This window comes from Notolepis coatsorum, assembly GCF_963971535.1.
Source record: "Notolepis coatsorum genome assembly, chromosome: 16".
In the NCBI taxonomy this organism is placed as follows: Eukaryota; Metazoa; Chordata; class Actinopteri; order Aulopiformes; family Paralepididae; genus Notolepis; species Notolepis coatsorum.
Genome location: NC_140180.1, coordinates 66,962,239 through 67,106,417, shown reverse-complemented (window position 1 = coordinate 67,106,417; position 144,179 = coordinate 66,962,239). Strand labels below are relative to the sequence as shown.

The 144,179-nt window shown below is 45.3% G+C and overlaps 2 protein-coding genes and 1 long non-coding RNA gene across 3 annotated transcripts in view; 2 read left to right on the top strand and 1 right to left on the bottom strand.

Moving 5' to 3' along the window:
* Positions 1–5,482, top strand: part of LOC311242298 (uncharacterized protein) — a 21,378-nt gene extending 15,896 nt beyond the window's left edge. The window contains exons 5-6 of the mRNA XM_084331238.1: positions 838–969; positions 2,134–5,482. Coding sequence (XP_084187364.1) covers positions 838–956 — 119 coding nt within the window. The 3' untranslated portion in view covers positions 957–969; positions 2,134–5,482. The remainder of the gene's footprint in view (positions 1–837; positions 970–2,133) is intronic.
* Positions 5,483–65,878: 60,396 nt separating this feature from the next.
* kcnk4a (potassium channel, subfamily K, member 4a) lies at positions 65,879–116,780 on the top strand (the record flags this gene model as incomplete). The annotated part of the gene is made up of 7 exons (XM_084332060.1): positions 65,879–66,067; positions 67,210–67,327; positions 94,363–94,523; positions 113,139–113,325; positions 114,517–114,650; positions 115,119–115,780; positions 116,456–116,780. The coding sequence occupies 7 exons, from the start codon at positions 65,879–65,881 to the stop codon at positions 116,778–116,780; spliced, it is 1,776 nt and encodes a 591-aa protein (XP_084188186.1).
* Positions 76,964–78,685, bottom strand: LOC311243163. Its single transcript, XR_014620646.1, has 3 exons — positions 78,594–78,685; positions 78,118–78,255; positions 76,964–77,500 (listed from the first exon to the last, which is right to left on the bottom strand). It is a non-coding gene; the product is annotated as an uncharacterized lncRNA (long non-coding RNA).
* Positions 116,781–144,179: the final 27,399 nt, after the last annotated feature.

Sequence of the window (144,179 nt, the reverse complement as noted above, 5' to 3'; positions counted from 1 at the left end):
TCCCTGGAGACCTCATCCAGAGACCATCCCTGTAGACTTCATCCAGAGACCGTCCCTGGAGACCTCATCCAGAGACCATCCCTCTAGACTTCATCTAGACACCGTCCCTGTAGACTTCATCCAGAGACCGTCCCTGGAGACTTCATCTAGAGACCGTCCCTGGAGACTTCATCCAGAGATCGCCCCTGGAGACTTCATCTAGAGACCGTCCCTGGAGACTTCATCTAGAGACCGTCCCTGGAGACTTCATCGAGAGACCGTCCCTGTAGACTTCATCCAGAGATCGTCCCTGGAGACTTCATCTAGAGACCGTCCCTGTAGACTTCATCTAGAGACCGTCCCTGGAGACTTCATCTAGAGACCGCCCCTGGAGACTTCATCTAGAGACCATCCCTGTAGACTTCATCCAGAGACCGTCCCTGTAGACTTCATCCAGAGACCGCCCCTGGAGACTTCATCTAGAGACCGTCCCTGGAGACTTCATCTAGAGACCGTCCCTGGAGACCTCATCTAGAGACCGTCCCTGGAGACTTCATCTAGAGACCGTCCCTGGAGACTTCATCCAGAGACCGTCCCTGGAGACTTCATCTAGAGACCGTCCCTGGAGACTTCATCTAGAGACCGTCCCTGGAGACCTCATCTAGAGACCGTCCCTGGAGACTTCATCTAGAGACCGTCCCTGTAGACTTCATCTAGAGACCGTCCCTGGAGACTTCATCTAGAGACCGTCCCTGGAGACTTTGCATCCCAAAACGTCATCATAGTTAACAAACAGTGAGAGAGTCTATAGTTAATGTATTTAGTTGATTGTTTAACCCCATGCTGTTTTCTCTGTAGGTTTTGCAGATATCCCCAGTGTTGAGGCCTGCCCCTACATCGTGAGGAGGGGTCTTCTAGGGACGGCTGCCGTGCCCCTCCCCCAGAAGGAGACCAACTTGAGTGAGGAGACGGATTAGAATACAGCTACAGGTAAACTAGCTTAAACTGAATTCATACCTCCAAAAAAGATGTTGGTGGTCAGAAGGAAAAGGACACCGTTTGCTCTCATTCAACTTTTTATACTTTTTCCCCCTCTGTTGCATCTCTTTGAGAAATAGGACATTTGTTCAATCACTGGGTAAATGCGTGTAGATCAGAAATAGAATATGTAATAGAACCATCAATAAATGATCAGATACAGATGTCAACGATGATGTTTTTGTGAATTCCTTTAAAAAGTGGACTTTTGAGATTATACATTCCCAGGACAGAACTTCAGTTCTTAATGGAATATTTTAAAGGACATAATGTGTTACGAACTAGAGTAGCATAGGGGTATGAAGTTTGACAATCCAAGATCTAGCCCTAACATTGAAGTGTAGTATTTATTGAGGATGAGACGAGGAATCGTAACAAAGGGTCTCGTTTTCAATGACCGCATGAAGGAATTATTTTACCAGAATTATCTGGGATGAATGGATTATTTTACCAGAATTATCTTGGATGAATGGATTATTTTACCAGAATTATCTTGGATGAATGGATTATTTCACCAGATTCTGCCCACATGGTCTCCGGCCTGGACCAGCGCTGTCAAGGCCCTCCTGGGCAATGCAGCGGTGGTCAGTAGGATAGGGAGGTCAGGTTTTTTAATAGTTTGGTTGGTCTGGTCACGAAACAAAAAGATTGGTTTCCTAAACAAACAGTTCCATGGGTCGCTCACAACGAGTAGCGTCAGGGTCGTGACTCGTGGGCGAACTCTGTTTGCTCTGTCTGTGTGTCACAACAAGCTCGCTCACAACGAGTAGCGTCAGGGTCGTGGGCGAACTCTGTTTGCTCCGGCTGTGTGTCACAAGCTTGCTCACAACGAGTAGCGTCAGGGTCGTGGGCGAACTCTGTTTGCTCCGTCTGTGCGTCACAAGCTTCAACCACCGTCTGAAACACCAGCTGACCTTTTTATTTGTGATCAGTTCCGGCTTCCAGCCAACACATTTGCACTCAGTTATCAAGCAATGCTTAACCTGTTTTATTTCTCTCAGTGAAAACCAGTTTAGACAATAAGTGACTCAAAGGAAGGAAACTGGAAAGGAAAGTCCTCTCACTCCTAACTGTATCCAGAGACTTTATCCCCGTCCCTTGTGTGTATTTCAACAGATCCAGTGGGAGAGTTGGGACTCCTCTGGTCCTATGTGGAGCCTTACTGCATCGACACCAAAGGGACACTCCAATCACCAGCAACAATGACTCGTCTCCAGCCCTGGTCCAGGCGCCACATCTAGCTCTAGACTAAACACTACAGTGCTGACCTGGCCTGTTGCAATGAGCTGGGAGTAACTACTGTACTGCCAGCCAGCAGCCAACTACTGCTAGATGTTTATCAATCTACTATACCAGCCATTATGGTAGCAACACAGAATCATTCAGATGAATTAATATTATAGAAATCCATTACATTTTTATTAATATTATATATACTGTATTTATTTTTAAGATCCAAAAGCTTTTCAAACGTAATTGTCTAAAGATGGTACGTTGGAATGTTGTGTACTCTTATAGACAATAGAGGTTGGGCTGTCCAAATGACGATGTCGGAATGGACTTTAATATGATTCTTCATCTGAAGGATTCGCTCCTATTCAAAATAAATAGTTTGATTGGTAACTTAGTGAAAGTGGCTGGTGACTTTTGGATGCCACTTTTATCAGTGGACACGTTTTATTTTCTATTAAGTTTTAAAACTTTAAAGAAAAATAAATGTCTGCCTTGTGACACTATGTGTCTAGTGTGTGTGTGAGTGAGAGTGTGATCAGGTAACCAGTATGGAGTAGACTACTTAAAGGGGAACACTACTCAAATGAAAGATTCTAATGTGTTATTTCCATGGCCTAAGACAGTTCAATCAATACTTGAGCTACTTTCTGGCAAATCCAGAAACCAGAAAAGTAATAATAAGATGTGTAATATCATCAAGTATAAAGTCTGGAGCTGCTCCATTGACGATGAACGGGGGAGATGCAGAACGTTGTTTTATTTTTTATATCCAAATGACCTGTATTGCAGTGTTCTCAGTTCTGAAACGGAACATATACAAACTCAGAACATTCCCCTGGATCAAATCTTTCCTAATTCAATGTCTATGGAGCAGCTTCAGACTTTATACTTGATGACATCACAAGTTTGAGTTTTAACACTCTGGTTTATGGATTTTGGCGGGAGTTGCTCATGTTCACTAATATTTCTCTCTTAGACCAGAGGAATAACATGTATGAACTCTGACATTGGGAGCAGTTCCCCTTTAAAACCATTTCTGTCTTGGCTGGATCAACTGTTTGAAGCATGGCTGATTCAGATCTTAAATAACCGTTTAGGGGCCAGTTGTATGGTTGTTTATCTTCTAGCCAGGGGGAGACTTTTCAGTCCATCACAATATCATTATTATACACTCTCACACATGCACATTTAGAGGCAGAGTAGTGGTTAGGAGATTAACAGATTAGGAGATTATTATTAACACTTCTCCAAAGGGACTTTTTACCACCTCCTATAATAGTGCCACAGATTTGACCTACTAAAGTTCTAGCTTCAGTGTTACACATGCTGCCTAGTTATTTGTTTTTTGTTTTTAAGTGTGATTTGTTTTCCAAAGGGTTTGAGGTCAGGAGAAGCCAGTTGTGAAAACTTTACATTTTGTTGTTGTTATTTTTGTGTGGAAACGGCTTATTTATGGACACTTGAATGTGTTTGAATGCAGGACAGGTGTTTGTGTTTACCAGTATAATTTCATCACCGTTGTCTATATTTGAACCTGTGTTTATGTGCGTTTCCGCACAACTACATAATTCAGATGTCTTTGAACATGTTACTGTTTGTGTGTCTAAGAGACTGATGGAGAAAGAGAGGGAGTGTGTGAGGGAGAGAGAGAGAGAGAGAGGGAGAGGGAAAGCATGTGTATGACTCAACCTAACCTGTGTTGCTTTCCGCTCCATGTATGGTGAAACAGTCTGTCCACTGTTTCTATCACTCTTTCTCTCTCCATCTCTATCTTTTCCCTCTTTGTTAGTCTTTCTCTCAATCTCTCCTTTGACTAACGAGCACTCATACTCAGCTTTTCTCTGAATCTGTTGACAATTAAATGTGTGAAGCTTTATTTTTAAATTGAGTACAAATTATTATAGTATGAGATGTTTTATTTTCTCCCTAGATTTGATCAGATATAATTTATTTGATATAACAATAATTTTTTTGTATTTTCTTTTCTTGTATTGGTGCCGTGTATATATGTACTAAAGTAGCCTTACATGTACAGTGCTTTTGTAGAATGATGATCACTTCATATACTAGTTCATTTGTGTTGTGAATTATTCACAACCACACTTTCTACCGTTTAACCTGCCTTATGGTTCGGAACAGTCTACAACATTTTTACCAGATTTAGTACCAAGTAGCCACGTCCCAAACACATTAGAGTTGGGGTGAAAATGGCATTTCTTAGTTCAAAGAGATGCCAGTAAAAAGGTTTCTGAAGCAAAATAAAAACAGCATTTAGTGTGAAATCCGGTTTATAGTTACTGAAATGTACTTAACCAGCATGCATTTTCATCCATATTATTGTGAAAGAAGCATTTTTTATGATTTAGGTTGAAACTTAACAAGCCATTTAAGTTTGTCTAAAGTGTGGGGTGAATATTAATTTCTCACATTTTATTTGTATTTAGAGCTACCCCCAACATGCCTGCTTACAACACTGAGGACTGTTAACTGGATTGACTTAATGCCATGCCGTTCACTTGTCCAACCAACCCACCCCTTAATTGCCTTTTAAATCTCTGGAACCTGTAGTCTTTTGGCAGCCAGGCTGTTTGAAGGACTCAAACCAGAAGAGCACTGTGAATTCCTTGCTGATAATGGCACCTTTATGTAAATGAACTGTGGTTGACTTGTTTGTGTGTTTTGCAGGTAGAATAAAAGGCTTGATCTTAAATATTAATACATTTTTACTGTTCGTCTCTTCAGCCTCTTGGGTCTGAGTATTCGTATATTGGTGTGTTTTCCATCTCATGGAGATGTTAGCTCTATTTGACTTTGGTTTCAAATAGATAATGTCCACCATTGGAAATAGTTGCACTACACAGTTTCTGTGGAGGCGGATTTGTTTACATTTGCAGGGCCAATTAGTTTACGGTAAACATCTTTTACTATACATATACAGTCATTCTTAGAATTATTCCATTTTATAATTCCCTTATTATCCCAGCTAAATCAACTTTAATGAAAATGAAAGTAAATTTGCACAGATGACCGCTCTGCTGTGAGAACTGTTTTGAGCCTGCTTAGTAGGCTACGTTAGCTAGTTTATTATATAATTTTTTACCTCTGCTTGGGCTATAGGGATTCAGGATGAAGACACCTTGGATCTTTTGGCAGTCAGTTGAGTTTATGTATTAATATGATAGTATGTAACTGCTTAACTGTTCCACAAGAGGGCGCTATAGGCGTAAGGAGACGCGGCTGTTGTGTGGTTGACGTCAGGTAAGAGGGTATAAAAGGGATTGTTCCCTCCCCCTCGATCTCTTCCTCATCTACCTCTCACAGAGAGAGGTCTCATGGTGCATATACTATGTGAAATAAACCACGCCGATTAAAGGCTAAAGAAGGACCTTGTCGTCATGAACCTATTATTGTTGCTCCCCAGGTGACTGTCAACAGGTTATGGGCCCAGATCACGGAAGAGCAAAATAATAAGGGTAGCTAGTTTAGCTGAAAGTATAGTCTAGGTTAGCAGCGGGAGCACCGCGTGGCTAAGGCTAGGCTAACGGGAGCTAAAGCTACGCTACCATCAAAAAGAGGATGGCGACAAGAGGAAGGAGCAAGTGGCCCTCGTTTAACGGAAGGGCAGAAGACTACGAGCTCTGGGAAGAGCGAATGTTGTGCTGCATGCACGGAGTGGGACTGAAGACAACGATCTTGGCGGCCCCCACGGGAGAAGTAGTGGCGGAAGCGCAAGCCCAGTATATCAAGCAAAATCCAGACGCATACTGCGAGTTAGCACCACTCCTAGACGACACAAGCTTGGGGCTGATATTCCGTGACACAAAGGACAAAGGCAGAGCGAGCCTAAAAGTGTTGAGAGAACACTACATCGGCAGGGGTAGACCCCGGATCGTATCCCTCTATATAACACTGACCGTGCTGAAGAAAGCGAACACAGAGACTGTGACTGAATACATCATCAGGGCTGAACAAATCATCACGGCAGTGCAGGAGAAGCACCGAGCAATGGATTCATGATGGCAATGGTTATGAGAGGACTACCGGAGATGTATAAACCATTCACACTGTTGGTGACACACGGTTCAGCGGACATGTCGCTGGGGGAGTTCAAGGCCAAGCTGCGGAACTTCGAGGCCTCAGAAGACACACACCCGGTCGCGTGTTGCTTTTTAACAGCGGAGCAGTGCAAGAATGTGACAATTTGACCATGTGACCGCGGGAGAGCGGCAGTGCGGAAATAGGCTGTCTCTAAGACAAACTCTAACCTTAACCAGCTCCTTAACACTTTGACTGCCAGGGGGCGTCTTTAGACGTCTTTGCTGGCCATGCTAAAGTTGCCGGGGGACGCTGTACGTCGTCTTTATATCAATATTTCAAAAATCTGCGATCGGATTCATAATGTCCCTCCGCTGGCCTGAGATTCACCAGCAGGACCCACTGAGCTCTCTGGCGGTTCAGGAGCGCCATCTGGTGGCCGATCGGCGCAAGCGCTTAACAGGAAGCGCACTAGAGGTTTTGCTAGACGTCCGTATTGCTTCCGGCCACTCGGTACATGTCCCGTGACTCTAGCTCGTCACTCTACATAGCGATCGATTGCCAATAACTCGATAAACGACATGATTTGGACGTATATACCATTATACAAGCTGGAGATGGACCGGGTAATAATATATCCCATAATGATAAAATTTCTACTCGACGATGATCGCCCAACGGCGCGCGGAGACTGGGGTGAGTTTCAGCGTGTAACGTTACCGTCTTCGATAATAACTGATATGATCAACATTTGACCCACATTAGATGATTGGTATAACGCTGCCCACGGAATTATAAACGCCCCCTCGCCCATCCGGTCAACATCAGATGACGTGTAGTAACTTCTAGAAGTACGTCTAGTTGGAATTTTTTATATCGCGCTGATTGCCATCAAACTGTATTTCATCATCAATATAATGCATTTGGGGCTATATATCACGTTCTGGAGAAAGCTGCAGAAAGAGATGAAAACATACTTATACATTAGACCATACTTTACTATGAATATGTGAATGAAAAAGTTTAACGTTGCTACACAATGAACAATACATATAGGACTTTGAATGGGCCCTAATAATGGCAATGTAGCAATAGAATTTAAAAAGTTATAGCCCTGCAAAGAAGGGGACTTTCTCCATAGACAAATAGCGCTGGCAATCTATGGTATATCATTAATTTAACCTTAGGCAACCAAAGTGTTAACAGCGCCTAAACTTAACCGTTCTAACCTTAACCAACTCCGAAACAATGCCTAACCTTAACCTTAACCTTAACCATGCCTAACCTTAACCGGCGAAAGAATACACGTTAAAAAAAAATCACGTTAAAAAAATAAATTTGATGGGATTCTTACTCGTCAACAACGGACCGCAGGACCGCTGCTCTGCCAGGTGAGCTGAAGTGCCGAATGAAAATCATGGCGGATTAGGGCGGTTACATAATTCCGCAAGCTCTGCCGCTCCGCTCTGCGGTTGCCGCGCCTGCCGCGGGGCGTGTGGCAGCCAATCAGGGAAAACGCGGAAGCAAAAGCAGCACTGCTCCGCTGTTATTAAGCAATAGGCCACCCGGTCGCCGAGGAGGCGGGAGAAAGGGTGATGAAGGCCAGAGCAGCACCAAGGATAAAGACCGGACCCCAGACGGAGATGGCGTGTTGGCCATGCGGAGAAAAGGGTCACCGAAAAGACAAATGCACAAAAACAGTCTGGTGCTGTTTCTGTGGAACTTCGGGACACGCGGACAAAGTGTGTAGAAAGAAACGCGACCAGAGCACTCGGTACGCGCACGTGCAAGATGGCGGCAACGGTGGACGTGAGGCGAGTCGAGACGATGCCTGCAGAACAGCGGGAAGAGAGCACTTCATCTTCGGGGCGCAGACAACATACGTCACCCAGTCAACGCGGCAGCAGCAGGTCCAAAGGAAGGGACTGATCGTGGACACAGGTGCGTCGTCCCACATCATCAACGACAGGAACCGATTCAAGAACTTTGACAGCACCTTCGAGCCGGAGAGACACAGCATGGAGCTGGCAGACGGGAAGCGCACATTCGGGTTGGCGCAGGGGAGAGGAGACGCACAGCACAGGTATGCCTCATAAACAGTGAGGGGCGCCGGTGTACAGTGACGTTAAAGAGCGCTCTCTACATACCCTTGTTCCCACAAGAACTATTCTCTGTAAAATCTGCTACTGCAAACGGTGCCAAAGTGTTCTTCAATGAAGGTAAAGATGTCCTTGTAGAACCTAACGGTACGAGATTTAACATTGAGGTGTACAAGAGAATGTATTATCTACAAACAGAATGTAACGAAACTGATATGTGTAATGTCAGTCATGATATTCAGACATGGCATGAGATCATGGGTCATTGTTTTATTTAATTTTTTTTAATCTTTTTCCCCCTCCTTTTTCCTCCGATTTTCTCCCATCCCAATGTTAGTCGTTATGCCAATTCCCAATCCCCTTCCTGGTCGCTGCGCACTTACCCCCCACAGTCGGTCTGGGAGAGTGGAGGCTATCACGTGCTTCCTCCGACACACGTCTAGCCAATCAACCGATTCTTTTCACCTGGCAGCGCGGACTCTCACTGAGAGGGTGTAACGTGTGGAAGGATCACACTACCCCACTTAGATCCTATCCGCGCTGAGCAGGCGCCCTGACCGAACTGTAGGAGTCGCTGTTTACGACGACCCGGACCCACCCCGCCAGCTTTCCCACCCTCTAATACAGCCAATTGTATTAGTGTTAACGGCCAGCCAAGCTGGTAACGAACAGGCGAATCCAGCGTCTCCGGTGTTGGTGACGAACGCAATCTCCGCTACGCGACCTGACCGCTCTGATCATGGGTCATTGTAATTACGAGGATATACTGAAGCTGCAAGCGGTGACAGTAGGCATGCACATTAACGGTGAAAAGCATAGACCTAACAAGGAATGTGATGTGTGTATAAAGGGAAAGTTCACTCAAACGAGGAACAGAGGTCCCACGGAAAAAGTGAAGATACCACTTGAGCTAGTTAACACAGATCTAGCCGGTCCAGTAAGCAATGAGTCCATAGGTGGCTTTAAATATGTACAGTCTTTTACAGATGTGTGTACAGGGGCAGTGTTTGTTTACTTTCTCAAAGCAAAGAGTGACACACTCCAGACCACGGAGAAATTCCTTGCAGATGTAGCCCCTTATGGCAACATAAGATGCTTGAGGTCCGATAACGGAACAGAGTTCACAAATAGAGAGTTCCAATCACTGTTGAGAAGGAATAAGATCAGACACGAGACGTCCTGTCCTTACTCCCCGCACCAGAACGGGATAGCAGAGAGGGAAGGACACACTCTTTTCGAAATGGCTAGCGGCATTATGCGGTACAAGAAGCCGATTACACCAGAAATCAGTGTTTTAATAAGCACACGGGCACCACCTTGTATACAGCACTGACAGGAAAAAGGTGTGATCTAGCCAGAATGCACAAGTTTTGGTCAGTGTGTTATGCTTACCAGAAGGACAGAGGAAAGCTCGAGTCCAGGTGTGAAAAAGGACTCTTTGTAGGGCACGACAAGGGTAGCCCCGCTTTTCTAGTCTACTATCCCGGTAAAGGGAAAGTTCAAAAACACAGGCTAGTAAAATTTGTCACAAAGACAACATGTGAGAACGAGACACAGACACAGGAGCCAGAGCTGGACTCCAGAGTAGGGTGTGAAGAAAGAGTGACACCACAGCCTAGTGTATTGAGCACAGACGTGCAGACAGACAGTCAACAACCCCCAGAGGATGATGACGGGAAGCACCCAAGGGTGACGTCACGTGCCTCATGCAGTGGGAGATATCCCTCCCGGGAACATAAACCCCCAAAGTATCTGAAAGACTATGCCCAGAGAGAAAGTGACGAGGATGACTGTACACTTACCAGCATAGATTACTGCTACAGAGTAGTGAGCGGTGTACCTCAGACCTTTAAAGAGGCCATGGTGTCCCCTGAGTCAAGAAAATGGGAGAGAGCAATGGATGAGGAGATGAGGTCCCTAGAGGACAACCATACCTTTACTCTAACCAAGTTACCAGAGGGTAGACAGACAGTGGGAGGAAAATGGGTGTACTCAATCAAGGAGGGTATTGAAGGCCACGACAAGTACAAGGCCAGGTTTGTTGCTACAGTCAGAGGGAAGGTATAGACTACGGTGAGACGTTCTCACCCACAGCCAATCTGACCAGTGTACGGGTAGTGATGCAGAAAGCAGCTGAGGACAGTTTGATTTTACACCAGATGGATGTGAAGACAGCCTACCTGCACGCACCCATTGATAGGGAGATATATATGGAACAACCTGAAGGTTACGAGAAGAAAGGTAGTGTGTAAGTTAAAAAAATCCATTTACGGCCTGAAACAGTCTGGGCGAAATTGGAACAAGATGCTTCATACCTGTCTAATTGAAGATCACTTCATACAGAACCCAGTAGACCCCTGTGTTTACTCAAAGGAGTCAAAAGAGTCAGGAAAAGTGATAATTGTGATTTTGGTGGATGATTTAATCATCGCAGCAGACAACACTAGAAACCTAGAGCAGGTGAAAAGTATGCTCTCCACCAGATTCAAAATGAAAGACCTGGGTAGGTAAAAACATTTTCTAGGCATGGACTTCGAACAGTCTGCCCGTTGTGTAAAAATATCCCAGAAGAGATATGTGGAAAAGATCCTGAAACGTTTTGACATGCAAGAATGTAGAACAAGGGAAACACCATGTGATCAAAAGCTAGACTACCAAGAGGATGCTCAGAAATTGACAATGTAAAAATGTACAGAGAAGCTGTAGGTAGCCTCATTTATTTGACAACATGTACTCGCCCTGACCTATGTTTTGTAGTGAGTAAATTATCACAGCATTTTGCTGATCCCACAGAGGAGCACTGGATTACAGCAAACCATGTTTTTCGCTATCTCAAAGGCACAGCAGATAAACAGCTTTGTTTCAGAATGAGCAGCGAGGGCTTAGGGCTTCAAGCCTATAGTGATGCAGATTGGGCGGCAGATGCCACATACAGAAGAAGTACCACAGGGTATTGTGAGTTTGGGTACAGACAGCTCACTGGTTTCATGGAAAACAAAGAAACAGCCCACAGTGGCACTATCAACTTGTGAAGCCGAATACATGGCTCTAGCTATGACAATACAGGAATGTATTTATCTAGAACAACTGTGCGAAGGAATGGATACCTAATGTATATAAGAAAACTGTTGTTTATGAAGACAACCAGGGAACCATTGCACTCGCTAGAAACCCTGTGTGCCGACAGGTGTAAACATGTGGATATAAAATATCACTTCATCAAGTCAAGAGTTTTATTTGTCACGGCATACAAGTATACAATGAAATGCGGGTGGTCTTGCCCGCAACGATGTGCAATACAGGGGTACAACATATAATAGAATCCAATAAAAACAACATTGTGCAATAAACAGGTAACAGATCTGTCATCAGAGAAGAAAGGATGACACTTGTTTACTGTCCTACAGATGACATGGTAGCAGACGCTATGACCAAGCCTGTCTCCAAACTGAAATTGAGAAGATTTGCAGAGATCATGTTTGGTGTGTAAAATATTGCCTGTTATACAACGGCATGCAAATTTCTCGATTCTGATTGGCCATTTACACGTCTTTATTGGCAACAATCCACGGTCCTGGGCTCAGGACCCGCCCACAACCGAATCACATATCACTCCCCGGCTCACTCCGGGAGAAAACAAGATCGCGGACAACAAATGGATATGTTGATAGCACCATGACGACTAAATATGAAGCGATTCTGTCAAGGGGAATGTGTTAGTCCTTTAAACAATGTTGGATGATGTAATTGATGGGTCTTGAGTCAATCTAGAACAAAAGAAAAATCGCGGATTGATTGATTGATTAATTGATTGATTTAAATGTCTACTTCCTTCCCACTGACTGCAGCGTTCACTCTCACACTGTCCGACGCTGGCGTACCCACAAACACACACACACACATACACACACACACACACACACATACACCCACACACACGCACACACACTGTGACACACACACACACACACACGCACACACACACACACACACACACACACACACTCCTGTCTGCAACAGCGGGGGAGTCAGACTGAGAGAGAAGCAGCGCTGTTTTAAGTGAGCATGGTCTATTGAATTGATTGATTGGTTGATTGCTAATTTTATTACTGTACCCCTGGTTTCCAACTGGTTAAGTTTAGGCTAAAAGAAATAAATAAAAAAATAGGGCGAAGAAAACGTTTTTTTCCTATAGGGCAAAGAAAACGTTTTAATTTGTTTTACCTACTTTATATAGAAGCATCTAAGAATGAAGTTCTATGGAAAGTAGGTCTGCATTCCCTTAACAATTGTGTGTATTGAGCCGTACTGTATTGTACCCATTCTGCATCTGGTAATAAAATTTTCAATCAATCATTCCAATAATACACAGTTGGATGTGTTAGTTGGTTGGATGCACTTCAAGCTGCTTCCACATGAGGCAACTTCTCTCAATCATTCCAATAATACACAGTTGGATGTGTTAGTTTGGTTGGATGCACTTCAAGCTGCTTCCACATGGAGGCAACTTGTCTTTTTTGTAGTTGTGGGAACTACTTTTTCTGGCGGATGGTTTTTTCAATAAATCTTCGATTAATGTGTGTTTATTGTATAGAAATAAGGTTGGATGAATCTGGCAGTTGTATAAAAGCTTTACATCACGCGCAGGAGTGGTTTGTGACCAATAAACCATGCCTAGGGGGGTCTAACGACCCTCGGCTGCGCCTCGGGCCTAACGACCACCCCTAGGCATGGTTTATTGGTCACAAACCACTCCTGCGCGTGATGTAATGCTTAATTATGTAATATTGACTGCCATATTCTTTTTGGTGTTTTGAACTGTATTATTTTCTTTGAAAAGTTGTTTTTGGAAAAGTTGTACAGTATACACGTCATCCATAAGTGGGAGTGTTGAGTTTATGTGTTAATATGATAGTATGTAACTGCTTAACTGTTCCACAAGAGGGCACTATAGGCGTAAGGAGACACGGCTGTTTTGGTTGACGTTAGGTAAGAGGGTATAAAAGGGATTGTTCCCTCCCCCTCGATCTCTTCCTCATCTACCTCTCACAGAGAGAGAAGGTCTCATGGTGCATATGCAATGTGAAATAAACCATGTCGATTAAAGGCTAAAGAAGCATGAACCTATTATTGTTGCTCCCCAGGTGACTCTGTCAACAGTCATTATTCGTCTGCATGTTTTGCAAATTGGACATCTGTAATTATTTAGATATCCAAATATATATAAAATATACGCATATTTTCACCACACACAGTGCTCAATGGCATTTGACTCATCAACTCATATGCCTCACAGCTCAATCTTTGTCAAGACTGAACCCAGCATAAATCATAATGTTATATTGAGTCACTGAGACAAACCAGTATAAATCATATATTATGTTATATTGAGACAACCCAGTATAAATCATATATTATGTTGAATGAATGAAAGTTTATTTATTGTATTTACATGTATTCTCCACATTCCTCCAAACAAATCACAATATAAATCTCTGTCAAACAACAATCATAATTAAAAAGAAATTATAAAGTCGAGAGCAATGTAGTTAGTTAGTTGTCATGTTCAAAAAAGGAGTAGAGGGAAGCTAAGCTTATTGATCCCTACCCCATTACTATTGATCCCTGCCCCCTTATATTATGTTATATTGAGTCACTGAGACAACCCAGTATAAATCATATTATGTTGTATTGAGAGAACCAAGTATAAATCATATATTATATTATGTTATATTGAGTCACTGAAACTGAACCCAGTATAAATCATATATTATATTATGTTATATTGAGTCACTGAAACTGAACCCAGTTTGAATCACATTACTATAGTATGTCACTGAAACCGAACCCAGCATAATTCATATATTATATTATGTTATATTGAGTCACTGAAACTGAACCCAGTATAAATCATATTCTATTATGTTATCTTATACCCAGTATAAATACAAATGTGTGAGTTGAGTCAGTTCTTTAGCATATAAAGTTGTAGTTTGTGTGTCTTACCTCTTGTCCTGTTGAGGTAAATGGAGACCAGTAAGCCAGTAGAGATGCAGTAAGGACTGAAGACCACTAGATGGCAGAGACGGAATAGAGGAGGCAGGCTTATAGAATAGAATAGAAATACTTTAATCATACCGAGGAAAATTTGGCACTACAAACACAGTAAACATTTAGCTAGACAAAACAAATCACGAATACGAATAACAAAAAATTGCCTAAGAATAAGGAATAAAATAAGCCTAAGAATAACATAATAATAATAAAATACGGTCCGGGATTCACATTCAAGTTTCAAGTTGCTTTATTAGTTGTCATACAAAAATACAGAATACTTTTATATGAAATGCTTTTTTCTGTTTTGCTCCTGAGAGTGTGCTAGATAAAAATAGATAAAGTATAAAATGGAAAGTCAAAAGTATGTAAACAAAGTGTAAACACAAGTGTTGAATTGAATTGATTGATTGATTGATTGATTGATTGATTGAAAAGTTTATTAACAGATTGCAGAATGGGTACAGTACAGTACAGCTCAATACATACAATTGTTAAGAGGATGCAGACCTGAGAAAGACTTTCGTCTTGTTTCCATCAGGGTCCCCCATTTTCAATTCATCATATGACACACACGACATACAGATAGACAGTACTGCTACATCTATACATTTATGACATACCAGATTTTCAAATACAGTACTGTTTGTGATACTAAAAAAATCCAAAAAAAGAGTGTATATACATTTGACATAGAAACTGCATTGGAGGAGGTTGGGTAGGTGGGGTGGGGCTGTACATTGGAGGTGGGGGGGGGGGGACACACTGTACATTGGAATACTGACATACATTTGACATAGAAACTGTACATTGGAGGAGGTTGGGTAGGTGGGTTGGGTGGGGCTGTACATTGGAGGTGGGGGGGGGGGGGGGGGGGGGTTGGGTACGTTGGAATACTGACAAAGCCATGCTTGGTCTTTATTGTACAACTGGGTTAGGACATTTGTAGGGGCAGTTTTGAATTGCAGTCTCCCGTAGGTGTTCTTTGAGAGTGTTTTTGAAGGTGGGTAGTGATTCACATTCCTTTACAGCTTTGGGTAGGGCGTTCCACATTGTTGTGGCATAATTGCGAAACGTGTTTAGTCCCTTGTTTGAGCCGAATCTGGGTTTTACATGATTTGTTCATCAATATAAATACAGTAGAAAAAATTAGTAACTGAGTTACAATACAGTATACAGTACAAAATGGGATGAGGTGCAACTTAGCGTAAGGTGCAATGAGGTATGGATTGTAGTGCAAATCTCTTCACCAATAAATATAAAGTGTGTTAAAGTGAGTTGTTTATTTAAAGTGAGTGTATTTGATGGTTTGTTACATAGTGTTATTGTCATTGAGCATCCTGATGGCCTGGGGATAGAAGCTCCTTCTGAGTCTCTGTACTGGCCATGAGACTCCGGTATCGCTTGCCTGACTGCAGCAGTTAAAAAAGGCAGTTGTTTGGATGACTAGAGTCTTTGATTATTCTCTTAGCCTTACCCCTGCAACACTTGTTGTAAATGTCTTGGAGAGTGGGAAGCCCACCTCCAATTGTGTGTTCGGCTGAACGGGCCACTCTCTGTAGTCTGCTACAGTCTTGTGCGGTGCTATTCCCAAACCAGGAGGTGATGTTACCAGTCAGGATGCTCTCTATTGTGCATGAGTAGAAGTTCTTAAGGATCTTCTGACTCACTTTGAACTTCCTTAGGCGCCTAAGGACGTAGAGGCGTTGCCGTGCCTTCTTGACTACACTGTCAATGTGTGTGGTCCATGTCAAGTCCTCGGATATGTGAACTCAATTTTGGAGTGTTAGTCTAGCACTGAACATGCTCCTCCTGTCAGCCAAGTCTGTTTGGAGGGGTTTTCCCTGATGGCATGGAGCTTAGCAAGGCTCCTCCTCTCCGCCACCACCGCTAGAGAGTCCAGCTCCACCCCTACCACGTTACTGGCCTTCCTGACCAGCTTATCCAGCCTGTTTGCGTCCCCTGCTCTCAGTCCGCTGCCCCAGCAGTGTACAAGAAGGCGCCCGCGACCACCGACTTGTAGAACATCCTCAACATCCTTGTACAGACGTTGAAGGATCTCAGCCTTCTGAGGAAGTAGAGTCGGCCCTGGCCCTTCTTGTAGAGTGCCTCTGCGTGTTTTGACCCGTTCAGTTTGTTGTCGATGTGAACTCCGAGGTATTTGTAGTCCTCATCCATGTCCACATCGACTCCCCTGATGGAAATGGGGGTCACAGATGTATTCCTAGTCTCCTCCTCCTCCCCAGATCCACAACCAGTTCCCTGGTCTTCGTCACATTTACCTGCAGGTGGTTTTTATCGCACCATGTGACGAAGTCCACTACCAGTGCCCGGTATTCCCTCTCATCGCCGTCCTTAATGCATCCCACTATCGCAGAGTCATCAGAAAACTTCTGAAGGTGGCATGACACATACTGTGGTCTGCCCCGTCAGATCGTCAACAACCCAGGACACCAGGGGGGCCTCCACCTGCATCGCCTCCAAATTCTCACCCAGCAGCCCAGGCCGTATGGTGTCAAAAGGATTGGGAGATAAGATGATTGTTTTATATGTAGCAGCCTGAAGATATTGCTTATTATTCAGAGCTGCTGACTTGCCTTTTTGTTTCCCCTTTCTGCACCAAGACATTCTAATTAGTTTCATTGAGATTCGCACAAACAATGACACAAGCGTCTCCTTCTTATATCGCTGGAATATGGATTATAAGCGGCATTACTGGACTCGATTCATCATCCTTCCCTTGTGTGACTGGCAGGCGGGACCAGCAGGGGGCAGTAGCAGGCAGAGAGAGATGGGAGAAGATATATGGAACTGAGAGACGGAAGGAGAACCTCTTCGGCAGTGAACTTGAACACGAACAGTCGCAACGGACGGGGGCTCCGGAGAGCCCTGTTGCAGAAGTTATGTTGGAGAGCCCCGTGGGATAGCAACGGGTGATAGGAAGTACTTGCTAGTTGAGGTGACATCCTAGGAGTACCAGCGATAGTGTGTGATCGAACGGTATAGAACAAGGTACTAACACTATCGAGTTATAGTAGTTACTGTGTGCGGTATAAGTAGCGTGCGGCTAATAACATATCTGAGTCCTTGGTAGTCGGGTTATAGCAGTTACTGTGCCGGTATAGAGTGCAAGCCCAGATACGTGCGTGGACCTACAAGCAGTCTGCTCCGGCCGTCAGCAGCGGTCTTCACCGGCGTTCTGCACCAGCTCTGCACCGGCTGTGAGCAGCCAGCATGGGAGTCGTCCCGTCCAGCAGAGGTCGTCATCGCCCAGCACACACTCTCAGCCAGCACTGCCTCTCTGCCCAGCTCCGCCTGCTAGCACCTGCGACGAGAGCGTTCGACGCCATCTTGCCACCCGGACGGTGGTGGAGCGGCGCGGCCGCCATTTTGGTAGAGTACATTAGGGCTTCGGTGCCCAGGATCTATTGCACGTTACACAGTGTGGAGCGGCCTGCGGGCGAAGTTAACGTTGCTAACTACAGACCCCAAACATTACATGCCGGCATTAGCATAGGGCTTTTGTTTTGTTAATTGTGGGCCCACACTTTTGTTTTCTTTCTTTTCCTTTGAGCGTGATAACATGTGTGTTTAATAATATTTTCCCATCCAATTAACCCTTTCCCTGTGGGGAAGTTACAGACCTGGTGCATTATAATTAAAGCCTTTTGAGGTATTATTCTGGCCGTATAATTAAAGCCTTTTGAGGTATTATACAGGGTGAAGACCCAGACGTGGGTGATGAGTCAAACACAGTGAAGTATATTATCCCTGATATTAACCCAGAGGTGGGTGCATAATATACGTGTTTATGAGGTATGGAGTTACCAACGGTACTATAGTGGGACTGCCGTCCAATTGGCCACTAGTAGTAGATCATTGTAACTGACCAGTACATAACATTAAAGAATCGGATGGGAGATTTGGTGTGTGTGTCTATCCATGGGCCGGTTGACAATCCTTTTGGTGTGGGTAATGTTAATATAATTAACCCTTTCCTATTCCACCTTTCCCTCTTCATTGTAAGGTTTCTAGGGTCATTGAGGGAGAGTACTGCTTGCGGGGGGAACTCAGAGTATTTAATTACAATTCAGTCACGAGGTGTGGGAGGGTTTAAGGAGCAACTGGGGGAGTGGGAGCGTGTTGGGGAGTACTGCTGACCGCCCTGCTGCAGGGAAGGAAGACCAGAGTACCAGACCAGGTTGGTAAATCCCGGGCCCCATCCACTCACACTACCAGCCTCCAGTCGACGCCCCAGGCCCAAAGACGAGGGTGCAGTCAGACAGAGTTCTACTGTGTCCAGCTACCTCGTGACTGCCAGCAACCGTTCCCACGAAGCAGGGATAATCCACCCTGCTACATTTGGCGTCACAAACAGGATCAACATCCTAACTTACTCCCTTGACCGAGACCCGTAGAGAGACCCACGATGTCAAAGAAGGAGACCCACGCCGCGCCAGAGATGGCGGCGAAGTTTGAGCAGCTGCAGGAGCAGTGTCAGACTCAGGCGGCACTGCTAAAGCAGCAAGCCGCAGCGATGAAGGAGATGACCGAACAGGCACTCCAAGAGAAGCGCTACACTCAGGCGGCCCTACAGGAGCTACGAGAGGGCCGGGACGCCGCCACCGAGATACAGAAAGGAGAGACCCACGCCGCGCAGGAGAGGGCGGCGGAGTTAGAGGACCTGCAGGCGGAGTGTCGGAGGCAGGCGACACTACTGACGCGGCAAGCCGAAGCGATTACGGAGTTAGAGGACGCCGCCGCCGAGGTAAAGAAGGGGGAGGCCGAACGCATGGAGGAACTGACCGCACAGGTGGAGGCCCTGACGAACAGAACCCACACACACGCCGGTCTCCTGGACCGACAGGCGCTGGCCCTGGAAAAGACCCAAGCCGCTCTCGACCGGGACGGCCGCGAACCCCGCACCGGCCTCTCTACCGTGTACGTCCAACGGGACCGAAAGTGCAGCGAGTTCGGAGGGGGAAAAGAGAGAGGAGAGCCGCTGGTGGAGGACTGGATCCAGGACATGAAAGCGCATTTCCGGATCAGCAGAGTGCCCGGTGACGGACAGGCGGAGTTCGTACAACAGCATCTAAAAGGCGAGGCTAAACGGACAGTACGCTTCGTGCTAGAAGGGACCGCCCCGGAACCGGACGCCGTGTTCCGAGTGCTGCAGGAGACGTACGGAGACAAGACCTCGGTCAGTGCCCGCCTGAGAGAGTTCCTCGACTGCCGACAAAGAGATGGCGAGACCGTGAGGGAGTTTGCTTACGATCTACAAGAGCAGATGCGTCGCATACAGGGCCGAGAACCCCAACGAGTCGCGGATCCCGCCGCCCAGCTGCAGGAGCAGTTCGTGGTAGGCCTGAAGGATGGGATGCTGCGACGGGAAATGAGGAAGTCCGTAAAGGAGAACGGGGAGCGGACGTTTTTCGAATTGATGATGGCGGCGATAGACTGGTCCGAAGAGGAGATGGTCCTCCCCCCCACAGGGGGTGCCGGCAGGGGCATGATACGCGGCGTCACCGGGAATAGGTGCGAGCCACCTCTGGACATGGCCGCGCTACAGGAGCGAGACACGACCCCGAGAGGCTTCGCCGGAAGCCGACGGAGGGGAGACGGGCCCTCTACCCCGCGCAGACTACCCCGCCGGAGCGAGGATAGGAGACTGATCTGCTACACCTGTCAACAGCCTGGCCATATCGGCCGCGAGTGCCCCCGCGCGATGGGAGAACCACGCCCGACGGAAGCACCGGGCGGTGAGGTTTCTCCCCCACAAGTACAGGACGCCACCCACACAGCAGCAGGCGGGTCGTCCGACCTGGCGACCGCCAGACCATGGTCTGAGGGGGGAGGTGTGGTAGCGTGCCGTAGTATTTGTAGGATTCGATACCACTGCGGCCGGCCCGACGGAAGCACTGGCGCCCGGCCGCGCAGCCCGATGCGGTCAGAACCGGAGGCTGTACCCAAGAGACAGAACTATTACGGAGGCTTCCGACCAAGGGGTTTCCCCCGCCCCAGGCTGGTGCGAGACCGAGAGGAGAACAAGGGGAACAGGTCGGAAGGAGGTCAAGGGGGCGGAGACGGCCCGGACCAGGGGCCTCGTCGGCGCCGCTACCGCCGCAACTTCAACTACCGCCGCAGACGCTCGCCGGCCGGCGACAAGCCGGGCCCAGAGGGCGGGGATGGAAACGTCAAGAGGACGTCAGTGTTCACAGTTCGTCCCGAAAGAGGGGGCCCCGAAAGGACCGTGCGGAGAGATCAGAGCAAGATCTGCTCATTCCCGGCCTCCGACCCGGAAGAGCGGACGAGAGCTCCCCGAAGGACCCCGAGGAGAGCGCGGAGCTCATCCGAAGCAGACGTGGGGGGTGCCTCCGTTTACCCTCGAAAACCGCACCCTAGGGCGTGTAACCCACCCAGGGTCCCGCGGGTCGTCGCTGAAGCAGCGCCGAACGAGGGAGGAGAGGTAGAGTTGGCCCCCTCAGGGGAGAGCGGCGAAGACGGCGGAGACAGGGGCGAGGAGGGCGCCGCGAGGGGCCCCTCAGAGGCCTCGGAGGGCGAAGCCGTGGCCGAGGACCTGCCAACAGAGACAGACGAATCTGACACAGAGTCAGACGCAAGGGGGGTCGAACGAACCCGGCCCCAGCTGTATAGCAGAGGTCAGCCACTCGCTCAGTGTTTCCAGGACCAGGTGCTAAGGTGTCTTAGTGAAACAAGGTGTGTGAAACTGTTAGCATAATGTGTGATTGTCGATCTATGTGTGAAACTGTTGGTCTCAGGACCGTTTTCATGCATGCGTTGGTTGGTGTTTTGTTGTTAACTTGCAGAGGACTTAGCAAGTTCAAAGTGGGGGGAAATGTAGCAGCCTGAAGATATTGCTTATTATTCAGAGCTGCTGACTTGCCTTTTTGTTTCCCCTTTCTGCACCAAGACATTCTAATTCGTTTCATTGAGATTCGCACAAACAATGACACAAGCGTCTCCTTCTTATATCGCTGGAATATGGATTATAAGCGGCATTACTGGACTCGATTCATCATCCTTCCCTTGTGTGACTGGCAGGCAGGACCAGCAGGGGGCAGTAGCAGGCAGAGAGAGATGGGAGAAGATATATGGAACTGAGAGACGGAAGTAGAACCTCTTCGGCAGTGAACTTGAACACGAACAGTCGCAACGGACGGGGGCTCCGGAGAGCCCTGTTGCAGAAGTTATGTTGGAGAGCCCCGTGGGATAGCGACGGGTGATAGGAAGTACTTGCTAGTTGACGTGACATCCTAGGAGTACCAGCGATAGTGTGTGAGCGAACGGTATAGAACAAGGTACTAACACTATCGAGTTATAGTAGTTACTGTGTGCGGTATAAGTAGCGTGCGGCTAATAACATATCTGAGTCCTTGGTAGTCGGGTTATAGCAGTTACTGTGCCGGGAAAAGAGTGCGAGCCCAGATACGTGCGTGGACCTACAAGCAGTCTGCTCCGGCCGTCAGCAGCGGTCTTCACCGGCGTTCTGCACCAGCTCTGCACCGGCTGTGAGCAGCTAGCATGGGAGTCGTCCCGTCCAGCAGAGGTCGTCATCGCCCAGCACACACTCTCAGCCAGCACTGCCTCTCTGCCCAGCTCCGCCTGCTAGCACCTGCGACGAGAGCGTTCGACGCCATCTTGCCACCCGGACGGTGGTGGAGCGGCGCGGCCGCCATTTTGGTAGAGTACATTAGGGCTTCGGTGCCCAGGATCTATTGCACGTTACACAGTGTGGAGCGGCCTGCGGGCGAAGTTAACGTTGCTAACTACAGACCCCAAACATTACATGCCGGCATTAGCATAGGGCTTTTGTTTTGGTAATTGTGGGCCCACACTTTTGTTTTCTTTCTTTTCCTTTGAGCGTGATAACATGTGTGTTTAATAATATTTTCCCATCCAATTAACCCTTTCCTTGTGGGGAAGTTACAGACCTGGTGCATTATAATTAAAGCCTTTTGAGGTATTATTCTGGCCGTATAATTAAAGCCTTTTGAGGTATTATACAGGGTGAAGACCCAGACGTGGGTGATGAGTCAAACACAGTGAAGTATATTATCCCTGATATTAACCCAGAGGTGGGTGCATAATATACGTGTTTATGAGGTATGGAGTTACCAACGGTACTATAGTGGGACTGCCGTCCAATTGGCCACTAGTAGTAGATCATTGTAACTGACCAGTACATAACATTAAAGAATCGGATGGGAGATTTGGTGTGTGTGTCTATCCATGGGCCGGTTGACAATCCTTTTGGTGTGGGTAATGTTAATTTAATTAACCCTTTCCTATTCCACCTTTCCCTCTTCATTGTAAGGTTTCTAGGGTCATTGAGGGAGAGTACTGCTTGCGGGGGGAACTCAGAGTATTTAATTACAATTCAGTCACGAGGTGTGGGAGGGTTTAAGGAGCAACTGGGGGGAGTGGGAGCGTGTTGGGGAGTACTGCTGACCGCCCTGCTGCAGGGAAGGAAGACCAGAGTACCAGACCAGGTTGGTAAATCCCGGGCCCCATCCACTCACACTACCAGCCTCCAGTCGACGCCCCAGGCCCAAAGACGAGGGTGCAGTCAGACAGAGTTCTACTTTGTCCAGCTACCTCGTGACTGCCAGCAACCGTTCCCACGAAGCAGGGATAATCCACCCTGCTACATATAGATTAGTTCATAATATATTATCGTTTTCCAACAGAACTTCACTTTGTCAGTTTGTCTCAACCTCCTCTGAACTGATGGCCATTTAAGCCAATTTAATGATTATAAATGTAGTGAACAAACCAAAGATTCAGAAGATTGATTGATCAATGGATGGATGGATAGATGTATATTATATTATATACATCTAGGGCAACCAAATGAGCAATGTATTAAGTGAATACGTATGGACTCTGGTGACTAATCTCCATGATTATTTTCTCAACTCTTTAGTTCTGTATTTATTTTAGTGGTTGCTTCACCTCAGCTCTGAAGCTCGCTGATAACACTGAAGAAGAAGAAGCATACAAAAGAGACCTTACTGGGTATACAGTGCAGAGAGATGAGAGACAACTTGATTTTCTCTGGTATCAGTGAGGAAAAAGCTGAGGATAAAGCTGAGCCTGAAAAAATTGTAAGAGACTTTATGTCAAAAAAACTCAAACTGTCCCCTTCTTCTCTGCTACTTCTACTGCTTTGATACAGATGACTGATGACTGGCTTAAAGCTATAGATAACTCTATGTTGGTGGGAGCTGTGCTGTTAGATTTTAGTGCTGCATTTGATGTGCTGGACCATTCTCTACTGGTTGAGAAACTTAAATGTTATGGTTTTAACTCTTCTGCTTTAAAGTGGATACTAAGTTAGTTAATTTAAACTTGTGTAATTCGGCAGTTCAACAAGTTGAAAGTACTAAACTCCTTGGAGTGATGCTGGATTGCACTCTGTCTTGGTCTCAGCATATTAATTATATTGTTTTAAAAATGGGAAGAGCAGGGGCGGCTAAGTGGGCAAGGCGCTCGCCACTAACGCAGGAGATGCTGGGTTCGAGCCCAGCTCTCACCGTTGCTTCCGGCTTGGCTGGTCGTTCATACTAATACAATTGGCAGTATTAGGGGGTGGGAAAGCCGGTGGGTGGGGATCGGACGTTGTGGACAGCGACTCCTACAGGTCGGTTGGTACAGCAGAATCAGGAAGTGTCGGGGGCAGCGTGAGCCTCCCACGCGTTACTCCTCGCCACTGAGAGATCACGCTGTGCAGGGGAAAAGATGCGACGGCTGCCTCCTCGTGTACCGGAGGGGATATGTGATGCAAGGCTTCGTCCACATTGCAGCCGACCAGTGGGAGGCATGGTCTAACAACGTTCGAGACAGGGGAGGGTAGAATTGGATAATACGAAATTGGGATGGGAGAAAAATAGAAAATGGGGAGAAAAAGTAGATAAAAAAAAAAAAAAATGGGAAGAGCAATTGGTATTTCCAGGAAATGTGCTTCTTTTGTTGCCCGTCCCGTTAACAGAATTCGGCTATAGGGCGACAATAATGTGGTCAAGATGCATGGTTTTTATCTTGAGCCCAAACTGGTGTGGTTTATTTATTCACATTCAGCAGCAATTACTATAGGTCTTCTCTTACTGTGGATACAATTGCTTTTATACTCACCACAAGGTGGTGTACCTGGGTGGTTCCGCCTAGAGCGCCCTCTAGTGGGAACAGATATATATGCAACTAGACAGTCACTGGTGGAGACAGTTATATATGCAGGTAAACAGTTACTAGTGTAAACAGCCATATGTACAGTTAGACAGTTACTAACAATCCTACACAGAACCTCTGATCTCAACACGTCCCCTTTTATGTCAGATAGTGCAAAGTTTAGTTTTATGTCATCTTGACTATTGCTCTGCGATGTGGTCATCTGCTGCCAGTGGTGACCTCAGGAAGCTCCAGGTGGTCCAGAACAGGGCAGCACGGTTGGTACTGGGCTGCTCACTAAGGTCCAATGTGAGCCGTATGCATGCCCGCCTCTCTTGGCTTAACGTTGAAAATAGATTGTCTTTTAATATACTTGTGCTGTTCAAGTTGGTCATGAGCAGTAAAACTCCTGTTTTTATACATAATCAGATTGTTTTTAGTAATACTGCACGAGAATTCCACTAGAGGTTCCAGTAGTGGGCAGCTTGAATTGCCAGGTCCTAAAACCAATGCTTTAAAGGGGAGATGAAACATTGAACAATGTGATCCTAGTTTGTTTGTTGTGTACCTTGTATAAGACAGGGTCCTATAATCAAATGTGAAATCCTGCTTATTTGTCTGAAAAATCTAATATAATTTCCCTGTTTTTGCCATGGGCGGCGCCATTTTAGATGGTGACGTCACGGTGTTGGTTTGGTCTGGCTCCTGGTTTACACTGCTGGTTAGCTGCCTAGTAAACATGGAGTGTCTTGAAGGTCAGTCAGTAAATGCAACGTTGCCTACCAAACAACGGGACCGCGGTGGTTCTTTTTGTACTGCTCCCGGCTGTTCAAACTAATTTTACCGCGTGAAAGAGAGAGGAAAGTTGGTTAATTTCCACAAACGACCAGTGAAAAAAAACAGTGTTGTTGGCACGTTGGCTGGCTGCACTCAAGCGGCGCGATCCGTCTGTTGGACAGGGAATGAAGATCTGCAGCGAACACTTCATTGCCTCGGATTATGTTGTTGGGGGTGGGAGGTTTGTCCAGAAGACCACTAATCAGCTGAAGCCCGATGCGGTTCCCTCGGTCTTCGACAGACAGACCGGCCGAGGCAGTTGAACCAGCGTCGCTGAGCATTTAGCCTGCTGGCTACCTAGCTACAGTTCAACCAGCGTCACGAAGCATTTAGCCTGCTGGCTACCTAGCTACAGTTCAACCAGCGTCGCGGAGCATTTAGCCTGCTGGCTACGTAGCCGAAATTCAAAGCCAATGCTGCATGTAGCTAGTTAGCTGGTTGAACCGTAGCTAGGTAGCCAGCAGGCTAAATGCTCCACGACGCTGGTTGAACCGTAGCTAGGTAGCCAGCAGGCTAAATGCTCCGCAACGCTGGTTGAACCGTAGCTAGGTAGCCAGCAGGCTAAATGCTCCGCGACGCTGATTGAACCGTAGCTAGGTAGCCAGCAGGCTAAATGCTCCGTGACGCTGGTTGAACTGTAGCTAGGTAGCCAGCAGGCTAAATGCTCCGCGACGCTGGTTCAACTGGAGCTAGGTAGCCAGCAGGCTAAATGCTCCACGACGCTGGTTGAACTGTAGCTAGGTAGCCAGCAGGCTAAATGCTCTGCGACGCTGGTTCAACTGGAGCTAGGTAGCCAGGTAGCTAAATGCTCCGTGACGCTGGTTTAACTGGAGCTAGGTAGCCAGGTAGCTAAATGCTCCACGACGCTCGTTGAACTGGAGCTAGGTAGCCAGGTAGCTAAATGCTCCGCGATGCTGGTTCAACTGCCTGCGCCGGTCTGTCTGTCGAAGACCGAGGGAACCGCATCGGGCTTCAGCTGATTAGTGGTCTTCTGGACAAACCTCCCACCCCCAACAACATAATCCGAGGCAATGAAGTGTTAGCTGCAGATCTTTATTCCCTGTCCAACAGGCTGATCGCGCCGCTTGAGTGCAGCCAGCCAACGTGCCAACAACACTGTTTTTTTCACTGGTAGTTTGTGGAAATGAACCAACTTTCCTCTCTCTTTCACACGGTAAAATTAGTTTGAACAGCCAGGAGCAATACAAAAAGAACCACTGCGGTCCCGTTGTTTGGTAGGCAACGTTGCATTTACTGACTGACCTTCAAGACACTCCATGTTTACTAGGCAGCTAACCAGCAGTGTAAACCAGGAGCCAGACCAAACCAACACCGTGACGTCAGCAACAAAATGGCGGCGCACATGTTCATAAATGCTACATAAATGGACATAACAAATCGTTTTTTGACGTGGCTCTACTAAGCGAAACGCACATTTTAGAGGAAGACATAGATACGTTAGCGGATAACACATATCATAATATTAGTCACTCTTCTTTTGGTACGAGAACTCGAGGTGTAGCCATAGTCGTCAGACGTAAGTTAAATATTGAATTAAAGGGGGTATGGTCGGATGCGGATGGGCGTATAACTATAGCTAGGATTGTACACAATAACAGGAAAATAGCGTTGGCAGCGGTATATGCCCCAAATTTGTACGAAGAGGGTTTCTTCACTACACTAACCGATGAAATGTTAAACCATCCCGATTACTCATTTATAATAGGTGCGTATTTTAATGCCATTTGGAATCCAAGGATGGACAAATCTTACCTCGCCTTTTCCAGCGAACAAAAGAATTCATCTAAAGCATTAAAGGATTGGTCAAAGATTACAGGTGTAAATGATTTATGGCGTTCACTTAATCCCACGACCCGAAAGTACTCTTGTCGATCGGCGAGACATAACACATTATCCAGAATTGATTATGTCTTTGCATCCCCGAGACTATTTGATAAATATGAAGTGGAAATGATACCCAATGCACTATCAGATCACTGTTATTTACTCCTAAAAGCAACATTTGGTATACTATCTTCCCGGGCCCCAAGATGGCGTTTTAATTCGATGCTGCTTAATAACAAGGAATTCATTACACAACTCAAAGAAGCTCTTATAGAATTCCTACGGGAGAATGCAAACTCGGTGCAAGACCCCAGAATAATATGGATGTCGGTAAAGGGTATGATCAAGGATTTCACTGATAGATTTTCCTCCAAAATGCGCAAGAATCAATGCACAAAACTGTCTGAACTGGAAACGCTTTACTCAACGTTGTTGTTAAAATACAACAACTCAACTAGACTAGAAAATCAAGTTAACGTACTAAAATCAGAGATCAATGCCATATACAGACAACAATCGGAAATGCAAATACGCAGCACAAGACAACAGCAGTACTCCCAAGGTTCTAAACCTAGTCACCTATTAGCCATGCGATTAAGAATTAATGCAAAATTTGCAGATATAACTACCATTAGAGCACAACAAGTACTTGAAACAGACCCCAAAATAATAAACGATACATTCAAATAATTCTACTCCGACTTATATAAATCAGAAACGACCTTCGATCAAAACAAAATGGACACATATCTTAATCAAATTATTCTCCCTAAACTTTCAGAGGATGACGCTAAACAGTTAGAAACACCGATCACACTAGAGGAACTCAAGAAGGCCATATCCGAAATGCAAAATGGTAAGGCTCCTGGAAGAGACGGTATCCCATCAGAAATGTACCTTTCTTGTTGGGACATAATTGGACCCTTATTACTAAATATGATCTTATACTCAGTCAAGGAGGGGAACTTCCATAAAAACGACAATATTGCACTCATCTCAGTCCTTCTCAAAAAAGACAAAGACCCCACCGAGTGCGGTAGTTACAGACCCTTAAGCCTCCTCGGAACCGATGTCAAACTGTACTCTAAGGTATTAGCCATCAGATTACAAAAGCATATGATGTCTTTAGTTCATCCGGACCAAACTGGCTTCATAAGAGGTCGCCTGATCACTGATAACATAAGACGAATACTGCACGTACTAGATGCAGACAAGGACGACACCATACCTAAGGCGATGCTGTCCCTGGATGCTATGAAAGCCTTTGACAGGCTGGAATGGTCGTATCTATGGGCAGTATTAGAAAGGATGGGGTTAGGAAAAGGATTCATTGATATGATTAAAGTATTATACAAAGACCCAACAGGTACATTCATCTCCAAAATCTTTCCGGTATCACGCTCAGCCAGACAGGGTTGCCCTCTAAGTCCCGGACTATTCGATCTATCATTAGAGCCTTTAGCACAATATATAAGACAATCCCAATCCATAGAACCAATCGTAATCAAGGGCACACAACATAAAATTAGTTTATATGCGGACGACGTAATATTGTTCATGCAAAGCCCCAACACCACATTGCCTCATCTACATCGTCGCGGGCAAGACCAGCCGCATTTCATTGTATACCTGTATGCCGTGACAATTAAAACTCTTGACTTGACTTGACTTGACTTGTTGATTGAGAACTTTGGTGATTTATCGGGATTTAAAATAAATTGGCCGAAGTCGGCTTTCCTTCCACTTAACACCCCTGCAAAAAAAGATACAACCCTCCCAGGTGAGATACCTATGGTAAAACATTTTAGATGCTTGGGTGTGGAAATATTTCCCACCATAAGACAAACGGTGAAGCACAATTACACAAAAATACAAAACAAAATCAAAGACGACCTGGACAGGTGGGCAAAACTTAAAAACTCAGTACAGGCAAGGGTATCAATAGTTAAGATGGATGTACTACCTAGAATCAACTTCTTCAGTTCAATGCTACCGTTACCCCCTCCAGAGGGTTACTGGAAAAGATTACACTCCTCCACATACAAATTTATTTGGAATAACAAACCACCACGTATAAAAAGATCCACCGCACAGAGAAATAAAGCAGACGGTGGCATGGCAGTTCCAGATTTTTTCCAATATTTTAAGGCGTACACATTAAGACCATTGACAACATGGTTTGATCCCCAAGCATTAGTATCCTGGAGAAAATTGGAAGAAAACATAGTAGCCCCACATAGACTGAAGGACATAGCACACACTAAACTACCAATCAAGCACTGTGAGCGGAAATTTGGCCCCATAATTACCCATGCGATCCGGATATGGCGTGAAACACAAAAAGAATATCCTAACCCACAAAAATGGCACAATCACACTCCCTTATTCAATAACAATGCACTCTTAATTGAAAAACGTCCTATAAGATTCCCTATATGGGAAGAGCAAGGCATACACTCATTAGGGGATGTTTTTAACAACCAGGGTTTTTGTAGTTATGGAGAAATATGCAAAAAATTTAATCTCACCGAGTCCACATGGCTTTTTTACATACAGTTACGGCTATGTTTGAAGTCTCACGGTGTTCCATTAGACATACCAGTTGAACACCACAGATACCACAAATTCTTCTATGAAAGAGAGACATCGAGAGGTTTTGTATCAGGTTTTTATTATCAATTACTAACGTCCTCGTATGAAACCCTCTGTCATGTACGAAGGTCTAAGAATAACAACTGGAGGGCGGCACATGAGCAAAAGCAGCCTCTCTCAGTAAATGCGTTCAAATCAAGGTCCCAGGTATAGGTAAAAGAAGACACAACACAAGACGTTTTCCAAATAGTAAATTATATATTTATGGTGATAGGGATTTAAACCTCCACCATAATGCAAAAAGGGGAAAAGGTAGGGGAGGACAAACAATACATACATGTAAACAAACAAACACTTAATAGCCAATACAACCACGTGCCCATCATAGGACACCACAGCTATGGGTTTAATCCACACTCAATGTGATAAATGGCACCCAGCCACACAGTGTTGCTTCAGGCAACAGATAGGCGAGACGGCAGCCTCCTCACTCCACCCTGAAACGTGGCAGTGACTTCCATAAATGAGGGCCCCGTGTGTGTGTCATCTTCCAGTTTATATCCACTCATCCAACTAACTGCCCACAGGTGTAATCAAGCAGGTGCAATCAGCTCAATCAGGAGGATGAGTGGTCTCTGGGAAAGAGAGAAGAAACAGAATTAAAAGATGACACATCACACCACCAAGAACAACATAACCCATACTCATGATACTAATCTGATGTTCACATGGTCTCTTAAATACAGTAATAATGATAATGACCAACCCACGTACGTCACACCTCCCCCCATAAGAGCGAACCCGCAGGGTTAGCAAAACATTATCAATCATTATCAACCAACATCCGATTAGCACCACAGAACAAAAATTAAAAATTAAAATAGAATCGTCCACAGACAAAACAGCAGCCTACACCATAAAGCCAAACTAGTCCCACCCCCAGACCTACCCCAGACCTACCCCCTGGACAAGGCATCAGCCACAATATTGTCTACGCCCTTCCTGTGACGGATGACAATATTATAGCCCTGTACCAGCAGGGCCCAACGCATCAACCTTTGGTTGTGGTTGTACATCTGAGCTAGAAACACAAGGGGATTGTGGTCCGTGTATATCAGCACCGGAAGAGAGCTAGACCCCACATACACCTCAAAGTGCTGGAGGGCGAGGAGCATCGCCAGCGTCTCCTTCTCAATGGTGGAATAGTTTAACTGATGCTGCTTGAATTTCACAGAGAAGTAACACACCGGATGATGCACGCCGCCCTCCCCCTCCTGCAACAGCACAGCTCCAGCCCCAGCAGCACTCGCGTCGACCTCCAACTGAAAAGGAGAAGCAAAGTCAGGGGCTGCCAGAACAGGAGCACTGCACAAGAGAGACTTAGCAGCCTCGAAGGCGCACTGACATTCCGCGGACCACACGAAAGGCACAACGGGACTGCATAAAGAGGTGAGAGGGGCAACCACCACCGAAAAATTACTACAAAAACAACGGTAATAACCCGCCATCCCTAGGAAGCGACGTAACTCGCGCCGCGTGGAAGGGGCCGGGTATGCGAGGATCGCCGAGACCTTAGCGTCCACCGGACGGACCTGCCCATGCCCCACCTGCTTGCCCAAGTAGGTCACAATAGCCTTACCGAACTCACACTTAGCGAGGTTCAAGGTCAAAGATGCCTCAGCTAAACGTGCAAACACCACCCCCAAATTAGCAATGTGCTCCTCCCACGTGTCAGAGTACACCACCACATCATCCAAATACACATTGCATTTAGGCACCCCTCCCAACACCATGTGCATCAGACGCTGAAACGTGGCCGGAGCATTCCTCATCCCGAAGGCCATGACGGTGTACTGCATAAAATGATCAGGGGTAACAAACGCCGAAATATCTGAGGCCCGCTCCGTCAGGGGAACCTGCCAGTACCCCTTCAAGAGATCGAGCTTTGTGATAAATACAGCGGGCCCAATACTATCTATGCAGTCATCCATCCTGGGCAACGGGAATGAGTCAGGCACCGTCACAGCGTTTACCTTCCGGTAGTCTGTACAAAAACGGGGAGAGCCATCAGCCTTCGGAGCCAAAAGGCAAGGGGAGCTCCATGGACTACGGCTTGATTCAGCCATCCCATTGTCAAGAAGATACAGAGCTTCCTTCCTCATCACCTCCCTCTTCGCCACTGGACAACGATACGCATGCTGCTTAATGGGAGTCGCACTCCCAACGTCAATATCGTGCTCCAGGACGGAAGTCCTAGATGGTACATCAGAAAATAACACTGGATATGTCAACAACAGTTTCTTCACATCATCTCCCTGTGCCTCGGGCAGGTACAACAGACGAGCCGTGACGTCACTCATAAAGTCTGAGTTAGTCAACCGCCCCGTCTGCTGACCCTCGGACAATACCTTTAAATCATCGTCCGGCAGGGGGTGCACACATGACAAGACAACAGTCGGAACAGCTCCCGGGCTCCCAGACTGCACCTCCTGCGTACCCCCACCTGTTCGGGTGAGATATTTTTTTAACATGTTGATATGACACAACCGCGTCTTCCTGCGCCTCTCGGGCGTACATATCACATAATTGGTGTCTGATATTTTCCTCTCCACTCTATAGGGCCCCGAAAACCGGGCAGAGAGCGCTATCCCAGGCATGGGCAGCAAAACCAGCACCTCATCGCCAGCCTCGAACCGCCGCGCCACCGCCTTCTTGTCAAACCTCACCTTCATGTCCCCCTGGGCAGAGGCGAGGGCTACCCTAGCCAATGAGGACGCACCGTGGAGACGCTCCTTACAGCGGGAGACAAAATCACACACATTCGACGTAGGAGTGGAACCAGACAACATTTTCTCCTTGAGCATCTTTAATGGCCCACGCACACTGCGACCAAACACCAGCTCTGCAGGGCTAAACCCAAGCGACTCCTGTTTAGCATCCCTAATGGCAAACAGTACAAAAGGCACCCCCTCGTCCCAGCCACAACCTGTATCAATACAGTACTTTTTTAGCATCGCCTTCAGCGTCTGGTGCCAGCGCTCTAGTGCCCCCTGTGATTCAGGATGGTATGCACTAGAAACCGTATGACTGATACCCAAAGCCTGTAATGACTGATTAAATGTTTTAGCCATGAAATTCGTGCCTTGATCACTTTGTACAGTTTTTGGTAACCCGAAAGTAGCAAAAAACCTGTTTAATGCCTTGGTAATTGCAGGGGCTGTAATCGTCCTCAAAGGTATGGCCTCAGGGAAACGGGTGGCAAGACACATAATAGTTAACATATATTGGTTTCCCGCCTTTGTTCTAGGCAAAGGGCCCACACAGTCTATGATTACATGCTCAAAAGGTTCCCCAATTGCTGGAACGGGGTGCAGAGGAGCTGGAGGAACCCCCTGATTTGGCTTCCCCACTATTTGACACGTACTGCATGTACTACAAAAGTCTACCACATCGGCCTTCAAGCCGGGCCAAAAAAAATTCTGCAGTATCCTGTCATAAGTTTTAGATATACCCAAATGCCCCGACCAGATATGCTCATGTGCCAGCATCAAAACATGACGCCTACACTCCACTGGCAACACCACTTGGTGCACCATATTCCAGTCTTCTCCAGACTGCAAGCCCGTCACACCTGGCCTAGCTACCCAGGTGCGCATCAACACTCCTTTTTCCATCAAAAAGGTGTGTTTCTTACTATCAGCAGTACTGGCTACTGCCGCGAAACAGCTTGTTAGTGAAGAATCATTCCGCTGGGCATCGATCAATGCCTGACGTGCAAGGGCACGTCAGGGAATTTTGACTCCACCCGCGTCCTCTGAACACCACTCACACTCTCCCCCATCGCGCCACTAGATGGCCACCTGTCCTCAGCCAGAGCCTCGCCATAGATAGTCACCCAGTGACGCTGCTTGCTGTCGTTCCCTCTCCTTAGCTCTAGTGACAGCACAGACAGGAAAAACATTTGGGTGACTTTTAATCAATGCATCGCACAGACCCTTAGCCACTGGGACGTTTACCACCTTCAGAACAGGAATTACCTTTCCCCCCGCTATATCATTCCCCATGATAAAATCAATCCCGCTACGGGAAAAGACGAACGAACCGCCACGGCAAAACACCCTGTGACTAAATCTGATTGCACATATATCCTATGTAAGGGTGCGGGTGTAAAACTAATTTCGATACCCCGCACAATAGTACTTGACTTGCAAGAAGACTCCTCACTCAATGGCAACACATCCGCCAGGATAAAAGACTGCGAAGCACCCGTATCACGAAGGATTTTCACCTCCCGTTGGTCACAGACTTCACCCGACACTGACACAAAGCCAGAAAAAATAAAAGGTTCAAAACAACCATCTGGTTTCTCCTGCTCTTCTGGGTGCGATATAGGGCCAATCAAGCCCACCCCCTTCGGTTTCTGAGCTGGCCCCCTAGCATCTTGCTGATTTTGCAATGCATAACAGTCCGCCATCTAATGACCTATCCTTTTACAATGACTACACACAATGGCCCTTCTAGACGGCGGTGAGCGAGGTCGAAATGGTTGCTCGTCACCTCCCCGAAACGGCGACCCCGACGGAGAAAACGCGCCCCCTCCTACATACACATCAGTTCGTACAGAAACATTTTTGTGGATCATTGCTAACTCGTCACACAAAACTGCAGCTTCCTGGAGGGTAGAAACCTTTCGCTCCTCTAGATGTACTATCATGCGTTCGGGCACAAATTTTTTAAATTGTTCAATGAGGATTAACTCGCTCAAAGCCTCGACCCCATCCACCTTACATGCTTCACACCAACGAGTGAACATCGTCCGTTGTTCATGGGAAAATGCCACATGTGTTTGCGAGGGAGCTTTACTTAGTGCCCTAAACCGTTGCCTATACGCTTCCGGCACCAGTTCATATACGCGCAAGACAGCACCCTTCACTTTCTCATATACCATGCTGTCCTCCTTCGATAATAACTGGCATGCGTCCTGAGCCCTACCCGTGAGCCTATATTGCAATAATAGTGCCCACTGGTCCTTCGGCCACTGCGAAGCCCATGCTACCCGCTCAAAATTAGAAAAATATGTTTCCACCTCAGACTCCAGAAAAAAAGGAACCATAGAAATATGCTGCCCAATATTAAAAATGCCCTGGTAACCTTCAGATGAGGGAGAAGAAGAGCCACCACTCTCCAATTCCATCCTCCTTATTGTAATCTGGAGCTCTCTATCCTTCTCCTCTTTCTCCCCCTGGAGCACTCTCTCCTTCTCCTCTTTCTCCCCCTGGAGCACTCTCTCCTTTTCCTCTTTATCCCCCTGGAGCACTCTCTCCTCCCTTCTCTCTCTTTCCAGACTCTCTCTATCCTTCTCCTCTCTCTTCCCCTGGAGCACTCTCTCCTCTCTTCTCTCTCTTTCCAGACTCTCCCTCTCCTCTTTTCTCTCCTCTCTGTCTCTCTCCTCCTTTCTCTCCTGTCTGTCTCTCTCCTCCCTTCTCTCTTCCCTGTCACGCATAGCAGCTCTTTCCTCTGAAACAGAGGCACGTCCTGAGTGTACAGAATTATCACTGTCAATCTCCTCAGCCTTGGCACTGCTACCCCTCCGTTCCTGTATAGCACCACCGGTTCCCTCACTGGATTCACCAGACGCCTCGCCATGCGTGACGTCCTCCGAGTCATTTCCCTCGGCTATGGGCGAACTGAATATCTCCTTATCTACTAACCCAGCGAGCACAATTGCTTTTACCTCCTCTTTACTCTTTGAACTTTGGACCGTAATGCCATAATGCTTGGCGACCCCACACAATTCAGCTTTCGTGCAGACATCAATCTGATCCCTCATAGGATCCGCCACAAAAAAATCCAAAGTAAAAGCCGTCCCAGCCATAGTCCCTACAGAATATGACTACACCACAAATAACCTACGCACATATAATACAATAATAATAAACGAATCACAGGTGCCAAGAAAATAGCCCCTCACCTACTCCACAATATCCGTGCGTAACACATTTAATCATTACATTCCGCAGTATACAATTCAACCACTCTGATTTACTGCCCACATCTACCATTTATGAAAACAATAAATGCTGGTCTAACCATCTAACTAGGATCACCTACGTCACTCTAGCATACCCCAGCTAAACTACTCCCCTGCCGGGATGAGGCTACACATATCTTCAGTCGCTTACCGATTTCATTGCGCGCTCCACCGGAATTACGACGCGTGCCCCCCACCCGCTAACCAAGTAGGCGATCCCCCTGTTACCTATGTGGCAGAAAAAACAGATTAGTTCAAGAGTGTCACATACAACAATGGTTTACATCAATCAAACTGTGTAGCACGGACAATGGAACCACACTAACTTACCAATTAGAAAACGCTATCTTATCTTACCTGACATGCTCCAATCGACAAGTCACCCCGTTATTTTACCAACAAGGAACCATACAATTGCGCAAACTAACGAGCCCCCATGTCATGTACGAAGGTCTAAGAATAACAACTGGAGGGCGGCACATGAGCAAAAGCAGCCTCTCTCAGTAAATGCGTTCAAATCAAGGTCCCAGGTATAGGTAAAAGAAGACACAACACAAAACGTTTTCCAAATAGTAAATTATATATTTATGGTGATAGGGATTTAAACCTCCACCATAATGCAAAAAGGGGAAAAGGTAGGGGAGGACAAACAATACATACATGTAAACAAACAAACACTTAATAGCCAATACAACCACGTGCCCATCATAGGACACCACAGCTATGGGGTTTAATCCACACTCAATGTGATAAATGGCACCCAGCCACACAGTGTTGCTTCAGGCAACAGATAGGCAAGACGGCAGCCTCCTCACTCCACCCTGAAACGTGGCAGTGACTTCCATAAATGAGGGCCCCGTGTGTGTGTCATCTTCCAGTTTATATCCACTCATCCAACTAACTGCCCACAGGTGTAATCAAGCAGGTGCAATCAGCTCAATCAGGAGGATGAGTGGTCTCTGGGAAAGAGAGAAGAAACAGAATTAAAAGATGACACATCACACCACCAAGAACAACATAACTCATACTCATGATACTAATCTGATGTTCACATGGTCTCTTAAATACAGTAATAATGATAATGACCAACCCACGTACGTCACACCCTCCAACTAGACTCTGTCTGGAGGAGGGATATACCAGACCTGGAAAGTGACTTTGATTGGCAAGGAGCATGGGCAAATGTCCGTCTTACATCAAGGAACCCGGACCATCAACAAATCAATCTTAACTATATTCACAGGACATACTTGACTCCTATAAGACTGAATGGGTCTTAAACAAGACTCAAAATGCTCCCAATGTCCAAATGGAGACGAAGGGACATTTATGCACATGTATTGGGACTGCCCACCAGTTAAGGCATTCTGGAAAGATGTGACCCATCAATTATCAAAACTCGTATCTTGGAATATACCAGTACACCCCTCTGTATTACTATTGAATGATGTTTTTGAGTTTGCAGTAAATCCACAGCTAAAGAGATTGGTTTTATCGGGTATCACAGTAGCTAAAAAGCTGATCGCATCACGCTGGTTTCAACCGGAAAAAATTTACCGGAAGGTTTGGTTTCTTACATATCTCGATGTGATTTATCAAGAAATATCTACAGCAAGAATTCTGGGTCTCAACGAATCCAAAATGTCAATGTGGTTAGAAGTGGTGGAGAGAATAAAAGCTAGCTTATAATGGTAGTGTCTGGTTAGGAGTGAGGGATAATGGAGGTACTATCCAAGGGGGGGTTCGAGCTGGAGCATATGTGTGTAGGGTTTTAGATAATAGGTATTAGGGGTATATCCTGTATAAGACATTGGTATAATTGGTAATTTCGTTGGATATACACTGTATACGGTAAAATATTATTATATATTTTTTTTGTTTTCTGTTTCTGTACTTGCATGTCATTTTAGCCACCTTAATTGTTAGTTTCATTATGCATTGTGTGTTGAGTACTGACTTTTAATAATTTTGTTTTGCAATAAGAAAAAAAAGAAAAAAAAAAGTTTTTTCTTAGAAACGCCTTATTTTTATAACGTGATTTTTTTCTGTGGTTTATCTAAATACTAATTTGATGCTATGACTATGTTTATATCGCTATGCTTCATCTCCCCTTTAAGGAGATCTTTTATTTTTAGAGCATTAACTCTTTGGAATAACCTGCCTCAAAACCTCTGCTGCATTTACAGTAGATTCACTTTAAAAAATAATCTTAAATAGTTTTTAAATTGTTTTTAACACTGTAAAGTAATTCTTTGTTTTTGTTTTACACTGTAATGTAATTTTAGCTATCTTAATTGTTACAGTAGTTTCATTATGCATTGTGTGTACTGACTTTTAATAATTTTGTTTTAGCAATAATAATTTTTGTATTCTCTTATAACATCATAGAATCTTGACGCACCGCCTTTCCTACGCCATCCTTTATAAAATATTTCTTGAATTGCAGTAATCGGGCCACACTTTGGCCCTCCCATTGATGACGATATACAATGTCTAATCTGTAGGAATTTATAGAAGTTTTTATTATCTATACCAAAATCCTCTTTAATATCCTCAAAAGGTAAAACCCCATCTTCCCCGGCTATATCACCTAGTACATGTATCCCCCTTTTAATCCAGTCGTCCCATATGACTGATTTCTTACCAATCTTTAGTTTTTTTATTATACCATATGCTCTTGTAGTCAGATATGGGCTATCACCAGTCAGCCTGTGCGACTGATTCAAAGTTTCCCTGGCAAACGCCATTAGAGGGTTCTTAAGAGGTATAGGTCTGTCTGATTGTGTCAGGAAGGATTCCAGAGACGAGGGATACACCATTTCCTCCTCTATCTTAATAATTGTTTTTGTATGTTTTTCTGTGTGTGGACCCCAGGAAGACTAGCTGGTTGCTATGGCACCAGCTAATGGGGATCCCTAATAAAATAAATAAAATCAAACTATCATTACACCTGGGTAAAACAGAGTCCATTCTCTTCGGATCAAATAACAAACTCAGCAAGACCAACGGCTTCTCAGTTACAGTAGTGACAATATTGTCACAAGGAAAGATGAAATTACATACCTGGGTTCCATTCTAGAGGCAAATATTTCCTGTGACAAAATGGTAATAAAAAAAAGTCAACCAACGAACAAGATTCTTGTACCGGATCTCCTCTCTGGTAAACAAGAATACCCTGAAGACTCTAACAGGAGCACACTACGACTATGCTTGCACCTCATGGTACCAAAGCACCTCAAAGGCACTAAAAACAAGATTACAAACATCACAAAACAAACTGGTCAGACTACTGCTTGACCTTACTCCTAAAACCCACCTCACCCTTGCCCATTTTGACAACCTAGGATGGCTTAGAGGTAGACGACAGAGTACAGCAACTTGCAATGGGCCTGGCCTACAAGATACACTACGGTAAAGACTATATTTCATCATTCTTTGTCACCATGGTGCTTCTTACATTGTTCTTATAAAGATTACATTTGATCATTCTCACCATAGTGCTTCTTACATTGTTCTTATACAGATTAGATTTGATCATTCTTTATGTCACCATGGTGCTTCTTACATTGTTCTTATAAAGATTAGATTTGATCATTCTTTATGTCATCATACTGCTTACATTATTCTCATAAAGATTAAATCGTGTTGCTAAGGAACAGCTTGAACCCCAGTTTATTTCTTCTTTGATTTTAGAAAACACTGCAACAGGAAGTAAACTTGGGTCGATTTAGTTGAGTTGAAACCGTCTATAGATCGAATTGGATCATTCTTCATTCTTGGAATGTTCTTATAAAGATTTAATTTGATCAGGGCTACAGTATAGTTTTTTTTTTTTAGCCTCAACTCCTATTCATTTCTTTTGGAGGTTCCAGTTTTCCTGCTTTTATTCCCATTATATCCTGTATTATTATATTAGACAAAGATAAAAGATAAAGATAAGATAAAGAGGAAGACAAAGATAAAGATAAGATGTTCCTTTATTAATCCCTCTTGGGAAACTTCTCCCTCCAGATAGCTGTCCTGTCATGCCTGGGAAGAAACAAAGAGGCTTGGATGAAAAAGTCCCTGCTGTGAGCAGCATGGAAAGAGCTTCAGACACCTGGCTGGTCTGCAAATACACCAAATAATTCACACAGGAGAAAACCCCTATAACTGTGATGAGAGTAGAACAAGCTACAGCAGAATAAGTTGGAAAGACAGTTGTAACATATTGGTACATTTTACATCAACATACCTTCTGTAAAGAAAATGCAATGAGATTGAAAAATACAATTTGTCATTGTACTGAATCTTTAAGAATAATGTCCCAAATATTGTCTTAAAAGTACTGGCATTGGTTGTTTTGGCGACATTATTGGTGATAGATGATCATTCATTGCTATTGTTTTTTTGGTTTTGTTTCCAAATTCACGATAACTACTGAGTTAGTCTTCGAATCACTATAAACTGCTGTTGCTCTCCCACTAGAGCACAAGCACATTCATGCAACATGTAAATAATAATAATACATTTTGGGAATAATACATTTGCTCTGTAGATGTATTATATATAAAATGTTATCTGTAGCACCTTTAACTCTAACTATAGCTCAGGTGTGTGTGGTATACTGGGTAGTAGTCAGAGTAGACACACGCACACAAATCTATGTCAAGTCAACATTTTGCTACAAAAACACGATTTCCATTGTACAGAATTTTTAAGATACTGTACATCAATCCTCCAGGACCAAATGTGGAAGAGGGGAGAAACAAATGGAACGCTGATTCTCATTGTTTATGAATCAATATTTCTCTATATTCTTTTTTTATTTATATATTTTTAATAAGTTACACTCAAGTGAGTAGTTCAATAATAAGAAAATGCACATCACCGTACAGTAGACCTCTCTGCAGCTCTTCCACCCCAAAGCCACAAGAGGGAACTAATGCCACCCTCGGCACCCAACCTGCCAGAGAGAAAGTGAAATGGTCCCCAGCTAATGGCAACACAGGCTGGATATAGCAGGAAGGAAGAGGAAGCCAGCTGCTGGCAGGGGAGGCAGCGGAAAGAACCTGTGGTGGCAAACTGGCACAGGCTTTATATACACAGTAGACTGTTTATATGCAACACTTTAAGTGGGATGATAGTGATCCATTCTTTGTAAATCAACCAAACACATCATCATTATCTGTTGTCTCTTAGATTCAAATGGCATTTCCCCCCCATCATACTTTATAGGCTTGAAGCTCAAGTAACTTATTTTGTAAATTCAAAGACCTGCTATTTCCCATTTTTTCAGTGTATCCGATCAAGAGTGAACCTAGCATCACACTAAATCGCCCAAAACCTTAAAGAATTCACAAAGACAAAAAGCACAATTCATAGTATTCAATTACATAATCATAGCAGACATCTTGGTAGGCAAACAACAGGTGATTAGAATTAATTGACAATCATAGCCAATGAGCTGTGTCTATGGCATTGTGCCAAAGGCTATTGGTAGTGAATGCATTACACGTCATGATAATTCTATGAATTAGATTTCCCCAATGTTATCATGTTTTAGTATGTAATAATATGTAATGTAATCCCAGTCCCTTGTGTGTATTTCAACAGATCCAGTGGGAGAGTTGGGACTCCTCTGGTCCTATGTGGAGCCTTACTGCATCGACACCAAAGGGACACTCCAATCACCAGCAACAATGACTCGTCTCCAGCCCTGGTCCAGGCGCCACATCTAGAATAGAATAGAATAGAATAGAATAGAATAGAATAGAATAGAAATACTTTTATTATCCCATGGGAAATTTGACACTGCAAATCGCTCAACATTTAAACATTTAGACAGAACAGGTCACGAATTAGAATAATAAAACAAATCAAATCAAGTTGCCTAGGATAAGAGTAGAGTAAAATAGAATAAAAATTGAATAAAATATACAGTAAATAAATACAGTAAAAATATACTGAGAGGCATCATAGCAGCATGGGGGAAGGGGGGTACAGGTAGTAAAAACAACACAAGCAGTGTAAAGTCTAGCTCTAGACTAAACACTACAGTGCTGACCTGGCCTGTTGCACTGAGCTGGGAGTAACTACTGCTACTGTACTGCCAGCCAGCAGCCAACTACTGCTAGATGTTTGTCAATCTAATATACCAGCCATTAGCTCCTGCATTGTCCTGGTGACAAAGAAGGGACGCCCAAGCACCCTAAATGACTATAGGCCCCGTTATGAAGACCTTTGAGAGGCTGGTCCTGCAACACCTCAAGCTCCGGGTGAGTATCTACATGCTCAACAGAGCACATGCACCTGGAGAGGCCGCAGCACATGTGAGAATCATGTTCAACCACCTCCAACCCAACATCAACATCAACAAGACCAAGGAGCTGGTGGTGAACTTTCGGGCAAGGCAAGAAGAGACCCCCTACTCCCATCATTATTTGAGGGGAAGAGGTGGAGATGGTGGAGACCTACAAGTTCCTGGGAGTACACTCGAACAGTAGACTGGACTCTCTATAGAAAGGTACAGAGCAGGCTGTTCTTCCTGAGGAGACTCAGGTCTTTCTGCTGCAGTCGTTTTACCAGTCTGTGGTAGCCAGGGTCCTCTTCTTTGCCGTTGTATGCTGTGGGGGGGGGGGGGGGGGGGGGGGGGGGGGTAACATCAACTGAAGAGACACTAACAAACTGAACAACCTGGTGAGGAAGGCTAGCTCCATAGTGGGAGTCGAACTGGTCAAACGGATCGAGGTGGTGGCAGAGAGGAGGATGAGGAAGAATCTGGACCTATACTGGAAAACCCCTCCCACCCTCTCTATGAGGAGCTAGCCAAGATGAGGAGCATGTTCAGCCATAGACGTATCCTTAATAATTGTAATACTAAACACTACATAGACTCACACTGGTGCAGTGTGCTACTACGTTATGGACTATGTATTCTATCATCACTATTATTACCATGTTCTATCACTATGTTCTATTATTACCTCTTCTGCCTGTACCTCCCCTCCCTCATGCTGCTATGACATCTGCATTTCCACAAGGGGATTAATAAAGGAACACTTGACTTGATTATGGTAGGCAACCCAGAATCATTCAAATACTGCTAGATGTTTGTCTATTCTACCAGCCATTATGGTAGGCAACCCAAATACTGCTACATGTTTGTCTATTTCTACTAGCCATTCAAGATTCAAGATTCAAGAGGTTTATTTATCACACATACCAGGGCATACAGTGAAATGCGGGTGGCCATGCCCGCTTCGATTGTGCAAGAATACAATAGTAAATAAAATAAGTAGAAGATAATAAAATAGACATAAAATAGACATGATAAAATAGACATGAAGTCCTGAGATAAATGCAATACAATGTTAGCTATACGAATTAAAGGCACTGGGTCCTATGTACACTACTATACAATATACAGTTTTACTCTATATCCCTATGCTATACTTGCTATTACTAACTATACTATACAAGAACCACAATGTTCTTTCCTTAAAGTGACCTTTTTTCCCCCCTTCCTTTAATAAAGTGTCCTTTTCTTATGTGTTTAAAGTGACCTGTGGTGCGTTTGTGTGTGAGCGAGTGCAGAATGTGTGTTGTGTGTGCTTGTGTGTGGAGAGATCAGTGTTCAATGTTCTGATGGCCTGGGGGAAGAAGCTGAGCCTTAGTCTCTCTGTTCTTGCTGCATTATGGTAGGTAACCCAAATACTGATATGTTTGTCTATTGTACCAGCCAGTCGATTTCAAGGTCCTCCTCCTTATATAAGCACTACATGGAACAGGACCAAGCTACATTACAAATTCTCTAGTCAAGTATGTGCCTTCTAGAATATTACGATAATCTTCTACTGGTCTATTGAAGGTTCCCAACCACTAGAACTGCGCCCTGAGAGAGGGAACTGTTAGGGTGAGGTGTTTTTCTAGAACCCAGGAGCAGAACACAGGCACAGGAGAATAGAGCGGTTTAGAATGTTTAATTTAAGTATGGGGGAAGCAGGGTCCAAGGCTCATGAGAGGGGCTTAGAGACAGGGAACAAGGAGTGGAGGAGTGCCAGGCCAATGGTGTGTGTAGGTGAGGTCCATGAAGGTGCAGGCTGGTGAGGATCCGTGGTCGAGGTGTAGGCCGGAGAGGTGAGGTCCTGGACATCAGAGAACAAGGGTTAGTATAGAGCAAAGTCACTGAGCACACAAAACATAATTCTAGGAACGCTGAGGTGTAAACAACACTCGGACAAGGAGTGGCAGGAGTGCAGGTCTTTTATCCAGGTTCAGTGATTGGGTGTTGGGTGATAGCCGGCAGGTGTGTCGTTTGGCACAGGTGAGTAGGTTGATGGTGAGACGGGAACAGGGAGGGGACCATGCATGGGCCTGGGAACCTTCTGACAGACAGGGAAGAGAAAAGCCCTGGCTGTGGCTGTAACAGGAACTGCGCCCTGAGAGAGAGGGAGGTTTGCCGTGAGAGGGAGGTTTAAACTGTGGATATCAAACAAGGAAGGTAAAGGCGGTTTTAAACTGTTAAACAGTCATTCAGAACTATTTTATTGTTGCATCATTTTACTCTGTCTATTCTATTTTACTATTTTTATTATTGTCTATTTTAAAACTGCAATAGAATCAAACCATTAACAAGGTGGCCTGTTGGGGTGTTAGATTCACTCATGAAAGTGAATTTAATCTATCATCATTTTCATGAGGATTGTGTTTAGACCAACATAGATAATTGTGTTTCATACCTCAGTTGGGGTATCTATAAGCTGCAACATGAGGTAGTAAACATAGCATGAAAGTGCACCATTTTAGCTGTTGGGGCATGTACATGTTTGTCTACTGTACTAGACATTATCGTAGGCAACCAGCCAAATACTGCTACATGTTTGTCTACTGTACTAGACATTATCGTAGGCAACCAGCCAAATACCGCTACATGTTTGTCTACTGTACTAGCCATTATCGTAGGCAACCAGCCAAATACTGCTACATGTTTGTCTACTGTACTAGACATTATCGTAGGCAACCAGCCAAATACTGCTACATGTTTGTCTACTGTACTAGCCATTATCGTAGGCAACCAGCCAAATACTGCTATATGTTTGTCTATTGTACTAGCCATTATCGTAGGCAACCAGCCAAATACTGCTATATGTTTGTCTATTGTACTAGCCATTATCGGCAACCAGCCAAATACTGCTATATGTTTGTCTATTGTACTAGCCATTATCGTAGGCAACCAGCCAAATACCGCTATACATGTTTGTCTACTGTACTAGACATTATCGTAGGCAACCAGCCAAATACTGCTATATGTTTGTCTATTGTACTAGCCATTATCGTAAGCAACCAGCCAAATACCGCTACATGTTTGTCTACTGTACTAGCCAAACTGTACTAGGTGGAGGGGGGGGGTGCAGCTAAGCTCTCGAGACACACAACACGTTTTATGAGTGATTATCACATGTCCACCTCACAACAGAACGGTAGGATTCAAGTCAATTCACACTCCAATGTATGTTTGATTGACTTTAGAAAGGCACATATATGGGCTGTTCCCCCCAATAAACATGTTCGAGTGTGTGTGTGTGTGTGTGTGTGTGTGTGTGTGTGTGTGTGTGTGTGTGTGTGTGTGTGTGTGTGTGTGTGTGTGTGTGTGTGTGTGTGTGTGTGTGTGTGTGTGTGTGTGTGTGTGTGTGTGTGTGTGTGTGTGTGTGTGTGTGTGTGTGTGTGTCTGAAGCTGCTCCATTGACAATGAATGGACCTCTACACTACCCACTTTAAAGGAAGGGGGAAAAAGGACACTTTAAAAAAATAACTTGTTGTGATTATTGCATAGTAGTTAGTAACAGCAAGTATAGCATAGAAGTAAAACTATATATTGTATAGGAGTATAGGACCCAGTGCCTTTAAGTGATGTACTGTATTAACATGTCGATTTTATCATGTCTATTCTACTTATTTGTATTACTATTTACTATTATTACTATAATATTGTATGATTGTATTCTCGCACAATCGTAGCGGGCATGGCCAACCACATTTCACTGTATGCCCTGGTATGTATGTGATAAATAAACTCTTTAATCTTGAATCAATCTTGAATGGGGGACTCATTTTGTGGACCCACAGAACGTTTGTTTCTATATAACTATATATACTCTGACATTGGGTGTAGTTCCCCTTTAAGACCATTTCTGTCTTGGCTGGATCAACTGTTTGAAGCATGGCTGATTCAGATCTTAAATAACCGTTTAGGGGCCAGTTGTATGGTTGTTTATCTTCTAGCCAGGGGGAGACTTTTCAGTCCATCACAATATTAATATTATACACTCTCACACATACACATTGGCAGAGTAGTGGTTAACAGATTAACAGATTAGGAGATTATTATTGACACTTTTCCAAAGGGACTTTTTACCACCTCCTGTAATAGTGCCACAGATTTAACCTACTAAAGTTCTAGCTTCAGTGTGCTTCAAGTTACACATGCTGCCGAGTTATTTATGTTTTTTGTTTTTAAGTGTGATTTGCTTTCCAAAAGGTTTGAGGTTTGAGGTCAGGAGAAGCCAGTTGTGAAAACTTGACATTTTGTTGTTGTTGTTGTTGTTTTTGTGTGGAAACTGCTTATTTTTGGACACTTGAATGTGTTTGAATGCAGGACAGGTGTTTGTGTTTACCAGTATAATTTCATCACTGTTGTCTACATTTGAACCTGTGTGTTTATGTGCATTTCCGTGCAACTACATAATTCAGATGTCTTTGAACATGTTACTGTTTGTATATGTGTCTAAGAGACTGATGGAGAAAGAGAGGGAAAGAGAGAGAGAGTGTGTGAGGGAGATAGAGAGAGAGAGCGAGAGAGAGAGAGAGAGAGAGAGAGAGAGAGAGAGAGAGAGAGAGAGAGAGAGAGAGAGAGAGAGAGAGAGAGAGAGAGAGAGAGAGAAAAAGCATGTGTATGACTCAACCTAACCTGTGTGGCTTTCCGCTCCATGTATGGTGAAACAGTCTGTCCACTGTCTCTCTCTCTCCCTCTCTCTTTCTCTCTCTCCCTCTCTCTCTTTCCCTCTCTCTCCCCCCTCTCTCTCTATCCTCCCATATTCTCTTCCGTCTCTTCATTATATTCATACTCAGCTTTGCTCAGAATAAAATAAAATAAAAAGAAAGGTGTGAAGCTTTATTTTTAAATAGAGTACAAGTAATTTGTCAGATTATTTCTTTTAAAATTGTATCAGATATAATATATTTGATTGATGTAGCTATTTCTGTGGTTCTTATTACATTTTACATTACTTATTATTTGTATTTTGTATTTTGTTATTTGTTTTATATTTATATTTGTGTATTTATATTAAAGTAGCCATACATGTACAGTATAGTGCTTTGTAGACAAAAGTTCACTTCATATACTTCAGTTGTGTTCAATTTCACAACCACAGTTTCTACCATTTGACCTGCCTTACGGGTCAGAACAGTCCAAATTTTGGACCAGATTTAGTACCAAGTAGCAAACTGTTCCAAACACATTTAGAGTTGGGGTGAAAAGGCCATTTCTTTTTTCAAAGAGACACTAGTAAAACGTTTCAGAACAACAATATTTGGGTCTATACCGAAATGTACTTATTACCAGCATGTATTTGCATCCATGTACTGCGATCAGGATCAGATCAGATGATCAAACATCTTAGAAATTATTTAGATTGAATGTTAACGAGCCATTTAAGGTGGCTGGGTAGTGTAGACCATTATCCATCCACCATTATCTGAAATAATAATATAATAATAATAAAGAAAAATAAAAAAAACTCTAACCCTAACTAACCTTACTGTCATGCACTTGTCCTAATAAACTAACCTACACTGTAACACGCAACACTCTGATGAACATTGTTACTCAGCTGATAGAGTTGTACCCTTCCTGATGACTTTGGATAAAAGCGTCAGCTAAATGACTAAATGTAAATGTAGAGGTCCAAGCACTGGAGTGGCTGGGTAGTGTAGAGGTCCAAGCACTGGAGTGGCTGGGTAGTGTAGAGCAGGGGTTCCCAAACTTTTCAGGCCGGGACCCAGAAAATAAGGCGTCAGAGAGCCGCGGCCCAATGCACATTATTTATTTTTTGCCAGGCGACTGATTTTTTAAGCCAAATATCACTTCAATCCTATTAAGTTAGTTCAAGTTAGTTATTCATTTATATGTGCTATTTATGAGAGGGCTAACTTGTTGCAAAATAATAATGATAATAATAATAGCTTCATTAAAATACTATTGTTGCTTCGGTTGTTTTCAGCGTTTTATGTGCATAATCTGTTATTTAGTTTGAAATGTTCGTTGAAATAAGTAGATTTTTCGTTTTTGTTTATTTATTAAGTTAATATAAAACCATATAGTCACATTTTAGAATACAATAGAATAGAATTTTAGAATACAACTAGAAACACTGTCCTGGCCTGCTTCTAAGTTCAGTGGCCTGACAATTTTTATTTTATTTTTTTTTATTTTTTTTTAAATCATCTCGCGGCCCTCCCGTGGCTGCTCGCGGCCCACCTTTGGGTCGCGACCCCGACTTTGGGAACCACTGGTCCAAGCACTGGAGTGACTGGGTGGCTGGAGTGGCTTGATCCCTCTATTCTATCAAACTTCAGGCCCATTTTTCAACTACCTTTCCTGTCAAAAGTCCTGGAGCAAGCAGTTTACCTCCAGTTCCAACTGTTTTTAGATGTACATAAAATCCATGAAAAGTTTCAGTCTGGCTTTAAACCGTGCCATAGCACTGAAACAGTTCAAAATGATCTCATTTTAGCTGCCGATTCTGGAAATCCCGCCATTCTCGCGCGTTTAGACCTCACAGCCGCCTTCGACACTATAGACCACACTGTCCTACTGTCGCGTCGCCCTAAGCTGGTTCAAGTCCTACCTGACTGGAGAATTATTTTCTTCAGTGGCCCCTCTTACCTGTGGGGTGCCCCAGGGTTCGATACTGGGCCCCATCCTTTTTTTTTATTATATATGTTGCCCTTAGGCTCAATCATTACAAAGCACAACATGTCCTTCCACTGCTTTGCCGACGATGTGCAGATCTATTTACCCCTAAAAGCAATTAAGGCAAGGTTACATTAGTTAGATTGCCTGGCTGACATAAAAATATGGATGAGTGAACATTTTCTCAACTTAAATGAGCGCAAAACAGAGATAATTTTATTTAGTAATAATTCAGTTGACCCTACTGCCAATGCCATAGGGCCCTCTGGGCTCAAATATCCGCTCCTCTTCTCTCAGAAATCTTGGAGTAATCTTTGACAGAAATTTTAAATTTGACAAACAGGTTAGCTCGGTGGTAAAAACCAGCTTTTTCCACCTCAGACTCCTGGCCAAGACCAAACCATACCTCTCTCAGAAGGATCTGGAGAGGGTGATCCATGCCTTTATCTCGACCCGGCTGGATTACTGCAATGCGTTGTATGTCGGCATTGACCAGTTGCTGCTCTGTTGCCTGCAACTGGTACAAAATGCGGCTGCCCGTCTGCTTTCCGCTACCAGGAAACGTGACCACATCACACCAGTTCTGGCTTCTCTCCACTGGCTCCCCGTCCGTTTCCGTATCGATTTAAAACTTTTACTGACTGTTTTTAAAGCACTACACAGGCTGGCTCCACTGTACTTAGCTGAGCTCCTGCATCACCCCACCCCATCCAGAGCCCTAAGGTCTGCTGACCAGCTGCTGCTGGAGGTGCCTAGGACCAGGCTTAAAACTAGGGGAGATAGAGCCTTCGCTGCTGCTGCCCCCCGGCTCTGGAACAGCCTCCCCCCACATAAGATCTGTCCAGAGCCTAGAGGTTTTTAAATCATTGCTCAAAACACACCTCTTCTCCCTGGCCTTTGACCAGAGCTAGCCTAGCATCTATACACGACGTCCGCTGTCACTCTGGACTTTTTACCCAATTTTCCTGTCTCTTTTTATATTGCACTTTGCCCTTGCTTTCTTATATGTACTGTACTATACCTTTTTCTGTAATTGTAGTGTATTTTATTGCATTTTATGTGTTTTTATCATGTGAAGCACTTTGGTTTGGCTGCTAGTCATTTGTAAATGTGCTATACAAATAAAACTGACTTGACTTGATTTGACAAAATTTTGGACCAGATTTAGTACCAAGTAGCAAACTGTTCCAAACACATTTAGAGTTGGGGTGAAAAGGCCATTTCTTTTTTCAAAGAGACACTATATACAATATTTGGGTCTATAGTTACCGAAATGTACTTATTACCAGCATGTATTTGCATCCATGTACTGCGAGATTATCAGGATCAGATCAGATTATCAAACATTTTAGATTTTTTTTGTACCAGCTGTACATACTGTATATATAGATACACTGAACAATTTTGTTGTTTACACTTGTTTATGTACTTGACTTCTTGACTTTCTATTTTATACTTATTATACTTATTTTATACTATCTTGTTATTATCTAGCACGCAGGAGCAACACAGAAAGAAACATTTCATGCAAAGTATTCTGTATTCTGTATGACAACTAATAAAGAACTTGATTGGGAATTTTGGCCAGGAACATCGGGGAACCCCCTACTCTTTGTGATAGGCGCCCTGGGTTTTTTTTTTTTTTTTTATAAACAAAGTTTTTTATTCAAAGATTACATTTACATTCATATATTGCATACAGATGTCATGTCCTTTGTTCTTTCCTTACTGAATATCCCTCCCTCCCGCCCCACCCAGAAAAATAAAAAAGACAGTACAAAAGTAAATAAATACATACAAAATAAAATAAGACAAATACAAAATGTGACATTAGGATCCACTTTAACAGCAATATGGTACTCTTAAAGGATAAGTATATTTGCTATGGATATAATGAAACATAAGTGCAACTCCAGATCCGATACACAAGCCAGGTCGTATGACCCTAAATACGTGAGGTGGGAGATTAAATAAATACACGCCTACTGTCCCCAACAACCCCAATCAACAGGTAAGCCCACTCAGTGAAAACTGTCCCCCCCCCTACATGGCACTCGACATAACTTCAGTCAGGAGGAAATGGATCTATTCTATCTACATATGAGATTAGCGGTTGCCAATGTGTGTAGAATTTATCCGCTGATCCTCGAATTGTAAATTAAATTTTTTCCAGTTTTAGGAATGACATCACATCATTCAGCCATAATCTGGATGATGGGGGAGGTTCTGCTTTCCAATGCAAGAGTATCCTCCTGCGGGCAATCAGTGAGGCAAAGGACACTACATTGTATTGTTTTTTGGTCAAGATCACATCCTCCTCGGGGATCCCAAAGATAGCAATTTGGGGGCAGGGCACTATAGTAATCTCCAGTACCTCCGAGATGGTATCAAAAAAGAACTTCCAGAATGTTATCAGTTTCGAGCAGGACCAGAACATGTGGGTTAGATCCCCTGGTGACTGTGCACATCTGTTACAGTTGTCTGTCACATTGGGATATATTTTAGCCAATCTGGCATTGCTATAATGGACTCTGTGAAGGACCTTAAACTGAATAAGGCCAAGTCTGGCACAGGAGGAAGAGGTATTAACTCCCTCTAGTGCGTCCCCCCACCATTCATCCGAGAAGGCTACGCCTAGTTCAGTCTCCCACCCCGTCCTAATCCTGTTTATGGCCGTGTCTTTTCTAGGTATGGTATCATAGAGATATGAAACATGGCCCCTATCCATACTAGCCGAGTGTCGAAAACGCTCCACACCTGATGGAGGGGGCAACTGTGGAAACGTAGGGGAATGGGTCCTCACAAAATGCCGAATCTGGAAATATCTAAACCGGTCAGAGTGAGGTAAGTTATATGTGTCACATAGGTCCCCAAATTCTGCAAATACACCATCTATGTATAAGTCACTCAAAGTGATTAGTCCCTCTTTCTTCCATCTAGCGAACCCAGAGTCCAGTGTAGCAGGTAAGAAAAGGTGGTTATTACAGATGGGTGCTGACATAGAGAGCTTAGTCCACCCGCATATCTTTCTCATCTGGGCCCATATCTTTAATGTGGAAACAACAATTGGGTTCTTACTATATTTTGTTGGTGATAGTGGCATTTCACCACAAGCTAAAGCTTGAAGGGAAGATGTTGGGCAAGAACTGGCCTCAAGTTGACCCCAGCTGCTGTCCGGTTCACTCGTCCACAAGACAATTTTGTGAAGATTGGCGGCCCAGTAATAGAACATGAAATTTGGTAGGCCCATTCCTCCCTGACTCCTATCCCTTTGCAGCAAGGATAATTTTATTCTTGGTGTTTTGCCCTCCCAGATAAATGAAGAGATCATCTTATCCAGATCAAGAAAAAATGCTTTGGGGAGAAATAAGGGGAGACTTTGGAATAAGTATAAATATCTGGGTAATACATTCATTTTAATGGAATGTACTCTGCCAGCTAAGGACAGGGGTAAGCCATTCCACCTCTGTAAGTCAGCCTTTACCTTTGTTGTTAATGTGGTAAAGTTTTGTTTTCGAAGAGAGCAAAGAGATTGGGAGATGTTAATGCCCAGGTACTTAAAACCAGTATCCGCTATCTGGAAAGATGGAAGGCGATGGGAAATATTCCGGGCGAGATCATTAATTGGGAAGCATTCACTTTTCTGTACGTTTAATTTGTAGCCAGAAAAGCTTCCAAAAACCTTTAGAAGAGACAAAATATTTGGGATACCGGCCATTGGGTCTGATATGTAGAGCAATAGATCGTCTGCATAAAGAGATACTTTATGCTCGCTACCTCCCCTCCTAATGCCAGAGAACAAGGATTCAGCTCTAAGAGCTATGGACAGGGGTTCAATGGCCGCCGCAAAAATCAATGGAGACAGTGGGCACCCTTGGCGTGTCCCACGTGTGAGTGGGAAGGGCTTAGAACTGAAGCCATTAGTTGTGACACATGCCTGGGGGGCGGTGTACAGTAAGCGTATCCACGCCAACATTTCTTCCCCAAATCCAAACTGTTTTAATGTAAAGAACAAATAGTCCCACTCCACTCTATCGAAGGCTTTTTCTGCGTCCAGAGAAACCACTACCTCCGGGACTATTTGAGAGCTTGGCAGTCCAATAATGCTCAACAGTCTACGAATATTTGTAAAGGAATGGCGGTTCTTTATAAAGCCTGTCTGGTCCTCAGATATTACTGTGGGGAGAACAGCCTCTAGTCTACATGCCAACGCTTTAGCTAATATTTTATTGTCCACATTAAGAAGAGACACAGCTCGATAAGAGGAGCAGTTTATGGGGTCTTTATCCTTCTTAAGGAGTAAAGAGATGGAGGCCTGCGTCAGAGTAGGTGGCAGAGTACCCTTCTGTAATGAGTCATCAAACATCTCTAATAATAAAGGGGCCAATTGATTTGAAAATGTCTTAAAGAATTCTACAGGGTAGCCATCTGGGCCTGGAGATTTTCCGCTCTGCATCTTTTTAATAGCTGCAGCAACCTCACTTAGTTGTAGCGATCGGTCTAAGTCCTGACAATCTTCTGGAGAAATTTTGGGAATAACTTGGCCTGAAAAGAAATCTAGCATTACAGAGGTGTCTTTGGGCGCTTCAGATGTGTAGAGCTGTGAATAGAATGACACAAATGCGTCATTAATTTGTTTAGGATCCGTTGTTAGTGAATCTGAACTATCGCGAATCTGTGGTATTAGTTGTGAGGCTGATCTGCTCTTCAGCTGTTGGGCCAGAAGTCGACCCGCCTTGTCCCCACTCTCATATAGGGCACCCCTTGTTCTAAGCAACAGTCGTTCTGCCTCTTTGGTGGATAAAAGATTATGTTCCGTCTGAAAGCCAAGCCGGTCCTTATAAAGTTCCGGAGTCGGAGCCACGGCATAGCGACGATCAAGATCTGTAATCAGAGTCTCCAATTGTTGTTGCCTTTCGAGACGCTGTTTGTTAGCATGTGCAGTGTATGAAATAATTGTGCCCCTAACATTTGCCTTTAGTGTCTCCCATAATAATGAGGGTGAGGTTTCGTCATTTTTATTTGTCTCGAGAAATAGGTCAATCGCTTGAGATACCACGTTACAGAATTCATCAGATGCTAGTAGGGTAGAGTCCAGTCTCCAGAAACGGGCCTCTTTGGGTTTAGATTTGAAAATAAGTTCAAAGGTTACGGGGGCGTGGTCTGAAATAGTTATAGCAGAATAGCTACGCCCTGGGTTCTTTAACGACCGAATTCAGTCAGGACCTCGGTTTAGCGTCTCATCTGAAGGATAGCACTCGCAACTGTATGGTGTCCCTATCACCGTAACAGGGGCATTGTTCCTGACAATTTACATTACGTTTACATTTCTTGCTGTTAATGGTACCTTTATATAAATGTACTGTGGTTGACATTGTGTGTTTTGCAGGTAGAATTGAAAATGGGGGACCCTGATGTAAATAAGACAAACGTCTTTCTCTGGTCTGCATCCCCTTAACAATTGTGTGTATTGAGCCGTACTATATTGTACCCATTCTGCAATCTGTTAAATAAAGTTTTCATTCATTCATTCAGAATAAAAGGCTTGATTTTAAATAGTCTCTCCAGCCTCGTGTGTCTCAGTATTACAAAGGGAGGTGTATCTTCCATGCGCAGTGGTTGTTTCCCTCTGGCCCTGAGGTTGTTTGTGGTGGCAAGCTGACATGGTCTATACACACAGTCGAGCAGTGGAAACTATTTACATACAAGACAAGACACCTTACCTGATCTCAGTACCTTAACCCTGGGAAGTGCGTGCATGGATGAAAGAGTGTGTGAGGACACACTTCTCGAGGGGGAGGATGACTGTTAAACTACTAAGGAGTCAACCAGCACCTGCTAACAACACAGGCAACCAGCACCTGCTAACATGTCTGACCCTTTAGCTCAACTGGTTAGTGTGGCCACCTGTGGATCCTATGGTCCCAGGTTAAATTCCACCATTGGTGGCAGTGGTGGGACTGTTTTCTTGCATTGGTGTACAGCACGAGTAGAGAGGGAATGCTGCTAGAGATAATTTAGCAGCTAGCTATTAGCTAATGTTAATAGTAACATAGCCAGTCAGTTTCAAAGTATAGTTAGAAAGCATTCAATGTTGGACTTTTTATTTTATTGTTTGGAGGGTGGGAGATGTGTAAGCTATTTAATTTACAATATGTTCTATTCTGAAGTTATTAGATTGAAGAAGAGTTTGAAGAGTTGGGCACCCTCTTGGGGGTTGTTTTGGGGAAGAGCTTGTGCGCACATCTGTCCCAATTCTTGTTGTGATATTTTGGAGTAGAAGAAGAAGTACGTAAATAAAGGAGAACAATGAAACCATTATGTTGATGATCAGATCTCAAGTCTCCTGTGTTATTATTTTATTATAGATAAAAGTATAGGCGGACTACGCCTCGGTTACACTATGTAGCCTAGTGGAAGGCTTTGTTTTCAAACGGAGATATCCACCATTTGAAAGTTTACAATACATCAACTTAAAAGGGGAATGACAGTTCAGTCAGTATTTTTGAACATGCACCACTCTCTCATAAAGAATCAGACCCCTCCAGTTAGAGCTAGTCACTGGGATGCTGCTCCTCAGAGAGTGAATGAGGCTCTGACTTTATGAAGCCATAAATGTTACGTGAGCTCTTATACAACAAGGTTTATGTCTGAACCAGAATTAAAACCTAATTTGGGTGTAAACTCACACAGTGTTGCAAGAAGAAAAACGTGGAATATTTTAGTTATATTGCACAAGTATTTCCTCAATGAGGGGCTGTATTAGAGGGACATGTCAACATTATGTGAAATGCGCTTAGAGTCAGACAAGAACATAGATACCACTTTCCTCTCTGTGTGTTCAATAAGCTATCCGGCTGCAGGCTAGGCTAGCTTAGCACAAATTAATGGAAGTGGATACGGATCGGGATCAGCTAGCCTAGCTGTTTGCCAAAAACACCTGTCCCAGAATTTTAAGCTAGGTTTACTGAATGCACAGAGAGGAAATTGGTATCTTCTTGACTCCAGTCAAGCCAGTAAGCACATTTCCCATAATATTGATGTACCTTTAAGTATGGCTGCCCACCTGTTTGAAGCCATTAAAATTTTTATATCCTATTTCTTAGAAGATAAAACCATTACGACAATTATATTAGTCTAAGTTCACTTGGACTTTAAGCCAAAAGAGTTTATTATTATTTTTTTTTTATCTTTCTTCCCCTCCTTTTTTTCCCGTTTTTTTTCCCAACACACCCTTCCTGGTTGTTGCGTACTTTCCCCTACTGTTGGTCCGGGAGACCGGAGACTGTCACATGCTTTCCTCCGACGCATGTGCAGCCTGGGGCAGGCCAACCTGGCCGCGCAGGTTCTCACCGGGGAGAGTGTAGCGTGTGGGAGGCCACACTATCTCTCCTCAGTTCCAACCCTCGCTGAGCAGGCGCCCCGACCGAACTGTGGGGGTCGCTGTCCACAACGCCCAGGACCCACCCTTCAGCTTTCCCACCCCCTGATACAGCCAATTGTATCAGTGTGAGAGGCCAGCCAAGCTGATAGCAACGCCGGGAGCTGGATTCGAACAGGCGAATCCTAGTGTCTCCCGGTGTTGGTGACGAACGTAATCACCTTGGAGGAGAGAGGGCTTCTTCTGTCTCCTTCTTCGGTATTCAGCTCACACAGAGAGGATTGTAACTATTTAGCTGTTTTTGTCAATAAACCTAGACTACAGAGTGTGTTGTATATTATAGCAAGGGGAGATTTAATTTGAGTGACTTTACATCCAACATCCGACAACACAATGCAGAGTCTATCCTGAAGGAATACAGGGTAATATTAATTCAAAGTCGACGAAATCTAACACAAGCATTAGCACTAACATTTGCTACCAAACATTAGAGCTGGGGGGTTGGGTAGGGGGTGGGTGGGGGACACTGTACACTGTACATTGGAATATTGACAAAGCCATACCTGGTCATTTACTGTACATTGGAGGGGGTTGGGTTAGGACATTTGCAGGGGCCAGTTTCGAATTGCAGTAGGTGTTCTTTGAGAGTGTTTTTGAAAGTGGGTAGTGATTCACATTCCTTTACAGCTTTGGGTAGGGCGTTCCACATTGATGTGGCATAATTGCGAAACGTGTTTAGTCCCTTGTTTGAGCCGAATCTGGGTTTAACATGATTTGTGGAGCTCCCTCTGGTGTTGTGATCGTGGTATTCACTGACCTTTGGGAAGTATTTTGACATGTACATGGGTACCTTGGTCGTGTAGTGTATCTTGTAGACCAGGCCCATTGCAAGTTGTTGTACTCTGTCGTCTACTCTAAGCCATCCTAGGTTGTAAAAGTGGGCAGGGGTGAGGTGGGTTCTAGGAGTCAGGTCAAGCAGTAGTCTGACCAGTTTGTTTTGAGATGTTTGTAATTTTGTTTTTAGTGCCTTTGAGGTGCTTTGATACCATGCGGTGCAAGCATAGTCGTAGTACCCTTGCATGAGTGCTCCTGCCAGAGTCTTCAGGGTATTCTTGTTTACCAGAGAGGAGATCCGGTACAAGAATCGAGTTCGTTGGTTGACTTTTTTTATTACATTGGATGCCATTTTGTCACAGGAAAGATTAGCCTCTAGGATGGAACCTAGGTAGGTAATTTCATCTTTCCTTGTGACAATATTGTCACCCACTGTAACTGAGAAGCCGTCGGTCTAGCTGAGTTTGTTATTTGAACCGAAGAGAATGGACTCTGTTTTGCCCATGTGTAATGATAGTTTGTTATCGGCGAGCCATATGCAGATTTTGCCTAGTTCCGAGCTGAGGGTTTTTTCAACCTGAAACTTGTTCTTGTCAGAGACCAGCAGGGCTGAGTCGTCCGCAAACAAGAACAAGTTGCAGTCACAAGCTGACGACATGTCATTTGCATAAATTAGGAACAGTAGCGGTCCTAGTATGCTTCCTTGTGGAACACCACAGCTCACTGGGCGGGGGGGGGATAGGGTACCGTTTACCTCCACCATCTGTTCTCTCCCCTCCAGGTAGGATTGTATCCAGCTCACTGATAGACTATCAAAACCAATTGCTTTTAGCTTGTCAATCAGAATGGTGTGATTGACAGTGTCGAAGGCCTTTTGTAGGTCCAGCATGACCATGCCGCAGTATTTGCCCGCGTCCACCTCTTGTTTGATGTGGTCGTTCAAATAGAGAAGGCTAAAGATGGTCTGTGATTAATAGCTAGCATTAGCTGCAACAGATAGTAGCTAACATTCGCTCTTTGGTAGCTAATGTTAGTGCTAACGCTAGCTAACACAGATGGTGTGTTAAATGCTTAGCCTTGTGCGGTAGATTAGGATAATTGAGTGACATCATTAATTGGGGCAGCCATAGCCATACGCAATATAATCCACATCCTCTCCCTTGGCTTCCAGAAAAGATGCATCAAGCTTGAAAAGGGGAACCTTTATAAGAATGATTTGGAGTAGGGAGTCATGGTATTGCAATCAGAATATCACTCTTATTACATGTGTGTTGTTTTTCTTTATAGCTGGACACATTATTCATCGCAGCAGCATTATAACTTTGTTCCATCCCTCTTTTGATAAACGTTAAGGGTCCCATATTATAGAAAGGGAGATTTTTTTAAATGTATTATAAAGCAGGTCTCCCTGCTAGAAAAGCCTGCATAGACCAGGCCCTGTTTCATGTACGTGGTTCAACTAAGTCGATCAAGATGTCCATTATCCAGCTTCAGTTAACCCGATGTTCGAAGCCGGGATTTTCCTGTTTCACAAAGGTGGATTCAGTCTCGTTAACTCAAGCCAGACTTGCGAGTCAGGCTAAATGCGCGCGGCCGTTTTAGGTGAAAAGCCAGCACGTATCGATGGCAGAGATCCTGATTCTCAACGGCATTGATTAATTGATTTAAGACTTTATTGACAGATTGCAATACGGCTCAATCGCCTCGCCGACAAGTTAAATGCGTTATCTATAGGCTAATTCTAAGTCCCTCATTACCTCAATCAATCAGATTATATTTCTTTAAACTTGCCTGCTGGATTGAATAATCAAATGAGATCTTGCTAGCGAAAGTTATTAGTTAACTGTTATACAGAATTACGATACGGCTCTCTTACCCATTGATTGATGTATAGTCAATCTTTTACTTATCTTCTCTGTGGTGTAACGGGTTCTTCTTTTGACTTTCACACGGACGACCCGGGTTCAAGACCCTAGTCTTTTCCTTCTTTTTGCAATATAGGAATAATTCAATTTGGTGCACGTTGAGAGCTATATAAAGAATGACATCCTCAATGCATGTAGATTTATAATATTTTAACTTAAAACCAGGCTACTTTGGCGTATAATCATTAATATTATATTCAAAAAAATCATATTGGAAACACCGGGATTTGAACCCCGGTCGCTGGATTGGCAGGGTTGAGCACTACCGCTGGGCCACTGGACCAGATGGGATAAATTCATTGTTTATACATTAATGAACGAGAGACCCGTGTTTAGAATATCCTTTGTTTTGAATGAAGTTTATCTCTTTATCCTCATTCATTAATGTGACGTCAACGGCTCATTCAATTTCTCAAATCCGTCAAACAGCGCATCTCATCAGACATCTTAATCCCAGTTACAATTAAAATAACCACATCATGTGTACATCGCACGAGCGAGCGCCACCGTCGCCACGGTATATATAACGTGCATTATTTAGGACAAAGTGAATTTAATATCAGCATTTTGGGTCTATTTTACATTTCAAAAGCCCCCTCTGGAAGAATGGAGCACAAAAACGTAATTCAGAATGGTATAATGCAGATCGTAGACTGTGGGAATAGTTTCAGGAAACGAGCTGTCACTTCTTTGCGGGGGCGTGGCTCTGCGTGATCGGGCTAACTTGAACTTGAACTCTGCTTTCGAGCAGGCTCAAACTTTTGGATCTGTTGGCATGGTGATCTGGAAAACCCACGTACATGAAACCGGAAAGTCCGGCTAACCCAGTTATCCAGCTAAAGTTATCCGGCTAACTCAGTTATCCAGGTACATGAAACGGGGCCCTGTATACCAGCACCAAAACAAAACATACATGTATGCTGGCCTTTGCTTGTATAACCAGCATGCATTATGCTGGTCTTTGCTAGATCACCAGCATGAGCACCACTGTGCCTTTAAAGGTCCCATATTATAAACATGTTTTTGCAGTTTCTTGCTGAGAAAACCCCCCACTCAGATTATGCATTGGACCTCTGTTTCAGCCCTGTTCTCAATGGGCTGTTTCTGTGCCTGTAACAAGCGAGCTGCTTTTATTGTACAAATACGATGTAGTTTGACCAACTGTCAACTGAAATATAAACAAACTACTGCTGAGCAGATTTAATTAAAACAGACACAACTGAATCAAAGATACGTGTTTGTTTTGGCATTTGTTGTGTTCACAGATTTATTACCTTTGAAAAATAAAAGCAGATGCGATTAATTTTGCTGTGGGTTTGAGTGCTGTGTATCTTTGCTTTACATGGAATGTGTGGGGAGTGGTTACCATGGTTACCTGCTGCCTTGCTGGAAGAAAGATTCTAAACATTCTGTGAAAAGTTGACAGTTGGTCAAACTATACCTCAAGGGAGAAATAGTTTCTATACTTCTATAATTTGAAACAGCTACATAAATACCATTGACTCAGAAAAATATATTACACAAAATAATATTGCTGTATTGTTTGTTTATATTTCAGAAGTATGATATTTAGACTTGGTCCTCAAAATGAATGGGAGTGAATGATACCTGAGAGGAATGGTGGTGTTGACAGCTGACGACAGGGACAGCAGTGGTCGCTATCTTACTTGTAGATTACTTTAGTTTAGAGATAGAGGTGATTTGGCGGCTAAGTGGCGCAGTGGGCAAGGTGCTCGCCACTAACGCAGGAGATGCTGGGTTCGAGCCCAGCTCTCGGCGTTACTTCCGGCTTGGCTCGTTGTTCATACTAATACAATTGGCAGTATTAGAGGGTGGGAAAGCCGGTGGGTGGGGATCGGACATTGTGGACAGTGACTCCTACAGGTCGGTTGGTGCGCCTGTACAGCAGAATCAGGAAGCAATGGGGGCAGCGTGAGCCTCCCACGCGTTACTCCTCGCCGCTGAGAGATCGCGCTGTACAGGTGAAAAGATGCGACAGCTGCCTCCTCGTGTACCGGAGGGGACACGTGATGCAAGGCTTGGTCCACATTGCAGCCGACCAGTGGGAGGCATGGTCTAACAACGTTCGAGACAGGGGAGGGTAGAATTGGATAATACGAAATTGGGATGGGAGAAAAATTGAAAATGGGGAGAAGAAGTAGATAAAAAAAGAGATAGAGGTGATTTTTGACATGTTCTACTAAAGTGAAATGGCCCTTTAAAGACACAGACACAAAACGTCCTGTTCTTGGTAGAGCTCCAGAGAGAAGCTTAAGAGAGGGGATGTAAAACTAGATTGATATGGCTTTTGGTACTTAAAACCACAAAAACATGTTATGGATACCTCAAATAAAATGCCGGAAAAGTGTCAAATATTTTAATCCCACAATTTCCTTGGGAATCTCCTCGGAACGAGGAGTTCAGTGGAAGAGTTGAGGGAGGATGAAAGAGCTTCAGCTACATGTGTCTGCTGTATTTCATATCCCACTTCACTTTCTACTTCGAATAAAAAATTGTGACGACCATAACTCTGATTTACAAGTAACAAATGTCTCTGTTACTTCCCCAAAAGACAGACGATGGTTGGATGTAAGAGTGGCTGAACCCCCCGCTGCTCCATCAACTTCAGAGGAGTTGGGGGCCTCTGTTCTTCCTCTGCACTGACTGCACTCTGTCATAAACACACACCACCCACACGCAACTCCACCTCATCCCTCCTACCCTCCTCCTAGAATCTCCTTTCCTCTTGTCAGAATGATGTAGGGTCTTGAGTGGGGAAACACCTTCCAAAGGACCAGACCTACATACGCAACACACGCGCACACACACACAACACACACAACACACACACACACACACACACACACACACACACACACACACACACACACACACACACACACACACACACACACACACACACACACACACACACACACACACACACACACACACACACACACACACACACACACACACACACACACACACACACACGCTGCTACTCCTCAGTCAGAGTTGAATGGTAATGGTGTGAGGGACCCTACTGTATATGCTGCAGCACAAGGAACCTTCTTTTGGATAACACCGTTTCTTCAAACTGAAGGTAGGAAATGAAAATAAGTCATTAGAATGAAAACGTTTGGTCTTCAAAGGAAGGACTTGCTCTGTGCTTGTTGGTTGTCCTTACTGATAGAACCAATCAGTTTTACCTGCTAAGGCTCGGCTGCAGATTAAGACTGCCGACCGTTTAGACCCTGGGACTGACTCACTTGAATTCTCAGGTCATTAACTGGGCACTGATGATTACATGCTCTTAACTCTGCTCCTTTTGTCTACTTGTTATGTTAGTGATACAACTTGACCTCACTCTGCACTCGTAAGCCCCTCTGCTAAAAGAGCATCTGCTAAATGCCTACAATTGGAATGTAATGTGCACAGATTGTGAACCCTTCTCGTGCTCTTGTAAATGAATGGTTGTATGCCTAGAAATTATTGACCGCACACCTATAAATGAATGACCACATACCTATAAATTAATGACCACATACCTATAGAACAGGATAATTAGCAGCTCCTGCCATGATTAACTGTGGCACAAGTCATCAAGAACCAGGGAACACTGTCAGATGAATTAATGAGATAATTCTATTGAAATATAATGTTTTCTTTTTTGTTTAAAAAAACAAATGTTCCTATTCATCATGCCTGATTTATTGCTACAAAAAAAGACTTGCATGTCCGCACGCATCAGGGGCAACAGTGGCTCAGGAGGTAGAGTGGTCGTCTGGAAGGTTCCCGGTTCGATTCCAGCTCCTCCTGGCAGTGTGTTGAAGTGTCCTTGAGCAAGACACTTAACCCCTTACTGCTCCTGATAAGCAGGTTGGCACCTTGCATGGTTGCCTCCACCGTCTGTGTGTGAGTGAATGCGTGAATGTGAGGCTTGAATGTGATACGTTGTAAAGCACTTTGGATAAATGGGCTATATAAATGCAGTCCATTTACCACTCAGTAAAAAAATATATTCTTGTGTACCACAGCAGAGTTCTACAGAGTTGGACAGTCATACATATTCGTATTGGTTTTCTAATAACAGTCCTGATTTAGACTAAGCAGCTCTCTCTCTGCTGTTGGCCTTGACTCCAGTCTTGGTTTATCTTGGACTGGATGAGTTATAGTCTTCACTACAACCCTACTTATCTCTGTGTTATTAAAACATGAACAACTCGTTCCCCACAGAACCAGATAACTGAGAACCGAGATTCTAATCTCTGATGTCACTCTAACCTACAGCCATGTAGGAGGTGCTTTTAGACGATGACGACTTTGGGCGCTCATAGTTGATCGGACTGTTTAGGTTTGCTGTAGTACTATTAATACACACACACACACAAATATCTAACTTCATGTTGGGCATTATAGATGAAGGCCTTGCATAGAATGTTTGTGTAGTTTTTATTTTCTTCCAACATGGCTGCCTGTAACCACTAGTAACCACTTTTGAAAGAAAACACCTACGTTCTGTGCAGTGGTAGAGTATGGTAAAACACCTCCGGTGTTACCTCCGGCTTGGTCAGTCGTCCCTACTAAAACAATTGGCAGTGTTAGCGGATGGGAAGCTGGTGGGGTCTGAGTCCTGGTCATTGTAAACTGCGACTCTTACTGGTCGGTCGGGGTGCCTGTTCAGCAGGGAGGGGATCTGGGGGAAATAGCGTGAACCTCTGCACGTGTTACGTTCCCCCAGTGAAACTCCTCGCTGTCAGGTGAAAAGAAGCGGCTGGCGACTCCACATGTATCGGAGGAGGCATGTGGCAGTGGGGCAATGCGAGCAACGGCCAGGAAGGGAATTGGCATAACGACTAAATTGGGATGGGTGAAAAAATACAGAAAGCCCAAAATGAAACAGAATGAAAACAAAATACATGGAGAAAAGCACACTATTACTGACTTGTTTACAAGATCCAGTAGTAAGACAGCTAATTATTACATTTTCGTTGATATACAGTGTTTTGTTGTTTTGCACATAGCAACCATAGTTTCCTCCAACACAGAGAGCATTCTAAACATTGTGTGAAATGTCTGTAATGTAGCCATAGACCTTTTCAGAAGAGTTCTGTTGCCAGGGGAACAGCTTGGGTCCAAGTGTATTTCCTGTCAGCTGTTGTACTAGCAAACACTGCAACAGGAAATTAACCTGGGCCCGTTTAGAATGTTTATATCATGTTTGAAAAGATCTATACATTGATATGACATCACAAATGATTGAGGTATGAGCTATTTTCCTTCATCCTTGGGCATAGGAACAACAGTGGTATTTCCCTTTAAACCAGTCATTTCTTATTTTTTCTTTTTTAATTGTTTTTATTACTTTGATCAAGTTGAGGAATGTTTGAAGTTAACTTCATTGAAGCTTTGATCTGCATTACTCAACGTTTGTTGTATTTAGTTTGATACCATAGATATCAATGCTGTAGATAGCCTATAGATAGCCAATCATTCTTTGGAGACCTAATGGTTTATTATCCTGTCAGACTGTTTGACATGAGATTAGCTCACAGCACGTCAACCACAGCCCTGTTTTTGATCCCTTCTTCTTTGTTCTCATATCTTCGCAAAATATCCAAATATGCCAGAGGAGGTTTAGACGATGATAACTACCTTTGGACAGAGAAGCCAGAGGGAGGGAAGATTGTCCATACAAACCAAAGCCGGCAGTCCATTAGACTTGAATGATAACAGTCCCCCCAACTCTGGTAAACATCAGAACATTGTCAAAGTTCTTTTGGAACACACAGGGGCCAGCCGACCAATAGCAGAAGTCCTAAGACCAAGATGTGTGTGTGTGTGTGTGTGTGTGTGTGTGTGTGTGTGTGTGTGTGTGTGTGTGTGTGTGTGTGTGTGTGTGTGTGTGTGTGTGTGTGTGTGTGTGTGTGCACGTGTGTGTGTGTGTGTGTGTGTATGTGTGTGCATGTCTACTTCAGAGGTAAACAAACATAGTTCAAGGGAAACCTTTAAACTCAGATATGCAGTAAACATAATTATGTTGGATTAGCATTAGGATATTATGTGTGGAAGGTTGGCAGCAGCTAATCGCTGACGGAGACAGTTTGATATACAAGCAACCTGGTGTGTGTCAGCGTCCCTCCAGTCTTATTATGACCAACACCCCTAATGATAAACCACTCCCTGCTGTAGAGAGAGAGAGAGAGAGAGAGAGAGAGAGACAGATAGAGAGAGAAATACAGAGAGAGAGAGAAATACAGACAGAGAGAAATACAGAGAGAGAGAAAAGAGAGAGAGAGAGAAATAGAAAGAGAGAGATAGAGATAGAAAGACAGAGAGAGAGAGAAAGAAAATACAGAGAGAGAAATAGAAAGAGAGAGAGAGAGACAAAGAAAGAATAAACGACTATATCAAACGTACAGCTATGACACTATTCATTCTCTATTGTCTCTATTGTCCCTTCTCTTCCTGGAGATCTTGACGCAACCCAACTTGTATGACGCATGTGAAAGGTGTTACCTATTTGTCAATGTTCCAAAGAAAACTGCTTCTGTTGATCCACTTATATTTACACACACACACACACACACACACACACGCACGCACGTGCGCGCACGCACGCACGCACACACACACACACACACACACACACACACACACACACACACACACACACACACACACACACACACACACACACACACACACACACACACTAAAGGAACTTCCTGTTTATGGCCAGCAGTGTCCCAATGTACTGTATCCTGACTGAGACCCCATAGCGGACCCTGGCGAAATAGAGCCTTGACCCCTGACCCCTGAGGAGGGGCATCGGGGCTTGCGTGGGAGAGGATGCGGATCTCCACCCTGCTGGCCCTGCTGGCAGGCGTCATGTTGTACCTGGTGATGGGAGCGCTTGTTTTCCGCTCCCTGGAGGCCCCCCAGGAGCAACGGGTGCACAAGGAGCTCCTCCTCACCAAAGACATGTTCCTCAGCAACCACCACTGTGTCAACATGCAGGACTTCAATGAGCTCCTGGAGGTAGGAACACAGACATGAACCAAGCTCCCTCACACATCACACATGTATATACAGGCGTACAGTAGGCACAGATACTTACAGGTCAAAATGCAATATGGGTGGTGGGTTATGGGGCCAAAATAAAAACAAGTTATTCTTTATTCAATAAGACATTATTCAATAGACCTGTTCACTGTTTACAAACATACCAGCATATCAGCAATACCAACTGAGTCACGTGACAAAGTTGCCCCGGACCTGCACGAACTGCTGCGCTAAAAAAATACGACAGGGTTCTATGGAGAAACCATCGCACTCCCCTGACTAAAAGTTGTTTCAAACGAAAATGGCTGGATGTCATTTAGCCAAATCAGCATGGCTGTGAGTGTGAGTCTTTCACCTTTTACATATCTAGCTTTGGCATGGATTGATTGTTTAGATCTCTAGCATGGCTAACACATGCAAATATATTGTATTCTTCCCCGTTGTTCTGACCAGGATTACATTCCTTTATTTTTATTTTTTTTATACTTTATTGTGTCAAAGGATTACATTCCTTTCTGCTCCGGGGATGCGCGCACACGGAGTCTGACGTATACAGCGAACAGGTCTATATCAGTTAATAGTTTATTAATATGCCTTGTAAGCAAATTATCTTAAATTCAGCTCTTGAATATAAGTAGAATGCACTGAAATAGACCAAATAGAATATCCGATCACTCTCCCTCCACCCAATGGAGGGCCAAATATAATGTGTGGGGGGCCAAGTTTTGGCCTGCAGGCCCCACTTTGGGCAGGCCTGATATACTCATATAAATATATAGCCCTTCCACACTTGTATGCAGTTCTTCCACCACATGCCACACACACACACACACACACACACACACACACACACACACACACACACACACACACACACACACACACACACACACACACACACACACACACACACACACACACACACACACACACACACACACACACACACACACACACACACACACACACACACACACACACACACACACACACACACACACACACACACACACACACACACACACACACACACTCACACTCACACTCACACTCACACTCACACTCACACTGTCACTCACACACCCACACCCATAACTCAGTCTTCCCTGTGGCTCCAGAGGGTGGTGTCAGCAGTGGAAGCAGGCCTGGATGCTGGGAGTAACTCTCCTAACCTCACTAGCCGCTGGGACCTGTCCTCCGCCTTCTTCTTCTGCGGTACCATCATCACCACCATCGGTAGGTCGGCCCCTGGAGGGCTTTTAAAGACTTTTTGAAAGGAATACGCCAACATTATGGGAAATGCACTTACCGTCTTCTCCAGAGTCAGGCAAGAAGATACTGTAGATACCAATTTCCTCTGCGTTCAGTAGAACGCTATCGGGCTGCAAGCTAGCCTAGCTTAGCACAAATTAATGGAAGTGGATATGGACCACTACCCTAGCTGTTGGCCAGCTGTTTTAAGCTAGGCTAGTGGTCCATATCCGCTTCCATTCATTTGTGATAAGTATAGGCTAGTTTGCAGCCGGATAGCTTTCTACTGAACAGAGAGCTAGGATCTATCTTCTTCTGGAGAAGACAGTAAGCACATTTCACATAATGTGAGCGTATTCCTTTGACAGATAACCAAGCTCATTTTAAATAAATAAATAGAAATACACAATCTGGCTTAAAATTGTATTGCTATTATTTGTTTTTCAACACACCTTTAACCCACATTTTAGATTATAATAATAAATAAAAAATATGTTTGACACGTTCCAGTAAGAGGCAGGAGCTAAAACACCAACAAACAATGTACAAATAGAATCAGATTGAGCTGATGGAACAAATGTATTTTGTCATCAGGTCCTAGTTTAACTCCAGCCTTACAATACCCAAAAACCTCATGTTTATCTATCACATAGTGGCACTTTTTTTGTATCCACTTTTTCTCCCCATTTTCAATTTTTCTCTCATCCCAATTTCGTGTTTCCAATTCTTCCCTCCCCTGTCTTGAACGTTGCTAGACTATGCCTCCCACTGGTCGGCTGTAGTGAAAGCCTTGCATCACGTGTCCCCTCCGGTACACGAGGAGGCAGCCTGTCGCATCTTTTCACCGCAGCAGCTCGAACTCTCAGTGGCGAGGAGTAACGCGTGGGAGGCTCATGCTGCCCCCGACACTTCCTGTTTCCGCCGCACCGGCGTCACCCAACCGACCTGTAGGAGTCGCTGTCCACAACGTCCAATCCCCACCCACCGGCTTTCCCACCCTCTAACACTGCCAATTGTGTTACGGCCGGCCAAGCCGGTAGCAACGCAGAGAGCTGGGCTCGATACCAGCATCTCCTGCGTTAGTGGCGAGCGCCTTGCCCACTGCGCCACTCAGCCGCCATTTGCTTGTGACTTTCAAACAACTTTCATGTCTCACAGAGTATTTCCATCCCCTTTCAACATCAATGGCAGTGTGAATGGTGTTTAGCAGTGATGGGCAAGCTACTTGGAAAATGTAGCAAGCTACACTACAAGTTACTCTCGATTAAATATTATAGCTCAACTACAATGGAAGCTATCCCCAGAGAAATGTAGCAAGCTACACTACAAGAACATGGCAAAAATAGCTAGCTACATCGGCACTACTTTTTTTTTTTTTTTTTTTTACTTCGTGATCAAGTTTCCACCAAACAAATAGGCAGGCAAAAAAAATCTCAGTTTGATTGTTTATTATAAAACTGAAACAAGCCCTCGGTCTGGCTTTTTGTGTCATCCTTTTAACATGAACTTGTATTATGTACAAAATCCAGGAAGGCAAGTTTAGCTGGGTGCAGCCTCTACAAAAGAAAAGAAAGAGACCATTTGGTTTGATCAGTTTTTATAGTATAGTTTGTTGATTACTTTTGATGCAGTAATGGTCTTTTTCTTTTCTATTCTATCTTTATGTATTATTTATCCCTAAACTCTGCATCTTCTGAAACCTGCCCACTTTATCAACCAAAAACACACTTCTTCAATATCTGAATTGTAACTGTTTTACTTCATTTTACTAGTATTATGCTACCATGTATATACTACTACCAACTATGCTAATATGTCTATACTACTACAGTATGTACTCAGAGTATAACACTCAAGCTTGACACTGACAAACAATACTACTTATCCTTAGCTGCTAGATATGTACCACTCCTGCTGACTTGTTGTACACAATTTGTAAGTTGCTTTGAATGAAAGCGTCAGCTAAATGACCAAATGTATTTAAATATGTAACTCACAAAACATTCCATGGCCCCAAAATCATGTGGGGACCCCCCCTGGGGGTCCTGACCCACAGGTTGAGAACCACTGCTCTAGGTGATCTTTTCCCTCTTTTTTTCTTTTCTCCACCCCCATAATATTGTTCATTTTCTGCCTACAGTGAAACATCATCATGATAGCAGCTATCTGTTAGTTAAAGCTGTTGACAAAAAGTGTACTGACTTGTGTGCTGTTTGGGAACAGTTCACCTGAATGTGTTCTCAAGTTAGTGCTGGCCGTGTGGGAAGTTGAGAGCAACATATGTTTTAGGCGTTTTTTCAGTCAAACTCATAAATGTGTCCAGATAGGGCCATGGAGAGGCATTGTTGTTATTGACATCATCTTCATCAATGCCATCAGTGGAAACATCGAATCCCTCTGCCATTATTTTGCGCGGACTGGTTCATGTAATCTGTTATTGTTAAATTGCATTCATTCATTCTCATTCAGTGGTCTGCGTTTCGATTTTCACTTCCTGATTTGCGGGTTGGAGTCCCGCCCTATCCTGCCTCTGATTGGCCTACCCGTAATGTTTTGGCCTAACCATACCCAATCGTGAGTCGTCATACTCATATCTAAACCAACCAACCAATCATAGTGGGTTTTCTACAGGGAGTTTTTTTTTCTCCTCACAAATCTTTATAGTCTAGAGTAGACTGTTTCTCCCGATAATAGCGATGTAGCGTTTCCTCGTCGCTACGTCACTACTTCGTTCTAAAAATAGCTGCGCTACAGAGACCGCTACTTGGTTCAAAAGTAGCGATGCTACCATCACGCTACTGAGAATTGTAGTTAAGCTATGTAGCGTCGCTACTTGTAGCTAGCTACTGCCCATCACTGGTGTTTAGTAATGTAAGATAGCTAAAACACACACTGTATCCATCTAAAAACACAAAATTATTTAAAGACAGGGGAAATCCCCAGTAATGGCGAGGTCAAAATTAGAGTGGTATGGTTTTTTTTAACCTACTTTCTATAGAAGCAGCTCGGAGGTGCACTGTTTCAAAGCATGCCATCTAAGAATGAAGTGAGCGGTTGTTATTGGATTGATTGATTGATTGATTGAAAATTGTATTAATGTCCGCCTTGTGCTTCGAAGTGGTTATGCTTTGGCCCTCTTTCGAAGTGGGTTATGCTTAGAGTTTGGAATCAGGGCTGGTGGTCTATCGCCCTGCTCTAAAGATAAACTCTAAGCATAACCCACATCGAAAGAGGGCCAAAGCATAACCACTTCGAAGCAATAGGTTGCTTCAAAGCATGCCGTCTAACAGTGAAGCGAGCGGTTGTTATTGGTTTGATTGATTGATTGATTGAACATTTTATTAACAGTGAAATAAGAGTGTCCTTTTGAAGGAGAGGGAGGTTCTATAACGAATGGCTAACAACACACTTTGCGCGATTTATATTTTGTTTCACAATGAGTCATGACCAACCAATTACATAATCCAACTTTGTGTAAGCAACTAACACATTCCACGTGACAGAATCGGTTTTTGAATGAGTCGTTATGACGCTATCAATACATTCATTCATAAAGATTATTGTCCGCCATCTTGGTTTCATTCCTAAAACCACGAACGGCGGAGTGATTGTAATTCGGTTTTGGGCGGGTTCTGGGATCACGTGGAGTGTGTTATGAGAAATAACAACGTCTAACTTGACTGTTTCAGCCAATCAGAATCGAGAAATTTGCATGCCATTGTATAATTACCAATAATGTTTTTTTTGTGATCAAATTTCTTAAAATTTTCAAACATGAAACAACACAACCCACAACATAATAATAATACATAAAAAGATAACCAAAAACATCAACTCAACACAACAATGACTAGACAATAAATTAGACAGATTGTACATTTAACACCCCAAGCCCCCTCCCTCACCACCCATCGCAGCCACGATCCCCAACCCAACCCTCGAGAGCCCCGAGTCCGGCACCCCAGCGAGTCAGAGCATCATGCCTCTTTAACACCCCGACCCGCAGAGGGCCCGAACCAAGGCCCCCCTCACCCCGAGCCTGTGACCCTCCGACACAATCAAAGGGGGCCCAGAACACATACATAATAGGCTTCCTGAGCCCCCTCCATCTCCAGGCCCGGCAGCCACGAACCCCAACCCCGGAGGACCCGTAGTCTGGCGCCCCCACGAGCCAAAGCATCACGCCTCTTTAATGCCTCGACCCGCAGAGACCCCGAACCACGGCCCCTCCCAGTCCGAGCCCACAACCACCAGACCCACAGCTAAAGGGGGCCCAGAATATATACATACCGTACTTTTCGCACTATAAGCCGCACCTGACTATAAGCCGCAGCAGCTAGATTGAATGATGTGTACATATATAAGCCGCACTGGACTATAAGCCGCATGTGTTTTAATGTTTAATTACCATATGTAAGGAGTGGAGCCTGCGGCTTAATTTGACTCAACACGGGAAACCTCACCCGGCCCGGACACGGAAAGGATTGACAGATTGATTGCTCTTTCTCGATTCTGTGGGTGGTGGTGCATGGCCGTTCTTATATTGAGCTTTAAGTTCCCACCTCTACAGAGAATGACTCCCACCGACTCCCACCTCTACAGAGAATGACTCCCATTGGGACACAATACTGGGACAAATAACAAGAATTAACTAATTTACAAGTTGTATTAAGTTTAGCAAATAAGGGAACAGATAAATAACATTTCAATGCAGTAAAAAAAGCAATATTTCGATTTTCGGGTTTTGTCCACATATAAGCCGCACCGTTATATAAGCCGCAGGGTCTAAAAATGGGGAAAAAAGCCGCGGCTTATAGTCCGAAAAGTACGGTAATTAAAATTACAAGAAAAAACAAAGTGGACAAGGGCACTCGCTCGCTCTCCCCCCCACTCACCCCAGGACCTCAACATGATATATAATAGATTATCTAGCAATTGAACGTTATATGCGCTCTTTAAGTTTTGCAACTGCTGCCAACCAGATAGCAATATTCGCTTCATTAACCCCTAAAACTCGTGCAGTGGATATCTCCAGATATATCACATCAAGGTAAGTAAGAATCCTTACCTTCGGGCATAGCTTGTCTGGGTGTATCCATCGTGAGGCAATAAATGTTTTGGCAGCTGTGAGGCCGGCTAGAATGAGTCTCTTCACATGTGTAGAGGTCGGTAATTGAGAAACCTCATTCAATAATAATACAGAAAGCAGGACAGGTATAGTCAGAGAGAAAATATCTGATAGCTGGGTGGTAATCTCTTCCCAAAAAAGCTCAACAGGAGGACATTCCCAGTACATATGCATAAATGTTCCGATGGCCCCGTTTGGACACAAGGTACATCGAGAGTCAGGTCTGAGACCCATTAGATTAAATCGTCTAGGGGTCAAATAAGTCCTGTAAAATGTAGATGAATCTGTTGGTGATCTGGGTTGCGTGAGGACAGCCGGACATTTTCCCAGACAGCATCCCAATCAAAATGTACATCCAACTCCGGGACATCCTTTCTCCAAATCGTATCCAGGGGGAGGTCCTTATACGAGGACGTAAGTAAATGGCGATAGAAGTCAGAAATGAAGCCTCTCGATGTCTCTTTGTCATAAAATAATTTGTGAAAGCAGTGACGCTAGTGGAACATCCCATGGAATGCCATGAGCCCTCAGGGCTGCTCTTATTTGTAAATAAAAGAAAAAGGAGGTTCTGGGGAGATCATATCCATTGGATAGATCTTGGAAAGATCAGAGACCAGAGTTATCGATGATGTCCCCCAGCGTTTCTTTTCCCATCTAGGGTACCTAATAGGTTGTTGTCCAATAAGGAGTAAATTGTTATTAAATAGAGGGGAATGTGTGTGCCATTTATGGCGGTTAGTACATGCTTTCTGGGTATCACGCCAGGTCTGGATCACATGTGTGATAAGCGGGCCAAATCGTAATTTGCATTGCTTAATTGAAATGTTGGTATACACAATATCTTGAAGTCTATGTGGGGACACCATCTTCTCCTCCAATGGTCGCCAGGACACAGCTGCTTGAGCGTCAAACCAAGTGATCAGAGGTCTCAGAGAGAAAGCTTGAAAATAATATTTAAAGTCTGGAAATGCTAAGCCTCCATCGAGTTTACTTCTTTGGGCAGTTGATCTCTTCAAGCGTGGGCGTTTATTATTCCAAACGAATTTATATGAGGCGGAATGCAACTTCTGCCAATAACCAACAGGAGGAGGCAACGGGAGCATTGAGCTGATAAATTTAATTCTGGGTAAAATATTCATTTTAATCATTGACGCACAGGCCTGTAATGAATTTTTTTATTTGGACCATCTGTTGAAGTAATTTGTAATCCTGTCACCCAAGCTGGAGTAGAACTGTATCGTCTGGCTAATAGTAGGGAATATTTAAATTCCGAGACATTTAAAGTGCTCCACCACTTTAAGTTTCTCATATTATATTACTATAAGTGCCATATTGACATCTCTGGAAAAATTGCCCTCTTTGATTGAATGTAAAATCATTGAGAAAAAATCATAAGGGACCGAGCACATCCCAGAATGCGAGATAGAGTTCCAGTGGGATGCCGTCCCATCCGGGACCCTTGCCCCATTGCATATCTGCAATCGCCTCTCTAAGTTCAGCTAGCGTGATAGGTGCAGCTAACAGTTTAGCACTATCTTCCGAGATCTGTGGTAAGTTGATTCGATCAAGAAATCCTCCAGCTTGGTATGATCAAAGACCACCACCTCTGACTTGTACAGATTTGAATAAAAAGAGCTAAATGTATCATTAATCTTTTTGGGGTTGGTGGTTACCTCCCCCTGTTGGTTCTTAATGGATGGGATATCCGCAAATTGTTCACTGGCACGTATCTTCATAGCTAATAGGTGACTAGGCCTGGAACCGTGGAAGTAGTAGTGCTGTCTTGTTCTGTGCATTTGAAATTCAGATTGTTGTCTTAAAATGGAGTTAATCTCTTTTTTCACTATCTTAATTTGAAGCTCCAGTCGACTAGAGTGGTTGTGCTGCAATGAAGAGATCAACGTGGCATGAAGCTTTTCCAGTTCCACCAGCTTGGAGAGACGTCCCTTGCGGAGATTAGATGCAAAGAGAGTAGTGTTCTTTCTGATAAAACCCTTAACCGAATCCCATAAAATTCTGGGATCCTGTACCGAGCCTGCATTAAACTGCAGGAATTCAGTGAGCTTTTCTTTAAATTGCAAGTTAAACTCCTCGTTTTTCAGCAGTGTAGAGTTAAAGCGCCACCTAGGGGCACAGGACGTTATTTTACTGAGTGAAACCTTAAGTAGGATACCTTTGTGGTTTGTAAGTGCTATGGGTAATAAGTCAACATCAAAGCTATCAAAGAGCCGTGGGGAAGAAAAAACATAATCAAGCCTGGAAAAAGTCTTATATCTCGATGAGAAGAAGGAATAATCTCTCGCGGATGGGTTGAGCGATCGTGTCCTTAGACCAGGCCTGTAGGGCTGTGGTAGCTTGCTTCTGATCAGGGGTTTCAACGTGACTGGATCTATCAATAAATGGATCCCAAACTGCATTAAAATCAGCTCCTACTATTAATGAGTAATCAGGTAGTTTCAGCATTGCTGCAGTGAGAGAACAGCATAAAAGTTAGCGCCATACACATTAGGGGCGTAAGCAGAAATCAGTGCAATTTTCCGGTTGGAACATTCTATTTTAGCAATAGTAATTTAACCTTCTGCATCGGACCACACATCTAACAGTTTAATATTCAATTTCCGCTTCGCTATTATGGCTACCCCACGGGTCTTGGTGTCAAAAGAAGAATAACTTATGTTATGGTCAAATTTATTTGCCAGTCTTGCGTTATCCGCCAATAAAAGGTGTGTTTCACTCAGTAATGCAAGATCCACTTCCTTCCTTTTTAGTCAGGTTAGTACACTTCTGCGTTTATGCGGTATATTGAGACCCCCTGTATTCCAGATCAATATGTTCAAATTAGCCATAGTCTAAGAAGGCTGCAGTATGACTGAATGTAATTCGTTTGGAGTAGAGTACCATAGCAGTTATATAACCATTTGTTAAGGTCCTATTGAGATCAGAGCGTGAGCGTGAGAACAAACATAAAACAGAGGGATTCGAATGGAAAGAAAAACATAAAACCACATAATCCCCCATTCCCACCTGTTATGTCCTGTTATGCTACGTATAGGTTGTGACATACTAGCAGTTACACTGTAGGCTACTGTGCCTTTAATAGACAGGCGTGGTTAGCGCTCGAGGTAGGGCTGGTGTTGTAACGTAACCGGCAGTCGAATAAAGTTATGAAACCACACGGTCGTGTGTTCATTGTCTCAACATAATAATTGGTGAACGAGGATGGCTGATTTCGTTTTACCACCGCCACCACCATTTCTACCTGTTCCCGGTGATCCAGCTGTTCCATGGGTTAGATGGCTAACGTCATTTGAGGATTATTTATTGGCGTTGGGACTGGAGGATCTGGAAGAAGCTAGAAAGTGCGCACTTCTGCGACACTGCCTCGGACGCCTGTTACTGTTCCGCAACCGTTCCTACTTCCGGGGTAGGCCTGATTAGCCGCGACGGCCACGTGACCAGGCGCGGCCACGCCCCGCGGCAAAGGCCGCTGTGTTGACGCTAGGCTGCTGTGTTTCCTGGTTGTCGCGCCGCGGTAGTCAGTTAGTTCTGTGTTCCGTGTTGCAATAAACGTTCAACGATGTCAACAAAACGGTATCTTATTACGGCTTTCCTCCCGACGACAAAGAGAAGAGAAGGTGGCTGAAGCCTGAAGTTGATACAGTAAGTTTGATCGCGGTCTCGTGACCAGAATATAAAACATTACCTGTTGTTATTGTTAAGTCGCTATCTTGTGATAGTAACATGGTCGTTCTTAATGTAGCCTACTGTATATATCCACATGTGTTTGTACATATAACATTAACTGCATATAATCCTTTTACATATCTGTAGATACTACGCTATCTATATCTGTACATATCCCTTACCTACTCTTACTAGTTACCTGCTGCATCAATGTACATAATAATACTACAACTCTGTACATACATATGATCTGATTAGCATTATTACTCAGTAGTACTGATTTATATATTTTAAACAATATAATGAATTACGGTTTTGTTTTATTTGTCACATAAGGTACGCGTACATTACAGTGAAACACTTGGTTCTGTATGAGCCTCCTGAGATTGTGCTTCAGTTTACAATGTATTTTCTTTTTGCAGGCATGATGACTTCACCCCATCTGTACAGTCATTACAAAGGACGCACCACACTTACTGCTCTGATCGGTGTGGCTCCCAATGCAGTTATAACAGCTGTTCTCCCTGTTGTGTGTGTCTTTACAGGTTTCATTCCCCTTCATATAATAAATATCATTTACTTTTGGAAAACGTTGTTTATTTCTGCCGGGACCTGTCCTGTGCTTAAAGCACTCACTGGATGGGCTGGCTTCACAACAGCCCCGTCCAGGTATGTGTTATTATAGACCTTTGTTTGTGACAGTCTGCCACAACATTTTAAAGTGTGTGAATAAACTTTGTGATTCAAGTGTATTGAATATCAGGTGGATGAGCCTAGATTTGTGAATGTCTTAAGATGCCATGTTTACCTGCACTTCAAGAGGTTTAATCGTCACATACAGTACATACACAATACATAAATGATGATAAAAGTGAAATGAAGGTGGCCATGCCTGCCTTCGATTGTGCAAAAATACAATACAAAAATAGAATAGATTGTGGAAGTTAATAAATGAGACGAGCAGAAGAGTATGGAGTCTGCGCTTTACTTCAAAACAACTACTTGGTGACTGGCACGGCAGCAATTAAACCTCATAGCAAGGTCTAGGATGCCACAATTCAGTCGGAGCTTCATCAAAGTCAGGAGTAGCTGATCGATTAGAGGCATAATTCAAGCACCACAACACATGAAGTACTAGGGGTCTGTGTAGCAATGTCAAGGTGGTTTGGGCCTTGTTCAGCTCTTCGTTCATCCTCCACACTCGCAGGGAGCATTTGTTTTTTCCGTTTGGTGGGAATGGGACCGATAGCTGATGTGGTCGGGGAAAGCAGTGTTGGCCCAGCTGCTTTGCCATTGGGAAAATGCCACCCACAGACCCTGAGTTACAGTTTGGGGTGAAGTCATGCCTGCAAAAAGAAAATAAATTGTAAACTGTGATATGAAGAAACAAACAAATAGATTTCTGTCTACTACAAGCTAAACATGTCATTGCTTTAAAATGGAAGGAGATTCAGAGACCTGACTCAGGTCATTGGATCAAAGAGATGTCTAACTTCTAGAAAGCACAATATCAGGAGGCTCATACAGAACCAAGTGTTTCACTGTAATGTATGCATACCTTATGTGACAAATAAAACAAAACCATAATTCATTATATTGTTTAAAATATATAAATCAGTACTACTGAGTAATAATGCTAATCAGATCATATGTATGTACAGAGTTGTAGTAATATTATGTACATTGATGCAGCAGGTATAAAGACACTATGGTAGTCATACTGGCCAGCAGCGTAACTAGTAAGAGTAGGTAAGGGATATGTACAGATATAGATAGCGTAGTATCTACAGATATGTAAAAGGATTATATGCAGTTATATGTACAAACACATGTGGATATATACAGTAGGCTACATTAAGAACGACCATGTTACTATCACAAGATAGCGACTTAACAATAACAACAGGTAATGTAACTGCCCCCCGGCTTGGTCTTGAAATAAAGATGCGGTTATGTTTCGTACAGATGCTTTTATTTATTTTCTCTTTTTTCTCTTGCATTTCAGCTTAGCAGTACTGTAGCTTTTCTTTGGTACAGGTAGTGACGGTTGCCTCATTTGGTCCGTTTGCACCTCGTTTGCACCTCGTTTGCACCGTGAAAACTGCATAGGACAGTCAAACACAAACATACAATTAGTTACATATTTCACATTTCAATATTGTTCACATGTCGTTCATTATTATACCAAAGTGTTCAAACAAACAATTGTATTAAAGATATTTAAAGGGTGAACTCGTCTTCCATAGCAAAGGCACTCAGGGAAAAACAATGATATATAATAACGTTACTTGTCCGGCAGCAGGTGCCTTTGATTAGAATCTGCTTCGTGAGTGCACCACTTTATATGTTTATAAATGTTTGGCGGTTACACACATAAATATACAACAACATATCTTCAACAACAGTAATAATAATAATACATTTGAGTGTTCGACATACCTTATTCCGCTTTACCAAGGGTAGTTAATTTAACTGGAGTAAGGTCCTTCCATCATACAATTCGCTGCCTGCTCCGTCGTTATCTGAGTTACTTCCGCCTTGGTCACACAGAAAGCTGTGACCTTTATACTAAAGAAAGACGAGCTCTGCCCCCATGTGGACACTAAATGAAAGTGCACAAGTGGCTCAGAAATATTATTTTCTTAGATAGATAAATAGAGGGCTCAGTATTCTGAGCCTATACAGAGAAATTGATCATCTAGACCAACGCAAATCAAAGCTTACTGACAGTAAAGATGATAGGCATCTTTACCCTTGGCGGTCAGTTACACTCCCACCAAATCCTGCTATGACGGATAAGCACAAAAACAATTAATTTAGTCATACAGGATTTCCTTTTAGATTTCACATAGCATCAAAATAATATTTTTCAAGCATTTCTATACTAATTACTCTCGAGGAGGAGTACCAATTTCTGGATCGGTCGCTCGAGGACTGAAGGTCTGGTAGAGTGATCTTTTCGCTCCCCAGTCTGTATTTTTACTCGACGTACTAGACCGTCGCTCTCTGGAGTGGCTTCGACGACCCGACATAGTTGCCACTGGCTTCTTGGCAGGTTACTGTCCTTGAGGATGACTATGTCGTTCACCTTGAGGTTACGCCGTGGTACGTGCCACTTCTGGCGTGTAGAAATGTTCAGGAGGTATTCCTTCTTCCAGCGGCTCCAGAATTGTTCGATTAGGTACTGGACTCTGCGCCATCTCTTGGTTGCATACATGTCCTCTTTAACAAATCTCCCAGGGGGTGGAAGAGCGATTTTAGACTTCATCATGACTAGATGGTTTGGTGTTAAGGGTTCTAGCGCCATAGGATCGTTGATACCATCTACTGTCAGTGGTCGGCTGTTTACAATAGCTGTAGCTTCATAGAAGAGTGTTCTAAGAGAGGCGTCATCAAGTCTGCCTGGACACAGAGCGATAGTGGCGTTCAGCACATTTCTTACTGTCCTGATTTGACGTTCCCAGACACCACCTGCATGGCTGGCGGATGGAGCGTTGAAGACAAATTCACACTGTTTCTCTGCTAGAAAGATCTCCAGTAAACTGGCGTCACATTGTTTGAGTGCTTCTTTAAACTGGTTTCTAGCTCCCACGAAGTTAGTACCGTGGTCGCAATGAAGTTGCCTAACAGCTCCTCTGAGGCTGATGAAGCATCTCAAGGCGTTAATGAATGAGTCTGTTGATAAGTCTTCAAGCATCTCGATGTGGACAGCTCGTGAAGCTAGGCAAGTTAGTATCAGGCCATACCTTTTGTACTCCTTTCGAGCCTTTTTAATCAGAAAGGGGCCGAAGCAGTCCATGCCACTGTATGAGAAAGGCGGTGAGTCTTCCACACGCTCTTTAGGGAGTTCAGCCATTTGCTGCTCTTGAGTAGGTCGTCGGAGTTTCCTGCATCGTACACAGTTGTGAATCAGCTTGGCTACTAATTTGCTCCCACCAATGACCCAGAAACCATTTGCCCTCAGTTCCATTTGGGTTTGACTTCGGCCTTGGTGACAAACTTGAGCGTGGTGATGAGCCGTAATTAGCTTGGTGATAGGGCTGTCTTTTGGCAAAATGATGGGATGTTTCATTTCTTGACTGAGGGATGAGCGTCTCAATCTTCCACCCACACAGAGAAGTTCTTGATGCAGAATTGGATCAAGGGAATGGAGAACACTTGAACTTGGGAGAGCATCTCCTTCCTGGCATCTCTTAATTTCCTGAGAGAAGGCTTGCTGCTGGACAAGCTTGATCACTATTTTGGCAGCTCTTTCTCGTTCTTCGACTGTCACCAGTTCGGTGTTGTGTACTTTTCCCGATCCCAGCCTCTTGATTCTTGCGACTACTTTCAGGATCTTTGACCATGAAGAGATCTGATTTAGGCGACTTAGAATGTCTGTACAACTGTTAACTTTGGTTGTGAAAGTTTGGACAGCCTTACCCTCAGGATCGCCTACGAGTAAGTCTGCGAAGAGATTCAGTTTGGGATGTACTTCTTGCTCCCAGAGAAATGTAGGACCTGACATCCAGTTTGTTGAAGGAATGTGAGATGCCTGAAGGCCTCTGGAGGCATGATCTGCCGGGTTCTCTGCTGTTTCGATATAGTGCCATTTACTTGGGTCAGTGTTTTCTCTTATCAGTTGGACTCTGTTCGCGACGAACACATGGAACCTTCTTGCCTCATTATTGATGTAGCCCAGAACTACTTGTGAATCTGTCCAGAAGAATTCTTCATCGATCTTCATCTGCAGTTCTCTTTTCAGCAACACACTTAATTTGGTTGCGACCACTGCCGCTGAGAGCTCTAGTCGTGGGATGCTTGAGACCTTGGTGGGTGCTACTCTTGCTTTGGCCATCACAAGACTGGAGTGTACTGTATTTTTGTCATTTTTGTACCTGAGGTAGGAACAAGCGCCATACCCCATGCTGCTGGCATCGGCAAAGTGATGCAGTTCCGTCTTGATGATGTTGCCGAAGTCATGTGGGTGATAGCATCTAGGGATTGTGAATTCCTTTAAGTTATGTAGCCCGATCTTCCATTCCTCCCACCGTGGCTTTAAGTCATCTGGCAGTGGATCGTCCCATCTTATGCCTCTGCGGCATAGTTCTTGGAGTATGCGTTTCCCGCTTAGGGTGAATGGGGCAACAAACCCGAGTGGGTCATAAAGAGAGGCGACGATGGAGAGGATTCCTCGACGGGTTGAAGGCTGGTCTTTCATGTTGACATTGAAGCTGAAGGTGTCGTTGTCTATAGACCACTGAAGGCCAAGTGCATGCTCAGTTGGGGTCGCTTCCAGCTTAAGTTCGAGAGGGTCAGTGATTGTTGCTCTTTCTGAGGGTTTCACACAGTTGAGGACGTCTTTGTGGTTAGAGTTGAATTTGTGGAGGCGCAGGCCTCCTCGTTTGCACAATTTTTGTGCCTTGATGATCAGTTTCTTGGCCTCTTCGACTGATGAAACGCTGGCTAACCCATCATCAACGTAGAAGTTCTTCTCAATGAAGGCTGAGGCTGCTGGGTAGTCTTCTCTATGTTGGTGTGCCATGTACCTTAGGCCAAAATTGGCACATCCAGGAGACGAAGCAGCTCCAAAGAGGTGAACTGCCATCCTGTATTCCTGTGGTTCCGTTTCCAAATCACCTTCCCTCCACCACAGGAACTTGAGGTATTTTCGAGAGTCAGGGTGGACGAAGAACTGGTGGAACATTCTTTCCACGTCGCAGATTATGGCCACGTCTTCCTTTCTGAAGCGGCATAGAACTCCTATTAGGGAGTTGATTAAGTCGGGACCGGTCAATAGACAGTCATTTAGGGAAACTGCACAGAATTTAGCTGAGCAGTCAAACACGACCCGTAGCCTGCCAGGCTTTTGAGGGTGGTAAATGCCGTGATGAGGAAGGTACCAAGCGGTCTCTCCATATGAAGTGGTATGGTCAGGTTCTGCGTCACCTTTCTCGATGATGTCTTTCATGAAAGCCTTATAGCGTTCGTGATACTCTTTATCCGTCTTTAGCTTCTTCTTTAGAGACTGGAGGCGGACTGTAGCTAGTCTCTTGTTGTTTGGTAGGGATGGTGGGCTGCTACCCTTGAAAGGTAGAGGCATCTCGTAGTGTCCATCTTCTTTCTGTCTGATGTTCTCGCTGAGGAATTGTATGAAGTGAACATCTTCTTGAGACACGTACTTGTCCTCGTAGTTCCTTTCAGAGAAGTCCGACTCCAGTACTTTAAGGACATCTGTTGTAGACGGGGCTGGTATTTCTTTTACTGACACTCTATGTACAAAGCTCTGGCTCCCTTGTCGGTCCAGATGAGGGTTAGATGAGCCTATTATGCTCCAGCCAAGCTCTGTCCTCTGTGCGAAAGGTTCGTTTTCACAGCCTGTGATGACTTCGAGTGGAGCTAGCGCTGAGGGACAATCACATCCTATTAACATACCCACTTCACAGTCTAGAAGTGTTGGCAACTTGTTTACGAGATGCTTGAGGTGAGGCCACTGTAGTGCTGTTTTACCAGTAGGAATGTAGGATTTGTCTACTGGGATGAAGCTACGAGTGTAGGCTTGTGGCACTCTGATGTTGTTTGCAGAATGGAGTCCTCTGATTTGTAGGCCGCTGACACTCTTGCTGGTTATAACTGTATTTACAGCAGTCATTGTACTGAGTCTCAGCTTCACAGGTTGACTTTCCACACTTAACTCCTTAAGCAGGTCCTCTAAGATAAACGTTGTATCACTCTGTGTGTCGAGTAGTGCGTAAGTGAGCACCGTTATCTGTGGCTCTTGAACTGAAGACACAAGGACTGGGACAATGCTTGAGGTCGCAGAAGCACATCGGGTTGTAGTGTGAGACACGACTCTGCGGACTTCTTGGCCCCGGTAGTTTGCAGTAGCCACTCTGGGTTGTCTCTGGTGCTTGTGACCTCTCTTCGTGCAGACACGTTGGATGACGACGGTTGCAGGTGTTGCAGGTATGTCGCCGTTTACAGTCCTTGCTGGAGTGTCCCTTCTTTAGACATCCAAAGCAGAGGTGATTTTGGTAGATGTACGTTCTCTTATCCTCTATAGACCTTGATGCGAAGTTAGTGCATGTAGCAATGCCATGATTCTCATTCTTGCAGATTGGGCAAGGTGGTCTGGCTCTATAGGGTGAATACTGTGTCTCCACGATGTTGCTCTTTATGTGAGTGCTTGTATTCAACGCTCTGGCTCTCTTGGAAAACCTCTCGTCTGAGGCTCTGGAGTTCAACAGTAGTGGGGTAGCGATGGGGTTACAAGCTATTCATGCCTCTTTGTTCAGAAACTTTGAAAAGTGTGCAAGACTTGGATAGCTTCCAGATTTATCTAGCTCTTCTACGATGATCCTGCTCCATCTTCGCACAATCCACTCAGGTAGTTTCTTGAGCAGTTTGTGGTTCTCTTCACAGTCGTTCAAGATGTCCAGCCCTCGGACATGTGGAATTGCCTCTGTGCATCCCTGTAGGAAGTCTGCAAACTCTCGGAGCGCCAGAGGATCGTTTGTGTTTATCTTAGGCCATCTCATTAGCTTGTCTCTGAACGCCCTTTGTATAATGAAGGGGTTTCCATACCTCTCTTCCAACACTCTCCAGGCACCTTTATATGCTTCCTCGGAGTCTCTGTAAAAGAATCCTTCCACAGACTTACGAGCTTCTCCAGTAAGGTACATTTTCAGATAAAACATCTTATCACTTGTTGGGAGAGGCTTTCGATGTATCAGGGTCATGAAGGTCATCTTCCAATCAACAAATTTCATAGGGTCACCGTTGAATATTGTTGGTTCTGGTGTAGGTAGGCGATTCATGCTTAATGCACTTGTGATTGCTTCGGCTAGACTGAAGGCCTCTTGGTTTGCCGTCGCGCTGGGAGATGCTTGACGTTGGGATGCTGTAGGATGTAGCGGAGCACTATATTCAGGATTTTGGTAAGCAGTATTTATTTCATGGTCAGTGACTTCTTCTTCTTCGTTGTCTAGATCACTTCCCGAACTGTATGCCCTCACTCGGGCTGCTGCTACCTGGACTTCCTTCTCTGCTTGTAGCTGCTGTAACTTCATCCTCTCCTCCTCCAGCTTACGTCGACTCTGTACCTTCAACTTCTCCATTTCCATCAGCATGGCTGCCTCTTCCCCCTCTAGTTGGAGGAGACTGGTTTGCTGAGCCTGAATCACTTGCATGGCCTTTACCTCTTCCACTTTAGCCGCAAGTTCAGCTTCCCTCCGCCTGTTTGATGCCTTGGAACGTTGAGAGTGAATTGTTTCAGTATTTGTGTGACCATATACAGATCTGTACTCTTCTTTGTTCAGAGCTATTCTCACCCTCTCCTTCTCAAGTCTTTCATTAAAATCTTCCTCTTTTGTTTCCAGCTGCTTACACACAAGCTCTTGGGTGTCTGTCGTCAGCTGAATACAGGCGTCCATTTTATTTGCGATCTCAGGAGTCGTGGCATGGTTACGTAAAATGGACTCATATAAACTTCTTACTAAGTCACAACTTGCTTGAATGTCTTGTTTTAGTCTTTCAAGTTCTTCTGCTGGACAGAAGGTTCTTAGCTTCCCTCTTGCTTCCTTGGCTATCTTCTTCCACTTCTGATAAGCTTTGTTAAAAGCTTTCTCATTCCTCTTATCCTCCACTTCACGGTTTTCTTTTCCTTTCTCGGTTAGAGTTCTTTGGCGAGCACCCGTTCTGTTCTGTTCCAACTCCAAGAGGTTGCCAGCTTCGTCTTCTTGGGCCGACATTGTGCTTGATCACATACACTCAAAATATCAAATAACTAGATGGTATTTAAGAGTTCCACTTGCTGGGATGGATATCAGACAGCATAATATTCATTAAACATACAGGAGTTGCCACACGTCCGTGGTATTGCTGGGATGAATACCAGACAGCATGAGGGTAATTAGATATACAGAAGTTGCCACACATCCGTGGTATTGCTGGGATGGATACCAGACAGCATAGGGTTAATTAGATATACAGGAGTTGCCACACATCCGTGGTATTGCTGGGATGGATACCAGACAGCATAGGGTTAATTAGATATACAGGAGTTGCCACACATCCGTGGTATTGCTGGGATGGATACCAGACAGCATAAGGGTAATTAGATATACAGGAGTTGCCACACGTCCGTGGGTTTGCTGGGATGGATACCAGACAGCATGAGGGTAATTAGATATACAGGAGTTGCCACACGTCCGTGGGTTTGCTGGGATGGATACCAGACAGCATGAGGGTAATTAGTAGGTTCATTCTTCCTTCTCTTCATGCATGTATTTTCTTTAGTGTAGGGTCCTCAACATACATGTGTTCTCTTCGGAGTAAGATCTTCAACATACATGTATTTTCTTCAGAGTGAGGTCTTCATTGTACATGCATTTTCTTCAGAGGATGGTCTTCATTGTACATGCATTTTCTTCAGAGTGAGGTCTTCAACATACATGCATTTTCTTTGGAGTATGGTCTTCATTGTACATTTATCCACTTCAGAATAAAGTCTTCATAATACATCCATCCTCTTCAGAGTAAGGTCTATTTCACATTTATCCACTTCAGAATGAGGTTTCATAATACATTTATCCTCTTCAGAGTATGGGTTTTTACTCACTGTTTATCATCTTCAGAGTATGGGTTTTTACTCACTGTTGCTCATCTTCAGAGTATGGGTTTTACTCACTGTTTATCATCTTCAGAGTCTGGGTAAGTCTTCGCTCACCACTGGTCGGTAAGTTTTCACTCACCACTGGTCGGTACGTTTTCACTGTAACTGCCCCCCGGCTTGGTCTTGAAATAAAGATGCGGTTATGTTTCGTACAGATGCTTTTATTTATTTTCTCTTTTTTCTCTTGCATTTCAGCTTAGCAGTACTGTAGCTTTTCTTTGGTACTTTGTACAGGTAGTGACGGTTGCCTCATTTGGTCCGTTTGCACCTCGTTTGCACCTCGTTTGCACCTCGTTTGCACCGTGAAAACTGCATAGGACAGTCAAACACAAACATACAATTAGTTACATATTTCACATTTCAATATTGTTCACATGTCGTTCATTATTATACCAAAGTGTTCAAACAAACAATTGTATTAAAGATATTTAAAGGGTGAACTCGTCTTCCATAGCAAAGGCACTCAGGGAAAAACAATGATATATAATAACGTTACTTGTCCGGCAGCAGGTGCCTTTGATTAGAATCTGCTTCGTGAGTGCACCACTTTATATGTTTATAAATGTTTGGCGGTTACACACATAAATATACAACAACATATCTTCAACAACAGTAATAATAATAATACATTTGAGTGTTCGACATACCTTATTCCGCTTTACCAAGGGTAGTTAATTTAACTGGAGTAAGGTCCTTCCATCATACAATTCGCTGCCTGCTCCGTCGTTATCTGAGTTACTTCCGCCTTGGTCACACAGAAAGCTGTGACCTTTATACTAAAGAAAGACGAGCTCTGCCCCCATGTGGACACTAAATGAAAGTGCACAAGTGGCTCCGAAATATTATTTTCTTAGATAGATAAATAGAGGGCTCAGTATTCTGAGCCTATACAGAGAAATTGATCATCTAGACCAACGCAAATCAAAGCTTACTGACAGTAAAGATGATAGGCATCTTTACCCTTGGCGGTCAGTTACAGGTAATGTTTTGTATTCTGGTCACGAGACCGCGATCAAACTTACTGTATCAACTTCAGGCTTCAGCCACCTTCTCTTCTCTTTGTCGTCGGGAGGAAAGCCGTAATAAGTAGGGATGCTCGATATTGGCTTTTTTACCGATACCGATATTCCGATATTGTCCAACTCTTAATTTCCGATACCGATATCAACCGATATCAACCGATACCGATATATGCAGGGTTTCCTCGTCCAAAAAACTGAATAATTTTAGGTAACTAATAATTTTCACTGGATATATATATAACAAATATTGTTATTGTTTTTTTTTTTTTTAAACCGATACCGATATTTTCCGATATCACATTTTACTGCCGATATCGGCCGATAATATCGGTCGGCCGATAATATCGGACATCCCTAGTAATAAGATACCGTTTTGTTGACATCGTTGAACGTTTATTGCAACACGGAACACAGAACTAACTGACTACCACGGCGCGACAACCAGGAAACACAGCAGCCTAGCGTCAACACAGCGGCCTTTGCCGCGGGGCGTGGCCGCGCCTGGTCACGTGGCCGTCGCGGCCAATCAGGCCTACCCCGGAAGTAGGAACGGTTGCGGAACAGTAACAGGCGCCTCGGACAGGAGGGGCAACGGATTTATGCTACGCTTACATTAGCCGACGATCAGTACTCTACTGCTACCTAGGCTCTGAAGTCGCATTTTAGCTCGGGAAGAAGCCGTCGGATGTACCGTTTTGAGTTCCACCAGAGAGCACAGAGGTCTGGTGAGACTGTTTCGCAATATGTGTCTGCCTTGCGGGAGCTAGCCAAGCATTGTGATTTTAGGAACTTGGAGGATGGACTCATAGTCGACCAGCTGATTGAAAGAACATTGTGTGCTCAACTGAGAGAGAGACTGTTATTAGAGCCGGACGCCATGACACTAGCTGATGCAGTAGTGATTGGAAAACAGTTGGAGACAGCTATCTCTGAGGCGCGCAAGTTTTCCCGCGCGGTGCATGAGCCTGTGACGTCACCTCCACCCGGAGTTCAGAACGTGGCCCAGGAGGCAGCTGGCGCAGACGGTGACAGCTTCGATGTGCAGAGAGTGGCAGACAGGGCGCCGAGGGAGAGGGAGAATGGACAAAGGCGTTGTGGTAACTGTGGCTCCCCTAAGCATGCAACCAGGGACCTGTCCTGCCCTGCTCTAGGCAAGCGCTGCCGTAACTGCAACAGGGTTAACCATTTTGCGCGCTGGTGTCGCTCTCCTCCTGATCACGCACAGTCTGGGGCTGTTCCCATCAATACAGTACAAAGCCCACAGGCCTCATTCCGTCATTGCACATGTCGTGTGGGTGGGGCCTCCATACCACTCCTCGTGGACACAGGGGCTAAAGTGTCGCTCCTGAATAAGTCCACTTATGACCGGCTCTTCAGTCACGTGCCGTTGACTACAGCAGCAAACGCCCTGTCGGGGTATGGCCACGCCCCGATCACCACTTTAGGGGTAGCCTGTCTACCTGTGGAGTACAAAAAGAGACGCATCCCTGACACCGAGTTCCACATCACACAGAGAGGGGCTAACATCATGGGGCTAGACCTGTTTCATGCTCTGGACTTCACATTGACCGACGCTGGGGGTCTACGCGTCCTGCAGGTCACCGCGTCCTGGCCAGACCATCACCCGACACTGTTCGAAGGCCTGGGCTGTATGACTGGTTTTGTGCACCAGCCCTCGGTGGACACGTCTGTCCGACCCGTCATTCAGCCGCTGCGGCGCATTCCCTTGGCCCTCCGTGATGCGGTGGAGGAGGAGATTCATCATCTGGTGAAGGAGGACGTCATAGAACCGATCAACGCCTCTCCCTGGGTGTCCAACCTGGTGATAGCCAAGAAACGGGGGGGGGGGCGCGGACTGCGTCTATGCGTCGATCTGACAGACGTAAACAAAGCCATCATCCCTGACAAGTATCCCCTCCCCACAGCGGAGGAGCTGACTAGCCATTTCCATGGCTCCACGATTTTCAGTAAAATGGATTTACGTCACGGCTACCTGCAGGTTCCCCTGGCACCGGGCAGTATGGACCTCACAGCGTTTGTCACACATGTGGGGGTTTTCAGGTACAAGTGCATGGCTTTTGGCCTGTCATCAGCCCCAAGCTGTTTTCAGAAAATAATGTCGCTCATTTTGGCTGGCATCCAGGGGGTCAGCATCTACTTGGATGATGTGGTGGTGCATGCGCCCACCGCTGCACTCCACGACGCTCGCCTGGAGCAGGTCTTCCAGCGCTTCAAGCAACACGGGGTCACACTCAACGCGGAGAAGTGTACATTTGGAGCTACTGAGGTCGAGTTCCTGGGGTTCAGGCTCTCCAGGGAGGGTATCACCCCGATCATGTCCCACACCGAAGCAATCCTGTCCCTGCCGGACCCGCAGTCGCCGTCCAAGCTGTCTTCTTTTCTGGGCATGGCTGCCTACTACCTCCGGTTCATGCCACACTATTCTGACTCGACGGCCCCTCTGCGCCAGCTGTTACGCAAGGATGTGGTATGGGACTGGACCCCGGCCTGCCGGGAGGCTGTGCGTGTCATCAAACAGCAGCTCACGTCCCCGCCAACACTGGCGCATTTCAGCCTGACCGCGCCCACCTTGGTCACCTGTGACGCCTCTGGGGTGGCGCTCGGCGCCGTGCTATCCCAGGTTTATGGAGGGGTAGAGCGTCCAGTGGCTTTGCCTCTCGGGCCCTCACACCAGCCGAGCAGAAATACTCAGTGGGGGAAAGGGAGGCCCTCGCCTGTTTGTGGGCCTGCGAACGCTGGCATGTCTACCTGTATGGCAGGGCGTTCACCATTCGCACAGATCATCAGTCTCTGACAGCGCTGCTGGCGACCCGAGGGGCGGGGCACAAGCCTATGAGGCTACTGAGGTGGGCTGATAGGCTGAATCAGTACAACTTCGGACTCGAGTTTATGCCAGGGCGCTCTAACACGGTAGCTCTCGAGAGCCGTCTCTACGACAAAAGAGGCGGGTGAGGCGAGTCCTGAACAGGAGGACGATGTGGACTGGGTCCACATGCTGCATGGCCCGCTCAGCGCAGTAGTCACGCTGGCTGAGCTGCAGCAGGCTGCGGCTGAAGATGAGACATTTGCAAATCTCTGTGCCTATATCCAGGACGGCTGGCCAGCCACGGTGGAGGACAGACTGCTCCCCTACCGCCGAGTCCGCGACGAGCTCTCCTGCTGGGGGAGGTGTGCCTCGCCCGCGGTCACCTTGCTATTATACCAGAGGCGCTGAGGGCCAGGGTATTGCACATGGCGCACGACGGCCACCTGGGGGTGGTTAAGTTGAAACAACGCTGCAGAGACACAGTGTGGTGGCCTCACATAGACGGCGACGTAGAGGAGCTGGTGCGCAACTGTACCTGCTGCCTGCTGAGTGGGAAAACGGGCCAGCCGGCTACAGCACCCCTCACCCCGACCCTGTGGCCGTCCGCGCTGTGGGAGCACATTCAGGTTGACCTATGCGGAGAGCTTCATGGGGCCCCGGCACATGCCCGCTACCTGATGGTCGTGCACGACCTACACTCAAAGTGGCCAGAAGCCATCGAACTCAGCTCCATCACCACACAGAGCATCACCGACAACCTCGTCAAGCTGTTTTTGGGCGCTGGGGCCTGCCCAGTGTCGTCACCACAGACAATGGGCCTCAATTCATTTCGGCAGAGTTCTCGGAGTTCCTGTCACTGAGGTCCATCAGGCACATCAGGACGTCGGTCTACCATCCTGAAAGTAACGGCGGCGTTGAACGCCTAAACAAATCTCTGAAGAATGGAATCCGAGCCTGCCTGGAGGAGGGGAAAACCTTCAGCGCTGCACTCACCCAAACTCTCCTGACCATCCGGGCATCCAAGCACTCCACCACAGGGGTCTCTCCGGCTCTGCTCATGATTGGGCGAGAAATGAAACAACCACTAGACTGCTTGAGAGCTGAACCGGCCCCTGCATGCGAGAGCCCTGGGCTCGAGAAGGCCAGAGATCAGGTCCAAAGCTCACAGGCTCAGATGAAACGGAGGTATGATGCCTCTCACAGTGTACAGACCCCCGCTATGTCAGCAGGGGATTGGATCAGGATTAAACACGCCAACCGCAAGAACAAGCTGAGCTCATACTGGTCAGCACCCCTCCGAGTGACCCGTCAACTGGGTCCGGCCACCTACAGACTAGATGATGGTTCTCGCTGGCACTCAAACCGCCTGCATAAGGTTGGTGCCCCGACACTGCCCGCATCATCCCTGGGCCAAGCTGCAACCCGCAGTTGGCAGCCCCGCTTGGAAGCAACCAGGGTGGGAGGTAACCCACCACAACCACCAGACCCTGCTCCCCAGCCTGCTCGCCCTCAGAGGGTGAGGGCTCCACCCGCTTGGCATGGGGACTATGTTACTGGGTAAATGCCACGGGTTGGTGGACTGAAGTGTTCAGTTTCTGTTCATGGACTGGAATGTTCTATTGCTTTTGCAAAAGGGAAGGGGGTGGAAATGTTATGTCCTGTTATGCTACGTATAGGTTGTGACATACTAGCAGTTACACTGTAGGCTACTGTGCCTTTAATAGACGGGCGTGGTTAGCGCTCGAGGTAGGGCTGGTGTTGTAACGTAACCGGCAGTCGAATAAAGTTATGAAACCACACGGTCGTGTGTTCATTGTCTCAACATAATACCACCCCCCTCCCCCCCTTCAAAATACTTGTCCGGTATCGATCAAACATCAGTTGGTCAACCCTGACCGAGCACAGCAACCACAGCAACAATATGTATCTTAATAACTTGTAAGGTATATTGTAACAAATCAGAAAAGTAGAACCCATTTCACTCAACTGAGAGGAGAAATCAATACAACATTCAATGTGCAGTTTAAAGTGCCGACGGTAACAACAGGAGTATTAAAACACAATTCGAACTAGAGCAGACAATAAAAGGGCAATGCGTTAAAGAGCGCCGGTCGTCTGCATTATACATGAAAAAGAGTCAGTCTGTAACCGTAGCAAGCAAGCCACAGTAAACACGTGGCGAGGTAATGTTAGCTAAGAGAGCTGGTCAGCCGGCATGTCTTGAGCATAGCTTAATTAATTAATTAATTCACGTAGATAGCTCCGCCAAGAGAGAGCCATCCCTCTCGACCGGCAGATACGTTAGCACATAGCTCGTTCGAGTGAAAGTTATGAAGTACAGTTCATCCAAATACAAACTCGAAAAAGATAGTATGCATAACAGTCAATGAGAAGTCCAGTTGCGAAGTTCAATGCTCAGACAATAAAAAGAGCAGTGCGTCAAAAAGCACAAGTCGTCTGAATTATATCCAAAAATAGTCAATGTACATACCCATTTCTGGAAATATATAGCGTAGATAATACCATGAATGTTACCGTTCTGTTGGGCCGAAAGGCCGTGTTAGGCGAGTGGAACGAAATAGTTAGTTGAAAGAGCCCGACAGTCAGCACAGCTTGCGCTAAGCTAACCAAGGCCCGAAGTCCTGCTACTCCCCGGTGCTCGCCGTCTGCCCTGCCGGGGGCGGCTCACCATCCTAAACCGCTCTGCTTCGGCCGCCGATGTGAATAGATGGTTGCAGGACACAACTCCGCGGCCCTTCTTGATTTTCAGAGTCGCAGGGTAAATTAGGAATGCTTCTATGCCCCTCTCCCGAGCAATCCCCATGGCTTTCGAGAAGGCCTTGCGGCGCCTGGCGGTATGGTCGCTGAAGTCGACGGTGAATCTCAGTGTATAGTTGCCCATTTTCGAAGGGTGTAGGGAACCACAGGCAGCAAAAGATAAAAGTGTGTGGATGTCCGGCTTTCTCCGTGGGGCCATTCCTAAAAATTCTATGCGCTCGCTCAATCTCCGGCATTTTGATGGACGGAAACCATTGAGGAATCATCTTTTCTAGGTATAAGATCGGCACATCTTCTTCAATGTCCATAAATTCTAACATTACACCTCCTGTTCCGGTCCTCCAGGTCTGCGATCTTATTTTCGTAATAAAGGAATTTATCCTCGACCTCGGACAATTCAGTGGAGTTGGTTTCATTCACAATGGCCACCTCTGCCATCCGCGTGGTCATGCTAGCTAGCTCTTCCTGGAGCGAGTCCAGCCTGTTGGTTAGCAAGAGCATGCTAGCGTTGAGCTCAGCACGGAACAGAGTCCTGATAAAGTTACCATCCACCTCATTTAATGTCCCCTTCTTATTCGATAATTGATTCGCCATCTCTGTGAAGTTGATTGATTGATTGATTGATTAAAAACTTTTTTGACAGATTGCAGAATGGGTACAGTACAGTACAGCTCAATACATACAATTGTTAAGGGGATGCAGACCAGAGAAAGACTTTCGTCTTGTTTACATCAGGGTCCCCCATTTTCAATTCATCATAACATATATGACATACACGACATACAGATAGACAGTACTGCTACATCTATACATTTATGACATATCAGATTTGCAAATACAGTACTGTTTGTGATACAAAAATAGTCCAGAAAAGAGAGTATACATTTGACGTAGAAACTGTACATTGGAGGAGGTTGGGTAGGTAGGGTGGGGTTGAGTGGGTGGGGGGGGCTGTACATTGGATGTGGTTGGGTGGGTGGGGTGGGGGGGGGGGGGTTGGGTAGGAGGGGTGGGTGGGTGGGTGGGGGGGACACTGTACAAGCAAAACTGTACATTGGAATATTGACAAAACCATACTTGGTAATTTACTGTACATTGGAGGGGGTTGGGTTAGGACATTTACAGGGGCCAGTTTCGAATTGCAGTCTCCCGTAGGTGTTCTTTGAGAGTGGTTTTGAAAGTGGGTAGTGATTCACATTCCTTTACAGCTTTGGGTAGGGCGTTCCACATTGATGTGGCATAATTGCGAAACGTGTTTAGTCCCTTGTTTGAGCCGAATCTGGGTTTAACATGATTTATGGAGCTCCCTCTGGTGTTGTGATCGTGGTATTCACTGACCTTTGGGAAGTATTTTAACATGTACATGGGTACCTTGGTCGTGTAGTGTATCTTGTAGACCAGGCCCATTGCAAGTTGCTGTACTCTGTCGTCTACTCTAAGCCATCCTAGGTTGTCAAAGTGGGCAGGGGTGAGGTGGGTTCTAGGAGTAATATGTGAATGTATGTCGTGAAATTAACGTCGTAATTAATATATATGTGGAGTGGTCACTGAGCTCGGAGAATTCACGCCGCCATCCGATCTGACCATAAACCGCCTAATAATAATGTTGATCATACTAGTTCATCATTCTAGCCTCATCTAGTTAGCAACAAATTAACGCAAAGTCAAGAGGGGGCAAGCTCCTGTCTGTACAAGCCGGTAACTGAAATCTACTTTGTGTGCTCTGTGGAGTAAATTTCATTTAGCTTCAGTCAGCTTGTTGCAGTTTTCTGATGGTGTAGCTCACTTGTATGTAGAATCTACTGCTAACCTTGAGTTCCTTTTCATTTGTGTTGTGGCCCCCCCCTCTCTCTCTCTCTCTCTCTCTCTCTCTCTCTCTCTCTCTCTCTCTCTCTCTCTCTCTCTCTCTCTCTCTCTCTCTCTCGACAGGTTTTGGGAACCTGTCCCCTCGTACGTGGTTCGGACAGCTGTTCTGCGTGTGCTTCGCCCTGGTGGGCATTCCCATGTTCGGCATACTACTGGCTGGTGTGGGCGACCACATGGGAACGGTGCTGAGGAGAGCCGTGGCCAAGATAGAGACGCTCTTCCTGGTGAGAATGGTCTACCCTGGTCAGGAGCGAAAACCTCAGCTGGGTTCACATTGTCAGCTTGAATTACAAGCTTTTCACTTGTACAGTGTATGCAGCCCATTCAGATCTGGGTTCATAAACTGAATAAGAGTACTGACCTGGTACCGACTTACCTAGGATCAATGGTCAGGACCTTATATATAAACTTCACTCAAATCAACTCATGGACCCATAACTTATGGATATGGTACTGGTATCAGTGGCGGACTCAGGCTGTTTGAAGGGCAGGGGCGAAAATAAAAAAAAGGGCACCTACTGCACAACATGGGACCCCATCAGTATGCAAAAAGCTATGATGCGTCATGTATGATGAAATAGTCTTCATCCTTGATTAAGATTAACATTAGAATAACATAGACAATCCAGATTAATAGTATAACCACACCTCTATGATAAAAACACACAGGGAACAATACACCTTTAACATTTTTATTTCATAAAACAGTTTAACAGTTAAAGTTAATTCGAGTGCCGTTGAGCTTCTTCCTTTCTCTCTCCTCCCCTTCTCTCCTCATGTCCTCTCCTCCTGTACTCCCCCTCTCCTCTCATTCTCTCCTCCTGTCCTCTCCTCCCCTTCTCTCCTCCTATACTCCCCTACTCTCCTGTACTCCCCTTCTCTCCTCCTATACTCCCCTTCTCTCCTCCTGTACTCCCCTTCTCTCCTCCTCTCCTCTCCTTCTCTCTTCCTGTCCTTTACTCTCCTTCTCTCATCCTGTCCTCTCCTCCTGTCCTCTCCTTCTCTCCCTCTCTTTCTATCCCTCCCCCTCCCTATCTTCCCCATTCTCTCCATTAAACTTACTATATTGTACCACCTGACTCCTCCCTCCTGCCATCCTCTGTCCTCTCCTCTATCACCTCTAATGAAAATCTGTTGGTTATTTTCATGGACAGATTTGTATGTGCTGGCTCTCCATTGCTGCAATGGAAGGGAGATGGTGGGTGGGGGAGTCATAGCAGAATTCGTCTTTTGGTCCTCTGTTTATATATGTCAATGACCTCATTATGATCAATTGGGATATCCCTCTCAATTGAATGCAGCATAAGATCAGAGAGCCTTTTTTCCCCACATCGGTTTCTGAGCTGGGTTTTGATCAGCTTCAGTTTAGAGAATGATCGCTCTACTGAAGCAGTTGTCACTGGTATTGTAGCATATGTTTTGAGGAGCATGGTTATATTTGGGAAAACAGATTCCACATCATTGTCTTTAAGGCACTTAAGCGCAGCTTTGACATTGTTGGAGTGGAATACCTTGAGTTCGGTGACAACATTCTCTTCCTCTACATCATAAAACTGGGACACATCTCTGACAGATACAGCAGCTGTGTCGTTTGTCATGCCCTTTCAGTGACTTGAGATGGTAAGGCAGTGAAGACCTGATAGGATTGACCCAGTAGGCGTGTCATCCTTCCCTTTGAATCTTCGGTGTAGCTCATGGGAGAGTATGTCAAGAAAGGTAAAGAACACATTTCCCCGGTAGACAGTGCTCCACCAAGTCTTGGACTTGGTAGTCCTCCGTAGCAGATTGAGAGCTATACCTGTACCTTTGAGGTACCTTTCTGCGTCTTGTTTGTCCAGGTATTTCTTCTGGCATTTCTTCTGGCTTGCTGCCTCTGCTTGCCCTTTTGCTTTTGAGAAAAGGACCTTTGTTGTGAAGGATCAGATTAAACCGAATATATATATTTATTTATATATATATATTTAAATAGTATTTGTATATCGTTGATATCCCCTGTATATTCCTTGTACAATATGCACTGAATATCCCTTTAGTCTACTAAACAGCCCATAATAGTTTCATTCTACCATTGGACGAGAACCTGGCGCCAGCAGCCATACCCCTAGGTTCAAGTTCAATCGTGCCGCCCAACATGTCGTGGCAAGCCCGGTACCAGCGTAGGAATACGTCTGGCGAAATACGAATGGTACTATTTGTTCATAGCGCATATATATATGGCGCAAGTAAAGTAGAACTTTCTTTTAGTCCAGTTCTTTACCCTCCAACAGAGTGACAGACGCGAAGCCTCACCCACGACGCACGTGTGGTGCAGTAAGGCCTACTTGGCCTCAGAATAGGCATTGAGATATCGTGTGGATTAATAGTTGAATTGTCATAGTTTGGCACTATACCGTCGAGTTGGACGTATTCTATTAAGCTAATAATAGTCTATTTATGTATGGTGCATCGTTCGGTTAGAGTTATAAAGTTATCAGTACCCCCATCGTTCCTGACGTTATCTGGAGTCTTAACCAGGCTGGGCAGACCACTAGTGGTGCTTGCATCCGAGGAGCTCCGGGCCAGGGCGACTGGACCTGTATATTGGATTACTCTACCCGGACGACGGCGAGCCTTCCACGGCTTGGATTATGCTTTGGGTGCTTTGATTATTCCATGGATAACGGCCAACACTGCGGAGTGTTGGAACAACCCCCCAGAGAGGACTCCAGGTGAGACGGCGCTCTACACCAGTGAGGTCGCCTCACGTCTCTCCGTTGTGGACCGGCAGCTACCGTCCACCAGAGGGTCCAGCTGTATTCGTCTGCGGACCGAGGTTCTGTGGGCACCGTGTTCAAGACTTTGAATTCTCCCAAGAAACCGTCGGCCAGATGGGATACCGCCAGCGGCTTCTCTAACCCCCCCCTCCTACTGTCTTACAACCAGCGGGACCCCCCCCCCCCTTAGTGTATCCAGCTATAATCATTTAAGTACCATCGCTATAGTTTCCTAGAGAACCAGGTTGTATACTTACTCCCTGCGTAACCAGAGATTGGACATTCAATGTTGATTTACCTACGAATACTCATTTGCCATACAAGTGCATTTCAAATCATAAGTGTAAACAAGTGAACGTTGTATATACCTTTTGCTATATTAAATATTCGATTTGTACATTTGTGTGGACTTCGTTTCATCAGGTGGGAAAGTGTTCATCATATTTATATCATGTACTGGATGGCCAGAAGTTAAAGTACAAGAAGTAGTGGTTTAATAATCATACTTAACAATACAGTCAGGGAATTGTACCCCTCAGTTACAATTGGTCCTTCGAGCCGGATGGTAACTAGTGTAATATTAATATAGTGTTATTAATATTGAAATGGCCTATGATGAACACTCCACGAAACGGTCCTCCTAACCTAGAACGCCCGCGGCGCAGACGACAGCCACCTCAGTACTTAGAGGATTACACTGTCAGTCAACTACCTAGCCTTCGACAAACGGTAAACGCGGTAAAAGTAGAAAGTAAAATTATGTCTGACCTTAACGACCAGGTTTCCCCGACCACAGAGGCCCTAGTAGGTTCTAATGTAACTGACCAAGCTCACGGTGGGGACCGGGAGGGAGCTGACATGCCTTTACCCCCCGCCACTACCGAAGAAGTAGTCCCCGACCACCCCCGGGAGGAAGACAACCCTACAGAGAGAGAACTCTGCACGGAAGAAGAGGAGGAGAGCGCCGAGGAAATAGAGCTCCAGGACTCCCCAACGAGTACACCCAGGAGCGGCTCACGCAGGAGCGGCTCACCTCCACAACCGCCTTCCCCCAGCGAAGCGGAGAGGATGCTACAACAGGCGTTCCTCGTCAGCCTGACAGCCTCTACCGAACGCGATCGACTTCAGGGTGAACGCGATCGTCTCCAAGCACAGGCGCTTAGCGAGCGCGAACAACTCCAAGCACAGGCGCTTAGCGAGCGCGAACAACTCCAAGCGCAACAACGGAGCGAAGAAGAGCGCACACGCCTGGAGATGAGACGCCTTCAGACGGAAGAGAATATGGCAAGAGACCGGGCCGACGCCCAGCGCGCCGCTGCCGGTGCCCAAAGAGAAGCAGATCTCACCAAGCGCGAAGTCGAGCGCGACAAGTTACAAGCACAGCTAATGGAGCAGCTGATCCGCAAGGCAACACCCTCTCCCTCCGCCAGGGGTTTAAGGAACTCGTCGAGACAACAGTCAAGGGCAGCGTCTCCTAACCGAGCAAGCGACCCTGAACTTGACCAACAGACCGAGCCTATACCCCCCGCAGACCCCCTTCCCAGACCGGTCCAAGCGAGACCCAGCTACAAGGAAGGAGCGGCATACACTGCGGAGAAGCTAAATAAACGATTACAGGATCTGGAAGATCTGATAGAGGAAGAAGAGGGAGAGGAGGAGAACCAAGCCCGACGACAGCACAGTACTCCACCGGACCAGGAGGTCCAGTACAGCCCAGGCTATACCCCCGCGGCGCTGCGCTACAGACCCCCGACTCTATTCACGGGTGAGCACGACGCACGACCAGCCCCGAGGAATAGCACCTGGACCAGCGGGCCATGGTACCCTGTCGGTACCAGCCCACAGAGAGGCGCAAGAGGGGACTCGCCTAGGAGGTCTCTCCCCCAACGATCGCCGATGTATCAGCCATCCACGGCGTCATACATTGCCACGCCGTCGTTTCCAGACTTCGCCTATGAGAGTCGAGCACAGTACACGGAGCTCCGGATGTGCTTAGAGACAATGATGGTGGATGTCGCTGATGAACGCCACAAGTATGCAATATTACTGAAGCACCTGAAAGTACCGCGAGCGCACAATATAGCGCTAGCCTATGCCACCTCTTCGACCCCATACACAGCGGCCCTTGCAGCGCTGGACCAGAGATATGGACGTATATGGGATTACGTAATCCAAGAGATAAGGCATATTGATCGCCTACCCCCAGCCACAGACAATCGCTCACTAGACGACCTGTCAATCAAAGTGCAGTCCCTGGTAGGGGTGCTGGGAGCGCAACGGGAAAAGGGCATGCATGAGCTATACGCCAACTCTAACGTCGAGAGGATTTTGGAGAAGCTGCCACCCGCAAGACAGGAGCGTTTTAGGCGGCAGAGAGACTACCGGGATCCCAACGGCCCCGAACCATCCCTCCTTGATCTAGCCGACTTCCTGGCGAGAGAAGTCAGCAGCTTACGACTGGATACGTTCGGGCGGAGCACGCCAAGCTCCAGAGAGGGACCCAGGAGAATAAATGATGGAAGAAGATCGGTGACTGTCATGCACCAATCAGAGTCAGTACCGAGCAGTAAGAGCCACAGTACCCCCTCGAGAAAAGAGAAGTGGAAGATAGTGTGTCCCTACTGTGAGAAAGAACACTGGCTGTCACAATGTGACCTATTCACAAAGATGAATGCAGAAGAAGTGAGTCAATGGATAAAGTCCAACAGGCGCTGTTACCGATGTGCGCGACCACACATGGCAGCCGAATGCCGCCTAAAGAAAAGGTGCAGTCGGTGCGACGGAGCCCATCTAGATATACTACACGACAGTAACAGAAGACGGCCTCCACCTGCACCATCGAGCGGCACCAAGGCAAGTGTCATGTACATTGACCCCGCCAGCAGCAGCGGCGCCCAAGTGCTCTTAAAGGTAGTCCGTGTGACATTGAGCTACCAAGATAAAGTCATGGACACTTACGCCGTCCTTGATGACGGGTCAGAGAAGACCCTTCTGCTCGCGTCCGCTGCGGCCCAGCTGGGACTGCGGGGGAGCGAGAACGAAATGACGATTCGGACAATAAGAAGAGATTTAAAGACGATAAAGGGCGAGAATGTCTCCTTCACTATCGCAGCAGACGGGCAGCCAGAGCGACGGTATAAGATTACAAATGCTTTCACCAGCCAAGAAATAGGACTATCGCAGTACACCTACCCTATCGCCAAGTTGATGGATAAATATGTGCACCTGCGACAACTACCTATCCCGCTCATAGACGGCGCTACCCCGACGCTGCTGATAGGCTCCGACCATGCAGAACTCATAGTCCCGATTGACCGGGTCCATACAGGACCCCGAGGCTGTCCTGCAGCAGTCGAGACCCGCCTAGGGTGGACCCTACAAGGCCCCCTCGCTAAATCTCTCAACCGAACAGCAGCCACTAGCTGCCTCCACTCCAGAACGACAGAAGAAGACACCACTCTCCTGCAGCATGTCGAGAGGCTATGGACACTAGAGACAATGCCCTTTAAGAACGAAAAGAATGATATTCGTTCTAAAGAAGACATTTACGCCATCAACCTACTCGAGCAGGGAACAAAGAGAGTCACAGTCGGCGGAGTGATGAGATACGCAACTCCACTCCTGAGGCGAGAGGGAATGCCCACCTTTCACGCAAAGAAAGACGCCACGGAGCGCTATCTATTGAACACAGAGCGGCGCCTAGCCAAAGACCCCGCTCAAGAGCGTGTGTACCGCGCTGAGATTGAGAAGCTAATCACCGCGGGACACGTGACAAAGATTGACATTAAAGAGGCCGATCAGACGACCGAATCATGGTACGTGCCGCATCACAAGGTCCACCACAACGGCAAGGATCGCATTGTGTTTAACTGCAGCTACCAGATCGGATCCCAAAATCTGAATAAAGAGCTCTTGCCCGGCCCTACACTCGGCCCCTCCCTACTAGGCGTGCTACTGCGCTTCCGCCAGGACAAGGTGGCTATCAGCGGGGATATCAAAGGGATGTTCCTGCAGGTGAGACTAGTAGAGGAGGACAAGCCCCTGCTGCGGTTCCTATGGAGAGAGAGGATCGGAGATGAGAACCCAGCCATCTACCAGTGGGAAGTACTCCCCTTCGGAACCACATGCAGCCCGTGCTGTGCTACATTTGCACTACAGAAAGGACCCAACAGCAGATGAAGAGGTCCGACACAGTGTGAAGAACAGTTTCTACGTGGACAACTGTTTACAAAGCGTTTCGACTCAAGAAGAAGCCGAGGCTCTCCTAATGAAGTTACGCGCCTCCCTGATCAAAGGCGGCTTTGATCTCAGGCAGTGGGCCAGCAGTGACCCGCACGTATTGCGCAGCCTCTCCCCCGCGGACAAGGCTGCCAGCAGCGAGACCTGGATGGCGACCATCCCAGGAGAAGCCCAAGAAATGACACTAGGACTAGTCTGGCGCTTCAACACAGACTCGCTCCACTATAGACACAAACCCTTGATTCCAGAGCAGGGAAGGTCGACGGCGATACCGACCACCAGACGGAGTGTGTACAGAACACTCGCCAGACAATATGACCCGTTGGGATGTATTCTACCTTACACCACCAGGGCAAAGATGATTGTACGAGCGCTATGGGACAAGGACCAGGGCTGGGACGACCCAATACCCGCACACCTTGCCTCAACATGGAGAGAGTGGGAGACGGAACTCCGCTCACTCCCAGGCGTCAATATACGCCGCAGCTACTTCCCATCCACAGTGAGGCCAGAGACATGCAAGATTGATCTACACGTCTTCAGCGACGCCTCCGAAGTAGCCTATGGATCGGTGGCCTACTTGCGTGCCCAAGAGAAGGGAGTAAAGATACACACTGCTTTCATCCTGGCTCGCTCAAGAATAGCCCCCCGAAAGCAACAATCTATCCCGCGTCTAGAGCTCTGCGCAGCCCTAGCAGGAGCGCATCTAGCCACGTTAATCCAACGTGAACTCACCATTCCGGTGCACAGAACAATCTTGTGGTCAGATTCCACGACAGTACTCACATGGATCAAGTCTGATTCATGCAGATACAAAGTCTTCGTGGGAGTCAGAGTCACCGAGATTCAAGAGTTAACAGAAGCAGCGAGCTGGCGGTATGTGGACACCAAACACAACCCAGCTGACGTCATCACCCGGGGAATGTCCCTGGATGACCTCACCCGTCGCAACATCTACAGTGACGGACCAGAATTCCTCAAGCTCCCGGAAGGAGAGTGGCCTACGCCCACCCCACGGGAAGCAAGTAACGAGGAGGCTGAGAACAAGAAACCTATGTTCTGTGGACTGAGCACAGTCGCCTCCACAGACCCCAACATAGATGACTGCATTACCCTAGAGAGTGCGCAGCAAAGAACATTCCTGTGGCACCACCCAGAGATTCAGTCCACCACTGACATGTCAGCAGCTGACTACGAAGAAGCAGAACTTCTTCTACTACAACGAGCCCAGAGAGACTCGTTCCCCGATGAGCTAGACTGTCTACAGGGAGGAAAGCCCGTCCCATCAGACAGCAGACTGCTCCACCTGGCACCCGAGAGTGACGCCCATAATCTCATCAGAGTGGGTGGTCGCCTACGGAGAGCCCCCGATCTACCGAATGACATTAAGTACCCGATAGTCTTGAACAGCCGACACAAGGTCACAGAGCTGATCATAAAGAAATACGACGAGGATGTACACCACGCAGGAGCAGAGAGAGTCTTCGCGGAGATCAGACGTCGCTATTGGATACTGCAAGGGAGAGAAGCAGTGCGGCGCTTCCAGCGAACCTGTCTAGACTGCCGAAAGTGGCGCGCGCAGCCCAGCATACCACGGATGGCTGACTTACCCCCCTGTCGCCTCCGACTCGGCGACAAGCCATTCCACTCCACAGGCATGGACTGCTTTGGCCCGTTGTATATAAAGAGAGGAAGAGGAACCGAGAAGCGGTGGGGTATTGTATTCAAATGCATGACCACCAGAGCGATACATATCGAGCTCCTTCCGACCATGAGCACAGACTCATTCCTTATGGCCTTCCGAAGATTCACATCACGGAAAGGAAAACCGTCTACATTGTTGTCTGATCACGGGACAAACTTCAAAGGCGGAGAAAGAGAGCTGAGAGAGAGCTTCCAAGCTATGGGCCCAGAACTTAAGACCCACCTCGCTCCATCCCAGATTGACTTCCAGTTTAATCCCCCGAACGCACCCCACTTCGGTGGAACCTGGGAACGAGAAGTACGTCCTATAAAGACAGCCCTGTGCGCCGTGCTTGGGGCCCAGACTGTGGCGGAAGAAGTCCTAATGACAGTCCTCACGGAGATCGAGGGAGTATTGAACTCAAAGCCCCTCGGTTACGTCTCCAGTGATGTAGCAGATGTCGACCCAGTCACCCCCAACACACTCTTAATGGGGCGGCTGGACCCCGCGCTACCCCAGACAATGTACAGGCCTGAAGAAGCGAACGGCCGAAGAATGTGGAGGTACAGTCAAGTACTAGCTGACAAGTTTTGGAGCAGCTTCCTACTCCACTACCTACCGTCTCTACAGACCCGCCAGAAGTGGGTAAAAGAGAGAGACAATTTGACAGAAGGAACAGTCGTCATGATTATCGACCAGTCACTACCCAGAGCTATGTGGCCGGCTGGCCGCGTAAGCAAAGTGATCACCGGTGCCGATGGCAAGGTCCGAGCAGCTGAAGTACTCGTCCAAGGGCGCACTTACACACGACCCGTGGCGAGGCTAATAGAACTGCCCTGACTCCCAGATACTATCGATGATGACCATGACCCCATGACTTTGTGAGTTGACTGACCCTTACAGCGGACCTTGAGTGGTAGACAGTGCGGTTAATCTGTCTCTGCTTAGCTAATTAGGTGGGACTAATTAGGGGGCGGCTGTTGTGAAGGATCAGATTAAACCGAATATATATATTTATTTATATATATATATTTAAATAGTATTTGTATATCGTTGATATCCCCTGTATATTCCTTGTACAATATGCACTGAATATCCCTTTAGTCTACTAAACAGCCCATAATAGTTTCATTCTACCATTGGACGAGAACCTGGCGCCAGCAGCCATACCCCTAGGTTCAAGTTCAATCGTGCCGCCCAACATGTCGTGGCAAGCCCGGTACCAGCGTAGGAATACGTCTGGCGAAATACGAATGGTACTATTTGTTCATAGCGCATATATATATGGCGCAAGTAAAGTAGAACTTTCTTTTAGTCCAGTTCTTTACCCTCCAACAGAGTGACAGACGCGAAGCCTCACCCACGACGCACGTGTGGTGCAGTAAGGCCTACTTGGCCTCAGAATAGGCATTGAGATATCGTGTGGATTAATAGTTGAATTGTCATAGTTTGGCACTATACCGTCGAGTTGGACGTATTCTATTAAGCTAATAATAGTCTATTTATGTATGGTGCATCGTTCGGTTAGAGTTATAAAGTTATCAGTACCCCCATCGTTCCTGACGTTATCTGGAGTCTTAACCAGGCTGGGCAGACCACTAGTGGTGCTTGCATCCGAGGAGCTCCGGGCCAGGGCGACTGGACCTGTATATTGGATTACTCTACCCGGACGACGGCGAGCCTTCCACGGCTTGGATTATGCTTTGGGTGCTTTGATTATTCCATGGATAATGGCCAACACTGCGGAGTGTTGGAACTACCCCCCGGAGAGGACTCCAGGTGAGACGGCGCTCTACACCAGTGAGGTCGCCTCACGTCTCTCCGTTGTGGACCGGCAGCTACCGTCCACCAGAGGGTCCAGCTGTATTCGTCTGCGGACCGAGGTTCTGTGGGCACCGTGTTCAAGACTTTGAATTCTCCCAAGAAACCGTCGGCCAGATGGGATACCGCCAGCGGCTTCTCTAACCCCCCCCTCCTACTGTCTTACAACCAGCGGGACCCCCCCCCCCCCTTAGTGTATCCAGCTATAATCATTTAAGTACCATCGCTATAGTTTCCTAGAGAACCAGGTTGTATACTTACTCCCTGCGTAACCAGAGATTGGACATTCAATGTTGATTTACCTACGAATACTCATTTGCCATACAAGTGCATTTCAAATCATAAGTGTAAACAAGTGAACGTTGTATATACCTTTTGCTATATTAAATATTCGATTTGTACATTTGTGTGGACTTCGTTTCATCAGGTGGGAAAGTGTTCATCATATTTATATCATGTACTGGATGGCCAGAAGTTAAAGTACAAGAAGTAGTGGTTTAATAATCATACTTAACAATACAGTCAGGGAATTGTACCCCTCAGTTACAACCTTGAACTCCTCATCCTTCCTCATTGCTTTCACTCTTTGTATGACTCCCTCCACAATGGTGTATGATGCTGACAAGTCAAGGTATTTTCTCTGAAGTGAAGCAGATGCGATGGCAGTCTCATTGAAGACAGGTGTGGCAATCTCCATGCATAGCATAAATTCAAAATCTATGCTACGCAAGAGCATCCGGGCATCACCTGCTGCAGAGTCTGGTGGATCACTATCAGCTTCACCACAGCAGAAAGGACCTTCTTCAGGGATCTCAGAGCATCTTCTCTACACGCCCACCGTGTGTCAGGCAGCCTTTTCAGTTCACAGAGTCTTTGGCCAGGGTACATGGTCTGTTGCATCTTCACAAACGCAGCGTGGAGTTTTGGAGATCTGGATATGAAAGTGTACAGATTTTCAACTAAATTGAAAAACCGAACAAAATGCTGGCTTGATTTGGCACTCTCCACCAAGATCAGGTTGAGACAGTGGGCATGGCAGTGCACGTATAAAGCGTTCTCATTGTGGCTCTGAATTCGCGACTGCAGACCGTTGTAGCTTCCACTCATATTTGCGGCTCCATCGTAGCCTTGGCCCCTGATGTCTTCCACTTTTAATCCATACTCCTCAAGGAATGTCATCACAACATTCTCCAATTATTTTGCTGTTGTTCCACTCACATCACAAACTTGTAAAAATCTCTCCTTGATTTCCATCTGATGGACAAAGCGAACAACAAAGGACACTTGTTCGACATGAGAAACATCAGTTGTCTCATCCAAGAGAATGGAGAATATTTTGGAATCTTCCATTTCTTTGAGAATTACTCTTCTGACATAGGTGGCAAGGGAACTGATTATGTCATTCTGTGTCTTGTAGGACAACAGTGATGTCTGTGGTTTTTTCTGTTGAGACTGGATGTGATTGATTTTATCAAGGTGCATTTTGATGGTGGAGTCATATTTTGCAAGTAGCTGTACAAGTTCAAGGAAATTCCCTTTGTTCAAAGATGTACCACTTTCATCATGACCCCTGAACGCCCCATCTTGCCGTGCAAGATACAATGTGATGTCTACCAGTCTTGTCATTAGCTCCCTGTTTCTTTGTCGTTCCTGTTCTCTTTTGGCTTGGCCTTCTACGTCTGCCCTCCTGAAAGCCTCTCCCAGTGGTCTCTGTTTGAAGTTGCTCCATCTTACCATGCCGTGGGGCACATGGTCAAGTTTAGACCATTGGAAGGGCACCAATGGGCACGTCCTCTCATTTTCAACACTCAAAAAGGGCATTTTAGCGCGATGTTTTCAACTGTGGGGGCACATGGTCACGTTTAACCATTAAAGGGGCACCAATAGGGCACGTCCTCTAATTTCTTTCACTCAAAGGGGCACTTTTGTGTGATATTATTTAACCGTGGGGCACATGGTCAAGTTTAGACCATTGGAAGAGCACCAATAGGGCACACCTTCTATTTTTCGCCACTCAAAAGGGCACTTTAGCGCGCATTTTCAACCGCAGGGGCACCAATAGGGCACGTCCTCTCATTTCTTTCACTCAAAAGGGCACTTTTGCGTGATATTATTTAACCGTGGGGCACATGGTCAAGTTTAGACCATTGGAAGAGCACCAATAGGGCACACCTTCTAATTTTTCGCCACTCAAAAGGGCATTTTAGCGCGCATTTTTCAACCGTGGGGGCACCAATAGGGCACATCCTCTAATTTCTTTCACTCAAAAGGGCACTTTAGCGCGCGTTTTTCAACCGTGGGGGCACCAATAGGGCACATCCTCTAATTTCTTTCACTCAAAAGGGCACTTAAGCGCGCGTTTTTCAACCGTGGGGGCACCAATAGGGCACATCCTCTCATTTCTTTCACTCAAAAGGGCACTTAAGCGCGCGCTTTTCGACCGTGGGGGCACCAGGGGGGGCACCAGGGGGGGCGCCCCCCCCCCCCCCCCCCCCCCTGAGTCCGCCAGTGACTAGTATGGTATCATATGAAACTAGACAACCTATAGTTTGTCATGCTAGCTCGTTGAGAAGGGGACTAAATAATGCTCTAAATGTACATTTTGATGAGGGAAAAACTGTCATGGTAATTTTCACCATTTTCATTTTTGCATGCAGTTTTTTCTGCCTATTATAAACATGGTGTATTTGACCATTTCTGGTCAAACATGTGCATATGTGTAAACAAAGAAAACTGCTTGATTAACTCAAGTAAACGGATTTGCTTGTAAATCTTCATCTAAAAATCCTCTTGGACCACACTGTTGATTTAATTGATTTGTAACATGATAACAACCACACAAGTAATTGTGCAAAAAGAATACAACAAGAACAACAACAACAACAACAACAACAACAACAACAACAACAACAACTGTTGAACAACAGAAAGTCCTAAAAATGGCTCTTTAGATGAATCAGTCGTTTTCAAAAGGAGTATTTCATCTAATACAGAGATTGTATCTAAGTACTAATACCAGACAGATCTACGGAAGAGTAATAGGGCCATGATAAAACAAAAAAGACAATTTCCTCAAGATTTTCCAAACCCGAGTATAGTCGGGTTTTCGATGGTTTTCATCGTTTTTTCTTTTATTCGATTTTTTTTATTCTATACAGTCTCACGGACCTCTGTGTATCATTCGGACTCATTCTGAGACGCCAAGATTGCAATGCCGGCGGAATTCTGCTAGGTGGCAGTATCGCCTACCCTTTGAAACCTTATTTCACACTGTGTGGGACACATTATATATGATCCGGGTGGAGAAATGGTACCCGGGCAAGTGAAAGGCTTCATTCGAGCCCCTTGGAATGCGTCCAGCAGGGGCGGGGCTAGGGGGTGGCTACTTGGGCTCAAGCCCCGAATGTTTTCTGAAAAGCCCCGAATCTATTTAAATTTTTTTTTTTTTTTACTTTTTTTTTTTTGACAATTCATCATTGTTACATGAAAATATGTTTGCACCAGATTTAGCAGAAGCTAATTTCCATCTGTGGTCTATCCAGCTGCTAACTGTATTTGAGTGAGTTAAGTCTTGGTGTTATGGTAGACTCAGACCTAAGCTTTAAATCACAATCAACAAGTTGACAAAAACTTAATTCTTCCACCTTAGAAACATAGCTAAAGTACGGCCATTTATAAATCAAAATGACACTGAAAACCAGATCCATGCCTTTATCTCAAGCCAACTCGACTACTGTAATGCACTCCTTACCGGCCCCCCGAAAAAATACGATGATAACTATTTTATTGCAATGCACTATTGCATTATTTTATTCTATTTTACTAACAATTTTATTGCACTGCACTATTTTACTTTGTATCAGTGAATCATAGACGCCTGGCCATAAGAGCATTCGGAGCATCTCTGCTCTCCCACTATTGAACTTGGGGGAGCAAAGGTATGCTCTTGCTCCACCACTTTTTGATCATATGAAAAATATGATATATCCCCCCCCAATATATAAATCTAACCATAACTACGTTATGGTTAACTGAGTTTTATAGTGAAAAGAGCAGCTTTATTGGTCAAGATTGAAGGCTCTATATTGCAGGAAATTGTACGTAGAGGTTCATTAAATTCAAACTGCCAAAAAAAATTAAAATAAAAAAAGGGCACCTATCTGGGCTAAGCCCCGGATCTCCTACAATCCTAAATCCGCCCCTGGCGTCCAGCACACTTCATGCATAGTTTGTCCCATTTCATGTCAGGGACCCGATGGACATCAATACTGGAAATCGTGATCAGACAATTGGAATATTCTTTTTGCAATGCCTCCTATCAAAGGTACGGACTATATGACATCAAGCCTACTTTTATCCTACAATGATTTCACATCGATTGCAACGATCAATGTATGTAGTATTCAAAACGTATGCCGTTGCTGACGATCAGAGCATCACAAAATGACCCCCCCCCATTGATGCCTTCATGATGAAACATAATACCTATTATATATCTTTGATTTGGAAATAATATCGTGTCCAGGCGAGAAACACGAACGACTTTCGCAAAATGCTTTTTTATTTTTGCCAGGGTGCCACCATTTTGAAATTGATTTTAAATCTAATTGTTGCTACGTGCTAAAAATAGGGAAGAGAAACTAACTGTGCTTCAATATATGCCAATAACATTAAGTTTTGTGGTTTATTATCCAGACTAATAAGAGATCTCTTATTACTCTGGATAATAATCTAATAATAATAATAATAATAATAATAATAATAATAATAATAATAATAATAATAATAATAATAATAATAATAATAATAATAATAATAATAATCTAATAATATCTATATTAAAGAAATTCATACAGAAGTAATTAGCTTGAACCCCCATAGAGGCCTTTGGGAAGTGTCGTTCGGAAGAATTCCAACGCTCATCGAAAGCTCTCAGTGTCCTCTTCAAAATGGCGTAAAAAAACTACAATTCCCGACGTTCAATTCAAAACGAAAACGAAAATCTATCTAATAACACTTTAACCTATTGGTAAACTAACGTATTGATGATAATATACATTATAACTGCTGTTGTGACATGGTTATGATGTTTATACTTGAATACGTTTGAAAAATAAAATGATACTTTTGTCAAACAGTCTGGAGAGATTGATTTATGACTACAAGGATGGGGTTAATGGCTGGCGCTGAATGGGTTAAAGTCGAAACTTCAGAATAAGGATGTCCTGATTGTATTTCCTATAGATAAAACAGCTGCACACTTCAAGTATATTAATACAGTAGGTAAGAGATGCTTGGTCGGGGCTTGTACCTAGTTTTGCACTACTGCGCATGCGGATGAGGGGGGGGCAGTGGCGGCCGGTGGGTACTTCGCCACTAGGGGCGCTATACCAAACATTTTGCAAACATGTACAGTACAGTACCACGCAACAGACTCATGGCAAGACGTGAGCGATTCGACTCACGCTCACAGCAATGAATTGGCTCTTATGAACGAGTCGCTCAGCTGTTACTACAACAACACACAACCAGTCAAATAAAGTATAGTCTAGACTCTAATTCACAACTTGAAACACAATATATAAATAGAAAAGTTAGAAACAAAACTCGCCCCGTCTCCAAACACAGGCAGATCTCTCCCTCTCTCCTTCTCTCTCTCACACACAGCGCGACGTGGAATCGATTCGTTACACAATCAGACCTATTATATACCAAGAATAACTTCAGTATGAGTACAGGGCTGTACACATATTTTGCATATTGTTAAACGAGCCAAGGCTAGCTATTAAACTATCGATATGAATCGAAAATCTGGGACCCTGATGTAAACAAGACAAACGTCTTTCTCTGGTCTGCATCCCCTTAACAATTGTGTGTATTGAGCCGTACTGTATTGTACCCATTCTGCAATCTGTTAATAAAGTTCTCATTCATTCATTCATTCAAACATAGACGATATTGAACAAGCCATAATCCACGTATTTTCAATCAGAGAGAGCTGCAGTAGTTAAATCAATGAGCCATCGACATAGTCAGTGTGGTAACGTTATTATTGCATCCAAGATTGATACACGGCTGGCTAGGCAGTTGGTAGTCATAGTCTTGTGTTATAAAATAAATAAACAATCAGCAATGTCTCGCTTCATGAATGGCCAGCAGTAGCCTAACAGTACTGCTCCTAAAAAAAACTATTTACAAACGTTAACGTTAACCACAGAGAGAGAGAGAGAGAGAGAGAGAGAGAGAGAGAGAGAGAGAGAGAGAGAGAGAGAGAGACTCACTGTTTAGTTGAAACGTCCAGGGCAGGAGAGCTTGATAAACGTGTATAATCCACTGATGATGTATTCCAGACCACTGTCCACTGTAGTCTGTCTCCAGACTGCATCCGCCATATAGCTTGTTAGCCAAGTGTTAGCTCGTTAGCACAACACAAGTACATTCCTTTGTCCATTTCCGCTCGAACAGACTGCAAACTACCTGGCGTTCTATCGCCATGCTCTAAGACAAACTCTAACCTTAACCAACTTTGAAAGAGTGCCTAAGCTTAACAGTCTAAAGAACTTGCAGTCACGGCACGCTCGTCTAAGACAAACAGCTGCCTGCATCATTCTCACAACAACACAACTATCTCCACCGACCAACCTAGGAATAACCTAGAATTGGAACATTAGAAATTGGATTCGGCCAATCAGAGATCGTCTCAGTGAAATTCTGCTACGGAAAAAAAAAAATGGCGTCGGCCAATCAGAGAGCGTCTCCGCGAAATGCGGCTACAGATATTCTTGACGCTACTGGCTAGACCGCTTCAAATCGCGCCCGGATTCCAACATAATAGTCATATTTCAACGCACAACGCGTTATGCACTGATTGGCTGTGACGGATACAGCGATCAAACTGTGACGCGCACTCAGAGCGCTATCGCGTATAGCCCGGGCCGAGAAAAAAAATAAAAAATAAAAATAAAAAAAACGTGATGTCACTTCCTGCTCTGGAAAACGAGTGTTTTTTAATTGCGATAATAACGTTATATTGTGCATTGGAAATACAAACATACTTAAAATGAGTAAATATTATTCATTTTAAACATGTTTATATTATTTATAGGGCTATAAAACAAAAAACAAAAAGATACTTTTTCTTGTTCTACTCTCATATAACCAGGCAGGGCCTGAAGGGGGGGGCGGCGCCCTTGCGCCCCTAGTGGCAGAGCCGCCACTGGGGGGGGGCTCTCTAGCTCTCTCTCTCTCTCTATCTCTCCCTACGTGTTACTAGTGCAACAGACACGTGTTAGCCGATTGATTGATTGGACATTTTATTAACAGATTGCAGAATGGGTACACTACAGTACAGCTCAATACACACAATTGTTAAGGGGATGCAGACCAAAATACTTCCCAAAGGTCAGTGAATACCACGATCACAACACCAGAGGGAGCTCCACAAATCATGTTAAACCCAGATTTGGCTCAAACAAGGGACTAAACATGTTTAGCAATTATGCCACATCAATGTGGAACGCCCTACCCAAAGCTGTAAAGGAATGTGAATCACTACCCACTTTCAAAAACATTCTCAAAAAACACCTACGGGAGACTGCAATTCGAAACTGACCCCTGTAAATGTCCTAACACAACCACCTCCAATGTACAGTAAATTACCAAGTATGGTCTTGTCAATATCCCAATGTACAGTTTTGCTTGTACAGTTGTACAGTGTACCCCCCCCACCCCTCCTACCCAACCTCCCCCCCCCCCCCCCCCCCCCCCACCCACCCAACCACCTCCAATGTACAGTCCCCCCCACCTACCCAACCTCCTCCAATGTACAGTTTCTACGTCAAATGTATATACTCTCTTTTCTGGACTATTTTCGTATCACGTGTACTGTATTTGCAAATCTGGTATGTCATAAATGTATAGATGTAGCAGTACTGTCTATCTGTATGTCATGTATGTCATATATGTTATGATGAATTGAAAATGGGGGACCCTGATGTAAACAAGACGAAAGTCTTTCTCTGGTCTGCATCCCCTTAACAATTGTATGTATTGAGCTGTACTGTACTGTACCTATTCTGCAATCTGTTAATAAAGTTTTCAATCAATTCAATCAATCAATTGAATACAGTAGCTCTGCAGCAAGAAGAAAAATAGCTACACCACAGCTTTCCCTTAATGTTTTTCATTTATTTGTAACAAAAAAGGATTGGGCTTAATATAGCCGATACCAATCAATTAAAATACGCTGTGATCAGCTGCGATTCCAATCTGTCTGACCCGATCGGGACATCCCTACATTAGACATGATTGGTTAAATCGAGCTTTCTTCTCTCTGTCTCCAGAAACGCAGGGTCAGCCCCACTAGTGTACGTGTGATCTCAGCAGTTCTCTCCATCCTGATTGGCTGTCTGATGTTTCTTGCCGTGCCGACAGTGGTGTTTCAGGAAATGGAGGAGTGGACTTTTCTAGAGGCACTCTACTTTGTGGTCATCACTCTCACTACTGTTGGTTTTGGAGACTATGTCCCAGGTATACACACACACACACACACACACACACACACACACACACACACACACACACACACACACACACACACACACACACACACACACACACACACACACACACACACACACACACACACACACACACACACACACACACACACACACACACACACACACACACACACACACACACACACACACACACACACACACACACACACACACACACTCACAACTCACACATTCTAAAAAAATACAATATAAAATATATAAGCCGCAGTGGGCAAGGCGCTCGCCACTAATGTTAGGGGTGGGAAGCTGGTGGGTGGGGATCGGACGTTGTGGACAGCGACTCCTACAGGTCGGTTGGTGCGCCTGCGCAGCAGAATCAGGAAGCAACGGGGGGCGGCGTGTCCCTCCCACGCAGACCCTCGCCGCTGAGAGATCGCGCTGTGCAGGTGAAAAGATGCGACGGCTGCCTCCTCGTGTACCGGAGGGGACACGTGATGCAAGGCTTTGTCCACATTGCAGCCGGCCAGTGGGAGGCATGGCCTAACAGCGTTCGAGACAGGGGAGGGTAGAATTGGACAATACGAAATTGGGATGGGAGAAAAATTGAAAATGGGAGAAAAAGTAGATAAAAAAAAATATATATATAATATATGTAATAATCTTGCTTTTGCTTTTCCCCACACACCGTGGGCTATGCATGGCAAATTGTGGTCACTCACTCAGTCATGTACGATCTGGCAGGGACGTATGGACGCATGTGCGGGTAGCAAAGTTTTTTGCTCAAATCAGCTAAACAGGAACGAGTGAATCTAAAATATCAAGTTTTTAGTTGATTCAAAACATCCACTGTATAGCTGAGCTGAGAGAGGATCTTTTCTTACTTTCTTACTCTTTATATCTCTGAAAGTCAACACATTCTGTGTTCAGATGGATGCTTTTTTACAGTGAATATCTCTGAAAATCAACACATTTTGTGTCCAGATGAATGTTTTTTTGTGTGTATTTCTCTGAAGGTCAACACATTCTCGGATGATTTAGTTTTACAGTGTATTTCTCTGAAAGTTAACACATTCTGTGTTCAAGTGGAGGAACTTCTTTTTCTTTTACAGTGTATTTCTCTGAAAGTCAACACATTCTGTGTCCAGATGAATGATTTTTTTTGTGTATTTCTCTGAAAGTCAACACATTCTGTATCCAGGTGGCAAAAGACCTGACGCGTTCTTCAAGCCCCTGGTGTGGTTGTGGATAGTGTTCGGTCTGGCCTACTTCGCCTCTATCCTCACTATGATTGCCAACTGGCTGAAGGTGTTGTCAAAGAGAACCCGTGCTGAGGTGAGAAACTTGAACGGCTGGGATTGAGCTTCTAAACGTGTAAAGAATTATCTTTTGACACTGGCTAAGAGCTTGACTGGAACCTGGAGAATGTGAGCCTTAGCCCATATTAGTGCTATGTTTATTATTTGTCACATAAAATACATGTACTTTACGGTGAAATGCTTGGTTCTGTATGAGCCCCTGAGAGTGTGCTTCATACAGTAAAAAAGTAAGTAAAAAAGTAAGTAAAAGAGGAATATACAATATACAATACAATAATACAATCTAAAGTACAACCTAAGTACAATGAGTAAAACATTTTTTAAATGCAGACAATGAGGTTCAAATGCGGACAATGAGGTACAAAACTTTATGGTAAGGTGCAAATGCAAATGAGGTATGAATGTAGTGCAAATCTCTTTAATAGATAGATAGATATAATGTAGTGTTGTAATGTATAATGTCCTCTCTCTTTCACCCTGACAGATGGAGGAGCTGAGGGCCCATGCAACAGACTGGACCCAGAACATCCAGAACATGTCCATGGACTTCCATCTCCCAAACCCCCTGGAGTTCAACGACCCCTTCCTCCTCCAGCGCCGCCGCTGGAAACGCAGCGAGCGTCGACGCGTCCGACGGGGAGCCCAGGTGACTCTGGGACACCGGGTCCGGAAGGGGTCCATGAACGGACACCTGCCCAACCACCACTGGACAGGCCTTTCCCGTTCAATGAGCCGACTGGAGGCCCCTTCGGTGTTGGCGGCCAGGTTACGGGTCAAGGGAAGTGGAATCGTACAGACGGCGGGGCCCGTCGAGCCGAGGGTCAACCCCAAAGTTTCGATGCGGTCTGACTGCAAGATGTTTGTGCGCAAGTTTGGCCGCTCGCTCTCCCTCCCCGCGACCCCGTCTGTCTCAGAGCTAGGCGTGCCAGACCTGGCCATGACAGAGGAGGGGTCTCCCTTTGGTTCCGATTCGCCTTTCGACTCCATATCCAACAGCTCCTCTTCCTCCTTGGGGTTGCACAGCTACACCTTCTGTCAGACGCTCAACATTATGGAACAAGGCCTCCAGAGCAGCACCGGGTCACGTGGGGCCAGAGACACAGCAGCGGGAGCGGAAACACAGATACAGGAGCTGCCTCTAGATGTGTTAGAGGCCGGACATAGACGCACACCTCCCTCTCTCCCTCTACACGCACCCTGCCCTCCTCACTCTCTCCCTACACCCTTCCCTCCTCACTCTCTCCCTACACCCTTCCCTCCTCACTCTCTCCGCACACCCTTCCCTCCTCACTCTCTCCGCACACCCTGCTCTCCTCACTCTCTCCCCACACCCTTCCCTCCTCACTCTCTCCCTACACCCTTCCCTCCTCACTCTCTCCGCACACCCTACCCTCCTCACTCTCTCCCCACACCCTTCTCTCCTCACTCTCTCCCTACACCCTTCCCTCCTCACTCTCTCCGCACACCCTGCTCTCCTCACTCTCTCCCCACACCCTTCCCTCCTCACTCTCTCCCTACACCCTTCCCTCCTCACTCTCTCCGCACACCCTACCCTCCTTACTCTCGCCGCACACCCTGCCCTCCTCACTCTCTCCGCACACCCTGCCCTCCTCACTCTCTCCCCACACCCTGCCCTCCTCACTCTCTCCCCACACCCTTCCCTCCTCACTCTCTCCCCACACCCTTCCCTCCTCACTCTCTCCCCACACCCTTCCCTCCTCACTCTCTTCCCACACCCTACCCTCCTCACTCTCTCCGCACACCCTGCCCTCCTCACTCTCTCCGCACACCCTGCCCTCCTCACTCTCTCCCCACACCCAGCCCTCCTCACTCTCTCCCCACACCCTCCCCTGATGCGTTGCCCACTCTGCCCTTACCTGCAGACTGCCAGATGTTGGATTTCTTTGGGGAGAACTTTGCGTACATCGATGAGTCCTCGGACACCCTGAGCGACCGCTGCCCACCGGCAGAGAGTGAGGGGAGTGAGGAGAGGAGGCGGCCGCGCAAGCCCAAGAGGAAGAGCATGAGGAGGCAGCTGCCCAACAGGTGGAGCCGGAACTCCCTACAGGCCAGGAGGAGGCGCAGCAGTGACGTCTTGCCACCCTCTAACCCTCCAACACCACCTCCTGTCAGAGAGATTGACTGATTACCCCTCTTATTCCCATCCACTACCACAAGCACACAGTTGACTAAAGGGAATGTTTGGGGGAGAGTTACAATCTGTAGCCAAAGAAGTGTTGGAATGAGCTTGATGGCCACTTATCCACAGCACAGCCAATGGCTAATACACTAATAGTTGGCTAGCCTGAGGCTAGAAGCACTATTAAAAGGAAATGTCAAGTACAGGAAGCTTTTGAATGTAAATAAATGCATGGGACCAGTGTTATCGGTTGCTATGGGAGATTCATATTGGTTTATATTGGCTTAAAGTGTAATTCTTCCATGAATTAATCAAATTCTGAAGCTTGTAGCTGAACAAAACAGAACAAATTGAGAAAACTGCTGCTTCAACACACCATTTTTACATTTACATTTAGTCATGATGCATTTATCCAAAGTGACTTATAAATTATGAACAACAAGTCAGCAGGAGGGGTACACCTCTGGCAGATAAGGTTAAGTGGTATTGTCGAACTTGAGTGCTACACTCAGTGCATAGTAGTATAGACATATTAGCATAGTAGGTAGTAGTAGATCATAGATAGTAGTATAGGAGTCATTCCACCAATCCAGTCCGATTTGGACTTTGGGATTATTTTTTTTACCAAGAGGCATTACTTTTCTGAACACCCCTCAAGATGAATGACATATTTAACTTCCAGAAAAATATATTTTCCCATCTCAGGCATGAAATCTCTATTATTCTTGGTCATTATTGTACGATATGGACACCATTATTCTTCAACCCCGTTATGGACACTCTGGAAGCTCTCTGAATAAGATTAAAACATGTATTTGTGCTAAAGTCAACATTTCTATAATAATTAGATGTCCTTCACACCATTTCTATAATTGCTTGTCTAAAAATTACGTAAAATCCTACACTTTTGCTATTCTGAACCGTGAAATTTGCCTTTCTTTGACAGCGGCCACAAGCTTTTTCATCAGAAATGTGATTTGACCTCAGATTTTGAACTAAAATCGATATTCTTATGTTTGCTCTAAACGTTTCAGACAAAATTATTCAAAAGTTGAATTTGTTTTTCATAAACTTAAAGAAATAATTAATAAACATGTAGCTGTAACAGGGTTGAGTCTAGTGTAACGTGTGAGCACACACACACAGCAACATGCACATTACAATTAATATGTATGTGGCATAAGCATGTTGAAAAAGCTCAATAATTAATTTAACTATTATTGTATAACTTCAAAATCAGTGTTAAAATCACAACCCTGTTACAATCTCACAACCCCGTTACATTCAAACGTTACATTCAAACGTAACAGGGTTGAGTGTAACGGGGTTGTGATTTTTTGCACAAAATGGTTGCTACTCCACATATGGTGAATACCAGGAGAGCACATAGCATGCATGATATTAAGAAAGCATCTAAATTTTTTTAATAACAAATATCATATTCACAAGTAATAGTTTGCTATATTTTTTTCAAGTAACGGTGTTGAGTAATTAATCTAATTATGCTTGACTACCATAATATTACATGATAAATGACTGAAAACATAGTACAATGAGGTAGCTACTTGCCTGTTCCTGGTGTTGTGTTTTCCAAAAGACTTCAAAGTTGTCACTTCCTGTTTCACATGCTTCTATGGATTGAACCATTATTTTTGTGGGGGGGGGGGGGAGAATGCTCAGTGTAACGGGGTTGAGGGTTACTGAGGGACAGACTGAATAATGTTATTTTAATGAATAATTATTCATTTATTTTGAAATAAATCATTACCAGCATTAACAGCACAGATGGATGTGTATGTTCATGGAAAAAAGTATGGACTTTTTACAAATGTTCTTGGTCATAGCCCATATACATTTTCATGAAATACCACAAGGGACATGTCAAAATACATGGTGTCAACTGAAATAACAACATAATGCATAATAAAAAAAATTACATTCATGCAATGTTTTTACACTTTATTAAAGAGGACATTGCAACTGAAATAAATAGCATTTCAAAGCACATTTTGGTAACTGATTAGATAAAAGACACTTAAAAACATCAGAGGGACTCAAATCGGACCGGATTGGTGGAATGACTCATAGACTAGCAAAAAACAGTAAGAAAGTGTTTTCTTTTTTTTATCTACTTTTTCTCCCATTTAAAATTTGTATCTCCCATCCCAATTTCGTATCGTCCAATTCTACCCTCCCCTGTCTCGAACGCTGTTAGGCCATGCCTCCCACAAGCCGGCTGCAATGTGGACGAAGCCTTACATCACGTGTCCCCTCCGGTACTCGAGGAAGCAGCCGTCGCATCTCTTCACCTGCACAGCGCGATCTCTTAGCGTCGGGGGTCTGCGTGGGAGGGCACGCCGCCCCCGTCGCTTCCTGATTCTGCTGCGCAGGCGCACCAACCGACCTGTAGGAGTCGCTGTCCACAACGTCCGATCCCCATCCATCAGCTTCCCACCCCCTAATACTGCCAATTGTATTAGTATGAACGACCAGCCAAGCTGGTAGCAATGTGGAGAGCTGGGCTCGAACCCAGCGTCTCCTGCATTGGTGGTGAGCGCCTTGCCCACTGCACCACATAGCCGCCCTAGAAAGTGTTTTCTTTTTATATACATTTATTTTATATTTCAGATGTTGATTGAAGAGGTGTATTTTTAGTCAACGGTGGAAAATTGGGTGAGTTCCAACTGTCCTGATTGATTCGTTCCACCATTGTAGAGCAAGGACAGAAGTAAAGGCCTGCTTCACTTTGATGACCCCCCAGGAGCCCAAACAGGAGTGGGTCTCAGGCGACCAGAAGATGCAGAGCACAAGGAGGAAGGGGCGGATCCTTCTGAATAATCTGCAGGTTCTGGTTGTTAAGGTGATGTGAGCAGAGAAGTTTAGCCGGTCATCAAGGACCACACCTAGGTCGAATGACGAAGCCACGGCTACGTTCTACAATGTGATTGAAAGGTTGGTTGAAAGGATCCAGCCGGGATTTAGCTCAGGTTCAGTTTGAGGTGGTTGGTTGTCATCCAGGCGGAAATGTCGGACAGACAGGCCGAGAACCGTTCAGAGACATAGGTATCTGAGGGAGGAAATAGGAGGAAGAGTTGAGTGTCATCGGCATAGCAGTGGTATAAAAAGGCATACGAATTGACCGAGCCGGCGGCTGGGTGGCGCAGCGGACATTGCGCTCGTCACCAACACAAGAGACACCGGGTTCGACTCCGGCTGTCGGCGTTGCCTCCGGCTTGGGCCGGCCGTCATACTGGCTCAATTGGCAGAGTCAGCGGGTGGAAGTCGATGGGTGGTAATCTCGACGTTGTGGACAGCGACTCCTACAGGTCGGTTGGGGGACGCCTGCACAGCAGATACAGGAAATAGCGGGGGTAGTGTGAGCCTCCCACACGTTACACCTCGCCAATGAGAGTCCAAGCTGGCAGGTGAAAAGATGTGACAGGCTGCCTCCTTGTGTACCGGAGGGGACACGTGATGCAAGGCTTCTATATCCTCCCTACGACCGACCTGTGGGGGGCATATGCGAGCAACGTTCAAGACAGGGGAGGGGAGAATTGGAAACAGCGAAAATTTGGATGGGACAAAAAGTGGATACAAAAATAAATTTGACCTGGAGGACACCCATCTGTAGGGGGCGGGGGCAAACAGGGTGCCTCTCCAAGATACTTGGTAAGAGCGGTCATCAAGGTAGGATGACAGCCATGCTAGCGCAGAACCTACAACTACCATTCCTGCAAGGGGTGTGAGGAGGATCTGATGGTTGACTGTGTCGAAGGCTGCTGACAGGTCTAGGGTTGGGTACTGTTAACATTTGAACTGATACCTGGGAATCGGTACCGGTACCCAATGGTACATTTTTCTGTTATTTTCTCTCTCTGTAATAACACAAATGTTATTTCAGTTGTAAAACTAAACTATAGTCTAAACTTCTCAATTTCAACATTGTTATCACACCACACAAACTAAAACCCCTCCCTCTCCCAAACCGTTCCTACAACAAATTGTTTTATGTTGCATGTAAACATGTAGACATTTATTATCTATTATAATTTGTTATGTTTAAATATCAACATTATCTGGCCATCCTCAGTAAATACTATCAAACTCCTCTGACCTCATCTGGTCTTTGGCACACATGCACACGCACGCACACACGCACACACACACACACACACACACACACACACACATACACACACACACACACACACACACACACACACACACACACACACACACACACACACACACACACACACACACACACACACACACACACACACACACACACACACACACACACACACACACACACACACACACACACACACACACACACAGTGAATTGTCCCTACACAGATTGAACATATATGGCTTGCTTCACACTGGTGTGCTTATACAGCGTATATGTTGCAGGTGACCCGAGTGTGGAACTGACAGTCTGCAATCAGATCCACGATCCTATCATGCCTACAAATGTAGAGCCCTTTGTATGCATGACAGCCATTGAGTATGTGAGACATGGTTTCTGTTGTCTGTTCGTGACCATGGTGTATGTGTATGCAGTGTGGGCTATGGCTGCCAGGGAACCAGATGGAAAGGTTGAGCTTCGATGGTAAAACCTGTAGCCTAGCTTTTAAAGTGAAAATGATGCTCTCATCAATAGCTACATTTTTTTAAAACTGCGTGCGAGACAGAGTGGTCAGTGGCAGGGAGACAGGCAAGCTTCCCTTGCAGTTTAAGCTCAGTCCAGTGTTGACGTTGGCGTTGTAGTTGTGCCGACATGAGATGGCCATGGGCATTGGTAAGTGGCACACACACACACACACACACACGACATGTACATGGGTACCTTCGTCGTGTAGTGTATCTTGTAGACCAGGCCCATTGCAAGTTGCTGTACTCTGTTGTCTACTCTAAGCCATCCTAGGTTGTCAAAGTGGGCAGGGGTGAGGTGGGTTCTAGGAGTCAGGTCAAGCAGTAGTCTGACCAGTTTGTTTTGAGATGTTTGTAATTTAGTTTTTAGTGCCTTTGAGGTGCTTTGGTACCATGAGGTGCAAGCATAGTCGTAGTACCCTAGAATGAGTGCTCCTGCCAGAGTCTTCAGGGTATTCTTGTTTACCAGAGAGGAGATCCGGTACAAGAATCGAGTTTGTTGGTTGACTTTTATTATTACATTGGATGCCATTTTGTCACAGGAAAGATTAGCCTCTAGGATGGAACCCAGGTAGGTAATTTCATCTTTCCTTGTGACAATATTGTCACCCACTGTAACTGAGAAGCCGTCGGGCTTGCTGAGTTTGTTATTTGAACCGAAGAGAATGGACTCTGTTTTGCCCATGTGTAATGATAGTTTGTTATCGGCGAGCCATATGCAGATTTTGCCTAGTTCCGAGCTGAGGGTTTTTTCAACCTGTAACTTGTTCTTGTCAGAGACCAGCAGGGCTGAGTCGTCCGCAAACAGGAACAAGTTGCAGTCACAAGCTGACGACATGTCATTTGCATAAATTAGGAACAAATAAATAAATTAGCGGTCCTAGTATGCTTCCTTGTGGAACACCACAGCTCACTGGGAGGGGGATAACCTAACGTTAGTTAAGGTTTTTACCGCGACGTGGGCATACAGGAATGGAGAGGATAGAAACAGTGTGACGAGAGGAGTTGTCACAGGGATGTGAACGCAGGGCTGAATAGCTAGATGTCATAGCTTCTAAAATTGATGGTCCGCGCTGGTCTGTGTCTATGACAATTGCATGTCATTGGAATTCGGTTTATTTTCTAACTGGGCGGGTCCTCTTAAGCCCGGAGCCCTATTTTCTGAAAATCCGCCTAAAATACATACCTAAGTAAATGGAATATTGCTCCACTTCTACAAGGTCCATTTGTATATTCTTGGTATCTAGGGACATCTATGGACCTCAGTGAATGTATTCCCAGTGTCAGAAATGTTGTGTCTATTACTAAGCTTGCTTAAATTATGATGAAACAAAGGAGAATATGAATTATGATTTTTCTTTGCATCTTTGACAGTGAATAACACCATGCTAGAAATGACCAGACAGGCGCCCCAGTGGCGAACCATATAACGCGCTGAGTCGCGGCACGGCCGACCCGGGTTCGATTCCCGAACCCGTCGTTATTTGCCGAATGTCTTCCCCCCACTCTGTCTCCCGTTCACTCTCTCTCTCTCTCTACTGGACTGCCCAGTAGAAAAAAGCGATAAACGCTAAAAAATAAAACTTAAAAAAATAAAAAATAAAGAAAGAAATGACCAGACATGAAAAACTGCCACTGATCTCGTTCAGTACCTTCTTGAGATCATGTGTACAAAAGATCTAAGGAAATGAATAAAGGCAAGATGATTAAACAGAAGGTTTTGTAGATACAGTACTGAATTCTCCCATCCGATTCGCACATTTATGGATTGTGCCAAATCTTATATTTCAAATGCCGGAGTTCAATTTGGATTTAGTATCACCAGGCGTGCATAAGAACAGATAATGAAATCGACTGTATGTACAGTCGCTTTTAAATTTTTGCCAGGGTGCCACCATTTTGAAACTAATTTCAAATCTAACTGTTGCTAGAAATAGGGGAGACAAACTAACTGCGCTCCCATATATGCCAATAACGTTAAGTTTTGTGGTTTATTATCCAGAGTAATAAGAGATATTAAAAAAATGCATACAGAAGTAATTTGCTTGAAACCCCATAGAGGCCTTTGGGAAGTGTTGTTCGGAAAAATTCCAAGGCTCATCGAAAGCTCTTGGTGTCCTCTTCAAAATGGCAAAAATACTACAATTCCCGACGTTCAATTTTTCCAAAATGGTCGGATTTTGCGACCAAAACAATAGTAAAACGAAAATGAAAATCTATCTAATAACACTTTAACCTATTGGTAAACTAACGTATTGATGATAAGATACATTATAACTGTTGTTGTGACATGGTTATGTTTATATTTATACTTGAATACGTTTGAAAAATAAAACGATACTTTTGACAGATTGATTTATGACGTGATGTCATTTGCGGTCCGCCGATGGACCGCACGGGTGGAAGAGGTTAAATAATCTATCAGCTCTCAAGGTACTGAAATGTGGCGCTGATTGATCTAACGTGAATCTGTACTCTGTAGTACTGACGTAATTCAATCGGTACTCTTAAAAGTACAGAGTTCGGTACCTTAACATAGACAGGTCCAGGAGAATCAGGACAGAGGAGAGGGCTTTCGCCTCTGTGACTGCTATGAGGGCCGTCTCCGTGGACTGACCAGTCTTGGGAGACTGATTTGGGTCTTGGAAATTGTTCAGTAATAGATAATCAGTGAGCTGGGTTGATACAGCATGTTCAAGTGATTCAGAGAGGAAAGAGTGAAGAGGGACATGGCGATAGTTCTCTAGGGTTCAGGGTTGTTTTTTTAAGAGCGGTGTGACTCTGGCTTGTTTTAGAGAGGTGGGCACAGTTGATGGGAGGATGTCTGGTGCGATGGTCTGGAGGAGTGGGGAGGGTATCGGGTGCAGCTGGCATGTAGTGCGATGGTTTGACGTCACAAGTGTCATAACTTTGGCGTCTGTAATGCGAGAGAGAGATGAGGTTCCTGTTTCAGCACTTGGAGTGGGTAGGGGTTGGGAGAAGCATCTACTGATGTTCTCTACCTTTTTCTCAAAAAAGGTGGCAAAGTCCTCTGCAGAGAGAGTGGAGGGGGGAGTGAGGAGGGAGGACACAGTGGCTTGCAGTTTGTGGAGGTTCTTAGTCGAGACCTCAATCTTATGGTGAAAGAAAGAAGCTTTTGCAGTAGTAATGTTTTTGGAGAATGCTGACAAGAGGTCATGATAAGTAGGGATGTCCGATATTATCGGCCGATATCGGCATTTTTTTTACATTTCTATAACCTTTATTTACCCAGGCAAGCAAGTAAGAACAAATTCTGATTTTATTTATTGTCAAAAGTATGCATAATGTTGTGTTAATTCCACAACAAGAGATATGTAATGTTAATTACCTGAAATTATTCCTGCATATATCGGTATCGGTTGATATCGGTTGATATCGGTATCGGAAATAAAGAGTTGGACAATATCGGTATATCGGTATCGGTAAAAAAGCCAATATCGAGCATCCCTAATGATAAGTAATGATGTCACTGGTGAGGTGGGTCTTTTTGCATTTCCTCTCTGCCGTCTTTCTTCTCTAACTGCATCCGTCAGGCCATGGTCTGGGTGTGGAGCGGCTGGCAAGCTTCTTGGCAGAGCTTGTCAAAGGCGGTTGAGAGGGTGGAGGTTGCTGTACATTTGTCCTCTTGCCAGGCCGTCATTGTAAATAAGAATTTGTTCTTAATTGACCTGCCTGATTAAATAAAGGTTAAATAGAATAAATACAAATGATTATTATTATTATTATTATTATTATTATTATTATTATTATTATTATTATTATTATTATTATTATTATTATTATTATTATTATTATTATTATTATTATTATTATCATCATCATCATCATCATCATCATCATCATCATCATCATCATCATCATCATCATCATCATCATCATCATCATCATCATTATTATTATTATTATTATTATTATTATTATTATTATTATTATTATTATTATTATTATTATTATTATTATTATTATTATTATTATTATTATTATTATTATTATTATTATTATTATTATTATTATTATTATTATTATTATTATTATTATTATTATTATTATTATTATTAACCCGCAACAGAAGGTTAACCCTTTACTATCGGTTCCGGTTCCGGGTCGAGAATGGGGTGAATGTCTCTGAGCCATGCTGCCGCTCCCGAACTTTTATTTTACTTTAAAAAGACGTTTTTTTTTATTTCAAGATAATTGAACCACTACTGTACGTCATCCATATCTGCCTGTATTATTCGACCAAAAAGAAAAAAGAAGAACGAGCGTGATGGCTGCGTGAAACTTGAGAAGCGGGACCGGCCCCGTGGATGGAGCTACCATGGCTGAACTAATGGAGGAACTCAAACAGGCTTTCACCACGGAGTTCAGAGCGTTTGCTGCCTCGCTCGAATCCAGACTCGATGGCTTCCAACTGGTGGTCACAGACCATACCCAACGCCTGGCCTCCGTAGAAGACGGCCTGAATACATGGTCTGGTAGGATGGTAGAGCTGGAGGCCAGATGCACAGCTCAGGATGAAGTCATCGGCAAGCTAAAAAACAAGCTAATTGATGTCGAGTCGCACAGCCGGCGTTCTAACATACGCATCCTGGGCCTAGATTAGTCCCTGCACAGCAACCGTCCCAGTGTCTTTTTCGCAGAAATCCTGGTGGAAATCATGGGGAAAGACGTCCTCGCTACACCACCGGAGCTCGACCGATGCCACAGGACGCGAACACCCAAGCCAGGCCTAGGGCGGTAATCGCCCGCTTACATCACTACAAGATTAAGGAGGCTATTATCCTGGAAGCTCGCAAAAGGAGAGGGAATCTGAAATACAGAGGGAAACCAGTTTCAATCTTTGAAGACTACTGCCCCGAGGTGGTCGAGCAGTGATCACACTACCGAGATGTTATGGGGCCCCTGTACAAACGTGGATTCAAACCATCTGTTATGTACCAGGAGCCTGATCACTCCTGTGTCACTGTGCATGCAGGTTGAAGGCTGCCAATTAGCTAATTAGTGCTGATTGGTTACCTGCTGGGAGCTTTAAAACCAGCCCTGGTAACACACATGCAGTGTCTGTGCTTAGAGGAAGAGCTGTCACGTTCTTCCAGTCCTTGTCCTTTGGTTTACACTAATAGTTCCTTGAGATAGTAGCATTTTGAGTTAGAGCACGGGGTTTTGGTGTTGGTTTGCACATAGGTTGCGTGCCTTTGAGCCAGGGTCGTAACAGTTGGGCGCTCGTCCGGGATATTTTACCCCTAGAAATTTGTTTGGTGGTTTTTTTTGTGTTACACAGGGTGTCATGGTATTATGGTTTGGGTGGTGTTCGTTACATATTGTGTAACGTGGGGGCTTGAGCCGTTTGTCAAACAGGTGAGTATGCCTTATTTGTTTGTAATTTGATGTGACCACTTATGCTGTTAAAATATATAGTTTAGTGGGCACCACATGTAGATAGGGACATTATTTTCTGGTTGTTGGTTAGCTTCCTGTGCACCACATACTCCTGGGGCAGTCAGGGAAGGGATTGGCACCATCTACTTGTCTGGTACCGTATCATGTACTGGACGGGTGGATGGTCAAGTATGATCTTTGACTGGTAGCAGGTGTGGTTGAAGATGGTTAGGTCTACAGGGCATTAGTTTAAGGGTAGGTAGGTTAGGGGGGCCAGAAAACACAGGTAGTGTGGTAGGGCTTGATTTAGTGTTTCTTAGGGTAGACATGTGGTGGGCCGGTTGTGACTGCAGTTTAGATGTAGAAGCATAAGTAGTCATATCAGGTTAGAAGGGCCACCTGTTTGAATTTGTTTGTTGTATTTGTTTTGTTTGGTTTGAGTGTTTGGTTAGCATACCTGTTAGCACCTAACACCCTGCGTGTATGACACGTCTATTTATTTCAGGGTGGTTGTTTTTTATTTTTTGCAAACTGGAAAGGTGCGCTCCGTAGAGCTCACATTTCCACCGCGTTCCCTTCTGGTTGTTATTATTGGCATTAGCGTTCTTCATGGTTCTTCAGTGGTTCTTCGTGGTTCTTCAGTGGTTCGTTAGTGGGTCTTCAGTGGTTCTTTGGCGGTTCTTTAGTGGTCTTCAGTGGTTCTTTAGTGGTTCTTCGTGGTTCGTTAGTGGTTCTTCGTGACTGTAAAGTAAAGTGAGTGGCTTGTGATGACTGGTACGGTAACGATGGCTTCCATCAGGGACTTTGTTGATCACCCGTCTCATGATATGTTGGGGATGTTTTCCAAAGAACAACTTCTAGAACTTGCTGTACACTACAGGGTAGAGCTTACTGCAAGTGAGAAACGTTTGAAGCCAACTGCCTTGAGTGCTTTAAGGGTGTTACTCATTAGAGAGCAGGTGCTTGAGGAGAGGGTGGAGGAGCCTTTGTCTGACGCGTCTCCGCTATTACCTGGTGCAGAGGGAGAGTGGAGGATTAGGGAGTTGGAGTTTAAGGAAAGGCAGCTAGAGCATGAGCGTGAGGAGAGGAGAGAGGAGCGTGAGCTTAAGGAGAGAGAGAGGAGAGAGGAGCGTGAGCTTAAAGACAGGAAAGAGGAGCGGGAGCTTAAGGAGAGACAAATGTTGCTGGAGGAGAGACAAATGTTGCTGGTGCACGAGCGTGCGCAGAAGGAGCTTGAGTTTAAGCATGCTGCCTTACAGGCGGGTGCTCTGCATTCAGAGTCACGTTCCGGGTTTGATGTAGGCAGGAATATTAGGATGGTGCCTCCATTTTTTGAGAAAGACGTGGAGAGATATTTTCCCCTTTTTGAACGGGTGGCAACCACATTGAAGTGGCCTGATACCGCCTGGACACTGCTGCTACAATGTGTTTTAGTTGGTAGGGCACAGGAAGCCTATACTGCCCTGTCCCTTGAACAAAGCGCTGATTATGAGCTTGTTAAAGCTTCCATATTGAGGGCTTATGAGTTGGTCCCCGAGGCCTATCGTCAGCGTTTTAGAGGTTATCGCAGGGCGGAGGGACAGTCTTATGTTGAATTTGGAAGGGAGAAGGAGAACCTGTTTGACAGGTGGTGCACTTCTCGGAAGGCAGAGTCAAGAGAGCAGCTTAGGCAGTTGATTCTCCTAGAGGAATTTAAAAGATGTGTTCCTGATACCGTTTCCACACATCTAAATGAGCGTAAGGTATCGAAGATAGGCGACGCCGCTGTCTTCGCTGATGAGTTTGTGTTGACACACAAGTCCGTGTTTTTGGAGGACTACCGTGTTGATTCCGGGGATAGGCGTCCTGTTCAGGGGGGCCGTTTCCCAAAACCTGTGTCTGCTGGTCAGGTAACTTCACCTCCTAGGCGGGGTGGTTCTGCTGGTGCATTCCCAGAAGGGATTATCTGTTTCTACTGTAAAGAACCTGGTCATATCGTTGCTGGGTGCCCGGTGCTTGAGCAGAAAAATTTCAGAACCGTGGCTCTGGTAGAAACCATATGCAGAACGCCTATGCCAACGTTAGATGGTGATGGGGGAAGTATCAAACGTGTGGACAAAGAGCTCGAGGGTTCCTCAAGGTTTATGATGGATGGATTTGTTTCCCTGACTAATGCACTAGAGGCCAAACAGGCTATAACAATTTGGAGAGATACCGGTGCTTTTCAGTCCCTCATTCTGGAGGGGGTTTTGCCGTTTTCAGAAAACTCTTCTTTGCATTCCGGTGTCGTTGTTCGGGGCTTTGGGGGTGGATTTGTGGATGCACCTTTGCATGAGGTCACGCTCAATTCTCCCTTAGTATCAGGCAATGTTGTTGTGGGGGTATGTTCTCACATTCCCATAAAGGGGGTGTCCTTCATTCTAGGGAATGATTTGGCTGGTGACAAAGTGTTGGCTACTCCGGTTGTAACTCCCATTCCTGTGGTTTCTGAGGTCCCTAATGAGCTGGCACAGAAACATCCAGAAGTGTTCCCTGTGTGTGCTGTGGCACGGGAAATGTCAAAGGACAAAAGTGATGTTGTTGATACTTCGACTTGGGACACTTAGTGACACATTCTTTGTTGAATTAAAATGTGTACCTGGTGAGAATTTTGGAAAGCACACTGTGGATGTACCTCTGCATAATGATTCTCTTGATTGTGGCTTTGTGTTAGGCCCGGTGGTGAAACCAGAGTTGACATGCGTGCCGGAGAAGCATGTGGCAGGAGCCGCCTTCGCGACCTGGTCTGTTGAGTGGCAGCCATTTTGATTTTGATCAGGACAATGTTATTTTGGGTGACGCCATTTTAGATGGTGTTCCAGACGTTTTTGTGACTGTCGTACTGCCATGTTCCAGGGACGGTGGGGCTGTACCTGAGGCGGTACATCCTACTCTGGATGTTCACGGTTTGCAGTATTCTGAACTGCCAGTGCCAGGTGGGATGGATATGGGCGCGGTGGTGGTATCAGTGATCTATGGTTTTTGTTTTGCTGTGTTCTGTTCTGTTGAGCGCAGTGAGATTAGTTCTCAGATTGATTTTGGTTTGCAGTCTATTTTTGACAGGTCGGTATCGGTGGAGGGGCCTGTTGAAAGGGAGCATACAACACGGTTGGTGGTCGTGTTCGACAGGGGCCGACCCGCTATCGCTGTTGTGGTAGTGGCCCTGACAATTAATGGGTCACAGTTGTTTTTGTTGTTTTTGTTTATGGGTTGTTGTGTGGTGGTTGCCTCTGGGGCAACCAGTTTGGTGTGGGAGGTGTTATGTACCAGGAGCCTGATCACTCCTGTGTCACTGTGCATGCAGGTTGAGGGCTGCCAATTAGCTAATTAGTGCTGATTGGTTACCTGCTGGGAGCTTTAAAACCAGCCCTGGTAACACACATGCAGTGTCTGTGCTTAGAGGAAGAGCTGTCACGTTCTTCCAGTCCTTGTCCTTTGGTTTACACTAATAGTTCCTTGAGATAGTAGCATTTTGAGTTAGAGCACGGGGTTTTGGTGTTGGTTTGCACATAGGTTGCGTGCCTTTGAGCCAGGGTCGTAACACCATCGCTCCAGTTCCCTGCGAAACTCATCATCAGAGCCAAGGATGGCACGAGGATACATCTACCGTCGCCCAAGGACGCCGTGGACTTCCTGAGGGCCCGGCCCAGAGAAACCCCGGCACCGGCATCACCAGAGCTGGACACGGACCCGATACCGGCGTCACCAGAGCCGGATGCGAACCCGATACCGGCCTCATCAGATCCAGACGCGGTAGTAGCATGACTCTGGTCCGTTAGCATCCTGCTACGGCTATCACACAGAGCGGAGTGGCATTTAATATTTTATCACATATGTAGTTATGGAACTTCGCCTGGAAGTTTATCTTTTTTTCTCTCTCGCTATCTGACATAAGGGGAGGGGGGATCAATTTTGCTGTATATAACTGTTGTACTGTTGCATGGCTATAGCCACGGGCTAGGATGCTAAGTGCTAACGTTCCGTTTCGGAAGAAGCAGGACCTATTTTGTTTCTGATATTTCTGCCACGCTTATAACTTTTATGCGCTACACCAGCGCCAAGCCGTGTTTTGGTTCATTGCCACCGGGATGCGTTTACTGTTGCTTGCACATTTAACGAACTGGGGTATCGTGACTGCGCCAGCCGGGCCTTGTCGGCTACATACAGCTAGCCACCCGCATGGCTCCCGTCAATATCTGCTGCTGACAACGGGCTTTCGGGAGTGGCAGACGGCCCCCTGCACAGCGCCCTCCTCTGGCGTGGAGCCTAATTGTACAAGGTCAAACCAGCATCATAGGAGATAACAGACCCACGGACAAAGTATCGCCCCCTCCCGGCCTGGTGGATGTACTGCACGCCTGTCCTATCGCAACATGCCTGAAGGATACAACCCCCCCCCCCCCCTTTTACCACTAGTTCTGGGCTCCAGTCGTTGACCTTACTAATGGCTTATGGTTCAATTTGAATTTTCTTGTTTACTCTACACTTTGAGGCACTTTTGTATATAGGGGAATGTGGCAGTTAGCCACTGAGAGATGGTTCTACGAATGGTAGGTTTGAAGTTTCTGGAAATTTTGGTGAGTCCCTGTGATGTTGGGGAAAGACCCACTGGTCCCACACCTTTATATGTTTTTAATGTCATTAATATTTGTTTTATGTATGGCTCAAAGTACATGTGCATAGTGTTTAAAATAAGTGAATTTTGCATGCCCACAGGCCTGTCCAGGTCTGCCCTGCCTACACACCCCCTAATATTCTATGGCTACGGCTAACTCTGAGAGATTTTTTTTTCTTTTTTTATAAATGTTTTTATTTTCCATTTTCAACATCACAATACAATACCATTAACAATAATAATAATAATAATAATAATAGTGACAATAACAACAGTAATAACAGCACAAGACAGGTAAACAAGAAAGTAAAACAATAAGAATTAAATACAAATTTTAAATAAAAAAATAAAGAATTTAAAATATTAAGTGTGGCTCTCATGTGTGTGCATTATCTTGTGTGCTATATATATGTGTGTTCAACCTACCCATATGTGCGTGTGCCTTACCTATGTACATGTTTTATGTGTGAATGTATATGTGTAGTGTGAGCGTGTGCATGTGACTGTGTATTCCCTCTGCAACAATGCCAGTACAACCAGACGAACCAAGGCAGCAGTGGTCCATTGGGGGGTTACTGGTAATGGGGAAATCCGGCGAGTACAGTGGTGGATAGCGCAGGTCCAATATGTGATAGATAAGGGTCCCAGATCTCATAAAAAGTGTCCAACTTGGAATGCAGCATACACCGTGCACGTAATATACTCACAGGGAATGCATTCCATTATGATATTGTGCCATGACCTCTTTGATGGGACCTCATCCTTGATCCAAAACAATCGGATGTTCTTCCTAGCAGCAAATGTCAACAAATTGAACAGTCTCTTATGTTTGAAATGGGCAATATGAATATCTGGGAGGCCCAGTAAAAGGCAGAGGGGATCCAGCTCGATGGGGGTGTGAAATATGTCAGATAGTTCCTCTACGATGTCGAACCAATAGCTCTGAAGCTTTACACAGGTCCAAAAGCAGTGGACGTGGTTTCCAGTCTCTATCTTACATTTAAAGCAAAGTGGGGACGCATTGGGATCCATTTTACTCTTAAGGGCAGGGGTAATATGAATGCAGTGCAAGATTCTCATTTGAATAGCCTTGGTGCGGTTGCAAACAGAGATTTTTTTTGCGTAGGTCCATGCATCCTGCCAGTCTGCATCTGTGACTTTTTCCCAGGACTGTTTAGTAACAAAGTAAGATAAAGATGAATTAAGGTTCAGAGTACTATAGAAGATAGATATTTGTTTTTTGGGGATCTGCAAGGAGAGGGCTTTCTCGACCTGCGAGGTGGAGCTGTTAGTTAAAAGTGAGGTGTCCTTGGTGATAAACTGCCTAATTTGTAGGTATCTAAAAAACTCCGCTTTGAATAGGCCATACCGCTGCTGCAGCTGCGTAAAGGACATTAGGGTCTGGCCATCAAACAGGTGGCCAAGATCAGTTATGCCCTGCTTGTGCCAGGTCTTGAAGCCGCCGCCAATTTGGTCTGGCTTAAAGTCAGGATTGCCTACGATCGGGGTAAGAGGAGAGGTCAGCTTGGCTCGGCCCTCCACCTTACGGACAGTCTTCCAGGCCTTGACGGAACATAGTGTGATGGGGTTGGAGCATAATTTCCTAACAGACTTAAAGTCCTTGATAAATAGTAGGTTCCATAGGGGGGACTTAGATTGCGAGGATTCAATGTCCAGCCAGATTGACCGTGGGTCTGATCTGGACCAGCCGACCAGCACCCTAAGGTGTGCTGCTAATTGGTAATGTCTAATATTAGGTAGGTCTAGACCCCCATCTTCACTATCCATCTGTAATTTGGCCATTTTCAGACACGGTTTCTTCCCATTCCAAATGAATGAGCTTAGCCATCCTTCTAACGCCTTGATAACCTTGTTCGTCAGCAGCACCGGGATCATTTGGAGAGGGTACAACAGTCTAGGGAGTACGTTCATTTTGATGAGGGCTATCCTACCCAGCCAGGAGATCGGTAAAGGGGCCCATCTAACTAAGTCTGCCCTTATGGTGTCTAAAAGGGGGGGAAAGTTGGCCTTACACAATGTATCATAGGTGGGTGTCACAAATACTCCTAGGTAAACAAAGCCAGAGGGAGACCAGCGAAATGGGAAGGGCTCGGGCAGGATCGGAATGGATTTAAGTGTCCCAAGTGGCATTGCTTCGGATTTGGAAAAGTAAATTTTGTACCCTGTGAGAGAAAATGGTGGTTTTTCAATGTATGTGATGTATAGATTGGGGAGAGATGACAGCTAAAATGGTAAAACAACGAAATGTGCATGGAAGCAGGAGACGGTGATAGAACGGTGGTGGAACCAGTGGTTTCACAGGCACAGGCCGCGTCAGCGAGGGTTTTGTTATGAATTCCTTAGAGGAACATCTGAGATTAGAGTGTACTGTCTCCCAGGACAGGAGGGAGAGAGGTTCATCTTAATGAAACGTGAGTTTATTAGTGTTAAAGGTTATTCAGTTGTCATGACAACACGTCGCATGACAACCAGAAGGCGGGGCCGTCGTTGCGACGACGAACATCTATAAGTCGGACGGTGTTTCCGGGTGTAAGGCAGACTAGAATCTGACCGAGAGCGAGTAGGACTGAGATCACACAGAGGACCTTCTCTCCTCTCATCACGAGAGAGGGGGGGGGGGGGGGGGGAGGAAGAATGCCACTTCATCAGTAGCTTCGGCTACCACGAGGATGGTCTTAGGCTAACGAACAGGCCTGAACACTATTGGACTGAATCACAAAAGGACAATCTGAACACACCGAAAGATCATTAGAATAGACTCTTCAAGGACGATACAATTTGATAACATCTGATAACATCTGATTATGAGGTTTCTGTTTAGAGAAATAAAACAACGCTTTTCCTCACAAGGTATCTCACGTTGTCGAAGTGTCGAATTCTTATGGAAGTGGAGGAGTATTATGGTTTATGGATTGCACTAATGGGGGAAGATAAGGATCTTATCTACCAGTATCGGAGACGTCAGGACCATTAAAAGTACACAACGCAGAGGAATTGGATGGAGAGCCAAACAGACGAAGACGTGATACTGGCCAGTTTGATCACAATCTAACAGTTGATGCCGTTGGGACCCGGATTTGCAAGAGATTAAAACAACGGGAACAGTTGGTTGTTGATGACAGCCAGAAAGCAAGAGATAAGAACAACGGATAAAGACTTTTTCAATAATGGGGCGACAGTGGACAACAGTCATCAATGTGTGGGAGAATCATGATCGAAGCAAGGCCGGTCAGCCCTGGGAGAGAGCGGCGAGTCGAGCGGTCAGGAGGCGAACCAGCGCTGTAGGGTAAACAGCGCTCCGATCAAAAATGTGAGTTCACTGTGCACACGGTTGTTTTGATTTTAAGCCAAATAAAAACGAACAGATAGTGAATCCGTAAACGTAAACATTTCTAGTTTGACACAGAGAGAGAATGCCAGCTGTAATAATATGAGCAGAGAGCCATGGTGAAAATCGAGGGTGTTATCTACAGAGAATGAAAAGCAAACGAGGCAGGCTGCACAGTTTTGGTTTAAGGAGGGTAAATGCGAGATGAGGAAAGGGGGGGGGGGGCGCTTGAATCAGATCGAAAAATTGTTATGGCGGGACTGTTTTCATAACAGAAGGAAAGTCGAAAGGAGATTGTACCAGTGTGTATTCTGTCCGATCAGGCAAGAGTATTAGTCTGAGAAAGCGTCCCCTGATAATGGATAGGAAAGAGAGGAAAAACAGCTGTGTTTTTAGGCCGTGGAAGGAAGGGCAGCGTTTGTTTGTTTGAGAGAGTAGCCATTATGAGCGAGTCAAAATGGCCGTGAGCACCACGAGGAGATAACAACAGATAAAGAACCAGGAAGTGACACGTCAACTAAAACACCATGGAGGAGGAGTAGGTCGCCACCTAGTGGCGGAGGGGGGGTAGTGCTGGGGAGTTTCCATTACCCATAGGGGAATATTTAGAGTTTAATTCAATTAAGGAGTTTAATTGCAGAGGGGGGGGGGGGGGGGGGGGTAGTGCTGGGGAGTTTCCATTACCCATAGGGGAATATTTAGAGTTTAATTCAATTAAGGAGTTTAATTGCGGAGGGGGGGGGGGGTAGTGCTGGGGAGTTTCCATTACCCATAGGGGAATATTTAGAGTTTAATTCAATTAAGGAGTTTAATTGCGGAGGGGGGGGGGGGTAGTGCTGGACAGTTTCCATTACCCATAGGCGAATATGTAGAGTTTAAGTTAATTAAGGAGTTGAATTTTTTCAAAATTACCAACTGCTTGTGTGTATACACGGTGGTGTATGTGAGAACTTTGTAAAGGAACTCAAAGTGTGGTATATAGAGCGACGGGACAGCTCCAGGGCGACGGTAGACAGCCCCGTAGGGTATAGAGCGACGGTGACAGCTCCAGGGCGATGGTAGACAGCCCCGTAGGGTATAGAGCGACGGTGACAGCTCCAGGGCGATGGTAGACAGCCCCGTAGGGTATAGAGCGACGGTGACAGCTCCAGGGCGACGGTAGACAGCCCCGTAGGGTATAGAGCAACGGTGACAGCTCCAGGGCGACGGTAGACAGCCCCGTAGGGTATAGGGCGACGGACAGCTCTGTTGTATGTTAGATGATAGTACGAGTACGTATGTGAGTTAGGAGCAGGGAACCAACCTGCTCTGTTGTATGTTAGAGCGATGCAAATAGTTTTAGGCACTGATTCTGGGTTTTTTGGTTGTTGCACTGTTTTTGGGTTATCACAAAGAGGCGGGAAGAGGGTCCGTGCGTGAGGATACCAAGTGCGTGGGATGCCAAAAGATAGGGGGACAGGGCTTATGTTGTGTGCTCGGTTGTATGTTATTATCATAATAATAAGATCGATATACAGGTTAATTAAATAAGTTTAATTATGAAATAAGAGGGAGTTCGATCTCCAGTGGGGCCTTCTCACACCTAATAAATAGGCAGAGTCTTGAGGGGACACGTCACCAGAAAGAACTGGCGCGCGCTGGGGGTCAACCGTGGGACAAACGTAGAGCGCCGAGTGGGTATCGTTTAGCTGCTGGTGTCACGCCGGAAGACAACAAAACAGGGAACAGCCCTGTAGGATTAGATATGGGTGTTGAGAAGGTGGGGGACTAATAGAGAACAAATAGCGCCATGGGCTGTAGGACACTCACACCGTCCAACAGTCTGAAAGGGCGTGGCCATGGCAGGGGCTTGCAGAGGAAAAAAAATATATAGAGAACGAGCTGCAGGCCCAAAGCCACGGTAGACTAATAGAAAACACAGGGTCGAGTGTACAGAAAGACTGCCGGTGTTGTGTTTCTGCTTTCAAGGGGGGAATGACACCGACAGCGATGGAGATGGCCAGGAGACAGACTGGAGGAGGAGGAAGCCGCAGGGGCCAGGCACGGCAGCCTGGTACACAGATCGTCCACGACGAGAAAGAGGGCCGACGGCGGTGGAGATGAGCCTCAACCAAGATGACCGACAGGGCGGAGATGACCGACGGGGCGGAGATGACCGACGGGGCGGAGACGGCCGACGAGGCGGAGTCCAGCGGTCGCAGGCGGTGTTGCCCAGGGGAGAACGAGGCAGACATCGGAGGGGCCTTCACGGCGGAGACGCTGTTTAGAGAGCGTTTTGAAACAACAGAGCACGGGCGGTGAATCATGAACAAACAGGGACTTCCTTTCAGAGTCAATCAGGAGATCGAGAGACGAGACAACAGCGAGAAGTCCTGTGTTCATTGATTAGGAGTATGAGATATAAATGGAGGATTCATATATAAGATATATGTATAGAAGGATATATATATATATAGAAGGTAGATATAACTGAGAACAGTAGAACAACAGGATATAATTATTATATATAATATAATATATATACAGGGGGGCTCCAATGGTTATGAGTCGTTGGATGTTGTTGGTTTTGGTGGTCGGTTTCGGTTCCCTTTGTGCACGAAGGGGGGCGCAAACAGACATCAGGCAGCAGGATCACTGGGTTGACCGTGGGCCGTCTTCGTTTCTTGTGCACGAGAGACGAGGTTGGTTTGCTTCAACCACAGGCTATTTTTGGCATAATTAATTAAAAAACCAAATAATGATTTATGATTCTGAAGGGGTGATAAGAATCAAGGGGGGATTGAGAGAAAATGGTGGTTTTTCAATGTATGTGATGTATAGATTGGGGAGAGATGACAGCTAAAATGGTAAAACAACGAAATGTGCATGGAAGCAGGAGACGGTGATAGAACGGTGGTGGAACCAGTGGTTTCACAGGCACAGGCCGCGTCAGCGAGGGTTTTGTTATGAATTCCTTAGAGGAACATCTGAGATTAGAGTGTACTGTCTCCCAGGACAGGAGGGAGAGAGGTTCATCTTAATGAAACGTGAGTTTATTAGTGTTAAAGGTTATTCAGTTGTCATGACAACACGTCGCATGACAACCAGAAGGCGGGGCCGTCGTTGCGACGACGAACATCTATAAGTCGGACGGTGTTTCCGGGTGTAAGGCAGACTAGAATCTGACCGAGAGCGAGTAGGACTGAGATCACACAGAGGACCTTCTCTCCTCTCATCACGAGAGAGGGGGGGGGGGGGGGGGGGGAGGAAGAATGCCACGACATCAGTAGCTTCGGCTACCACGAGGATGGTCTTAGGCTAACGAACAGGCCTGAACACTATTGGACTGAATCACAAAAGGACAATCTGAACACACCGAAAGATCATTAGAATAGACTCTTCAAGGACGATACAATTTGATAACATCTGATAACATCTGATTATGAGGTTTCTGTTTAGAGAAATAAAACAACGCTTTTCCTCACAAGGTATCTCACGTTGTCGAAGTGTCGAATTCTTACGGAAGTGGAGGAGTATTATGGTTTATGGATTGCACTAATGGGGGAAGATAAGGATCTTATCTACCAGTATCGGAGACGTCAGGACCATTAAAAGTACACAACGCAGAGGAATTGGATGGAGAGCCAAACAGACGAAGACGTGATACTGGCCAGTTTGATCACAATCTAACACCTGAGAAGGTTCCAAATGTGGAAATCATGCGGGGTTAGACATGGAATTGAAGAGTCAGGTTTAGATATAAAGATCAGCACGTTGTCCGCATAAAGAGTGATTTTGTGTTCCCTCTCGCCCACTCTAATACCTGAGATCTCGGCTGACTGCCTCACGGCCTGCGCGAGTGGTTCTATGGCCATGTCAAATAGTAAAGGGCTAAGAGGATCCCCCTGGGGGTTCCCCCGTTGTAGAGGAAAGTTTTTAGACCTAAGTCTGTTAGTCAGGACCGCCGACATCCGCGAGTTGTAAAGAACCTTGACCCAGTCAATAAAAGTGTCTCCTAAGCCAAATTCAGCGAGGGTTAGAAATAAATACGGCCATTCTACACGGTCGAATGCCTTCTCCGTGTCGAGAGACAGAACCACCGCGGGGTGGTCTGTCTCACGAGTCATTTGGATGATATTAAGGAGCCATCTCATGTTGTCGGTAGAGTTCCTACCCTTAATAAAACCGGTCTGATCTTCGTTAATAATAAAAGGGTGTACTTTTTCCAGGCGCATGGACAGGATCTTGGAGAGCAACTTTTGGTCCGAATTAAGTAGGGCTATAGGCCTATAGGAGGCGCACTTTTCAGGGCATTTACCCTTCTTAAGTAGAAGGCAAATATTAGCTTCTCGTAGGGACTGGGGTAATATCCCCACATCAGAGGAGTGATTAAGCATTGCCAGCAGGGGATCCAAAAGAATATGACCGAACTCCTTATAAAACTTGCATCCGAAACCGTCTGGGCCCGGAGCCTTACCAGATGGCATAGCCTTAAGGGCGCCCAGAGCTTCTTCCTTCGTAATTGGGGCGTTAAGGAGCAAGTTCTGATCTTTCGATACTATAGAGTTGGGCATAGAAAGAGACAAACTCTTTATTAATAGTTTTGGTGTCAAAGGACCTGACCCCGTTGGAGTCCGAGATTGGGTGTCAGCCCTTTTTTTTGCCAAGTTAGCCAGGCACCTACCAGGCTTGTCACCGTATTCGTACATTCTCTGTCTGGCAAATTTAAGAGAATATTCGGCATCCTGGATCAGAAGAGTGTTTAACGCAGTTCTGGTGGCCGTAAGCTCTATAAGCACAGCCGGGGCTGGGTTTGAAACATGTTGATTTTCAAGGTCGGCTAGTTTGGATTCAAGAAGTTTGCATTGTTAATTTTTCTTGCGTTTCTTGGATGATACATAAGATATAATCAGTCCGCGAGAAAAGACCTTGGATGTTTCCCAGAGTAGAGACGGGTTATCCGTAGAATGCGAGTTAATTGAGTAGAACATTTTAAATTCCGATTCAAAATAGGAGACAAACATATCATCTTTGAGGAGGTATGGGTTGAGGCGCCAACGCCTCGACAGCCCTCTCTCTTCTGACATGGAGTAGACCAGATATATAGGGGCGTGATCCAATAAAACGATACTTCCGATTGTGCAGGACGATACTAGAAAGAGCTTAGAGGAAGGGATGAAGAAATAGTATATTCTACTGTTGCTCTTGTGTGGGCCGCTAAAAAAGGTGAACTTCAGTTCGGATGGGCAAAGGGTTCTCCAGACATCTGATAATCCAGTGTCTTTGCATGGGGAGGTGAGCATCTTTGCTTGCCTAGAGGGGGGAGCCAGACTGGGTGGGAGTTTGTCAAGAGACGGTATGAGGTGACAGTTAAAGTCTCCGCCCACAAAAGCATTCTCAGAGGCCAGGCCATTAAATTCAGTAAATATTTGGGATAGAAAGTCAGGGGAGTAGCCTGGGGGTCAGTATACATTCATAAATGTCATTTCTTTACCCTTAAGAACCCCTTTGATAATCACATAGCGACCCTGGCTATCCAAGGAGTAAGTTATGAGTCTAAAGGGGAGATTTTTATTGATCAATATGGCCACTCCCCTACTGAATGTAGAATAGTTTGTGGCGAAGACCTGTCCCACCCAACTCTTTTGGAGTTTAGCAGTGTCGTTGGGCCCCATATGGGTTTCTTGTAAAAAAGCAATAGAGACATTCTCCTTCTTTAAAAAGGTCAGAATCGCCTTCATCTTAGCTAACTTCTGAAGACCTCGAACATTCCAGGAGCAGAGCTTGAAGCTCTCAGAGTTAGCCGTAGCCATAGAATATTGAGGGGTGTGTAGGCGGAGCAGACCTGGACAAGCCTGTGGGCATGCAGAATTCACTTATCTTAAACACTATGCACATGTACTTTGAGCCATACATATACAAATATCAATGACATAAAAAATATATAAAGGTGTGGGACCGGTGGGTCTTTCCCCAACATCACAGGGACTCACCAACATTTCCAGAGACTTCAAACCTACCATTCATAGAACCATCTCAGTGGCCAACTGCCACATTCCCCTGTATGCAAAAGTGCCTCAAAGTGTAAAGTAAACAAGAAAAAATCAAATTGAACCATAAGCCATTAGTAAGGTCAACGGCTGGAGCCCAGAACTATTGGTAAGGGGGGGGGGGGGTGTATCTTCCAGGCATGTTGCGACAGAACAGGCGTGCAGTACATCCACCAGGCCGGGAGGGGGCGATACCTTGTCCGTGAGTCTGTTATCTCCCCTGACGCTGGTTTGACCTTACACAATTAGGCCTCTCCGCCAGAGGAGGGCGCTGTGCAGGGGGCCGTTTGCCGCTCCAGCGAGCACATTGTCAGCAGCAAACATTGATGGGAGCCATGCGGGTCGCATGAACCGGTTGGAGTTCGAATAGCCGCGGCCCGGTTGGCGCAGCCACAAGATCCCAGTTTGTTCGACGTGTAATCAACAGTAAACGCATCCTGGTGGCAATGAACAAAAACATGGCCGGGAGCTGGTATAGCGCGTAAAAGTTATAAGCGTGGCAGAAATATCCGAAACAAAATAGAATAGGTCCCGCTCCTTCCGAAATGGAACGTTAGCAGTTAGCATCCTAGCCCGTGGCTATAGTCGTGCAACAGTACAACAGTCATATACAACAGAATTGTCCCCCTCCTCCCCTTATGTGAGATAGCGAGAGAAAAGAAAAAGATAACCTTCCAGGCGAAGCCTAACGTCAAGTATTCATCCATAATCACATATGTAATAAAACATTAAATGCAACCCCTCTCTGTGTGATAGCCGTAGCAGGATGCTAACGGCCCAGAGCTACTACCACATCTGGATCTGATGAGGCCGGTATCGGGTCCGCGTTCAGCTCCGGTGAAGCCGGCATCGGGTCCGCACCCGGCCCCGCTGGAGCCAGCATCGGATCCGCGTCCGGCCCCGGTGGAGCCAGCATCGGGTCCGCGTCCCGCTCTGGTGAAGCCGGTGTCGGGGTCTTTCTGGGCCGGGTCCGCAGGAAGTCCACGGCGTCCTTGGGCAATGGTAGATGCATCCTCGTGCCATCCTTGGCTCGGATGATCAGCTTCGCAGGGAACTGGAGCGACGGTTTAAATCCACGCTTGTACAGGGGCCCCATGACATCTCGATATTGTGATCGTTGCTCGACCACCTCGGGGCAATAATCTTCGAAGATCGAGACTGGTTTCCCTCTGTATGTCAGATCCCCTCTCCTTTTGCGAGCTTTCAGGATAATAGTCTCCTTAATCTTGTAGTGATGTAAGCGGGCGATCACTGCCCTAGGCCTGGAGCCTGGCGCTGATTTGGGTGTTAGTGTCCTGTGGCATCGGTCGAGCTCCGGTGGTGTAGTGAGGATATCTTTCCCCATGATTTCCACCAGGACCTCTGCGAAAAAGTCACTAGGACGGTTGCTGTGTAGGGATTCGTCCAGGCCTAGGATGCGTATAGAACGCAGACTGCGTGATTCAACATCAATTCACTTATTTTTTAGCTTGTCAATGACTACGTCCTGAGCTGTGCATCTTGCCTCCAGCTCCACCATCCTACCCGACCACATATCCAGGCCGCCTTCCACGGAGGTCAGGCGTTGGGTATGGTCTGCGATCTCCTGTTGGAAGCCGTCGAGTCTAGACTCGAGCGAGGCAGTAAACGTTCTGAACTCCGTGGTGAAGGCCTGTTTGAGTTCCTCCATTAGCTTAGCCATGGTAGCCCCATCCACGGGGCTGGTCTCGCTCCTCAAGACTCGCGCAGCCATCACGCTCGTTATTCTTTTTTCTTTTGGGTCAAATAATACAGGCAGAGATACGGATGTTGTATATTAGTGGTTCAATTATCTTGAAATAAAAAAAAATAGGCTTTTTAAAATAAAATAAAAGTACGGGAGCGGCAGCGTGGCTCAAAGACGTTCACCCCATTCTTGACCCGGAACCGGAACTCTGAGAGCTTTAAGCTCTGCTCCTGGAATGTTCGAGGTCTTCAGAAACTAGCGAAGAGGAAGGCGATTCTGACCTTTTTAAAGAAGGAGAATGTATCTATTGCTTTACTACAAGAAACCCATATGGGAGTTGGGTGGGACAAAATCTCTCCTTTAGACTCATAACTTCCTCTTTAGATAGCCAAGGTCGCTATGTGATTATCAAAGGGGTTCTTAACACTTCGAGCGCCAGAGGTTAATTCCGTATTAGTCCCTTGAATGCCACCATCCACGCCAATGTTAACGTTAATATCGCCTAATCTATGTTTTAAATGATGTGTCTAATCTGCCCGTCGCTTATCAAAGAATCTGTCATGTACAAAGGTCTGATGACCACACAGAATAGTAACTGGAGCCGGCTGCACATGAACAAGAAACAGCCTCTCACAGTAAATGCTTTTAAAACATTGTCCCAGGTAGGTAAGAAAGACACAACACCAGACGTTTTCCAAATAGTAAATCATATATTTAATGGAGGTAGGGCTTTAAACCTTCTCCATGGTGATCAGGGAAAAAGGTAGGGGAGAACAAACAAGGTATACATACAGACAAACAAACAGTTAACAAAATATCAACGTGTCCATCATAGGACACCACAACTAGAAGGATTAATCCACACCAAGTGGTAAATGGCACCAAGCCACACAGTATCGCTCCACAACACAGCTAGGCGAGAAGGGCAACCTCCTCACTCCACTCTGGAACGTGGCAGTGATTCAAATGAGGCGCCCAGATGTGTGTGTGCTGTCAGGTATTTGTCCACCCGTCCCTCTCGAGGTGATTGCCATCAGCTGTCATTCATTAGGCAATCAGCACTCTTCAGTGTAGGGACGGGCGGCACCTGACAGGAAGAGAAAAAGAGACAGCATTAGCTATCATGCACACACACACACATCACATACAAAACATAACATATTTACATATACTAACCTGATGTTCAGATGGTGTCATAAATACAGTAATAATGGTAATGACCAACCCACATACCCATGTACGTCACACCTCCCCCCATAAGAGCGAACCTGTAGGGTTAGCAAAACATTATTACTTATTACCCAACATCAGATTAGTACCAACAGAACAGAAATAAATAAAAATCACCCTCCATATAGGCCATATATCACCTCCCAATACCACATGCATCAGCCGTCGGAACGCGGCCGGTGCATTCCTCATACCGAGGCCATAACGGGAACAAGCCAGGCACCGTCATCACGTTCACCCTCCTGCAGTACAGAAAACGGAGAGACACATTAGCCTTGGGAGCTAGAAGGCAAAGAGAGCTCCAGGGACCATGGCCAGGTGTAGCTAGCCCCCCTTTTCTTTTTTCAGGGGGTACAGAGCCTCTCTCCTCATGACCTCCCTCATCGCCACCGGACACCGATAC